Raw genomic sequence first — 140304 nt, forward strand, 5'->3', positions numbered from 1 at the left:
CCATTACTCCCTCCAATTCCTTCCAAAAGCAGCATGTGTTACTTGGTTGTTTTATTTTTCCGGTTAAGAAGCTATTACAGCTTTACAGAAGTCGTGCTTGTGTCATCGTCCTCATCCTGCCTCCCTTGTGTACTGTGTGTTCTCCATTGTGCGTGCATGGCTGCTCCCTTGCTGGGGAGTGATTGACATTGTTTGTCTCTTTGGCGAAGGGCCTGACATTTCTTAAAGTCACAGCTCACGTTGAGGCCGAGCCAAGCCTCCTTGCATATGTGTGCTCGATGTGTGTGTGCATGAATTACTGGCTATAAGCGTGCTGTAAAACTCCTGAGTTAAAAATGTAATCCTGTTGAACACAAACATGCTCAGATATGCACTTTTACTTCCTGCAGTTAAATATATGGTTATTCATACAATATTTTTATTTGCAACATCTGCATTTTCATTTCGATTGTTTTTTCCTGCAACATGATCAAAAATGGTCCATCATTTACTCCAATTTGAGCTTTGTTTTGGTCTCCACCATCTCCTGCCTCTTCAGCTCTAACAGCAAGTTTCTAACTTTGTCTTCCTGCCTCGGATTTATCAACAGCTGCCCAGCTGTGTCCCACGCTGAGTGACGTTGGTGAATGTAAAACCAAAACACTGAGCCGAAAAAAGGTAAAAAGTCCCTGAAGAGCCCGGACATGTTTTGAGACATTTGAAGGCATAGAAGCTGTGATGCACTGTTGATCCTCGTTCTAACAACGAGGAACACGGAGCTGACAGGATGAACAAGGTGGACTTTTGGTAAAGGGAAAAACTATATTTCAGCTAGAAATCTTCTGATGAAAATTGCAGCTGAGGGCAGATTGTCTTTCTAGAGTGCTGCTGATCTCGTCCCAGTGCACAGAGGTAATGGGAGTTTCCAATAGTAAGTATTGATCCAGTCCATTACTGATATTGACGTAGTGTCCTTACAGTTTGTGGTCTTCTGACATTACAAAGATGAAGGGCCATTGTGTCATTCTCTGTTCGAGCCTACAACAACAAATATATATTGTGCCTCTGGTCAACAGGCATTTACAGGATGGTGGTGATGTACAAAGGGACTGTAAGAAACAGACTGTTTAATCATACCCCTTAAATACCAACTTCTATTTATTCTATTTAATTAAAATTAAACAAAGCTTTTTCATGTCTCAGAGAAGATGCTTTAGTCATATTTAACCATATTTAATGTGTCAACACAGTTTGTCTTTAATCCCCTTTGACAGTTATTTTTTGGCTTTCATCTAAAAACAAAAGCTGTGTTAATGGTTAGTTCGGGCCTACCAGTGATGCTCCTGATCCAGTCAGCAGGTTCATTTCACAAGAAGACACATTTACGGGGAAAGTCTTTTTTGTGGGGAAAACAACAGGCAGATCTCACATGTCTGATTCCCTCTGAACACAACAGGAGGAGGATTGGAAGGAGATGCAGATGAAATAAAGAGCTTCGGGGCATTGCTCCATGGATTTCAACCTAAACAAAAAAACCTGTTTTCATGGAGGCTCCATAAAATTAAAGTATTATAAATGTCTTGTGTGTGGTGAGGAACGCTCCTGTAGTGAATGTAAATAATGTATAGTTTTGGTGAATGCAGCCCCACTGACTCCTCACCAGGGACAGATTATATGAGGCACCTTTTAGTCTAAACTCTCCCTTTTTCTCCCGTCACGGCTGGTAGTGTGCGTTGTTACAGGCGTGTCATTAAATCACTTAACATGCCCAAAATGTGCTCTTTTTCTTTAAAGCTCACCTGCTGCTGTTGTTAGTGTTTCGCCTGTATTGTCGAGCCAACTGGTTGTTTTGATTCTTTGTTTCCTTTATTTCAGGGAAGCATTGTCCGACCAACTGGGTTTTTCTTTTATTCTTTTTGTGTTCCTTTTCTTTCAGTGGAGTGAAGTGCCACATTGTTGGCAGACTAAGCACTCGTGGTGAGGCTCCTTCACCCTATGCATGAAAATACAAGTGATGGGACTGACACAATGCAGAGAGCCCCCCTTTTGGCTGTGAGGATTGTCGCGTTGCACCTGATGGAGTCAACGGGAGAACTACTCAGTGTAGTCCATCTCTGCCCCGGTCTATTCTCCAGTTTATGGTGGTTTATAGTTCTGGAAGTTTAAAGGTTGTCCTGCAGTCTACATTTTGTATTAAGTTGGTTTCTAGTAATACTTTTAATAAAGAACCATTTTTATTCTTGTTTTTGGTTTCAGTTATTTTCTTTTGCCTACTAATACTACCTCCTGTCCCACAACTTTCTATTTTATTCGGCCGGATTATCTCAATAAAGCATGTATTCTGTTCAAAAACATCTTTGTCTTGAGTCAGATGGCAATCTAGTGTCAAGTGTGGTTGTAGGTCCCCCGCTTCCCACCCCCTCATCTCCATTATGTCCTTATTGCCCTTGTATGGGACTAGGGTAAACTAGAATTCCATTAGTGTGTGAAATGAATACAAAGTTTGACTGTACTGCATTCATTTATGTTGGTTGACCCAAAGGTAGGTTCAACTGAACTGCTCACATTTCAAAAAGTCTCCAATCAGGAACCATTCGGATTCTAATAGACCTCAGAAGGGCATGAGTGAAAAGAGGAATTATTCTCAACAGTTTGAGTCATTGTGTTTCCCAACTCCGGCCTCCATTACTCGAGGGGAGTGACGTCAGACCGTACACCTGCAGTGGTTTGCGGCTCTACTGCTTTCTTCTTCATTGATGGAAATCGTGGCGGAGCTGAGCCTGCCGCCAGAAGTCCTTGGTTAAAAGCTGCCAGCAACGAGCAAGCTTTTCATTATATTACAGTAATGAGTAATACCGACTTGGGTATTGACCTTGCTGCAATGATGAGATGTTGGCTGTGGTGAGATGTGTCTGAAGGGGCCGTGTTTGTCACATTTCTTTCAGCATTGGTATCTTGATATTGGTTGTATATTTTTCTTATTGAACAAAACAGAATGTTTGAAGTTATCTTACACTTTACACGAAGGTGTGTGTAGAAACGGCTGATGTAGCACCAGGGTATCAGGGGGTTGAGGTCAGACTGTCATTGTTAGCTCATGGGTGAATTTCAATCTATCTCAGACACCGGATCACCCACTGAGGTTTATGTAGGAATCGGATTATGCTCGTAAAGTACACCTCCCCTCCTCTCGCTCTCTTAGACTCCCCCTCCCCCCCCACACCCCACACCCCCTTCCTCTTTGAATGGGGGCGCTGGAGCAGTCCGCCTGTCACTGCTTGCCTCTTTGTTCAAGCTGATCTTGCTTCTCTCCCTCGGCGTTGGTGTTGGTGTTGGCGAGGAGGGGGGTCGGAGGCAGCACCTTGCTGTGTGCGCGTATGTGTGTGGGTGCGCGCGCGTGTGTGCGTGCGTGCGTGTGTTGCGATCTGTATCGAGGCGCGTGGATGAGCGGCGCATAGCAGCTCGGCGAGGAGAGGACACCGCTGGCGAAGGAGTGACAGGTCCAATACGTCTACAGCTTGTTCACTCGCACTCACTCACTCACTCACGCGCCGGGGTTCTTCTGCCGCCGCAAAGTGCTGTTTGCTCGTTCCGTCGATCCGGCCGTCTCTGCACCCCGTGCGGGCTTTCAGGGGGCACCTGCACTGAGGCGCAGAGCTCACATTCCTGAGGATTGCACCACTGAGACGCGTCTCGTTTTGACTGGATAAGGTAGGAGCGAAAGCCTTGAATTCATTTGCTTCGCAAGCACGCCTCATGGAACCGGTCCTTTGGTCGGTGTGTGGCATCTCAAGTCACCGGTGGCAGGAGGCGCCTGAGACCGTTCGGTTGCTACAAGAGGGCTCAAAGTGGGGTGATGTCTTGGTTAAAATACAATAAGGCACTTTCAAAAACTGAGAATGCAATTTATGAAAATTGCATGCATGCATACCCCTGTATGTATGCATACACCATCAACTCACCAAATAATCATGTGTCCTTTCTCTGAGGAGAACTTTGCTTACATACATCTTTTAACTCTATACCTTGTCCAAATCAAAAGGAATCAGAAGGGAGCGTGCTTTCTGATTGCCAGAGACGCAATAGTGCAAGTAGATCTGAACTCCTGAACAGGTGTTTGTGAAACACATCAGAGTGATGTGTGAACATGTCCTGAACAGCTAGTGGGCATGACATCGAAGATCCGGTAATGTTACAGTAACTGTATTTTTGAGTGATCCCACATTGTCTTCTTCTTTACGTTGAAGTATACGTACCTTGGGAAGTCACTCAGAAAATTCAATTCTAGACAAAAAAAGTGACTAAATTACGATAAAATTAGTGATTACCTGGTGCCAAGCAGCTGAATGGATTTGTGAGAGTCTTATGTTGATGCTTTCTCTATAAACAAACACTGGAGCAACAAATCCAAGTGGTAGAGAACGGCTTGGGTCACCTTGACAGATGAGCTGTATTGTCTGAGAATATGAGAGCCCTTGCAGCCCTTGCAGCCCAATAAAGCCCATTCTGTTTCTGTTCACTAAATCCAAGTCTTTTCTCCGCTGGCCTTGTTATTGTGTCCACCACCAGCTATGTGTCAATGCCGCGAAGAAGGACATGGTTAACCAGGCAACACCACGCCATGGACAAGTCAGAGCACATGAAATGTACTCTGTGTGTGTGTGTGTGTGTGTGTGTTTGCGTGAGAGAGAGAGAGAGAGCTGAAGGAGCAGTAGTGCCTGGAATAGTGAGGAATGACGCTAAGCGACCCAGCTGAAAGTTTACAGCATGCATTTTTCATTCTGTCTGGATGTGTGTGAGTGTGTAGCCTATTTGAAAGGGCATCCGTGAGCCCTGGCACAAATACAGCAGAGATGTGTATAACAAGTTGACTGCACCCGTACACCAGCACGGGGATCAGAGAGAGAGAGAGCGGTGTTGTTGGGAAGTTAAAGGTTCGACTAAAATAGATTACTAGCTCAGTTTGGCTGCTTCACTGTCTGTTGCTGCAGACTTTGCACTCAATCAGCCCCTGAGCTGTTTATCATGTCTGAATCCGAGATGACGGCAATTCCAGGAGTCACTTTGAGCCTCTGGAAAATTAAAAACAAATGAATAATTCTAGATTATTCCAGAAAATATGATTGAGTAGATATGCCACATATTCTCTGTTATTCTTTATTAAAAGTTACGATTTGCTGCTTATTTTTGATAATATTTTCTACAATTCTATTCTACTTTATGATCTACGACCTAGGCTCTATTTCTTGCCATTTTACACAAATGAGAATATAATCTGCATATCAATTGTAAATGGAAATAATTACTTTCAGACGTAAAGTACTGTAATTATTCAGAACAAAACGCCATGAAGGAGTTAACCCCAGCTGGTCATAGCTGAGCAGCTATGTCACAGATCTTGCTGATGGTGTATTTTCAGTAGGTAGGAACTAAAGGGTAATTCTTACTCACGGGTTTCATATTCTTCTCAATGGTATGAAAACACCCAAGCCAATATGTCACTCGGGTGATAATGAGGTCCGCCCCCCTCAAAACAGTGCCAATAGCAACATAAAAATGCAAATCAGCGCTCTCTTACAGTGACGATCTAAATGAGCTTCACATCGGATTCAGTCAAAGGCTTGTTTCTCAATAGTTATGTTGCTCTGAAAATGTGTTGACTTTGTTTGGATAAAAATGTAATCTGTTCTAATGTATAATGCAGCCAATGTTCTTTGTTGTGGTCTGCCATCAACCAGAGAATCAAATCTCCCTTAGCTTTACGGTTTATTTACAGTCATAGGGGGACTGGGCTTCAGACTAACAATGTCCTCACAGTGACTGGAGCTAAATCTGTTCACATATCAGCACTGGACAGCTCCCAAATCTCAGAGCACAACGGTCCAACCCCAAACATTTGTCTAAAAGAAAAAGAGCAGTGAATAGTTGTATCTTGAGTTGCTGGACGGAAATTAAATGTCTCCATCTCTCCCTGGAATAGGCCTATTGAAACCAGAATGTTTCCCCGGCTACCGAAACCCAAAAGGGATTGGACAAACCCATCCATCAATCATGCCGTCTTTAGCCTGGGAGGGACTAGAGCGGCCCACCAGGCCAATCGTCACGAGGGTAGCTGAGAACACAGCTGAAGAGCTCACCCACACAAAGAGAGAGGTCCCTCTCTTTGTCTTTGGCCACAGGCTCTCCTCTAAGGCAGCGACTGGTGGTAGACAAATATTTAGCTTTGCAGTTGGCTGAGGAGAAGCTCTTTAAGGCAGGGCCTTAATGTGTATCTGCCTCTGCAATATGAAAAAATAGAATAAGAAGAGGAAGCTAATAGTCATTGCAGTTATTTTTTTCCCCCTGAGTTTGATTGATGGAACACGTACTCAATGCATCATCATCCTTGTGCTGTTGAGGGGATGAGTAGATGGATTGTGCCTCTGTGTGCATTGGTTCTGGCTATAAATACTTGACAAAGCTATGTGTTTTTAGTCTTTTTCTCGGCTAGTTGATATTCCACAGACTCCGCACATCATTAAAGAGTAGGATTTTTTTGGAAGAACCCCCACCACCGCGTGTGTCTGTTCTTCCATGTCATTTCTTTGCTACTCGTTGTTCTGATGACCTTTGCCATAGGATGGACATGTGGTTGTGCCGTTTTGGTGCGTCTCATGCCCCTAATCCTTTATTAATATTTTTACCAAGAGCTGACCCCACAACCTTCACCTTTGACCTTTTGGGGTCTTTATATCAGCTGGTCTAGAGGCTACTTACGACTAGCCAGTTTCTACATGTATTTGTCAGTTGACCCTAAAATCATTTTCCCCTTCAATATGGCTATTTACTTAAACAAATATTTTACCTGCCATGTTCTAATCTTTTTTTCATTGGTGCCAGATTTTAGTTCCAGTTCTATTAAAGTGAAGGGGCGAGGCCTGGCAGGTCCCACTGCAACCCAAAGTATCTGTGGTTTCACCATGGACTCAAAAGTGGTAAAATAAAACCCACATTGCGTGATGGTGACTAAGTGTGCGTGTTTCTTTGCGATTCTCAACAGATCACGGCTCTGTTCAACAAGCTGCATAATGCCAAACTCACAATCGCTGCATCATAAGACACAACAAAACCAGCATTACTGAAAACAAATCAATGTATAATGTTCAATAATACTGCAGGAGCAAATGTGGATTTAGTTAATTGACAACCAGATCCATAGAGGAATATCAGTTACATAGTTGGCATAATATAAATAACAAAGATGCTCTATTAAACTAAATTTGTGCTCAGTGACACAACGCTTCCCTCTTCAAAAGAGTGGCCAGACAAATGACTGCAAATTAATACCGATGTCTGCTTGATTGGAAACTGTTTGCTTACACATGCTCTTTATCAAGATGTGTATTTCAAAAAATGTAGTTTAGAAGAGATTTGTTTGGGTAGTTTTTGCTATTTCTTTGAAAAATATTTTACATAGAATACTCCATGATTAATGACTTTAAAAGCCCTATTTTATTGAGAACTATAGATTTTTAGAAATAGTGTAGGTTGTGTAGCTTCTTAATATGTGTATGTAATACTTTGTAAGTCTTTAAGTGAAATACAATAGTTTTCCGCTCTTGCGGTAACGGTCTGCCCGATGAGTCTGTGATGTGATTTGGCCGAAGTTTCTGTCTAGTGCTCCCTGGTTTCTCCTTCCTCGAAAACAACAAAGCTTTGTAAATGCTTCTCAAATATGCACGTACACTCTATATAGCGAGCTACACTATAAATACTGCAACTCGCTTATACTCAAATTTATCTCAATAGATTTCTCTGTACAAGCTGACTGAACCGAAACAGACATTTGATGGTGCCAAAAAGACCAAAAGCTTTTCTGAGATCATCTGCTGCAGGTCGGTGGAGTGTCGCTCTATGGGCATCTAGGTAACAGATGGATGAAGAGCAGTCAATCTCTGACATAAATGCACCAATTAGTGATACATGCATAAAACATAACATCAGTATATTTCCTCTTGGTATGCTGTTCAACACTGAATAATAAATAAACGTGTTAACTTGTTACGAGTCTCGTTTTTACCCGACTTGTCTCTTGGGGATCCTTCAAAGCTCTCCAAATTGCCTCCTCTCTGCATTTACTGCGTGTGCATATAAAATCCTAAACGGGCTGGTTTAAATAACCTGTGTCTCATTGCCCATTGAGATCAATGGTGTCAGTGTGAGAGGAAGGAGTGTGTAATCGTGAATTGGAGGGACCAGCTTTCCAGAGCCGTGTCTCCAACCGGAGCCGCAGCCAGAGCTGCATGAGTCATTAGTTGCTTTGAATGTGTTTAGTCACCACACAGGCACATCGAACACAGTGTGTTTGAATGTGTGTAATAGTGTGAAATACTGTGTGCACAATGCATTAAGGGTGCAGGAAGTGAATACCTGATTTAGCTCAGTTCACTCTTCTCTTGTGATGTTCATTTTTCCTGTTTTTAAGTTATTTAGCAATTTATGTACAAGTTTTTTTTTGTCTTTACAATTTACTAAAGGAAATTTTAATCTTTAATAATTTCATTTTCCGGCCACATATCTATTCAAAACTCGTTTGCAAACATCAAATCATGAAGAATCATGGGGCTTCCAACCTAGCTTCTATGGAAGTATGTGTCACCGGGTTTTGAAAGAAAAACGTGATTGAATTTCTAGCACTGAATATGTATGCATTGAAATTATGAATCTGAATGTTTTTCAACATTGAAATACTGCAAAAAATTCAACCGCAAAAAATTCAACCGCAAACAATTCAACCGCAAACAATTCAACCGCAAACAATTCAACCACAACATCCGGGACCTCAAGGAAGAGCAATCAATTCTAGATTCAAGATCAGGAGCGTGCGTCAAGCAAAAGGAGCGAGCACCCAATACAACTTGGGCTTGTCGGCAGCATGGTGACTGGATTGTAGCCATGTCCAATAATAACGGGGCTTTAACTCTTCTTCATGCCATCAGTGTGGTTTGTGTCTGTAAGATTCCGTAATAGACAGCTGACATTTGTATATTAACAGACTGTATTGGACATGAACTAAGCGGAAGTTAAACGGGAGCGTAGATCCGGTCAGAATACGCCTCTTCTTCTAGTTTTGAATTAATTTAATGATGCTGAGATCCTTCGACAAGCTGTTAGGAGTGATTGGTGGAGTTTTGAAACCAGGAACGCGCTTGAAGAGGCAGATGAGCCGCTGTAGCGTAGTGGGGGGGGGGGGGGGGGGGGCAGTGTTTGTTTTCCCCCATACATACAATATTGTGCTGAAAATGTTCAAAAATGCATCCCATATCCATTGCAGCGATTACGATTGTATAAGTGAGCACTACGTCACTGCCACGTATGAAGTAATACATAAAAGAATATTTATTAAAAATTCGCCACAACCTGGATTTGAACCCTGTCGAGCCAAATAACATTGCATCACAGGGCAGCTGCACTACACTGTCAGCCAACCAAGCTTGTAGACAATCTGCAGATTTGTATACTTATATTTGTATACACATACTTATATTCTTTTATATATTTCTTCATACGTGGCCACACTGATGGCATGAAGAAGAGTTAAAGCCCCGTTATTATTGGACATGGTTACAATCTGGTCACCATGCTGCCGACAAGCCCAAGTTGTATTGGGCGCTCTGTCACGACCGGACGGTGGACGGGAACCCAAATGCACGACTCACACAACGTGGTGCGAAAAAAGAATCAAAGTTTATTAACAAAAGGGCAGGGCATGGCCGCTGAAATAAAAATCACTCGTGGGCGAGGAAAAACCGATCTAGAGACAAAAACTGAAAGCAGGCTCAATTAAGGTGTCGACAAAAAACGAGGCAAGACTGTGGACATACGTAACGCTGGCACGGTGGCTTGGGACAAGACGAACTGGCACAGGACAGAGGGGGACTCAGACAATATATACACACACATAGGGGAAGTGCACAGGTGGAGACAATCAGGGGAGGGGCGGCAATCACACCGACACAAGAGGAAGGGGAAAGTTGCCTGAAACAAGGGGAAGGTTCATTTTCCAAAATAAAACAGGAACTCACGAGACGGACACGAGACAACCTAACTAACATCTTTTTCTGGACATGACACGCTCGCTCCTTTAGCTTGACGCACGCTCCTGATCTTGAATCTAGAATCGATTGCTCTTCCTTCAGGTCCCAGATTTTGCGGTTGAATTTTTTAACGTTGAATATTTTAACGTCTAATTTTTTGCGGTTGAATTTTTTGCAGTATTTTAACTTTGAAAAACATTCAGATACATCATTTCAATGCATAAATATTCAGTGCTGGAAATTCAATCACGTTTTTCTTTCAAAACCCGATGACACAGATTTACTTCCATACTTCCAACGTAGCTTCTCTTTACTACGGCAGTGTAGTATTCTCACAATGGTGATAAAAATGACCATCCTTTCCTCCTATATCTGCTTCCTCTCCCAGCTCACCACTTTGTCTGTCACTCATCCGGAGCTGTTGTTCTGCCGTACATCCTGCCGCTCTCTGCAGGTACTACTTTTGTGAGACATGATTAAAGAAAAAGAGAAATCACCTGCTCATGTCGGGTCCCAGGGGGGGGGAATATATGACTGACAGTTTGACTCCTTACTGTAAAAGTGTCTCTGTCTCCACCGTCTACAGATTTAGTCCTCAGCTTCTCTTCTTCAGCGAGAAAAAGATATATTTTTAGACACTTATTCTGCTGCTTCCTCTTGTCATTATTGCCGTTGCCCAAGAAAGGTGCTTCTAAAGAAACTGAAGAAACTGTTGGATATTTTCTATGTCAGAAAACATCTATGGCGTCTAAATATTTACTTAACCCTTAAACTAGGTAAATAGGAATAACTACTTCCAAAGGTAACTGCATTCAAAGCATCTAGAATATTTTATGTTAGTTAACAAAAAGCCATTTTTAACATTAACAGTCTGGTGGAAGCCTAAGAGCTTTTCCATCAGAGTTAACGCTAGAACGATGGTGGCTCCGCCCTGCTTCTGCTTCTGGTTCATTTAAACACAACAGTCCTCAGACTTGGTGGCTCGTCCTCATCCTCCAATCCCTTTTGCTCGTAAACAATAACATTTCGCCAGGCGGAGCGTTATACAGTAATCATTGAAGCAGAGCCATTTTATAATTGATCCTGTTTTAATGCTGCAGATGTAGCTTTCTCAGGCTAACTGATTCCATTTAGTAACACAAAGTGTAATTACTGTGGCTTTCAAATTTCAAAGGGACCCTTCTAGTTTGTTCCAACGCTGTCGCGACGTGCTCCACGTGTTATTTCTTGAAGATATTTTCCCACCAACTGCAGAGCTGAGGCAGATTTTGTGGCAAAGGGCCCACCTGGCCTGCGTCACGACGATCACGGGGCCAGTTGGTCTCTGGCTTCAACAGACTGACAGCTCCGCTCTGAGCCGGTGCGAAGCGCTGCCAGCCCCGTCTGTTAGCTCTCCGTCACCCCGATCGCCCGTCTCCCACAACCAGCGGAGAATGCGTCCTATTCAGACAGCATGGGGAAAATGTGTCAGATGGACGTCCACATTGAGGTTCACTCGAGCATTTTAGAGACTTATGACTCTTTTCTCGTCAAGACACAGCTGCGCCTGTGAAAGCGAAGGGTGGCTTTTCAGAGGGAGGTGTTCGCGACATCTGATGTCTCGTCCTTAACAAAAGGTGGTGCTGGTTAGTATGCGGCCGGTGTGATTGAATGGCCGGTGCACTGTATGTTGTAAATCCCTTCTTGTAAAACGTTGAAAGGAGGATGTCTGCGGAGCACTCAGTGTTATATGTTGTTTAGCGCCCATAGAGACGTCCATAGGCTGAACTCTGTATTCTCTTGCTTTGGATAGTGGCTGATGGGCCCCTGCCTCCAATACAGCACTCTCAAACACTCTCTCTTACAAGGCTGGGCAAACTCCTCGGTGTCGTGACCCTCTCCAAGCCTTTAGAAATCTCTTGTCACCCACCCAGCTAGCTCCACCAATGGTTCAGACCTTTAACATGCAGAGAGCCCAACAGCTCAACCCCAATCTGTCACAGCCCATCACAAGGTCCCAACCCACCTTCAGTGATCGGACGCATCAAAGTGCGTGGCAGAGGGGGGTCCCACCCGCACCAGGATCCCCCTTTTTCAAAGAGTCCAGACACCAACTCAATTGCCCACCATTAAAAATCACTCAACAAATTGTTGTTTAATGGCAGTAGAGTTTGGCAGGAGTCCGGATGCTTTACTTATCTGAGAGGAATGTTTTGTTTTGCCTCACACGATCCAGTTTTTTACGGTTGAAGGTTTTTCTGAGCTTTCACATGGTTGGAGAAGAGAGTGACCATTATTCCTGTAATTTATAAGGGGTTGAACTGGTGTTGCATAATCTTCTCTCTGAGCGTCAGAGATGCTGGTGATACGAGTTGCTGTTACCTTGGTGAATGCAAAGAGCTCTTTTGCTTTCCTGGATAAATTATTTCTTAAATCTAGACAGTCTAAACACGTTTTCTGCTCCAATCCTTTAGAATGGTCCATTGTAAGCATCTGTTTCATAATGCGTTTGAACTATGGAAGGTATACAGAACCAATATTTTGTAAACGGATTATCCCATAATCAGCATTATAAAACAAAGCTTCAAACAACAAACAACACAGCTGTCTTCTTCGTTTCGTACCCATCAATGCAGCTCCGTCTGAGGCGTCTCTCTGTTGAGCTGAAGAGCTTTGGGCCTCAAGCCAAATCCTCCAGCAATGTCCACATCTCACATCTGATGTGTGGTAGGATTTCCACTATGCTGTGTAGTAGGAATGCACCAGAATCATCTTTTTTTCCTCTGCAGCGCAAACTTAGTCCAATTTGTGATTCTGCCTTATGGACGCATTGCTCTGTGATCAGGTATGAGACCTGTAGACCTGTTAGAGACATTTTCATGTTAGGCAGACAGCTCCTCGAGATGAGTGACATATGTTGGTGTGTGTTTGAACATCACTGAGGGGTAGTACTTTGGTATTGAGTTAATACAATTAGTTTTGTAAAGGTTTTTGGTAACTAAGCTGGAGAGCTTTTACTGGCAGGCTTCCCTTATTCATGTTGTAACACTGAAATCACTTCACAAATCACAAACTTCTTTTCCCCCCCCCTGACAACTAGAACTTTACAATTGCTTCATCAATTCACACGCACACACTCAGACACATCCACACCCACACACACACACACTTACCGATAGTAGCAAACTCCCATACAAGACTCAGGCCCTACCAACAGGACCACTACTATGGGTGGAAAAAAATGAACGAATATTTGCAGGACGTAACCCTTTGAACCGCTGCCTGTACGTGCAGCTGATCCTGGTTTCTCTCTCCACAGGTCCAGCATGGCGCTCAGTCCGCGTGGTGCTGAACACCAGACTCTCTGCGCCCTGGTTCTGCTGCTCTATTTAGGCATGGGTAAGTTGTCTTTCTCCTCCTTCCTAAATCGCATCGCCAGCTGCTGCAGAAATTAACCAGCAGTTTACGGTCTGTAGGAAAAAATGGGATGAATAATGTTGGCACACAGGTAAAAATAAAGAGGTCAGGAACAGCTGGACAAGAATGTGTAAAAAAAACGTCAGTTCCCACATTCATTTTCCATCGACACAAATTCACAAGAGACGTCTGCACTAATTTGAGTGTTTTAAGAGCTGATGTTTTCAGACATGCTCGGTGGGACTTAGCTGGAACACCTCCAAGCTCATTTGTGCAAGTTTAGTCGACCATCTGTTCCATTACAACTCTGCATAAAATGACCAATTATGGAACAAAAAGACAAAACACCTCAGAGCCGCAGGTTTGAGGCTCCACGTGCTGCCTGCTGACTGCCTCTGGTAAAGATAAGTTCCTTTGCTTAATTACTTTTCCTGCCATTGGCATGCATGGTGGTTGGTCATTCTTGATTTCTAGTGCAGGGAGAAACTTATTTCCGAACCTAGAAAACAATACCTTCTTGGTCGTTGTGCTCTCACTGCAGAAAGCTATTACTCCATTCAATCATGTTTGTTTGCTGCACAATCCGGGAGTGAACAAAATATCAAACTACTACCAAAAAAACCAGAAGAAGTGCAACCCCCCTATTGTTTTCAGATGCAAGTACTAGACAAAATGCTTATGTTGTAGGAGCTGTTCAAACATTTGTGTTATTGTTTCAGAAGCAGTAGCAGTAGTAGTCAATCATCTTCAAGCTCATCACCACAAAGTTCCCCTCGAGCCGTCAACAAAGTCCAACCACGTACTCATAGATATGTGATGATGGACAGTTGTCGAACAATGGTCGAGATTAATGATAAATCCTGCCTATGCATCTGCTCGGAGACGTGTTCAGTCCGTTTAACAACATACTTACCATGATTTCATCAAATTTCCTTTTTCAGCACAATCGATTCCTCCTCACAGTCCCCCCTTCAGGGCAGCACACTGGCCTCTTGGAGAGAGGGCTGACAGAAATAAGCAGAGGCATCTGCTGATGATAGAGAGTGTCCTTTCATGTCACTTCCAGTCTCTCTTGCTCCTTTTAGGCCGAGTTTCTTTTGTCCCATCTGTCACCACCATGTTTCAAGCTATTCTTATCCTCCAACGTCTCTCAATTTGCTCTGTTCCGTTTCTCGGGCTCTTCTTATCCCCAATCTTTATCTTTGATTATTCTTATGATACGTTCTCTCCACATCCCTCTCTCATTCTTGCTATGTCCTTTTTTCAGGCTCTCCTGCTTCTCCTTAGTATTTATGATTCTGTGATTACATCTGATTTGGGGGGAAGGCAGCGGGGGCGTTGTTCAGCACAGAGATGCTCCCGGGGGGCTCAGCTCGTGAAAGCAGTCCAATCTAAATGCAGATGGAAATATCTTTTGGGGGTTTAATTCTACCATGTGCTATATTCCAAATATGGCTTCTTTATATCTTTTACACAGGTTCTCTTGGTATGCTGATATTGGTGCGTTTGACTAATTTGGGGGATTTGAATTAACCAGAAAAGAAAACAATTTCTAAAATCTTGGAGCAAATTTGCCTAAGATGATTAAAGCTTGGATATGATGAATTGTGCCTTATTGTCTTCTTATGTGTTTAAAACTTAACTTACTGTCCTTTGTACATGATGTTTCCACTGCGGCTGCATATCAAAATCTGGATAGAGAAGGATCAGTTGTCATGGCAATAACTTGGTCTTCCTTAAAAGGACATTTTGAGGAAGATACTTAATAGAAAAAGTTGTTAGGAACAAGGCGGTTTTCACCTTTAAATAACTAATGTAACTAACATAACTAATGTAACATAATCCTGCTTGAAAGTTAAAACCTCAAAAAGGCAAGAATTGCTTTGCAACCAGATAATTTTTACACAGGTGACATGATGTTGTCATGGTTACATAGAACTTGTATGGCAACCAGATATTGAGTTTTTGTTATTAATGTGAGTTACCAAGACATTCCCTCACACAGTGGCATTGACCTTACATTAATGCTTCTCTTACATGAAATGAATTTTAATTAATTAATTAGTTTGAGTAACTTGTAAATTGGAGCCTATGAGCCGGAGTCATCACTTCTGTGTGTTGTTATGCTCCGTGTATAGGATTGTGTGTGATGGGTCAGCGTTATGTTCCTGTGCTGGAATGATAAACCAGGGTCTTGTTCTCCAGTGGAAACCTGCATCACTGTGCATTTGTTAATAAACCCCTGAGGTCTTGTAACTGCAGCAGGGCACCTTAGTTAGAAGCTGCAGTATAGCTTGCAACCTTTTATTTTGATAGATACTGGTATACCCTAATTTTGTAAGTCAAAAATGATTTACAATATATTGTTCCTTCTTTTTTGAAACGTCAACATATTTGCCAACATATTTAACTGCTAATCACGTTGTGTGCTTTTGTTCATCCTCTCCAGGTGCAGCCTCCTCCGTAGTGAACATGCGTAGGGTCACACATCCTCCTGTACATCAAACGCTGGCAGGCAAGGCCGTCCTTCCCTGTGTCTACACCCTTCAGACCAGCTCCTCCAGCCAGGCTGCCCACGTCCTATGGACTCACGTGAGGCTACCAGCAGAAGAAGAGGATGCTCCTCTGGAGCAGGTTGTGCTTTCTGCTAAAGGTGAAACAGAGACACAATGATTATTAGCTGGTGGATAACTGTACTTCCTTCGGTCAGATAACAATGCTTAGTATTCTTAGGAAGTACACCTATAGTCACTCTATAGTACAGTGGTGCAATTCTTGTTGTTCTGGGTCTGTACTCTTTTGGTTGAATGCACTTGTTGTAAGTCGCTTTGGATAATGCGTCAGCTAAATGAAAAATGTGTGAATATGATTGAAATGAGTCCCTCTGCTAGAGATTTTCCACTGTACCTGTAAATACTCAAAACCGTGCAGGGGGAAGGGTTTGAGGGTCACTGGTCGGCACAGATTTAAGTCATCTACACTGGGCCCAAGTGTTGGTGTCGTTCAGTTCATTGTTTGGGTTTTATGATCCGCCCCTCAACTGTTGTAGTTCAGTCTCACAGCCAATCAACCTGTTTATGCCATGTTTTCTTCAGTGAAAAAGGCTTTGAGCTACTTTGTTTTCTTGGAGCTTTGGGGCTGTGGTTTGATTTCTGAAACTGAAGCAACAACTCTGTTTAATCCAAGTGTTGAAACCCGACTGGTCCGCACAAGTATGTGACACCACATTGTTCCAAATGAGCCCGACCTCTTCCAACCAGTGGCAAAAGCAAAGTACAAAAGTTGTTTGTGGGTTTGTGTGTTCACATTGGAGTGGATTTGTTCCTCTTTAACTCGAGCTATGTATCAAGTTTACATTTATGCTTTATCGCTCAAATTTGCATTTGGCCACTAGACATTTATAATTAAGAAACCTCTCTTTCTTTGCCAAAGGTGATGCAATCAAGGTGAATAAGGCTTTCAGTGGCCGCGTAGCGATGCCAGGATACACTGCCAATCCTCTGAATGCTACCATGGAGATCTCCAGTCTTCGTACCAACGACTCAGGCACTTACCGCTGTCAGGTTGTCATGGGTAACGAATATGAGCGAGACACTGTGCCCCTGGTGGTCTCCGGTAAGTGCAGCACCCGCTGACGGGAGATATCATTGTGAGAAAGGTTTAGTGCCACAGCGCCCTCATGGACACATTTAGGCTCCAGAAGAAACACTGCTGAGTGATTGTTGTGCCATATTACATTCCATAATTGTTGTGTTAATGTCAGATGGATAACGGCATCTTGAAAACAGGAGCCCTGCCAACCTTTCTCAGCTTTTTTAATTAAGATTGAATAACAATGATTCAACAATTTTCATATAATCTTAAGTATTGTAGCCTACTGCTCTCTGTGTTGTTTTTGATCCAGTTTAATACTTGAGTAATTTTGTGATTCTTTTAATTAAAGAGTTGGAACTGAATACTAATAATCACTTTTCTTATTGAGTTCAGATAAACCTCGCCTAGTTCTAGATGGATTGATCTATTGCCACAACAACTTGTATATTGATTACATCTCACGTGCTTATTGAATTTAAAGTCGGCTGTGTTGGTGCTCTTCTCTTCTCTATGAATTCAAAACAACGTCATCGCATGTCCCTGTGTGTACCCATGTAGGTGTGGTGTTTCACTACCAGGCCGCCGGCACCAGATACGGCCTCTCATTGGCTGATGCCCAGCGGGCCTGTCAGGAAAACTCTGCTGAGATGGCCACACCGGCCCAGCTGTGGGCAGCGCACCACGGCGGCTTTGCCAGCTGTGCAGCCGGCTGGTTGGATGACCAGACTGTCCGGTGAGGAGCCCTTCAATGAGTTCCTTGTGTTTTCCACATCCTCTCTGTCGCTTACTTGTTGTTGAGAGTCCCGCTGTGCTTTAAATTCAGGCCAGAACTCACAGTCCTATTCAGTATTGAATAATCTGCATATTAGTGTGGTTATTTTCTCTATTTATCTATTAAAAAAAACATTTTTTTTGCTGAACCCCCAGTCTAAAAACCAATATGATGATATATACATGAATTAATTCAATTGAAACATTTGATAGAGGGAATATGTGATATGTTTCCTTGAGTTAGATGAGGAGATTGATACAAGCTCTCCCTTCTCTGTGGTTATTATGAATAAACCACCAGCCGCTGGTTAGTGAAGTTTAGCAAGACTTTTTGATCTTTAGAGGGTCCGCAGGCGGATTGTTATCCAGGCCGCCTGCTCCCCCTCTCTCCAGTCTTTATGCAAAGCTAAGCTCTTTGGCTGTCGGTGGTCAAACCCTTCTTACAGCCAACGTGTTGAATAATGCAGCTGGGTCTTTGACACCTTGCCTCATTAAAACGAGTTGGGTGAGTCAAACTAACACCGGGCTTTTGTCTAGAAGGCCGCTGTAGTGTGTCCAGTGCAAAACAGAAAGCAAGCCTTGACATTTTGTCACATGAGTCACCAGTCAGTGAGGCTCTTTTCCTAAACATAACTAAGTGGTTTTGTTGCCTAAATTTGAATTTCTTGGAAGTTAAAAGTTCAATTTAAAACGAAGCTATGTGCGTAAGGAGTGAATGTTGATCCTCCGTCACTAGGAATTACCAAACTGACACAAGAGTGGTACAAAGTCATAGTTTGAAGCTTAGAGCTTGTTGCCAAGCTGCACTTTTTGATGCATTGGTGAGAAATTAGGTTTTGGTAATAGGGTAATTATTAATATTCTCATTTAATTCTCAGCCAAAGTGCAAATAATTTTGCTGAAATGTAAAACTCATACACCAAAAAAATACAAACTTTCTTTGATGATTAATCCATTATCAAAATGTACTTTTGGACTATTTTGAACAGTTCTATATATACATATGTTTTTTATGCCTGTTAATTTTTTATAATGAAGACATTTGCTTTGTTTTGTGTTGAGTTTGTTGCCTCTCTTTTTGGACCATCTACTGACTCATCTAACAATAAGTTATTTTTGTCACTTAAACTTAATCTGCTGATTTCTATTTTTTTCAACAGCTGTTTTTATTTACTGCTAATTGTATTTCAATTTATTTTAATGTGTTGCCCTTTAAAATAGATTCATATTTAGAATTTGACATTTAAATGTTGAAAATGGAAAACAAACACATTGACATGTAAGATGAAATAATGTTCAAGACATTCTCACATATTACCTATGATTAGTCAAATTAGAGGTTCATTCCCATTTATGACACCCACATGGTTTTCCTCACAGCTATTCCATCCAGTTGCCAGGGCTTGGTTGCTATGGACACAAGGAGTACTCATCTGGAGTGAGGAATTATGGGAAGAGGGACCCCAAAGAGCTGTTTGATGTCTACTGTTTCGCAAAAGAACTGGATGGTACACACAAAAACATGCACATATGCACACGAATTAGCACTGCACATAATATGTTGCGGCAATATTAAAGGACAGGTGAGCATTCTCTATGTTTTTAAAATATTACTCAGGACAAAGTAAGTGGCTTTTGCAACCAATGTATATGAATTTACTTTGTAAGTTGTCCTCGATAAATTCACCAAAACACCTGTTTGAGTAACCTTTGCTTAAAAATTAAACCTTTAAAAGAATATAAACATTTGCTCTGTTTTGCATAATGAAGTCTTATACTAGTGAGCAACGAGCCTGGGGCTAAATGCCACATACAAGGAACTACATTACAAAGACATATTACCATACTTTACGTTCATATGCTTATTATTATGTGTGATGTCAAAGTACTCAAGCCGCTGGCTATCCGACAGACGTCATCCAGACAACATCATGTCTCTGTCCTCCAGGGGAAGTCTTTCACTCCGCGGTCCCAGGCAGGCTGTCCCTGTCCTCGGCCTCAGACCGCTGCGTGTCCCTCGGGGGGCAGCTGGCCACAGTGGGACAGCTGTATCTGGCCTGGAAAGACGGCCTGGACAGCTGCGCGCCCGGTTGGTTGTCTGATGGCAGCGTGCGCTACCTGGTGACTCGGCCTCGTGCGGACTGCGTGGGAAGTCATCCGGGAGTCCACACCGTCGCACCCAACAGCACCGAGGACAACAGCACCGCACTATATGATGCGTACTGCTTCAGAGGTACCTTACGTTGTGTGTGTATGTATATACTGTATATGTTGGCAGTAACCCTGTACACCAGTACACCCTTGAATGTAAGGAGGTGGAGAGAAACTCAACACAACTTAGTATTATTTAAGAGTTGCCAAATTCTTTACATTACATTATTATATGCGTATTATTAACATGACATCGATACATTTCATTTTTTAAATATGCTGATTATCATCATCATCATCATCATCAACTTTTGTGTTAAAACCTGATACAACAGCTCATAACAGAGATGATATTTGTTACTGTGGAAGCTTTGAGTGATATTTGTTCCAAAGACAATACATGTCATGGATACTGTTGTAGCTATAGCAACAATAATATCTTAAACACGGTCATGTATATTAGTGCAACTGCAGGATTGAGAGAGAAATAGAGAATAAGATGTGAGAAAGTTGAACTATCGAGAAGTTGTGTTGACTGCTATAAGCAAATTTCTGCAACAAAATAAAACACAACGAAGCTTTGACAGCGTGTGCACAAGATCCTTCGACAATAGCCGCCATGAACAGTAAAAATCCTAAACTTTGTTTCCCAGCTAAAGCCGAGAAGTCAAGCTCCATCTCTCAGATCTACACCTCCCTGTGGAAGCCCTGGAGCTACCTCGCTGGCAGTAGTGATGCCGACACCACAGGGACCAGCAGTCCAGACTTGACTACACCGCACACCAACCCCCCCAGAGGTTTCACATCTGTCTGTGATTAGCAGAGCTGTAGACGCATGAACCAGCTGATCAGTCAGAGGATCAACCGTCCAATCGATAAACCCAAATAAAGATGGACTGTACTTACAATAGCTGTGTTTTTGCAAACATATCCTTGCAGGGACCACGGATGCCGGTGATGTTTCACCGTTAAACTGGACAGGACTGGTTGACCTACAAGAGGAGGCCTCTGTTCACAGCACTGCATGTACGAGGGATTTTGAATGTTGAATCGTTTATATGCATTGATCACAACAGAATGTAGATTTGTGCTTATTACCCCGTGGATTGTGTCCTCAGACTCAGACCCCTGGTCCTCAGAGTCTTCGGGGTCATTTGTGACTCTCCAGCTAATCCCAGGACAGAATCTCTTGGACTGGGGAGAGCCGTTGGAGACTGGACCCGACTCGGAGGAGTTTCTCGGACCACTGGTCGACCCCACTCCCGCTGACAAGAAGGTTGGTTCCACCTTTCATTTGGAGATGTATCAAACAGGAGTACATCACCGGGCCACAAAACTTCTTGTGCGTCTTCTTTTTATTTGTAGGTGATCTCAAAAATCGTCAAGTCCGTTTGGAAGCCTTGGAACTACCTGGCGGGGACTGAAGATGCGGAAGGAACCCAAGCACCAAGTACACAGGCAGGAGGAGAGGAGATGGCCACGAAGGTGACGGATGAAGTGTCTAATTCCTCCAATGCAGCATCACCAAGTGAGTGGATTTATTCAGCTTCCAAAGTGTGATTTTATCCGGCTCATCTAGCCTTACCATCCTGAGAGAGATTACGAGTCAATACATCTCGGAAAGGAGGACAACCGAGAACAATGTGTAAAAAACACTCTGTGCTTTTTTTGTAATGCTTTTTTTCATGTCAATTTTAAGATGTGATGCTTTATATTGGCTTTTTGAAATGTTTTTGGTGTTGTCTCACCTCCATCCACTACTCACACTACCATTCACACTACTGACATCTTTGAGTACACCACATTTTTTACCTTTACAGTATTGAAATAATACAGTACACCTCCTCCTTCCCTATAAGCATGTACAGTATTCTGAGATACATTGCTGTTGAGGCAGTAATTGGTCTGTGATGTTGGGAAAACACAACAGGCACAATATTTAAAGTACAAATAAGCCCCATGAATGAGGCGCATTAGAGAATCCGATAACGAATAAAGCTTAACTGGGAGAACAGATGCGTTGCAGTGAGGACAACAGAAGGACCACTATATCACTAATAGCATCACAAAAGTACTTTACAAGTAACGCAAATATTGTATATACATTATTTAGTGATGTTATACACACAAATATTGCATACACACAACTGCACGCCCTTCAACCTATATAAGGCATATATAGGGCAGCCTCTTTGCTCCACCAGATGCATTTTAGGAATTGAGTTGACTTTCTAGACGGAGCCCTGAGAATTATTTCCAGGTCGCAAGAAAAGCCCCGAGGTGGGACAGCTGACGAGCACCAGCTGTAATTTCCTTAAAATATAAAAAGATGTTTGTGGTCTTGTGTGTACTGTGCAGGCATATTTCTGCTATACAAGCACAAAGGTCAATACCTAAACCTAAACTAATTACACTTTTAATTAGATTAGTTCTAGAATAAAGTCACATACAAATGTTATGGCAAAGGCTTATATTAGGCTTATATTTATCTGTTCAGCTTGATAAGACGGATGATTTGCATGAAGGAGGAATTACCCATACTCAAACAAGCAGGAGATTGATGTATAGGTCCCCTATCCAGGCTTCATTATTTGAATGACATTACCATATTCCATAAAATGTAAAAAATAATGATTGCTTGTTTTTTTTGACCGGCCGTGAGACGTTTCAGCGATGAGTAAAGATTCCTTTCATAAGTCTGAGGTTCTCTTACCTGCAAAATGCTGCAGGCTCTTACGTAGGACAGACAGGTTGTAGATCTCATACCACTCCCAGTGTTGCTGCATTGGCCGCCAGTCATTGTCAGGATTGATTTAAGATCATTTTCACTTATAAGGGGCTCCTTGGCCAAGCCTGTTCTACACCTCTGAGCTACTAAATCCTTATAACAGTCCACTTAGGTCTTCCAACCAAAACTTGTTGGGCGGGGAAGGCGAGGTGGAGCAGCATGTATCATATTCGAAAGAGAAAGCAGCAAGATGATAGCTTAACAATGTCATTGTTTTGTTGTGCTTATTAGATAGAAATTACCAGCTGATCTAACAGCTGATGACCTGATTGACAGCTTCGAACAATGAGGAAACTACTACTGGCTTTCACACCTGTACTTCCTACCTGAACTCACGTTAGAAGTTTGAAAACCAGAGTTGTCCATTTAACGGCCACGTCAAGCTAAGTGACCGCTTTAATGACGTGTCAGTGTAATCGTCATGAACAGTGAGGAACACAAAAAATACAACCTCAAAAATAAAAAATGAATGGAGCCCATCTCTTCACGCCGTAAACGTAAGTTGCAACTTGCATCTAAAATGGAGCAGAATGAATAAAAAATAAAATGAAAAACGTTCTTGTAAAGTGGTTAAAAATCGACCCACCTTCAACTGAAGCTTTTCCTATACGTGTAAACAATGGTTTAAATGAACATATTAGTTATATAGTTAAGCATCAAGTCGAACATCGCTGAGCTTTCAGAATAAAATTGCATTTTAAGTGCTGACAGTGATGTTAACAAACCGTACAGGGAAATGTTAGGACCTTTATTTTATATGTTTTTCTTTGCAGTGTCAACAGCTGCGATCTTATTGAATTGTAGGCAGTGCTGGAGCAGGAAAAACAGCTGACGGACAGCTCAGACGGCTTAGAAGTGTTTGCTTTGTCTCTCCCGGCAAAGCAGTGTGAATCCATGAGTTGATTTTTTTTTCTTTGTCGGTCCCCTATGGCTTTGTCTTTGGCACTACTCTCCCCCTCTGCAATAATTGGACCCCTGACTTCACTCGTTCTTTTCTTTGGATTTGTTTCGTGCCCTCTGCAGCTCTGTTTTCTTCGGGAGGTTCGTGGTCCAGCAGACCCTCAAGGGAAAACTCCACACCTGCCCTTGAAGAATCTCCCGCTCGTCTGGCATCCACTTCGTCCGCCTCCACTACCTCTATGACTGCAGATAGCACCAACACACGGGAGACTTCAGGAACGCACACGTCTGCCGCCTCCGGCTCTGCTGCACCTGGAGTAACCTCCGGCGGGGAAACCTGGGTCCGCGTTGAATCGGCGACCACAACCCAGCCGGGTGACAGGAGGGAGGAGACGGTGACCTCCAGAGGCAGCGGTAGAGGAGGTAGAGGGAGGGGGAAGAAGAACAGAGGCGAGGACAGGAACAGGGGAGAGGAGAAGGGCAGAGGGGAGGATAAAGGGAAGGGAGAAGACGAGGGGAGCGGAGAAATCACCGGCGCGGAGGCAAAGGGCGAGATTCAAGTTTCACGTCGACCAGTTGGAACCAGCAAACCACGAGAAAGATCCAGAGAACGATCCAGGGACAGGGGTCACAGGAAGGGACAGTCCACCACTACCGCTTCCACCACCACCAATGCGAGTCCCCTGGAGCTCGCGGTGGTGACCACGACTGGGTCGGAAAGCGTCGACTTATCCACATCTGCATCCCCGTCCACTTCGGCAGCAAGAGCCTCGTTCCCATCAAGCTCACCAGAGCCACAGCAATCCCTCTCCTCGTCCCCCATTGCTGCGTCTCCATCTCCCTCCTCGTCCCCGCCACCCCCATCTCAATCCCTCTTACTGTCCCAATCTCCATCCCCGTCTCCATCCCAATCTCCATCCCAATCTCCGTCCCAATCTCCGCCCCCATCTACATCCCCATCCACGTTTCATGAATCTTCCACCCCTTCACGCAATTCCCAAACCCCATCGCTCTCCACCTCAGCATCACCCCCCAGTTCCGATTACCCATATCAAGCGGCCGGATCAGGAGACCCGGCTACATCTACTCACGCAGAAAGCCAGGATAGCTCCACCAAGACCTCGACGTCGCCGTACTGGGTTCCAGTGGAGGAAGTAGTGCTGAACAGCACTCTGGATCATACCTCATTGCTGCCGGGAGCCCCAGATGTGGAGGAGCCTGCTTGGTCTCACGCTGTGGGGTCAGGGGCCCCGTTGCCTGGCAACATGGAGGAGGAGAGCAGTAGAGGGGTAGTCAACATCAGTAACATAACTCTCAGCTCAACAGGTTAGCATCGTATGATAGTTAGCAGATGTTTTCTAATGCTTGTATATTATTTATATGCATTGTTATTGATACTCTACTGTACAAAAAACACAATTCTGATTTGATAGGCTTAATAATTCAGATTTGATACAATATGGGTGTTATTGTTTCTAGTTTGACCATCTCTTTTTTTGCCAATAGTAAGCATGTGTTCTGGACTTGAAGTCATTGGTGTTCTGGGGATTTTCAAAATACCTCAGAATCAGAAATTGGCTGCTTGTTGGAGGAAAAGTGTAATATAGCTGGTCAGAAATTTGATGACAGGATGGATTTCACCTTTGACAATGATAGCTCTTGAAATGTCGACCTGTTTACCAGAGAGAACTCTAATTCTCACTGAGGTTATCCAACACCTTACCCCAGACCGACTGCCAGATGCTGCTGTGGGTAGATGAGATCTAGTTGGTCCCCCGCCTTCTCAGATTTAGTTGAACATTATTAAAAAACTGTCTCAAGTTGGCATTGCAAGAGCTTCAATTCGAAAGTCATTCAAAGACAATTTTACATTCTCTAGTTCGTTCGTCATGGCCTCTGTTTGAAGAAGAATTGATTGTGTGGCTGTTTGTGTTTCACACTTGTCAATGTGCCTACATGTCCCAGGAATTACTTTGGTAGGTTCACTGTTATCATAGTGGATAGAAAATGAAGGCAGATAAAAACTAAGACCCCAGTTGCAAAACTGCCTTTTCATTTCCTCCCATGACCTCGCTACAGGCACATTTAAAAAGAACGTAGTGTTTATTCCCTCTGGTCCACACCTTTTACCCTACCAGAGGCAGAGACCACCCCCCCCCCCCACACCAGACAACATGTTGACTGATCCGCAGCCCTGTATTTGCCAGTGACACTCCTGGTTGGCCACCTCGTTCAGTTGTTATTTTTTACTTGGTAATGAGAGCTCATACAGGGAACATCCTATCACCTGGCAGCCATCTTCACATCACAGATTAGACGTTTTTCTATTCTACTCCGTTTGAAAGCTGCTCACATCAGGGGCCTGCTCGGGACCTGAGTAATCTGAGGCCGGAAAACAGCTGTAAACCATATCGACATGAAGCCGGGGGCAAGGGGTCTGGGCTCCTAGTGTACCTTGTGAGGGTTGATTGATCGATGACACACCTTTGCTACATAAACAAGAGAAGTGGATGGACGTGCTTGCTTCCAGAGTAGTAGCTTCCCTCTCTGTCTCTCTCTTTTGTCTCCAGTTCAGTCCCTTGTGGTTCGGTTTCTAGGTGGTGGTCAGTATTTTTCTCTCCTGACTGGATTAGGGGGCACTTCATCAGTCAGTGAAATCGATGAGGATAGAGATAAAAGAAGCCTTGTGTTGGATGCAAACACACAAGGATTTGATATACAATGCAGTCACCTTTCTTTCTATTTTTGGGGTCTTTTTAAACCGTTTTTTATCACACCATCTTTCTGTTACACTTAAATTGCAGATGGTTTCTCGTTTCCGCCTCCCTCTGTGCTTCTCTCCCCTTGTAGCCATCTCTGAGGCTTAACGTCCTTATCCCAAAATCATATTTGTAAAGTAAACCATATTTCCGCCGTGTCTGTAGCTTTTATTACTCCAAGCAAAGGCAATGTGTGATGTGTGGATTAATACTTTGAGGTTTCTCAACGTTGCCTCCGCCTCTTATCATCCCCTTCCTGTGGTATTTCTGTAAACTCATTAGTTGTGGTTGCTGTTTGTGTTTGCTTCCGTGCAAAGGAGGGACAGTCCACTCTGTCAACTCCTTCCACCGACTTCTATTGATTTTTCTGCACCACTCGCTTTAATGAACGGCCAATCGCACAGGGTTTATCTCTCGCACACATGGGTACGCATACAAACTGCAGTTAATCTACTTGTCATAACAGTTGGTGTTTGTCAAGGCGTGCCGTGACCTTGACTGATGTGGAGGTTGCGAGTGCACGCTGGCCTGTGTGCATTAAATGAAATGCGTGGCTGGTTCCAACACCTGACTTCAGCACAATTCAAACCACAACCGCAGGATTGGCTGATAAAAGCCAAACATAAAAAACATAAATCTAGGGAGGCTATTGAGAAATCTCTTTCTTGATTGAAAACCCTCAATCTTTTATCTTTTCATTTATTTTCATCCTTGAACATTTACTTCACCCAACACAGCAACGGCGTCATGGTAATTCAGAGAATGCGAGCTTTAGATGTCTCTGGGTAGTTATTGGACAAGATTTTTCGCTCATCGTTCTGTGTAAACACACAAACATACACACACACACACACACACACACACACACCGTCAACTCACCCCCCCCCCCCCCCCCCCCCCTCCAAGCAGTCCTCAGTGTCAGAGAGAGCTGGCAGAACAAAGACTCCCACAGCCGAGGTTTTCGCGGCCAGGATGAACTAGTGGTGGTTTTCAAAGACCTTAAGTTGCTATAATGAGCGGCTCAGGGGAGAAACACGCGGTAGTGTGTCAATTGATATGGAAATTTGTAATTGTGGAAGGAGACCACACACGTACACATTTAGTGGGTGAATGGCGGGGCCGAGGTGCTCGGCGGGGGGTCTGCTCATTTCTGTTGATGATGGCTAATGTCTGAAGTTCTCACGCTGCCCACTACGCTTGGTGGAGTGAGCCAAGGTCTTGCTTTCCATAAGGTAACCATGACAACTGTGGCTGTGAGGGGACTGTGAGGTTGGGGCTCTGTGGCTTCTGATCCCTTTGAAAAGAAATCCAGTGTGAAATGGATATGCGTGTGCTGTAACTGCTGGTTTTGGCTAAGCCGCAATGTTGGAAAAAATCCTAAAAAAAATCCTAGTTGTCGGGCAAGTTTGAAGATCCCCGTAAAACAGTATCAGTACAGTATCAGTAATCAACTCCGTTAACTCCCCCCCCTTAATCTGCCTTCCCCTTGTAGGCGAAGTGGAGCCCTGCGTGACAAACCCATGTCTGCATGGGGGAAAGTGCCTTCCACAGGGAACGGGCTACAGCTGCTACTGCCCACAAGGATACACTGGGGAGAACTGTGAGATTGGTGAGTGATGCTTACACAAACACGCACACGCACACGTGCCCCACAGGCATGTCCCTGCAAACATTCCATTAAGGACATTTATTAAAACCTAATCAATTGTTCATCACCTAAAGCCCTTAATGGCCAAATTGATCATTATTTTTGACATGTGGCTGACAGTTTGAGCAACTAAGAGTAGGGAAAATAAAATAAATAAGGTGGAGGCGATGACCACAGTTGTTTGTGGTTAGAGATAATAAAGACTACAGGAGGTCAGGGCCAATAGACACAAACCAACCAATGGTGAACAGACAATGAGGCACAGGAATGAATCTAGATTCAAAACCTTCCTGATCCATTCCTCTTTTTCCCCTTCTATCTTAGTGCCGATTCCCCGGTTGTTATTCCAATCTGTTCAGGTCTGAATTAGAGGTGCTCTGTGTGATGTGATTAGATGTGATCCTGTGTCTTCAAGGTGCAAATGAACATCTGCACATAACCAGCTTGCACTGAGGTCATTGGGTGCACCTCAACATTTCACAGGAGATGGTGTTTTTGTTGTTTAACACTCGTTTACAGTAGACCTACTGCAATCAGTTGGAGTGATACCACATGTTGAAAGTCATAGAATACCTTGTTTGTTGTTAATACTGTAGTTTGTGTTAGACCATAATTATAATCTGCTGCGGAGTTTAATGCTACACTTGGCCAAGTGTAATCAAAATCGGGCCAGTATTTCTTTTCATAATCCTAAGAAAACAAAGAAAAACACGACCTTGGTGGTCGCCTTTAGTAATATATTTTTTTCTTTTATTGTGTTATATGTGTTTATAGTGCACACATGAGACATCATAAAATCCATATAAAAACATATTAGACACAAGAGGTAAGAAGCTACAAGCTTACACAACTGACCTTCCCTCTAAAACAAAAAACAAATGCTAACAAATAGTACAAGATAAGTAATACATATGTAGTATATACAGTAGGTATATATTTCCACATAAATATATGAACTTCAAAACCAGGCTGTGAACAAATTTACTAAGTGCCAAGTGTAATCTGCTCAGTGTCACAGAAAGATGGAGGGACAGAGAAACAGTCGATGGAACTGACAGCTGATGTGTGGGTCGGCTGGAGGGCTTTCTCATGGATTTGCAGAATTTGCAGTACAATCTCTCCGAGGAGCAGTTTTCCCTCTGCGTAATGGATGGGGGGGGGGGTCGAGGGGATCAGACTTGGGTACTATAGGGTAATTTGGCTATGAACCAACTCGTTGTGACGTGATTAGCTTTTTACACTCATAGAAACTATTAAAATGATATGCTAGGTTCTTAGCAGTATACAAACAATTTAACATTTGTTTTACATTACATTTTCGAGTGCTTTGCTCTCAGTGAGGGAGGAAGCAGCAGTTTGGCAGATGCAGAGAGGAGTGTGAGGGTTGGGATGTAGGGTTTTAGGTTGAGTTTGAAGCCTGAGGAAGTAAATGCTGTTTGGTATTAAAAAACATCGCTTTGACTGATATCCAAACTGTACATCTAAATCCAAAGCATTAGATATTGGATTAAAGCTCTAATATACAGTTCATTTGTTACCAAATCGTGATGTAACTTTGCCATTGCTCTACACAAAAGCATTTTTTTGTGATTTAAAGCAATGAACCAAGCAGTTAAGGAGCACTACTTCTTCACTGAGAAAAGTGCAAACTGTGCGGCTCTTTACATTCTTATTTTCTCTCATGATTTTGAGCAGAAACAACCTTTGATCAATCCCTCAACTCCAAAACTGTTCACAGAAAAAGCATTTGCACGACTCTCCGGTTGCACCTTCTATATCTGTCCTTAAGAACACTTAAATCAAAGCAAAAGCAAAAACAAATTGGATTTTTAGCAAACGTGAATTAAAACCTGCTTTAATGATGAAGCCTTATCACAACCAACTCTCAGTGTGTCTAGTGGTAACATTCTGAAACATCTCATGAGGCTAAGGGTCACTCTGGCCCTGTTTATTGGACATACTTAGCTGATTATAGACCCTGACTGAATTACTCAAATTCATAAATTCAATCTGTTTGCTCTCTTTGCTGTGGTTTTAATATATTCTGCAGTCCTGGGGCACAGGTATTATTATGGGTCCCAAACCCTGCACAGTGGTGAACGTACCCACTATTTTTAATGATAAAGTGATACTCTATTGATCCATGTGAGGAGATGTTCCTTTTTCTTGCTTTATTTTATCCGCAGAGAGGTTAGACAGCAGCCCTGGAGCGGACATCATTCTCTGCTACTTCTGCATTGGCGATGTCTGCGAAAATGGGAGCTTAAACCTAGATTCTCTGATCAGGTTCCTCGTCTCTGCTTACTAATCCCCCCCCCAATTTATAACTGCTTTAAAGGAAAAGCAATGCAGAGTGCTATTCCTCCCGAGTAAATGGAGACAATGGAGGAGACAAAAGAAGAGATTTAACACACACCCTGTCAGCCTTACGCTCAGTAAAGTAAATGCATGAATAAAAATAACCCTTGAAGTGCTTTTAGAGTGCCTTTCTCGGTGAGAGAATGAGGTAAAATAAGGAATGCAAAAGGGATTAGACCGTTTTTATTCTCCCCACAACCTGTTTGAATTAAAGTATGATACTGTATGGACAATTTCACTGTTCAGAATCAGATCTGAAGACCTGCTCTTTTCCAGTCCGTATTTGAATGGACGCAAACGCCTACAGAGTTTTTCTGTCTCTATGATGAATACATACATACATACTTTACAGATGTTGATGACTGCCTGTCTGAGCCCTGTGAAAATGGAGGCACTTGCGTCGACAAGATTGATTCCTTCCTCTGCCTTTGCCTGCCCAGCTATGCAGGAGACACGTGCGAGAAAGGTGAGAGTGACAATACTGCAGCGTCAGATTGAACTTACTGTATTTTGGTTATTTTAACACGTTGTGTGTGAAGCAGCAGCAAAATGACAGATTCCAGGGTCATCTCGCAGTAGGATGTTTGTTGCATGCTGCGCTGGTGAAAATGACTTTGATCCGTTTTTCAGCGTTTCTGTTACAGCTTGTATGTCGTAACACGATATCACAAAGCTGCAGATCTCAGCGCTGTATGTGAGTCACAGGCCCGCGGCTTGATGAAAACTCTGCAGGCACATTATGTTTTCAAGCAAGTCTGTAGTGTTTGGTGCGATAGTGATCACACCAATTTTATATAACTATGTATATATATAGAGGGGTTTTTGCTTTGCCTCTATAATGTAACGAAGGATAGGCAAGTAAACTTCAGTGACAAACCCTTTCATACCTTTTCAAACTCTTTTATAAAAACTGCTTTGTCAAATTATGGAAAAGGGAAAGAGGGAGATTAAAAAGGAGAGAGAATCTATTAAAATGAGCACAATTTAGTGGGCAACATGCAATTTATTTTAAATTTAGGACACAGCCAAAGAAATCAAATTAGTTTAAAGATTATATTTTGTTTGACCTTTTCAGAACAATGCTTATTCATTGTCTTGATTAGATTTGCCAAGCTATAATGTATTTATAGTCAGCTTTAGAAGTGCTGGACACAGCCAGGCTACCTGTTTCCCCTTCTAAGAGACTTTATGCTCAGCTGACCAAAGTGAAAAGCTAAGGAAATCGAAGTCATAGCTGAGGATGAGGAGGCACAGAAAGAAAACAGGATGGCTTTGTTTCCATAAAGTAATTAAGCAAAGCTAGCAGTGAACCGCCTGTGTGTAAAATAGTTTGAGGCAGGTAATCTGTATCAAATTAGGTAAATTAGGATTGGTAGGAGGAAATCGAATAGCAGCCCTTAATAACATCAAAAAAGATGCCATCTATTTCCATGAGCATGAGGCAAGACTCCCGCATGTGTCTGTGTGGCAGAGTAATCAGAGCCTTTTTGTACTCTGCACTCAAACCAGCATAACACACTCAAGTGCTGATTCATCCCCTCACTGGTTTTAGACTCCTCCACCTTCAGATCTGCTCTCATTGTGCCTGCGTGTACGCCTGGGAGGGTGCAATGCACTAATGAGAGTTCCCTGGCTTTAATGCTATTAATGAATACTAATAGTGCAGTAAAATTGAGGCTGTATAATTAGTTCATGTATTTAGCCTCTGAAGATGCTCATATATTTTTGTTTTCATTTTGCGAAATGGGAACAAAAAAGCTTCCTTTCTCCTCCCATCTTATGCAAAACATTTTATCTTACTGTGTCCTCCTGCTCTTTCACTGGGCTTTTACATGGCAATAACCTTAGTTTCTCTCACCTGCTATTTTCTCTTCATATTTACAGATGTAGAAGGTTGCGAGCACGGTTGGAGAAAGTTCCACGGCCACTGCTACAGGTAGAAATGATGAAAAACTGGTTCTGCTGTTAATAAATATATTTAACTGCAACCACAGGTGCTCCATTTATCCGTATTACTCTTTTATGCCATAAAGGGTATTCGCGATATACTTGCCGCAGCGCTCTCTCCCATTAAACTTTCTGCGTAATGTATAAAATATGTACTTTTATATCCCCTTCCAATGTCCCCCAGGTACTTTACGCACAGACACACCTGGGAGGATGCAGAGAAGGACTGCAGAGAGCACAGTGCTCACCTAAGTAGCGTCGTCTCAGTTACTGAGCAGGAGTTTATCAATGGTATGTGTGTATTTCTCTCATAACTACAGTACATATACGGTATAATAAATAACATTAAATTAACACATAGCATTCATCTCGTATAGCAAAGAAGAGGTGAAATCCATTTGACTAAAACAGACCACTGGAAACATTTAAAGTTTTGTTAATTCTATGTATAACAAAATAGTAATTAAACAAGAGCGAGAAGAAAAACAACTGTTGCCTTTTACAGGTCTGGGCCACGACAACGCCTGGATCGGCCTGAATGACCGCACAGTGGAGGAAGACTTTCAGTGGACCGATAGCAACGAACTGGTCAGTGACCGTTGAATTGTGCAGTTATGAGAGAATCTTCACCTCCAGCTTTTGTTAGTGCAAAGAAAACATCAGTAATTATTGATAAGAAGTACAAAACAATTAATCCAATTGTTAAGAGAATTGTATAGAGAACAGCCTTCCAGCAGCAAACAACCCATCAGATTTATGTTGCTAAATCTTTAGTATTTCAAACCAGTGAGAAGAACAAATTGGACATTAAGTTCCATTGCTCATGGTGAGTTGAGCAATGGTCAGAGGAAATCTGTCCACGTTTCTGTGAGTTTGCAATGTACCAAAAGAAGCCATTCGTTTGAAAGTATTCATCTTTCCTTTTGCTCGGGGAAAGATGGCTGACTCACCGACGGACGATGCTCACACATTGACACCAACTGTTTTACTGTGGTGCAGGTTTATGAGAACTGGAGGGAGAGCCAGCCAGACAACTTCTTTGCTGGTGGGGAAGACTGTGTGGTGACCATTGCCCATGAGGACGGGAAGTGGAACGACGTTCCCTGCAACTACAACCTGCCCTACATCTGCAAGAAAGGCACCGGTACTGGAATCCTGCAGGATCCATATCGAACCAAACCGAACCAGAAATGTCTGAATGAAAGAAAGCTTATTTTGCACATTCAGGACTTTCTCATCAAATCAAAGCTTAATCACTTCCTAAGTAGAGATTTTTGCTGTCTTCACACGTTGTGATCGTGTTTTCTTACTGACCACCTGGTCCCGATAGTCATCACTGGTTCTTGTGCTCTTGATTCAGCGGTTGGTCATTTGCATTGTTTCTCTCTTTAAGGTCACAGCCACAGATGGGTGCGCCCAACATTTTAAACACAAACTTTAGTGAAGATTGTGAGTTAGTGTCAAACCTGTATTGATTTTCAAGACCAACATCAATCTCAGTCTTTTGCTTATTGTCAACTCTCCTTTGGGCTCTCTTACACTCCTCCAGGCAGACAGAAATATTACTTGCAGTTATTGCCAATTACTGCGTTCTCTCTGAAATTGGCCAGTTTGAGAGCCGTCCCACACCTTTCGTCTTTGACTCCTCTCAGCCGAGCCGAATGCAAAGCTAAAGACAGGAACAGGACAGGAGTATGGATGGAGGATGGATAAAGATGGAGGAGGACACAGGGAAAGGATTACGTGTCCGACTGCGACCTCGTGCCTCCGTGAATCTGCTGCAGAGACCCATTAGCTCCTCCTGGCCTCCTTCCTTGAGATCAGAAGATAGAGCAACAAGCCTGCCATCTAGAGGCGTCAATAGACAACGCACTAACATTTGTTGTTAATATCTGCTCTTAAAAGACATAAGGGATGACACTTATACACTGGGTATTTCATCATACAGGGTCAGGCACCCTTTTGGCACCGTATACATTTCTGGATTGATGAGAAATAGATACTGTATATACATCTCATCTATGCAATGTTTTTTATTTTTATTTCATTATATCCTGCAGTGTTGTGCGGGACACCGCCCGCAGTGGAGAACGCCCATTTGATAGGTCGGCGAAGGTCACATTATGACATCCACGCAGTGGTACGCTACCAGTGCTCTGAGGGCTTCTTCCAGCGCCACATCCCCACTGCACGCTGCCGGGCCGACGGGAGCTGGGAGAGACCCAGGATCATCTGCACAAAGTGTGAGTGGTACATTACACCATGTGGTTACCATTTCTGGTCACCTTATACTTCAAGAAATTAAAATACTATTTATTGTTCAGCTTGATAACGGAAATTCAACATAAAAGAAGAGTTTTATTTGAGTAGTTGAACAAAATTTGTTGTTATTATAGTTTTTGTTAAATCCCACAAAGCTATAAGGTGACGGGATGATTTGCGGGTTAGTTAAACTTTTCACTACACTGTCAAAACTGTTTCATTTGCTTTGCCATTCTCTAAAAAAGATGCTCGTGGACACACAAATACATGCAGCTTTGTCTGGTTCTGGTTCTGACTGAGCAGCAATGAAATATTTTAAATATGTTTTTATTTCCGGGTCCACTTCTTTTTTGACTGTTAAATGTGGTTGCCAGTGATAGCAACAAAATGATGAGAATTTGTAACTATTGAGCCCTGACTTTTACTAGCGGGATGGAGGCTAAAGATTGGCACTAACAGTTTGAAACTATTTGTAATCACCCCCTTTATTACCTTGCGCCAGTCATGGGGAATACTCTTGGGGAATCATAATGATTATTTTGTTTGTTTATATATATATATATATTATACTCATATACAGAGTAATTTACACTGCAGCTATCTGCCAATTTCTTGTCATTATTTTTTTATATCTCTGATATTTAATTAGCCTTAAGTCCGGCCGGTATCACTTGTTCTATTCCTTAATTCTATAACCCTTTAACATATTTCCTAAGTTAACAGTGTCATAGCTGTGCATGTAGTACACTATGTGTAAAACATGAAACTTGTTTGTTTCCCTCCTCTTTTAGCCCGGCGGTCCCAACGTTACCGCCGTCACCACCACAACCAGCACAGCGAGCGCCGCGGCCACAGGAGACACGGAGGAGAGGGACACAAGGCCCGAGAGGACGCACACAGCTACTACTGAACCAAATAATTCATAAATAATACAACGCTTTTCAATGGCTGGGTGCTAACCGTGGCCCATAAGAAAGACAGTAGTCCACATCATCGCCATCCCTTTTCCTACTTCTAACCGTGCTCCGCTTTGCATTATTTACCCTGATAAATAAGGTCTTTCTTACGCTAACATAGTCTCTATAAGGTCTATCCCTGGGTTTGAGTGTTTCAAAGCTTCCTTTAACCGAGGTCCACGCGAACACTAACTATAGCACTAACGCTTATCAACGCCTCCATCTCAATACAGTCGATCCTCCTCCTGTCTGAACTAAAACCCTCTCTGTTGGTGGGACTAACAGCTGTTTGTGTGCGTGTGTGAGCGTATGCATGTAAGACAGAAACGTAGAAAAGCGTAGAGTAACTTTTATTTTGTCGCAAAGATTAGCTTGTTCTACATGAAAAATCCTCCTTAGTGTTCTGTTAGCAAAGCACAGATGTAATTGATGCAAGTTAGCATCCAGTCCCTGGTGACCCTTTAGTATGTGTACGGTAGCTGTTTCTTTTCCCATTGAGACCCTGAATAGTTTGTTTTGCTGTACTGACTTGCTTCTTCTAATATTTGCTATATTCGTGTTACGTTGCTATTTATTATGAATTGTTTGATCGTGAGTATGCTTTCTTTTTTAACTTACACTCCAGAGAGCCGATGTAACATCCCTTTTTCTATACCAGTACATGAATCAAACCGTCAACAATAAATTCAATTAATCATTGGATTGCGTCTTATCTCTGTACTGTAAATATTGTGGCGTTTGTATTTTGCCGGGTCCCTGATCAATGGCTTGACCTTGTCACGCCCTCTCGGCTAGTGAACATTTCCAGTAGACATAGCTTGTGAAAATGCGATCTCACAGTACTTTCCTGAGATAACCGCTTGATTGTATCTGAATTGCTAAATACGTTCAGTCTTTGCACGGCTAAATCTACCTGACGGGTAATGCGTCCACTTTGTTTTGTCTTTGGGCCCTTTGATATTTGGTCAGTCATCCACTTTTTGGTGTTCTTATGACTTTTTGTTCTGCTGTTGTATTCCATTCTTAATAAAGTTAGAAAAAGAACAACATTTCTGCGGATTTTTTTTTCCTATTTTAAGCCAACTTAAACTGTTACCGTTTTCAAGCTTCAAACACACACATTTTATTAGCGGTGCAAACGCATTGAAGCAGACTCAAATATCTCTACAGGATGGCTTACCATAACATTTAGTAGATATGTATGGTCCCCAGAGGATGAACCAGGTGCAGAACTTTAATCCCAAAGGTAAAACAAAAATATTCTATACAAAATACAGCAGAAGCAAAAGTCAAATGAGCACTTGTAGTGCCCCGATGTCTGTCCTCAAAGCAATATACTTATGTGTATTGAGTGTATTGTGTAAAAAAAAGATATTTAACATATATAATATTACTTGTATTATTAGTAGGGCCGGGACTCGATTAAAAATATTAATCTAATTAATTCGAGGCTTTGTAATTAATTAATCGAAATTAATCGCATTTTAATTGCATAAATATTTGACCTGAGAACAATGAGAAGACATTTTTTCACATGGATTTTTATTTTTGTTCAATCAATTCCAGCAGACAAGTGTAGCAATAGCATATTTAGAAATATAGTACTTTCAGAAATTCAGGTAGCCTATAGGTAAGTAGACCTTCTGTAAACTAGGTTTTTTTAAGTAGACCAATACTTTGAAGTACATTCAGAACATTGGTTATTTTTTCAGACGTGGACTTAGTTACCCTGGTCCTTAAACCAGTGCAGTGTGGGTTGGGCTCGGAGTCGGGCTAACGTCCACGCTAGCTGCTAATTGTTTTGCGTTGAGGTGATACTTGAGGCTCGATGCGAATTCCTTGTTGCACAGCTTGCACACAACCATGCTCTTATCGACGCTTCCATCCGTGTGTTTATTATAATAAAATGTCCCATTCACGGGGCCAACCGACATGGTCTCGTCAGCGTCTTCGTTCATGTTCACTGTGGTTTGTTGTTGTCTGAAGTCAGGAACGCTAGTTGGTGCTCCAGTATAATCGGTCCTCCGAAACTCATCCAGTGAAAAATGTTTAATGTGTTCTTTTTTGTGTAATTAATTAATCTTAATTCACATTGTAATTAATTAATCGTAATTAACGCGCTAAAGTCCCGGCCCTAATTATTAGCTATTACATTATTTGGAAAACTTAGAGGTGTGAGGAATACATTTGCATTTCTTCATGTTCATTTAACAAAGAACCTCGCAATGGTATACTGCATATCAAAACTTAAGGTGTAATTTAATTGAATCTGTGTAGAGCTCAATATTCCAGAATATATGTTGTCTTAGAATGGGACACAATAACAGATCCATTTACCACTTTTATAGATTTTAAAGTTTTGTTATGACGTTTTCTGACGGTTACACATTGTTTGTGTATTGATTTGATAGATTTAAAACTAGTTTCACTTGATATTACTGTTTTGTTTGTATGTGTTGCGTGTAAATGAATACATTTAGAGAGAGATTAACTTTCAATCCAAACTAAATTTAACAGTGGTTATTCAACTCTGTTTGAACTGGATCTATAGGGACAGGATTTTTCTAGTTATTTAATTTTTTTAAAGGACGGCTTACCAACGTGTCATGTGATCATTGCGCAGTTGTCGCTTACCTAAATCCAGGGTTCACCCCTTATCAGTTTGACTAAAACAGAAGAGCGAAGTCGGCCAGCGGGTCAAACCTCTACGGCACCATCAAACACACACTTCATCTTAGACGCCGACACACATAATCTGTATCCTGTTGCAATAAATACAATTTTTTTTTAAAATCACAGGGCCAATTGAACGCTCCATTTTTATTTATTCTACGAAAGAATGTGGCAGACGGAACATTAAAAAACAACCATACAGACGCAGCACATCTAGAGCTGATCGATGAATCAATTAGTTGATGGACGGAACAAATTCCGATAATTAAATTGGATTGTATATAAAATTGTAAACAGAATATAGTTGGGTTTTTAAACTGCCCATCGGTCAAAACAAACAACGTGAAGATCTCATGTTGGTCTTTGGATCCACAAACATCTTACACAATATAAATGAAGGCACCAGTTGGAGTATTTTCTTCTTCAAATTCTCCTGATTAACTTCTTAACAAAGTTGTAGTTATTCAGCCTTTAACTCAGAAGAGCTTCTTTCAAAAAAGGTACTCAGTAATGGAACAAAGAAAACTGTCCATTTTAGATGAGTAGTTGTGGAGTAAATAGAAAGATTCCTAATGATGACGGTTACTTTCCTGTGGTGTTGCCAAGCGGTATAATCCTGTTTAAGAGTCTGGAAAGATACCAACTGGATATCTGCATGAGTCACCTGAAAGCTGATGTCAGTCCCAAACTCCAATCAGCAGCCCTCTTATCAGAGTCCAATGGTTCATGTAGGGAGTGCTGCTGCTGCTGCTACTTATTGTCCAGTCAAGTCTGAGTAATATTCTGGGATTTCCTTTGGGGGTTTTGTTGGAAAATGGGTATATTTTAGTTTGTGTGCAAAAGAGGGTCCGCAGAAATCATGAGCCTCGTCTCAGGGCGACGTATTCCTCACCCGTCCGGGGCTGGTGTGCGGTCTAGTTCCTCTTCTTGTCTTTGTCGGTCTGTCCCTCGGGAACAGGTTTCATGAAGTAAGTGGGACTGATGCGGCAGCGCAGGGCGAGCAGAACCGGCACAACAGCCAGCAGCACATTCAGGCTGATAACGGGCCACCATTTGTCTGCTGGGACTCGGTATGTGAAGGGAGTGCGGGAGTGCACAGAGGCTCCGATATGGCACCACTGGGTCTGAGAAAACGGCAGCAGGAAGTCCGCTTTAATGCGGCTTGTGGCTTTTTCAAGGAATATAAAACAACAGCAAAGACATAAAACACAAGTTACCTGAGCCATGGCCCCGGCAAAGAAGATGGTCCAATCCAACATCCAGGTGCATCCTGGCGTTTTCAGACCATAGGTGAAGACAGTCAGTAATGGCAGCCCATAGAACAAATACACGAGCATCTGCGGAAGTGATGCACACAAAAAAAGGAAATCAGCATTTTGAACCAGAGTATTGACTGCAACTTGTTTTATGTGGTGTGCTCTTCTCCAGACGAACCATAACCCTTGGAAAGCCAGCTGGGTCTTTGAGGTAGGGCTCATACTGGTAGATGTACGTGAAGCAGGCATCTAGAGGGCAGTCCAGCACCACCTGGGGCAGAGTGGCAGCAGTGCGTTATAGCATCCCTGCCCCCCATGTGACCCTCGGGTTCATTAAGAAGTAGAAATGTTGGACAGATATAAAAGCTTCCATGTGGTTTCACTCACAAAGCCTCTGAAAACGGAGAAGGCCATTGATGCAAGAAGCAGCACAGACAGAAGCAGGTCAACGGGTCGGGACAGCAGACCTTTCTTCTGCTCCACTGCAATCTAGTCGACAGAGGAAAAATCTCAGTAAATATTCCACGTCTCAGCACTTAAATGATGATTCAAGCTTAGGCTGATTGAATGTATGCATCTATGTTTCAGTTCTCCATAATAACATACCATAAACGTCTTTACCTGGTCTGCTGGAATGACTGGGATCTCTCTGTGTCGGCTGAAGAGCTGAGAAGCCGCCCAGAAAGGCACCAGAAAGAAGGGGATGTTCCTCCAAAAGGCAGGTCGAATGTTAGACCCGTATTTACCTGAACAGAAGAAGAACAGTAAAAGGACCAGGCGCAAACAACATGGAGGACGTGATGAATCAAACATAGGCAGGCTCTCACCAATGACCACTCCTGGGATGTGAACTATTTGATGGGCGATTGACGAGCCCGCCCACAGCAGCCCCAGGCTACGGTAGGACATCCTGCAGGGACAGAAAAAAAGACGGTTGTGTTCAGTTCGAGGACTCACTGAACACACAGCGGACGGGTTTCTGATGAGGATGCCACGGTTTACCCTTTAAACATGCGGTGGATGATGGTGAGGAAGAGGACCAAGTGAGCGACGCCTTCCCAGTAAGACATCATCACAGCGTAGGCGGAGCCTAGATGAGGCTCACCCTTAAGAAACGGCATCATATGATGAATTTTAACTTTACACAGAGTTTGAAATGCAACCGATCATTGAGAAGTGGGTTCAGGCAGAGGGGGGGAAGGCGTCGCTCGGCGCCGGTCCGCTTACCATCTTTAAGTAGAACGCCATGAAGCCAGAGATGAAGCCGTCCTGTTCTAAAGCATTGGTCAGGCCCACCACGCAGGTGAAGGAAAACGCTGCAAAGACTGAACACACACAATGAAATAACACCACACTTACTCTACCTGTAGATGCTCAAGTCTGTGTTTGTGTGGTTGTACCATAGAATAAGGGGTCCACTCTCATTTTGTTTGGCACAGAGATGAGAGTGATGATTAGAACAAATCCCAGGACGACCATTCCCATTCCAAGGACAGGAAGAGGTCTGAGGAGCGATGGTGGGAGATCATACACCAATTAGGAAAAATGATCATATCACGTAAATAACTCAGCCAATTGTATTACATAAGACTTTCATCAGAAAAGAGCAGGTGATATATTTGGGATGATGAGTTGACTGCAAAGCAATATCATTAACACATGAAACCTCCTCCATTTCCATTTTAGAAAGTTTCCCCCAGATTCAAAAGAGCTTGAATAGTAAAAAAAACAAAAACCTAAATCATGAATTCTTCTGAAAGTGCAACTACATGGATCAATTTGAATGGCTCCCCGGCCAATGATGAATATTGAGTCAGGATCTTGTTCTCCTGTGTTGGATTTAAGAAACGACAGCTTAAACCGGGGTTACCTCTAGTAACAAAATAAATGAAAAAGAATGTCCCCCAGGCCCCATTAAAAGCCTGTGAAGAAGCTTCTGTCCCTCTGTCTCTGCCCATGAGACACTGGATGGACACTTACTCCTGAAGCGCAGGCACGTTGTTCACGGCGTACAAAACGCCAGGAGCCAACAGAGAGAGGAGCAAAACGCAGACTTCCACCGGCGGCCTCATCGTTGACACGCTGTCGTTTTTTTCACTTGTTACAAACAAATGTGCACGTGGTGCACCGCTAAACACGCGTGTTGGTGGACAGAGACATGCTAGAAGCCGGTGTCCTCTTCGCTGGCCCTGGACGGAAAGGAGGTCGGTGAGAGTAAAGTGTCCTTGACACCGATCCGTGGTGCCTTTTAATCCGTGACGACACGCGCGCCCCCCCCCCTCCCTCCCCAATGCGTTGGCTCTCTCGTGGGTCCCAAAGTTCAACACAGGAGGAGTCACGTCTCACGAGAGCCACTTCAACGGGAGCTTGTGCAAAGGGCACGCGGTGGACTTTGCGCGTGATGTGCAAGCACTTGGGGGTATTTGTGGCTGCGATCGATTATGCTATCTAGAGGACGACTGCACCGGCCACGAGGAGCCCACTCAAAATGGGACGATCTGGTGTCATTCCCCGGGCAGTGAGCGCTTGTTCCCGACTGCCCCCTGGTGGAGGAATCGGGTTTACATGATTTTTATTGTGCCTGTTGGCATTTTTCCTCCACCGCCGTGCCTTTGCTTTCTAATTTGACCCAGTTGATGAACTGTTGGTAGATGGGTCTGTAAAAGTAAAACAAATGAGAGTCACGCTGCGCAATGTGTTGTCTGGACCCGATGGGCTCCACTGAGGAGCCATCTGTTCTGTTTGGGGAAAGATTAAGAACTCCTTCGTCTGATGTCTCCAGTCTTGATTAGTTTCTGGATTATATCTGAGAGAGAAAATAAAGTTCAGAGTAAGGATTATGTTTTTTTTTTTTTTCAGTGTTGTTTTAATACACATTACATTTCCGGCACAGTTTCTTCACAAATACCAGCTCATCCTGTTTTTGTTATTATTTTTTTTACTGCATATTGTAAAGAATGAGACACTTGTGGGTGTTCATTTGTAAAGTGGGCCTGTATCTAATGCAACTTCATCTTGGGTAACGTAGCGGCTGAAGAGGATTACGCTGCTGCTGCCGCCACGGAAACTTAGTGGCCGGTGGAATGAGAGACGAGAGAGGGGTGGGGAGTTGAGAGGAGAAACGGACTGAGAGGCGATTAAATCAGGACACACGGACAATCTTCGCCTACCCTGCAGACACAAGGGACACCAGTTTTTTGAGGTGACACAGATTGTTAAAAAGTCCTCCCAGTCTGCAGCAATGATGCACCCTTTGATCATTGCTATTGTGACTGTGAACACCTCTCTAACCATCGTCTATTGGGCCTTCATGCTGAGTGACGCTTACTTCAGGTGGCTGACAGAACCAGAAGACAAACCCAAGAAGGTGGTCACCCCAGCCTGAAAGAGCCACAGTCACTATGGACTAACTTCATTATTGGGTTACTGTTTTTGCGTAGTGAGCATCAGCCGTCCAGCTTCTAGTGCTTTCTGGGACGTCTGATTTAGCAACTGATCTGCTCTCTTTTTCACTTGGAGGGGACATTGAATCTTACTTCCATTTTTTTGCTGAACTGAATGGATCCTGCAATCAAAAGAGAAAGTCTGTTTTACAGGTAATGTCCAAGATTCATCTCAAACTTTAGTTCAGGAAAATAGAATAAATTGTGTGTTGCCTTGTCTGGTGATGGTGAATGAGCTGGTGAAAATGTAATATCCTTCTGGAGATGCTAAACAGAGGCTCGTGTTCTGCTTTGATATCTGCTGACTCAGATAATAGGTGTTGGCGGTGACAGCGACAGTGTCAAGCAAATCCTTCCATAGATTACTGAAGAGCACCTTGATGCTGTCACAGACAGCCTGGAATCTCCTGACCGTCTCATTCAGAAAGACATATTCAAAGACACCACACTGCTTCTTCGTTACCACCATTCCTCCCATTGCTTTTTTACTTCATCTGCTGATTTGTTTTCGGCAAGACTTGTTTTTCCAATTTATAATCTTTTTTTAAAATCTTTTTTACCCCCCAAAAACCTTTCAACTTTTACACAACATGACACACGTCTTCTATTACGGTCTGCACCCGGTCTCCTGGTTCATCATCTTTGCGAGTGTTGTCATCACCATCATAGAATGGCAGTTTCTTCTTTCTCAGTTTTGCAAAGTTCCCGAGCCACCAAAAGACAATAAATCTAAAGAGTAGAGGAGCAATCTACATCCCGAAGCTTCACCGAGAAGATCTGAGAGGAGGAGAGCTGGGTTTTGGATCACTGTCTACCTGCCTTCATCATTGATGGTGTTTTTTTTTGTTTGCTGTGATAGAGCCGTCACTTTTTTTGCATGACTTTAACTTTCTGGAATGTTTGTGGTTATTTCCAGAGCCGTTTCTGTACAACACGCCACGCCCATTTGGAAGTCCTTTCAATTTCCAGTCAAAGAAAAACATTTATGGAGCAGTTGAAGTCTTGGCTACAAGGTAAGGACTCATACAACCTCACCGTAACATCCTAATACTTCATAATTTCATCTAAATGAGTTCCTTTTAATTTAAATATTCCTCATTCTGTTTTCAAATGAGATCTGTTTGTACTTGATTGAGTTTCCTCCTCATTGGGATAGTTATTGGTTACATTTTTGGAATATAAGCATCTGCGCTGTCTTTAAGCAAGAAAAGAGCTATGAAAATAAAGTGTCAAAGTGAATTATGTGACAGGACATATACAGAATATAAAAGTAGACCTGCTGTGCATACACATTTCAAACCATGAGGTATTCCAAGTGATAAATAAACTAGGTTTACTTTAATTTATACATCTCTAAATAAACGTGTGTATGTATATATATATATATATATATATATGTATGCACGTTGGTCATGGAGGACCATAAGCCTCTTTGCTCGCTCACATCTCTAATCCCTACAGATGGAAAGCTGATATTGCCCTCGGACAGACTCAATCCTATTAACTCTGTCCCATATTCACCTCTCCATCTCACACTCCTCGCTCCCATGCAAGTTTGGCCGAGAGCCCCGATCCCTAAATAGTTGAAGAAGAAAAAATTGGTGCCCAGACAAAAGATTGGGACAGTTTGCACACTTAAGATTTCCCATTTTTCTTCCCTGTTAAGCTAGATTTTCTCAAGCACCATTTTGTGAGCTGTCACTCACAAGAAACCATGATCTCATTTCACAACCATCTGTCATGAATCCATCCTTCCCGCCTTTAGGAAATGTGTTAAAATCTCACTGACCACCCTCATCTCTGATGCCACCTTTCACAGTGCAGTAAAGAAGCTTGAATCTGCACGAAGACAGTAAATCACCCAGAGAAACACCCCCAAAGCTTCACCACGTTCCTCGATCTCACCATCATTTAAGGACAGTATCCACTTGTACAAAACAACTTTACCAAAGCAACACAAACCATGAACCAACAACCAGTTGTGTCCCCGAATGCCTCAGGAGGAGCTGTGCTTTTGAACCTCACGCAGCTGGTGTTGAAGCACAGGCAGCTCCTCCAGCTGTCCAGGACCAAGGAGGAGGTCTATTTTCTGGACTACATCCCGCCGGCGAGAGATGCTGTCACTCTGCCGCGCAATGTTTTATATGTCCTAGTCGGGGTGGTTTTGGTAATAGTGGCCACATACGCCATAGTGGGACATCTGATTAAAGATCTACTACATGACCTAGCAGGTAACCCCTGTCTGATGTGTCCTTCCCGTCACTCTCTCCACTCTGGTGTCTTTGAGTCCTTTTTTCCTCTTTGAGCTCTTGGGCCAAGGCTGCATGAGTGCTTTGCCTTTTTCCATGTTGTTTGATGACTCCCCTTCACATTAGCCCTGAGGTTTGTGTGACAAGATGTCAACCTCCCCAATAGTTTCTGTGGTGTATCATCAAGGTGATTAAAATGTGTGCTGATTAAGTAACACCTTAAAGGGGTACTCTGTGGATTTTTGATGGCACTTCCACAAAGTTGGGAGGCCAAACTATTTATTCCCCAAAACGCTGGATACTCCATTTCACATAATGGACTCGATGACGTTGTTTGCTCCATGAAAAGTTAACTGAAGTTCAAATGTTAAATTGAAGGAGTTCCCCTTAGAGGACATACTAATCTACAGAAAATAATGGACTTTCATTCTAACACATTTTCCTTCCAACAGACTGGATTCTTGGCCCCAAACCAGTCGGGGTTGATTCAGAGGAAGGGAGAGCAGAACTAGAAGAAGAACCCCGACTGAGTATTTGCAGTAAACTGTTGGAGAGAGACGGGCTGCAGATGGAAAAGGAGAATGGCGGCCCGCTGCCCGGGTTCTACCAGGGAGACGCAGGCTGCCATCAACCATCCATCCCTCCTCCACTGAGAAGCTCCATCTCTGCATCCTACCCTGCAGAGAAAAGAATGTCCATTTATAGTGTGACCTTCTCCTGCCCCATGACCCCGTATGCCACCTCCCTTTGAGTTTCCACTGCATGCATCCATACTAACGTATCTTTGTTTCATGTAAAACACAGTTATAGTTTATCCTCATTTTATTTGCTTTAACTTTTTATTTTAAATATATGTACACACGGTCCCATTATGTCATTCCAAATATATTACACTTTATTATTTTGTGCTGCAAACATTTCAAACAACATTTCAAGATGTGCATGTTCAGTAAAAATTAATTTGATTAAAAACGCTGATATTTCAATCTTATGACCTAGTATGCATGTATCTATAAGACTATATATGTATACTACATAAAAATATCAAGACGGCTCAGTAAAAGTGCATATATGTTGTATGTATGTCATTTCGCTGTATTTCCTTTACATACCAGTCAGACTTTCTTAACCTGCATTTTCTGTTTGTCACACGTGTTGCTGTAATGTGTCAGGTACGAACCAACAGGTCAGTTTGATCTGTTCTGGTGTTGGACTAAGCTTATCTCCAGTAAACAACTGAGTAAAACAAGAGTGCTGTTTTGTCTGGTCCTTTAATCCATCTTACCGTCCCCTAATACTTGCATATGAGAGGGGCCGTGACCTTGTTTGTCAATGTCATGGATTACTGTACATTAGTCATATCAAATACTGTTGGGTAAGGATGTAAGCTAAAGGTTTATAGATGGATAAATGGATATATAGATAGGTAGATGGATAGATAGATAGGCATCTAATAACGACACAACTGAAATCAATGTCCTTTACTTTACGTATCTTGTAAATACTCATTAGGAAAACCATGCTTCCTACGTCATTCCTCTGACCTTTTCTACCTCAAGCCTCTGCAGCCTAGTTTTCTTCTACGCTCCACAAGCAAACAGATACAGGTACTTTACTTAAGCTTTACTTGCTTATAATGTTGCAAGGAGTGTGAAGACACCCTGTCAATTGGAGGAGTGCTTCCGGCTACTCCGCAGTAATGTAGAGATTTTCATTCACATTCTGCATGCAAAACTTTAGTTGGAATTATAATGTATGCTGATCGTGTTACATCATGTGTTCTTTTGCTACAGCGATGACTCTGAGATATTAAGGGGATTCTCAGGCTGACAGCGGCTTCGAAGACTCTCAGTCCGCAATGGAGGTGATGGAGGACAACCTGAATGTCCGTTACGTGGAAGACGACGGGACGGTGTTGTTTGAGAGCTACATACCTCCCTCTCGGGATGCCATCCACCTGCCCACCTATGTCTTCTACCTGATCATAGCCGCCCTCGTCGTGATCGGTGTTCTTTATGCCATCATCGGTCACCTCATGAAGGACCTCATGCACGACTTTGCAGGTTTGTCGTAGCCTCCTGTCCCTGTCGTCCCTTTGAATGACTCAGAGTGTTTTTTACTAATGCGTAATTCATGGCTCTGAAGCTCTGAATGTAAACTCTTTTCCCGTCTCTCTGTTTCCCAGACTGGGTGTTTGGGGTGCAGCCCGAGGAAGTAGTGGTGAACTACTGCGAGGCCAAAGATAAGTTCCTGGCAGACTGGTGCCCAGAAACCTCCCCCGAACTAGAAGCGTTGGCCCGGGCCGAGGAGAACAAGATGTTTGACAAGGACACCATGAAAGCCCCCGCCATCTGGATCATCTCTGCAGAACCCAGGGGGAGCAGGTCGGGACCCCACGTGATCTTTGAGAAGAGGCACTGAGGGGAAAAAAGAAGATGCCATTAGATTAGAGACTTGTTGTTGAAGCAGCTGGATCTTCTGCATCTTGGTGTTACTCTACTGAGTTGTGCGGTGACTGAATGGCTGTAAGACGCTTTAAGGCCATTGTGTTGTGATGACACAGGCGTTTGTGTCTGGAGGAGCTGAGCCTCCGTGCACAGTGGTGTGATGAGGACATCTAGTGTGTGTCTGCTGTCATTGCAGCAGATTTGCAGTAATGCGCAATAATTCAAATGAAAGATATGAAGAAAATAGATTGAAGAAGCAAAAAATAAATAAATGTATGACAAAATGTTGTTTTAAAGGTTTAAGTTGGCCTTTTTGTGTGTAAATGACAGAAAACACACATGTCCATTTCTCTTCAGTAGTGCGGCTATGATAAGTGTTAGCAGAAAGTAGAACCCAATTTTAATAAACTCAGGTGGAAATTAATTTATGTGTGTATATATTCATATTAATGCACTCAGTAGTCAGGTGTCAACATAAGTTGTAAAAACACAACAGAAATGGTCGCTAAAATGTTTAATGTTGTTATTTGATCATATCTGAATTTGGTCACTTATTTAAATTAAACAGCAAGAACATTTTAAGGGCTGGGAATGATAATGTATTACTCAAAATACTAGAAATAAGCAAATGGGAAAAAAAGTTCTCATTTGAAACTGTACTTAGTATCTGTAAGAACATAGATTGATAAATAATAAGTTCCTTCATATCATACCACCACACGTGATGCTGTCTTCATGGTTATGTGAATGCAGATGTTTTAGTGTTGACAAAACATCTGCGTTTGTTGACAAAACACAAGGAAGTCAATGTGTAACAGAACTTTTACATATTTTTGCACTTTTATTAGCAAAATAAATGTATTCTCTGTTGCGTTCCCTCAAACAAGACTAACAAAGCTGTAGACTCACTCACGCCCTCCTGCTGTCGAGCAAATAATGACATGATTGTATTACCTTTGTCCCACCCGACCCCCCTCTTTCAGACTCAATGAGAACATCTACATCTAAAAAAGCATCTGAATATTAATGAAAAAAGCAACCCGATACAGATAACTGCTGAGTTTGAATCTGGCACAATCAGAGTGAAATTGGTTATTGGTGAAATCACATCAACAGTTAAGTGTAAAAGCATATTTTCAAGTCCTATGAACAACTCTTCTGTCTCAATGAAATTTGCCTAAAAAACAAGTTTGTTTTGTTTTTGAAAAACAATACTTTAGATTTTTGAAATTCATTTCCAAGCGTGTTGCAATAATTCTGTTAAACTTTTACGGGGTCATATTGCGATGCAACAGTACAAAGGTTCAAATGTTTATTAGGATTCAAAATAGTTGAAGGCTATTTTCATAAAGTTTCAATTTTCTGCTTTTCCCAAAAATGTGAGAAACTTATATGATAGCTTATCTTAGCCCAATAGTGGCAACTGTCCTTAAAACCCGTCTTCATAAACTCAATATATATTAATGATAATAACAAAAGTATGTAAATGAACATTCTGACTTTAAATCTTTGTTTAAGTCAAATAAGTCTATTCCTTCATTATTATTAATGAAACAGACGTAACATACATGACTTGTAATATAGTTGTTATATTGTGTTGTGCTTGATTAAAATAAACTGCAGCCTCTACCTCTTGGACTGGATTATTATTTGCCATTTGATGATGCATTGTGTTGCTGACCATTTGCATCGTGATAACTCCAAAGCGCTGCATCTTAAAGGAAATGCACCTGATTGAAGGATAATCAGACAGAAGGTCGTCATAAAGAAACACCACTACAATTCAGTCCGATCGGGAAACGTTACGTTCATTATTTCAAAGGATATTTCCCCCCTTTTGTCCGCTCGGGGCTCGGGCTGGTCGCACCGCGGGGGGCTCTGATTTGTGGGATGGGAGCTCTGTAACATCATCAGGGCGCGCCCCCCAACCCACAAACACACACACACACACACACACACACACACCCTCCGAACGTGAGCGGTGCAGCGCGCTCATTGACGTGTTCCCGTGTGGCTGTATTTCCCCTAAAACAATTATCCAGAGAAATGGACGCGTGATTGGAGGCACGCTTCCCGGCATGGATGCCCGCTGACTGAAGGAGCTGCCTTTATGGATTGGAGCTCATCGCCGCCGCAGCAAATCTGGGGACAGCCTGAGAGGTGAGGCGGCATTGTTTTTAGTCGATGGTGTTGCGGGGGGGTGACACCGCAGCGGAAGAGACCGTAGCGCTCGATGGGTCTTTGTGACAAAGCACCACCCGGGTCGGTAAACCTCTCAGTGTTGCAATGCGGTTATGTCCCGTCCCTTGTTGTATGCATGCTTCTAGTCGTAAAGCATCTGTACGTCCCTCGATGGCCCTCTGCGTGCTCCGTGGATCGCTGGATGCTGCTATTGAGGCCACCGGCGATATGAATTCAAACTTGGATGCCACATTGGATGTCTGTGTGTTTCGCAATGCATTCATAATAATATAATGAATGCACAAAGGACGTGCTTCTAAAGCTAATTTTGGCACAAATGGACTTGTATTGCACTAAGTACGCAAAGATTTAAAGGGCCTAAATGTGCATTTGGGCAACAGGGCCTGTGGGTCACCTGGGACACGCTTAATGAAGCAGGTCATGGAGTAACAAATAAGATTGAATGAATTTAATGCCCAACACAATGACTAAATGCATGCAAAAAAGCACCAAATACTGTATAAGAGTCAGCCTACTTACTATTGATTCAGACTGTGTTTGCAATCCCCCCCTGTTCAAATTTTCCATGAACTATGTGGTATTGTATGTAGGTTACTGCATCACCAAATCCCTCCCACATTCAGGAAGACCCACTATTATTATAAATGGACCATCCGACGGATGTTTGCACGGCCCGAGCAGCAACTCATACGGCAGTGCTATTGAGAAAGCCCGATGCAGCATGCGGACTATCCACAGGGTGAACTTGTAAACCGTCAGCATGCACCAACTGTCACACTTTGTGACGGTGCAGCTGTTGTAGGAATGTGGGAGCATCGGGCTCTGCGGTCCTGTTTCAGCAGTGGGAATGCTATTGTGACTTTGGTCAGCGCTCCCAGTGCCTTATTGTTGTTTACTTGTCAAGCACGCGGATCAATCCAGATTGAGGCATGAATAATCCCACTGATTGCAACAGTAAAGGTTTTGGTTGGTAGACATCGGGTAGGGCTAAGTGGCTTTGTTGAACTTTAACCCTTGGTGCCGCATCCTGTCCCACCTCTCCCTGCTGGGACTCCCTGGTGACCCCCAATTCCATAAAGAGGTGCAAATGGGATCATGCCGTTTCAGCGAAAAGATTTTGAGTGCCTTCTTTAATTTCCGGATGAGATTATACAAAGGCTCTTGCCTTTGTGTATAATATTCATAAATATTCTATAAATATAATAATAATAAATGTTGTAATCAATATGTTGTTTTTGTATAGTTTCTTACTCTTTATATCTCTCCATCTTTTTCGATCTGTGCACAGTGCTGTGGAAGACCAGACTTCATCCAAGATCCCAGGTCACATGACAGGTACATAGCTCTCATTTTAAAAGGAGGTTTGTTTAACATAATTTCACTAAGTAGTGATTAAAGGAATTTTGTCCCTCTGCTTAGATTTGTGTGGTGATGAAACAGACAACCCACCTCCTCTTCAGCTTCATACACTCAGGGAGTTTGAACAGGTAAGAGTCTTGACGTTGAATTGTTGATGAGCTCAGTATAAGTGAGTGTCCTTCACCATAATGCTCTAGTAGTGTGTAATAATACCGTAAACATGCTCTACCGTGCCCTATTGTGGCTTCTTATATTCCTACAAGATGAAATAAGCAGATTTGGTTTGCTTTGATGGGGTTTCCTCGCTATCAGATATCACTGTTTCAAATGTATGATGTTTTATGAATCATTACATCCAAATTCCCTGGAACATGTGATTAAACTGCTCTACGGGAAAGGAGAACACCAGAAACTGAGGATATGGAAAACCCCCTGAAGTCTCCTGGTGGTGAAAGTCTAAATCTGGGTACAGCGTGACCCACTTAAGGCTCTCAAACATGAAATGTGAATTAGAATAATATCAATCTATATTAAATTCTACTACTGCAGGATCTTTGTGTCTGATGCACCTCTAGGAGGCTTAATAAAGTGAAGAGATACTGCCAAACAATGTTCTCATTAATTGATCATTCTAAAACTGTTAATAATAATATAATGATAATAATGATACGTTGTTGTTCAATTTGCTGATTTTGATGGACTTGTCGGACGACATTTTTTAAAGTATCTCAGGAGCAGCATTACATTTTATGTGGCTATAATGCTTTTAATTACATTCTCAATATTTGCTTCATTTGCAATTGAAGAGGGAAACGTGGGTTTTGTTGCATCCACACACACCAGGGCTTATTGGATTAGTTGGGCTGGGCTTTAGAAATTTGGTTAGTAGCCAAACCCACCTTTCTAAATTCATAATTGAAGCTCAGGCATGATAATGTAATCAATGTCCTTATAATGTTGTTACTCTGTCATCACTTCACCAAATACTTCGAAAAACAGAAACCTCTCAATCAAGACTATCAAGTCTTTTGTACAAGTCTTAATACCAGGTTGTCTTCTAAAACACCCGGGCAGTATTTCATTGCCAACACACTTTCACTTAAATGCACCCCAGACGTAGACCAGATGGGAATAAAATTCAAGCCAACCATATGACTGAAAACCGACCACCAGTGGTAGTCCTTTAATGCCATTTTGGATGTGTGTCGAGCCTCTTTAAAACAGTAGGTGTCACCAACTAGTCACGAAGGCTAAAGATACTTTCTAAAAGTATTCAGAGCTGGAGATGGCTGCTTCAAAACAAACTAAACACATAATGCACACACATATTATCCACATTCACTCCTAGGTGCTTTTATTTGATGGAGAGCTGAAGTGTGAGTGTGTATGAGTTGGGTCACAGTTTACAAACACACACTTTGTGCATGATGTCATCTCTAATGTTGGGTGGAGACTCCGCTTAGCGCCCGTCCGTCTTTGCTCAGAATTGTTTAGCAACAGCGCGTAATGCGACACTTAAATAGGTTCACTCACTCGAAACAAGAACCAGTAATGACGTAATTCCCCTTGTATCATTAATGCAACTTAGACTTTACATTTTAAATGGAGCTTGGTAGATTTTGTCTTATTTTTCTGTTATTTTGCTTCTGTTCACTCGTGTCTCTGTGGGACATTCAGGGCATCAGCGCTCTGTAAGGTGCAGAACTTATTAATAGCACCGTGGCTCACAGCTCACAAATCTCCTATTTCAGCCAACTTCTCCCACCAGGGAACCACCTTTCTGATGCTGGTTAGCCTTTGTCGGAGCCGTTTCTGAACTTCACATAAGTGTTCAACTATTGTAGAGAAATTATGGGATGTTTCGTGATGCACCAAAGGTCAGATGATGTTGACAAATCCCCTTAAATAATGTTCATCCTTTTACTGTTTGTTTTATCAACACCAAAACTTACAGATCTTGAAGTTGCCATTGCTAATACCTCTAGTTTCACATCCAAACGTGAGCATCACTCATGTTTTTTCGTACCAAAATGACTGTGTTTATGAGAAGATTTTCTTCCTGACTAATCTCGACTATCTTCACTAGCTGGCTTAAGCTAGTTGAACATTTTTCGGTCTATTATTTGTAGCTGAACAGTAGTGGGTTTATCAGGTCGTTTTATTTCTCTGGAATGGTTGGCTGCTACTTCTTATTGAGACTCATTATTCTGAACCCAACTTCATTTCATAGCCAACCAAACCTGATGGAAAAAGAGAGAAAGTGATTGGCTGAAAGTGGTGTGTTATTGTATAGTGTCTTTTTAATCAAGGGTTTCCTTGCTCAGATACCTTGAGTGTGTTGAAGTATTACTGGAGCAAAATAGCAAAATAAAACAGATATTCAGATTGTCATATCCCTCGTCAAGGGACTAAATGAAGGTGAGTCACTACATTGATTATTTAATATTCTGGCTAACGTGAGTTAAAACCATTCTCTCCATGAGGATCAACCGCCAACACATATTATAAAAAGTTATCAAAGTGGTAAAACTGGACAAAAAACTGAAAGGAGGCAGAGAAAATGAAAAGGACACGAAGGAAGTCAAACTTGACCTGCTCTTTGTGTCCTTGTTCCTTTGGACGCTCCTGTTTTGCAGAGGGGTGTGATTTCCCTTCATACCACAACTGCTTGTGAGCCCTGGACCTCTTACCTCCCCTCCCTCTTACCTCCCCTCCCTCTTACCTCCCCTCCCTCTTCTCCCCCTTCCACCCGTCTCCCCTGCCAGTGTGGGATTCCTGGGATGTCTCCTCCCGTAAAATAAGCCCCTGTCCCGTCCCGTAGCAGATCACAACCCACCATGGAGCTCACATGGCTGCATCTCCGAACGGCCGGGCTGCAGAATCGCCCTCTGCACTCCAAACACCCCTTTAGACTGTAGTGTGTGTTTGCGTGTGTGTGTGTGTGTGTGTGTGTGTGTGAATGTGTTAGCCCTAGTGTGTTTGTAGACGGTATCCCGATGGCCTGCTAGAGGCTAGGATACCACTTTGTAAATACTTTCTTTACTTTGAGAGGATGCTCTTTGGAGGTAGCATGTCTAACGGACTCTAACACACGGACACGCCGGGACAGTCGCTGTCCTTTAAAATGGACTCCCTATTCGCCCATGACACGGATAGGTCGAAGACGACTGTTCGTTTCTGACCCGTAAAGGACACGCGTCAAGCCGTTGCGGTGCTCTTTGACGGCCATGTCTAACGGTTACCGTACTTTGTCGCAGCACCTGAATGACCTGAAGAAGGAGAACTTCAGCCTCAAGCTCCGCATCTACTTCCTGGAGGAGAGGATACAGCAGAAGTACGAGGAGAGCAGTGAGGATGTCTATCGTACTGTGAGTAGGACACGTGACTAATGATGAGTGCGAATACAGAGGGTGTGAGGAGATGTTCTTAAGGGGCCAAGGATCATTTCACTATGAACAAAATGATTTTAAAAAATCAACATTGATTTTGCTTTGTGGTAGGATTTGACCGTGTTTGATAGTCAAAAGAGTTAATTTGTGCTATATGTCATCGAAGGGGATTGTTATCATGACAGTACAAAGGTTTGATGTTCTGAAGAGTTGTTGCACTGAGGTGGTGGAAGTGATGGGACCATGTCCATGTGTTGGCTTTAAGAGGTGAATGTGCAGGAACTTACATGATGCAGCACGTGTGTCCAGCCGGACCTGTTATATGTTGTGCATTGTTTACATTATGCTGGGATTGTATTTCAACTCTGGATATATAGATTTTTATTGCAACTGTGTGTGAGCCGAGCAGAGGTGGATATTGATTAACAAAGGAAAAGCTGATCAAGTAGTTGAATGCGATGCACAGTAATGATACAAATAAGACATTTACAACCCTAATCATACACAACGCAACATAAAACAACTTGTTGAACCAACAAACTTGTATTGAATTCTTGAGTTGCACGAGCATAAAAAAAGTTGTTTGAGCTAAGTACCTTGTTGAATCAATTTAAACATAAGAGTTCTGCAATCATAATAAAATAATAATTTTTCCAATCTAAATCTATCAAAAACAATAACACATTCAGCCGACATGATATATTACATATCCAATCATTGACAACTGTTACACAAACCTAAAACTTTCACATTTGTTTTTCCAAACTGATCAAAACTTTTGTCCTGGATTCGGCTCCATATTAAACCACCTCCTGTAGTTTAACTTCTCAACCCGATCCAGTGATAGGGCGTAACTCAGGGTGTGTGAGGTTGCTGTGGTATCACTCTGGGGTTTTATTTTAGGTGGAAGCTTCGGACAAACCTTCTATGTGATAGTGAACGGTCTTTACCACGAGGCATCTTTACACATCCACAAAAAACTTCCCATGCGAAGGAGGTGGAGACAATCAACATGTGCACATTTGGACAACGCAATATTTATGCTGTGCACGATACACAAACCATATGTTGAACCTCTAAACATCAGCCACATGTAAATGTGTGCGTTTAAAGAGCTTATAACTCAAATCCAATGGAAATTAAAATGTCTTACCTCGGAGGGTAAGAATTGCACAATTCTTTCCACAGTTCTGTGTATCTGTTCACTTTGCCAATGCTGTGAACAATGACACACACACACACACACACACACACACACATTACCATGCATCAACCTTAGGCTTGATCATTTTGGTACTTTTCAATGTTAGCATTTGAGCCAAAACTTATTTGGAATGACCATTTTATGCACATATACTGCAATATATACAGTATATAAGTCCTTTGCTGCAGTGATAGCGGAAATCTCAGTTGTATCCACTGATACTCACCTATCCAAACACACTTTGGCTACATCATTTTATTTTGTATCCACATACCAAGGACAATAACCAAGGAGTCCGGGTTTATAATTTGGTCTGTTTCCTTACGTGCACTAGGAAAAGAACCATTTAAAAAGGCATATTCTTTATAGTGTTAATAATGTAATTTCAGTATTGAGTTACAGTAAGAAGAAAACCTACAACCAAAAGGTACTTTTTGAATCTTAAAGAAAAGGGTATCTTTATTTCTCATGCATCTTCCTGTGTGTGTGCTATTTATATGCATGTGTCAATACCTGCTGCCTTCTTTACTTGTTTGTCTCTACACGGGCGCCACTGTGCGTCACTCAAACTGTCCAACAAGGTGACCCCGTTCAGCTGTTGTCTGTTTACACGACCCAGTCGGCATTTAAAACCCGCCTCTCTGATCATTCGCACCTCTTTGAGAAAAACCAAATGGCATTTGATCCAGCCAAACGAGACCTGAGCGTCCCGCAACTTATCCTTCACAATTGCTGCATACCAGCAGTGATTGAGTAAACTGATCCATGGTTATAATCCTTGTGCTTCACAGACTCTCACTCGGCTGAAGGATAATCAGTTTTATTGGAGACTAAATTTTTGTTCCATAGCTGTTATGTGACCTGAGCTGCACATTGCTCTGTTGGTTGAGTGTCATGTCAGAGTCAGTGTTCCCATCCTGCAAAGACATTCATACAGTACAGATGAGGTGGGCACATACTGATCTCTCTCAGACTCTATTTATAGACCAGGCTCCAGTGCAATGATTTATTTATCACATGAGTGTCCATATGTGTCCACCATAACGTGTTTTTATGTTTCTTTTTGCTATGCTAAGAGAAATATAATCCTCAGCTATTTTCATAACTAATCATTCTTTTTTTTTTTACCAACAATGACTAAAAAAGTCACGTAAATAATCATATCTTTCATCTTGTACTGAAAATACAATTTTTTTACTGTTTTGGTTCTTTTAAATAGGTAATTCCAGAGCATAAATGTGTTAGTATCAAACATGCAAAATAAGCATCATAATCAACATACGTACTGCAAATAAAGCATAATAACTGTCAGTATGTGATCGTTCACTATGTTGCAGGTGTTTTGTTTATGCGTGACACTCCTGTCGGTGTGTTGAAGTGCAGCCGTCACCCTCCTCTTGCTCAGCTCTGTTATTTGGAGATCTGTTGCTGAGGGCCGGCAGGCCAGGAGGGGCCTTCATAGCAGCTGGTGCACAGTGATGAGTGTCTATATATAGAGCTGTTTTCAAGATGGGAAAATGTCTCTCTTACCGTAAGCCAAGTTGTTGACATACACACAAACTGATATGCAGACCCACACAGGGATAGCTTGTGTTTTACATGCATTTATTATATGAGCGTTTGAGTCATTGACAGTCATTAGCTGTGCAGAGCACCTGGCTGGTCAAATGTTGTAGTTAGTTGCTGCACAGTTGAGTTCGTGAGAGATTAATTAGTACAAATATAAGCTTCGTCTCTTTTCCCAGAGCCTTACATAAACATGAACATTTATACATAAGCTAAACTCTTTGTTTGTAATTTTCTGATGTGATGTGACCAGTTTATGTGTATTGTGTGTTTGTGTTTACTTGTGTAGCATTGTCCGTGTTGATCACTCATGGTGCCTCTGGGGAAAATGTTGAGTTGTAGGTTTCAGACTTCACATGTAGCCCGGCTCTCTGTGAGGGGTTCAGGACAGGAGAAGGAGAAGGTCAACAGACTTGTACCTGCGTTTACATTTACTAAAATATTTCTAAGACTGAAAGAGAGAGAAGAGCAGAGACGAACACGGGCACACAGACCCAGATAAATCAATATCACCGACGTTGAGATGAAAACCAGCAGATACGCACAGAGACACTCTCATCTTGCAAGCCTCTGAGGTCAGAAGGTAAAGAATGAGCGCCACAAATCCTGCCTGTTTAAATCCTCCGTCCCCCAGCGTAAGAGCCCTTAGACCCCCTAAGATCTCCCATGTGGACCCCAGCAGGTAAACAAACGTTGGAGTTCATCAGTTGGCTCTGAAGGTGATTATCTGAGCTGCCCTGAATTCCTCAGTTCTAAATATAAAGCAGCCATTAAAGCTCGGCCACATGTTCAGCACTAAGCCTGGTTCACACAGACAGAGAAGGTAGTTTGATGAAAGGATGTAAACAAGGGGAAAAGGTCATCGTGATGTGTGTGGGAGGACGATGAATACGAAAACGATGAAAGACAAACATATGAAAAGGTTTTTTTAATGTATGATCTTAGGCTCAGATATACAGAAAAGACACAAGCTACACAAATATCATTTTTTATTGATGATAACTCAAATGTATATCTCACAAACTGTTTGTAAATTACACTCAATTACAGAATACATTCATCCGTTTTGCCAATATTGCAAGGTTTCTTGACCACTTGGACACTAATATTATAGTTACTGACCACGGTCCGCTCGCTCCGATGCTACAGTATATTTAGAAATTGTCGTTTATCTATCGTACTATTTACCGCTGATGTGGGACGAGATGTTTGATGATGTGCAATGGCTGACTAACTCATGACCAACGACCTACAACTGTTTTCATCTGTTGCAGAACATCGAGCTGAAGGTGGAAGTAGAGAGCTTGAAGCAGGAGCTCCAGGAGAAACAGCAGCTTTTGGACAAAGCACTGTAAGGCGTCAATTTCTCAATCATTTATTCATGTGCAACCCTAACCTTATAAACTAAGATCACACTCTTTGTAAGTGTGAATGTTAAATACCAAAGAAAACCAGTGAGAAGTCAAAATGACTAACTTTGAAAAATCTAACATGTTACTTTATCAAAATAACCTTCTGCAACAACCCGTGCAACATTATGGGATACAATTTAGTGGAAGTTGGTCACACGTTTTATTCATTTGGTACACGGTGCGTGTTGGTGGGCAGATACACAACTTGCTAGAATGCTTCCAAGCTGGTTTTACTCTTAGGCTTTGATAACAAAGATGAATCCTTTATAATGCTGTGTGTAAGATGTGTTGGAAAGTGTGTGTGTGTGTGTGTGTGTGTGTGTGTGTGTGTGTGTGTGTGTGTGTGTGTGTGTGTGTGTGTGTGTGTGCGCGCCTCCGGCTCCATGGTCCTCTTAATTGTGGCAAATCCTCATATGTCGAATAGCTCAAATGTCTTGCAGCAGCTGATAGACATAACACACACTCTCACGCACACATTAAGGATACACAGAAGCGTTCATGGACATGACAAAAGAGACCCACAACTTAAACCCCTGACATCTTACAAAAGTCTCGTTTAAGATTAATGTCGACAAGCTGGAACAACTGTTGTTGTCCTAAATATGACTTGATGATGAGGAAGAGGCCCTTTTAACCAGGGACTCATCCTTTAAATAGTCTCAGGTGATTTTACTGCATGGATACCATGAGTTAAAGTTTTGTTTCTCCTGCTCCAGGATGGTGCTTGAACCAGCTGCTGGAGTTTGGTTTATTTTATGTGCAATGTGACTAAAGGTCTTTCTAGGTTGTAGGCGCGGCCTCGTTTCAGCCATCATTGCGTATTTCTTATGCTAACAGCCGTTAGCCTGCACCACAAGGGAAGCAGCACGGAGATGCTGCCTAAAGGTGGTCGTTGTTGACCGTTACGAATTGATTTGTACAGTTCATTATTGGCCAGATGTTGGTGCTCTTGGAAAGGATTCATTTATAAGTATCACTAGTCTCTACTCTTTTTACCGTTGTCCCTTTCTCTCTTCATATTCTGTAGTATTGTTACAGTCTGACCAACACGTAATGCCTGAGCATCACATTTTTAAGCACTAGTCACATCTTAACTTGAAGCCTCACAGCATTTCTCGGTAGTTTAAGTTGTGTGTGTTGGTGACGGACCAAGATTACTGACATCTTGCAGATAGACTGGCGCATGAAGGTCTTGTCCACAACATGACATAAAGGACACTAGTACACCAGACAGGTATTTGCATTACTCAGACTGGTTCAGAATATCCCAGTTATTTGAGCTGTTGCATGTGGTGCACAGAGTTAAAAACGTACGTAGAGAGGGTCCAGGGCAAGACTCGTGGCGACATCGTGGCGTGTGCCATTCTGGGAGCAGAAATTCTGGGATGGCGTCGTTGAATGACTAAGTGATATACACCGATGCCCAAACCGGAGTAATGAGGGGGCCGCTTACGTCGTGAATACAAAGAAGCAGGAGGCGTGTGAGGAATTTCACGTTTCAGGAGGTGTGGGATGTTCACATGGATGTATTAGTAGCTTTCACGCAGTGTATCAATTGAGTTTGACGACACAAAGTCCAGGTCATCTACAACAATAAAAATAACTCAAATTGCACCACAACAATAAAAGCATACGCCGTATGGAAACGTTTGTGTGTGGTCCCCCATGAACAGACCGGAAAACGATGACATCTTTAAGTCTCGGCTCTGCATGTTCTAACGCTTACACCAGGGGCTACCTTAGTGTGTCCATTTAAACTCAGCTGAATTGGGAAGTCGTTATTGCCATATCTCAGATCAACTCTCTCTTGCCCTTTTCCGTGTTGAACAGCTCAACGGCAGTCAGCTTGTCCAATCACAATGAAGCAGAGCTGCAGAGACGCTGTCGGGAGAGACAGCAGGAAATCGACCACATGGAGCAAGTGCTTGAGACCAAGATTCAGCTCCTGCAGGAGGTTTGTCTGCTCACTCCCTCTGCTGGTTGAGCTGACAGACAGAGGGGGCGTCGGCTTTACGAATCATAACTGTACGCGCGTGCCTTTCAGGAGGCCCAGCTAGCACGCAGCGAGGCTGAGCGGATAGCCTCACTGGCTGGATCGCACTCCAACGCCTCCCTCCTTTCTCTCGACACACCCATGGAGGACACGCCAGAGGACAATAGGCCTACAAATATCCTGTTCCCATCCAACACCAACACAGACAGGTGCAAAACACAAAGAAATCTCCAGAACCTCAAACCAAATCCACCTCCCCGTCTCACTGGCCTTTTCCTCTGTCTGTGTTCAGGTTAATAGAGGAGCTGACTAAAGATCTGTGCTCCAAGGAGGCGCTGATCACAGAACTGAGCGGAGAGAAGACCACTCTCACACTCAGGGTGGTGGAACTGGAGGGGCAAATGCAGGAGCTGTCTTCATCTCTGCTGCAGAAAGACAAGGATGTGGATGTATGTAGACATTGTATTCCTATTTTAAATGATGCCTAACATCAAAAAACGTGTTTAGAGTTTTAGCAAATGGATATCCAAGCAAGCGCTGTGTTGGAACGCTTCAGTAAATGTGTTTCTATTAACTAGTGACCCCTAGAGGTCATAATTCAAACCCTGTATGGTGAATGCAAGGCTCCTAAAATGATTTATTTTTATTTATTCCCTTCCCTGTTCCTCTAAACTTAAAATGTATTATAACGTTAATTATTTTAATTCTCAGATTAGCCCACAACTAACAGTCTGTCTTCATTCGTACAGTTTTATCAGGAAGAACTTGGTCAGGAGAGGCTGCGCATCGAACAGGAAATGCAGGTATGTGGAGCGCTGTACTCATGTGTATGTTGATTCATTTGTCTTTTGATGTTATAATAGAGGTCTCCACTAAGTGTCAGAACACCATCACAGTTCTTTCTCAATATCAGACAGACTCTGCCTCCTCATGGAGAAGTGAAACATTGCATTTTCAGAGAGGAGCATTTTAGATGGAGGGAGATGGGGTAATTTGTAATATAGTACGTGAGCGAGTGTGATGTCAAACCAGCAAACAGAACCGCAGTTTGAATTGTTTTTTTCTTCTCCTTTTCCCCCTAAAGACAAGGGCAGTAGGACAGAGTGTTTAATACAATCAATACTGCAAACTGCTCTCTTTAATACAGTGACATAGCAAAACACTGAACAGAATTAAGTGAAACACCCTGTGGCGAGCTGAGACTTTGTCCGTCTTTGTGCAATCTTACCCACAACGTTTCATCATCGACAGAGGCTTCATCGGATAGCCATGTCATGGTGAACTTTCCTCCAAAACGAACAAACACTCAAGTTATTCTTAGTCTTGTTATTCTGCAGCGGATGGAGCATCATGTGAGAAAGATCTTACAGAGGCTTTATCTCATCACACAAAGGGCCAGAACCTCATGACATTTAAAGGCTTTAGCCACACGGACATCCACAAGGGATCATTTCTCTCCTGATGGCAAACCAAACTACGAATGGAGGGGGGCAAGTGCCTTTATGTGATTAATATGCATTTATATTAATCAACACTCCTCACCAGAGTTCACTTCATTGTTCACCATCTTGTGCTGTCCAGTGTTGCTTTACTTTATTTGACCCAAATGCTTCACTGTTGCAAATATATTTTGTTGTTGTGTGAGGTGTTTTTACTTGTAAATCAGCTGTGAATGAAGGATTCAAATGTTCTCGCCGGGCAGATTCTCTGCTCAGATTTCAAACCGGATGCCTGTGCGTGCAAAGGTTTGCTGTGTGAGTGTCAGTGTGCAGGAAAGAAGTGGAACAAAATGGCGTAGTATGTTGGAAGACATGCAAAACATTTAGTCACTAAGGGAACAGTGGGGTAGTGTCTTATAGTGTGACTAGTGATGTTTATATGATGTGCAAGATATTGTGTGTTTAAATATCAACACAGCCTTAATATGATCACTGCAAGGGGAGGGTGTTTGTTTTTTGACAATAAAGGAGGTGGCAGTTATGTGTTGGTTGTTACAAAGCAGACAGCATAGAGAATGAAGAAAATATAAAACACAATGACATCATATTATCCAATACATTGTTAAACATCATTTTTTTCATTTGAAAAATTTTAGGGGAACACTGATGCAGGTCGAATATGGCTTAAACCAAAATCATTTGCCGTATGTAGTAGCTTCTTACTGCAAGTAAATCATGTCAAATCATCATCATCTAAATGTGGCCCAGTTATACTTATTAGCAACTTGTTTTTTACAGCAGAAACTGTTCATCCAGCAGAACTCTCATCAAGTACATAGATCAGTTGAGGATCAGTGGCGAGTGTCTGGTGTACGTGTGTGTGTGTGTGTGTGTGTGCATGTGTACACATTCCCATGAGGTGCTTTCCTTCACATGTGCGTGCAAACTGGCACCTCGCTGGTTAGCAGTTCAGCGGCTCTGGTTTCGGCCGTGCCGTCGATGGGTCAGGTTGACCTTTGAGTGCTCTGCGCCCCCAACCCCCGATATCAAGTGGAGTAGTTTCCTACAGGCGCTCGCAATAAGAGCTCCTAATTAGTTCCCCAGACTCCACAGCCATTTAGATGCAATCTATTTCCTGAAGAGAGAGGAAGAGCCAAGACATATCATCTGAAACCTCTAAAGAGAATCATTTCCCAGGTGAAATGTTGTAGTTAATTGAACCCTGTAAACAACTAAATAATTTATACATTTGCTTAGATTACTTAGATCAATGAGAAGAAATATCATAAGCCCAGTGTTTTCAGCTGTATTGTTCTCCCACGTGTTGTGGGCTTTCTGCAGCCTCATTTGGGCAAATTCACCTGATTAAGATCAAATGATTCAGGACCAAAAATGTAATTGCAAACCATCAGACAAATCAACAATCAGAAGTAACAGAACCGCTTTGAGCACATTGGCGGTCGACAGGGGGTTCTTCTTCATTGCAACTACGATGAAGTCACAGCGTGAAAGCGTGACCATCTGCTTGTTATCTCCCGGGAAAAACATAAATTGTGGTCACTGCAGTGATGCACGATCAAAAGCATGAGACTAGACCTTGTTTGGTAATCATAGTCAAATCATTGAAGAGAACTGCTCCATGGCAACAAGAAATAAAAATAACACTAATCTTGAGGAAATATCATGTATTGACATAAATTACGCTGGTTGGATGAGGGCTCCATTGAAAGACTAAAGCCAACAAAGCAGTGAGATTGTACTCTTACTGTAGTATTTAGTGAGTTCAGTAGTATGTTAGTTATAGTTAGCAACTCAACTAAGACAGGTTATTTTAATTCAGCATTCATTCACTGTGATGCCTTTTTATAATATCATGGGTCTGTATGAGTGCAACCCACTCTTGTGTCCTAAAATGCCTAATTCTACTGCTATCAGTGGACAGAAAGGATAGAAAACAGAGAATATAATGTCTCATCTTATTACATAAAACAGTACTATTAATACTGCACACCTATTTATCATAATAATTAATAATATTACACCTTCAACAGAATTATTATTCGGTAATATATAATATCCTATACGAATGATTTTTACTTGAATTGCATTGCAAACATGCTATGGCTTCGCAATAAAGAAACAGAGTAGAATCGAGTGTGACTGCTATTTGATATACTATATATATTTCGCAGGGTATCCGCGCTGAGGAGCATTTCACGTGTTTAGTCGGGCGAACGGAGTAAACCGGGCAGGAGGATGGAACAGACTCCCGGGGGGGAAACCTCGTTCTGTCTCTTTCACAATAAACTCCCAAATGGAGCTAGCATTCGCTGGGTTTATGTGCTTCAAAATAAAATAAAAAAGGGCCACTTAGAATCTAAATTGTGACTGAATGGTTAACACACCGTGGGCTTCTCCGTATGACTTCATCGTGCCCCCCCTCGCGGTCTCTTGATGGTATGCTCCGCCGCTGCAGGTCTTATTCAGGCAGCCACATCGTTAGCAGCCCGGAGGATCTCCGACCGTACGAAGCACCGGGCCAGAAGCACACACCGGAGAAAGACTCGGAGGACCGTCCCGGGACGCTAATTACCGCTCCGTGTCCGTGTCCGGATTCGTACCGATCGCCGGTCGTTAACAACCGGATGTCGCGCGGCCGGTGTGTGCGGGATATGCGCAGCAGCGGTTTGGCGATAGGGCGAGGACGATGTCCACATAAATACTGCATCTGATTGACGAGACATTCACATGGCGTCACTGGGAGTCCCTGCGAGTGAATGTGCGCCATATTCCCGATGCACCTCCACCTGCAGCCAATGAATGGCGATCCTGGGCTGATGGACATTCATGACACGTGCAACCGTTCTCCAAAAAGCATATTGCTTCACCTTGTCTACCTCGTTTCGTTTATTTTAAGGCTTCGAATTCAATGCCACTGCCAGGACTGATGTCAGAAGGAGCTGTGCGCTATTTCCCTGCTTTTATTGTACTCTAAAAGCACAGTTCATTCCATGCAGGTGACACCTTGGTGCTTTTTTTTGCGTGCCCAACGGATACAATTCACCACAATACGGGTTTGGGTGTCCTCATGTTACAGTGAACAAGGATAGATACGAACCTGTGGCATGCTCGATCTCAAGATGAAGGAAGCGTGTCGCATCTGTGGACGGGAGCTCTGTGGTAACCAGCGGCGATGGATCTTCCATCCCACCCACAAGCTCAACCTGCAGGTGCTGCTGTCTCACGCTGTCGGGCGAGAGCTGACCCGGGACGGCAGAGGAGAGTTCGCCTGCTCAAAGTGCACCTTCATGCTGGACCGCATGTACCGCTTCGACACGGTCATAGCCCGCGTGGAGGCCCTGTCCATCGAGAGGTTGCAGCGTCTCCTGCAAGAGAAACACCGGCTGAGGCAGTGCATCAGTGGGCTCTTCCGGAAAACTAACGCCGAAGAGGATGCGGTGACGTTACCTGGAGGGAATGATGGACCGGGAGACGGAATGGTTGACATTTCTGGTCTCACTCATGCCAAGTACTGTGCCCTGCTACAAGACGATCTGGTCTACTCTTTGTACGAGTCCTGGGCCGATGACGGTCTGGACTGTCAACCCCACCACCACCACCACCACCCTCAGGGTTCTGCTGGTCCGGAGTCGGAGGTTACAGTTGCAGGCTCACACCGTTGCGTTCCCAGCACTCCCAGGAAGTGTCGGGGTTGTTCCTACTGGCGGGTGGCGGACTCTGACTATGAAGCTGTTTGTAAGGTGCCCAGGAAACTGGCACGGAGTATTTCCTGCGGGCCGTCATCCAGATATTCGGCCAGTGTTGTTGGAGGGAGTGTGACCGGAGGAGGTGGAGGAGGAGGTGATGGTGATGGAGATGGAGAAAAGAATAATGTGGAGGATTCTGAAGAACCACCTTCCTCTTTAACTCTGGTCCCTGATTCTCAGGAGCCCTCGCGGTCATCAGATAGTGATCGCACACTGGCTGGACGAGCCAGCTCCAGCCCCTCTGTAGCATCCTTGGAGGAGTATATTCAGCCTGCGGCTATAGCAGACGGGCGGCTGAGGTCCCCCAGGGAACTCCTAGATGACCGGATGTCCGACTCCCTCTCCGAGGAGCACATGGGAGCCACGCATGGCCGAGCCTCACCTGGACCCGGCCTCTCCATGGCCCTCTGTTTGCTGCAGAGCTGTGCCGTCTACCGGCCAGTGTTGAGCTGTAAGGGGAGCAGGCTGCCAGTGCTGCTCAGACGGAGCGCTACTAATGGAGGCTCGATCCCTCGATTCCCTGATCCCGTTCTGGGTGTGTCTTATGGAGCTCCAGAGGGAGAAGGAGACAACCACATGCCCACACCGGAGGTGGAGACTCCTCTGATCAGACTGGTTGATCAGGATCCAAACCTTCCTTACATGGAGGATTTGTTGGATGATTTGTATAGAGAGTATCCTCCACCGCGTCCTCACCAGGTATAAAACCGCAACGAGGATGGTGCTGTTCGCAGAGATTTTACTACTGCAGTATGATAACAAATCAAGGGGTACTGTGTTTGCCCGACTACTGCAAATGTGCTGATTCTGCAGCAGATCACAAAGCGAGTACTCGCACCACCGTTTTTTTTTAATACCCAATTAGCATCATAATCCCACTGACAGTCACTAAAACCTCCTTAAAGCTTCTCCAACAAGCTTTTACCCAGGAGGATGCAGTGTGTGTATATTTGTGTGTGTGTGTGCGTGTGCGTGCATTACATGAGCAGTCTAGTTAGAGTAAGCAGTTACATCCGACATGCCCTAATTACCTAATGTGTGCGTGTCTTCACTCAAAAAGGTCATTAGTCATGTCAATAGGGGAAAAAAACGCAAATATTGAATAGTAAAGGCACACAACAACAGCGATGCAGACAAATTACCAATTTTTGAAGTTACAAACTAAGATTTTCTCATCAAATACGTGAAAATTTCTCCAAACAATAGGTTTTAAAGGTTGGTGCCTCTGGGATTATGGAGCCATGGCTGAAGTAGGTTAGATGTGGGGAGACATTAAGACAGAGTGACTACACTACTGGCCTATTTTTACAAAGAGCCCTTGAGGCAAAGTGATGTCAGACCATCGCATCCTCTCGGTTGGTATAATAGCCCTATTGAAATGATAACTTGATGTAATCATTTCTATTAGAAAAAATTTAGTCTCTGGCTACAAACTGCGACTTGATCTTGGTGAAAGTACAAGTCTGTATGTCGAAATAACCTCTTTCCTCAAGTAAGTGAAAGGTGGAAACCGGGTTATGTAAAGATGATCGTCCACAGAAAACACTCGTGATAACTCATGCATGCAAGACACTCCCACAGCTTCAGGGGCGCTCCCCCCCCCCCCCCCCCCCCATCACAGCATTTACAAGATACAATAATAACGTGTTTTTACAGATTCAACACGACAAAAATGAACTTCCAGCTGCTTGTTTTGGTCATAAAATAATGCAAGTGGCTTTTAAAATACTGTCACCTTATTCGCACCCTTGCAGAGCCTCGTCGAGGAGCAGCAGAGTCAACTCAACCAGTACGAGTGTGCAGCCGGTCAATGTGTCAGCGAGCTGCAGAAGGCCCAGCTTCAGGTCCAATCCCTGCAGGCTAAGATCCACGAGAGCGAGGCCAACAATATGGTGGGCCCCTTTTTGAAGTTCACCGTTTCTGATGAATCCATCTCTCATCCCGGATGACCACAGTCTCACCTGCGTCCCCCTTTTTAGAAGCTGCAGGAGAAGCTGAACGAGATGGAGTGTGAGCTGCGTTCAATTCGCCAGGCTGCACAGAGTCAGGAAAGAACCATTCAGGTCCTCACCGAGTCCTTCAGCACCAAAGACAGTGAGGTGCGTGTCAATCTCTGTTGTCGACCTGTGTGAAGTGACGCCTGCGTTCGCGAGAAGCTCATACACACAATCTGTCCTGCATCAAGGCCCAGGAGCTGTACCAGCTGATGGTGGGGCAGAACTCCACGCTGTGTAAGCTGAGGGAAATGGTCCACCGCAACCAGCTGGCTCAATCTAAGGTGAGGCTGAAAACTGACCCTTCTTTATGGATAGCGAGGAACCTCATCTCCAGGCGTGACACGCTGACTTTGATCTGGTCCTTCTTCTAGGCACCAGAAGGGGTCAGCGAGTCTGTGATGCTTGCCAAGCTGCAGGGCGAGCTGGTGGGGGTGCAAAGCGCCTTGTTCTCCCTCGGGCTGGAGCTGGAGGCCAGCCAGAGGAGCCTGAGACAAAGCCAGAGGCAAGGAGACGACCTGTCGAGGTTCAAGGACAGGCTCAACTGTGATCTGCAAGAGGTGCAGCAGCACAGGGAGGTCACTGAGAAGCACAACCAGGTTAGTGCGTTTGTGGATGTCTGTGTGAAACAAGTCCAAAAGACGCGGCGTCTAACCTCCCCCCGTCTCCGTGCCGCAGCACCTGCGTTCTGCCCTTCAGAAAACCCGCTCCGAGCTTCAGGCTAAAGAAGCAGCTCTGAAGGAGGCCGAGGCGGAGAGACACACTGTGGTGCAGGAGAAAGAGATGAGCATCACGCAGCTCAAACACTCTCTGCAGGACAAGGAGCAACAGCTACAGGTAAGCACTGCATGCAGCACGCAGCGGCATAAATGCACACGCGTGCACAGATTTCCGATCCTGGCTTGAAATCTTTGTGTCTGTAGGAGTACTCGGAGATGTTGGATTCAACAGGAAGCTCCAAACCCAGAGACGCCCTGCTGGAGAAACTTAAAGAGCGTATTAAGGACAGAGACAGGGCTCTGGAGGTAAAACTCCCACATAATCATGTACACACCAAGGGCATTAGTTGATGGCAGCTTTGTAGAAATGGCACAAGGAGCCCCAATTGTGTTCCTTGTGAATCATGGTAACGTACACAGTGTGAGTAATGTGAGTCTTGGATTGGAGAGAATGGGAAGAAACAAAGTTTCCCCCAAATTAGTGGGTCAGCAAAAAATGTCACAACTAATGAAAAATATCTGGATGGGAATTATTAAGGAGTAGCAGGAGGGAAAACATCCCTATTATCTTATCGTGTCAATTTCTGTTGCAACACTACAGAATTGGTTAACAATGTTTCTTAACTATCAGATTCTGGTGGTGTTTTATAACAACATTTTTACTTTCATACCCTGACTCATGAAATTCGTGTGTAAGGAACAGGAGCTTTTCTGCTGCAAACATGATGAATATCACAGTTCGGGGTGCCCAGAATAGCAGCAGTGAGATCTTTCTCTCGCTTCCGCCATCTGCAGCGCTCCATCGATGACAAGTTCCGCTGTGTGGAGGAGCGCGAGGGCCAAGTGAGGAGGCTGCAGCTGGCCCTCAGGGAGAAGGAGCGGGACCTGGAGAGACTCCGCAGCATTCTGTCCAACAACGAGGAGACCATCACGGTACAAACCTTGGAAAGAAACCATTCAAAAGCAAAACTGAATTTTTTTTCTTCTTTTTCTGATGTGTATATATATAAGTTCCTGTGGTTGTGTCGGTCAGAGTCTGGACGCCCTGGTCCGCGGCAAAGAGCTGGAGCTGGAACAGGCGGCAGAGGCCTACAGGAACCTCCAGTGGCTGAAGCAGCAGAGCGAGGAGAAGGAGAGAAACACCCTGCGAGAGAAAGACGCCATCATAAGCCAGCTACAGGCAGCTCTACAGTCGCACAGCCTGGAGGCACAGGTAGCTCACCCACCCGCATGCACACGCGTTTCTTTTGCCCTCATAGTTATGGCAAGGCCGTTGTTTGTTATGATGTTTTACAAACCAGTCCACGAAGAGAAACCTGTGCGACTTGTTTACCAGATAAATACGGATACAACAGGTGTGTTGACACAGGCCTTTTTGGGGTGAATTTAGTTTTGTGTGTTTTGGTTTGACAGGATCTGACGGCGACCCTCGTTGCCAGAGTTCAGGCGGGTCCCACTGAGGTCGTGGAGGAGTTGAAGGCTCGGCTTGCGCTGAAAGAGAAACTCTTCCAGGAACTGATATCGGATCGCAGCCGCCAGTCCAGCGAACACCAAGCCCAGGTCCAGGAGATGCTCGACACGCTGGGCTCCAAAGATCAGTATCTGCAGGTAAGTCCTGTTGCTGGCGTGGTGACGAGAAGGCGACTGCGCACGGCAAACGTCTTTCAACCTCTTCGTTCCCCCCCGTGCAGGACTACTCCCACAGGCTCTCCCTTGTGATTAGCGAGCGGACCGGTCAGCTGCAGGAGCTGCGCCGACAGCTGTTCTGCGGAGAGCAAGAGCTGTGCGCTCTGAAGCGGGACAAGGAGCGAGAAGTGGGGGGAGAGGCGGAGCACCTGCGCAGTCTGCTGAAAGAGAAAGACGCCTTCATCAAGGTACGTGTTGACCTGCGACCGCTGTTTTCCCCCGGGCTTCCTCCCGCAGACCTGATCTTCACGGTATACTTGCTTCGCCAGGAGCTGGTGCAGGGCCAGGAGGAGGCCATGCAGCCGTCCTCTAAGGACAGTGAGGCAGAGATGAGGGCTCTCCAGGAAGAGCTGCAGCTGGTGCTGAGGAAAGATCGGGAGGCTCAGGTATGTGTGTGGACACTGATAATAACATAAAGACAAAACCCCCCCCCTCCACTCACACGTCATATGTTTGCGTGCTCTCCCTGCAGAAGGAGCTCTCTGCTCTGCGGTTGTCTTTGGCTCGCCAGCAGGACAATAAGGACAGCACCGATCACCAAGTAGGGGGTTTCTTCATTCTCAACCAATAAGACTGTGTTTGGCTGTTTTTGTGATGCTTAATAACAACGATTTGTTACGTATCCCATCAACCTCGCCCGCCACCGTGATTCAGTGTGTGCTGGAGCAGCTTGTGTCAGAGTACAACAAGCTGAACGATGCCCTGAGGGCGGAGAAGAGATTATACCAAAGTCTCACACACATTCACACCAAGAGTGACAGGTAGGGGAGCTGCACACGGGGGTCTTGCGGTCGGACCAGTTTCCTGTGGATACAGTTTGCTTTCTCTTTTTGTTGTGGCTTTAAACCCCATTTTGCTTTTCCTCAGCGCTGAGCAGATCCAGGCCCTCCACACCGAGCTTGACACGGTTCAGGCGCTGCGCAGACAGCTGGAGGAGGTCCTGGCGAGGACCCGTAACATGGCCCTGATGCTGGATCGGGCAGCTAAAAAGCAGCCTGACTTTGGAGGTGGGGATGGGCTCCGTCACTAACGCTCTGTCTGACCACAGCAATGCTGAGTGACACTCTTTATGTGACATGGAGCTGTTGGTAGCCACTGATGGTCATGTACATAAAAAATGCTTTTAAGCCTGCGCAGATTAACCTCAACGGTGGGACGTGCGACCCAGAGTCTTATTTATTATTATGTGTGTGGTGTAAATATGTTTTTGTATCACGTTTCGCTTTGCAGTGCGATTGTTCTGTGTTGCCAATTCGACAGTCTCTCATCCAGCCTTACTGTCAGTGAAGTTACGTCTTGTGGAAGCTGACGCCTTACAGGGGAACGCCTCACCATCCATCATTTGTTTTTATATGATCTGTTTGTGAACAGGATGTACCCACCTAAACAAGGCCAAAGATACAAATCCCCAAAAATGGCAGCGTAGTTTCCTTTAGTTCAGCTAAACCTTGGATTGCTCTCATAGTTTTTCCTGCTCTGTAATGTTTTAATCTGACAGATAGAAACAAAACGTGAGGTCAACCGTATTGGAGATAAGGTGCTGCGTGCACACTCATATATTTAAAGTAGCGTCTTGGTAGTTTATATGTGTTGTTTTTAGTTAGTCTGGTGGTTGAACTTATAAAGTATAAAAAAATGCAGGAAAATATAATAAAATGCAGGAAAATATCATAAACGAGTAACTGTACTTGCTGATCTGTAAAACAGATGTAATGTGAATAGCGTAAATAATACATTCCCTTTAATATTTATATTAGGTAGAATACATTTCTTTGGGATTTGTGCTGATCTCTCATCTTGCCTCAGAGATGGAATCCTTGTCAACAATTTTTTTTTTGTATTTATACTGCAACAGTAATAAAAATGTGCTGTCTTTTTGTCAAAAGCACTTCTGTTTGGTGTGTTTAATTGGGAATTTGTCTCAATAGAATCCCAAATTTCAAACCTCCCACCTAGTCCTTTATCTACCTTTGTTCTATCCTCAGAGCTCAACCCACTGTTTGTTTTATCTGTCTGAAGCACAATGTCATCCTCAGCCTCTTAATGTGTTTATCACATATAGAATACATGTCTTATCATTGTGTTTTAAAGCTACAAATTTAAATATGGTCAGAAATTTCTGGATTTCTGTAGATAATCCAGTCCTCAAATATAAGAGTAAAACTATAATGTGTGTTACTGACGTTTTGAACTCAAATTAGTTTTTTTTTTCTTTATGCCTCATGCATGCTATTGTGGTTTCCATGTTTGCATGGCTGTTCTGCTGTAATGCCAAGTGAGACATTCACAACACTAAAAAGACTAATTCACAAACTAAGGGAAGCTCATGTGAACCTTTAAGTCAACATCCATGATTTCATTAGCTGACAAATACACCCAACAACATTGACGGTTTCAAGGAGTGCCCCTTTCTATATTTCTATCTTGTAGAGTGGTGACAATATGTGCAGCCAGGGCGTTAAACACCAGCTCAGCTTACAGAGCACATTGTTCAATCTATAATAACCCAGCACCTCGCTCCATGAGCAAGAACTTCCTGCTCTCCTACTCGCACCACAAACATGACATTTTACTTTGAAACTTGATTTAGAGTCATATTCTGTGGCTTTGAACTTTATCTATGAACTAATCCCATAATAAGTTCCAGAAAATGTAATAAGCGACCGTAGATACAGACCTTTACACAAGTTTCACATCTACACACTGTGTGTGAGACGTGTGTGTCTGTTGTGTATCATAAGGCTCTATTATGTAGAACAATTTTCCTTTGAAATACCAGCTGAGCATTTTTTCACTGAGCCTCTGCGCCCTGTGTGTGTGTGTGTGTGTGTGTGTGTGTACAATATTTTAACACAAAACAGCTGCAGGCTTATGTCATTTTGACACAAAAATCACTAAACCCTTCATATAAGGTAATACGAATGAATGAAAATTAATTACATTTCTTTCATTTTCTCATAAACACACACACACACACATGCACTCTGGTCCTGGGTGGCACTGCCTTAAGTGTGTTTTTGGCTGGCAGGCAGAGTATGACACAACATTTCCCTTTAGTCCCATGACAAAGCAGTGATTCAGCTTATAGACAGAAGTTCTGGAACGAATGGGATAGAAAGTGGAAGCTGGAGGGAGAGACGATATACAAATCAAGAGTAAAAAGAATCAACAGAAAAGATAAAAGCAAGTGGATGTTTTAAATGTTTGTTGTTTTTTTTCAGAGCTCAGCACAGACGAAGAAAGGGAGGAGGAAGAGGAGGACGAAGGAGGCGATGAAGACGGCAGCAGTGACGAGTTTACGGACAGCATAGAGGAGGATGATGATAAAGTGACGGCCAGAAGTTTGGCCTCCCTTCAGGTAGAATACCTCTATTTACGTTTAGCTGTTGAATCCCTTTAGAGCCCGGCAGTTTGCAACCATATATTTATGCTTTATTATTGAACCCTTTCCCTTAATGGCTTAAATGATAGCACAATAACAAACGCCATCCCCTGTTAAGGCTCGTGGAGCTGACGCTGATTCAAAGCAACTTGAGGAAGCAAGAAAAACCCTTGAAGGCCAGCTTAAAGAAATAAGGTTACAGCTGGAGAAGGACGGATACACCTCAGTGGCTCACATGAGGTGCGCATTTGTCTCAGAGATCATCTGCAGACATTGTGTTTTGATTCTCTAAGCTGTATAGGGGAGGGGCCTAACTTTATTCGTCCCCCTTCCTTGTTCCTCTAGGAGTGCACTGCAGAGGTTGCAGCAGGAGAACCAGGCTTTGAAAGAAACCAGAGGACAAGCTGGATTTGTGGGATCGAGGACAAACCCGGAGAGGAATCACAGGGGTTTGAATCAGGAAAAGGAGCTAGAAGAGGAAGGAGATATCGAGGAAGAAGATGGAGAGGAGGAAACATCTCTGTTGCTGGTGGGAAAGCGAGGTCATCCGTGTGCTGGTCTGAGTGACCAGCGAGGGAAGAGGCTCTGCAAGAGCCCACCGTCCCTGAGGTCCCATCATCATCACACACACCAGCCTGCGACGGTAACACCTTCTTTGCTTAACAGAAATCAAACTTTCCCAACAACGTCTCATATATGTTTGCATGATGAAATGGACACGATGTCCTCTCTTGTCAGAGTTGCTTAAGCGCGTTGCCTTTGCAGGAGGCGGAGCCTGTCGGGGCCCGCAGCGAGGAGGGGGCGCTCTGGCAGGACACAGAAGAGGGCCTTCAAGAGCAGGCGGCCCGCCTGAGCTCCGATCTGGCTCTGAGCCACCAGGAGAACGGGGAGCTGCGGGAAAGGCTGATGGTGTCGGAAGCCACGGTCCACGCTCAGGCTGAACAACTGAAGGACTACCGGGATCTGCTCAGTGAGTCGCACTCAGGAACATCTACCGAGGAACGCATTAGACACATAAAAGGACGTACTCAATACGCTCAAAGGTACAAGTACACGATTCTAGTCCTTTCTTGCTCATGTCTCTGCAGCCGAGACATCCGTCCAGCAGGCCAGTAAGCAGGTGCAGGTGGATCTCCAGGATCTGGGTTATGAGACTTGTGGTCGCAGTGAGAACGAAGCCGAGAGAGAAGACGCCAGCAGCCCAGGTAACAGGCAGACCCAGTCCAAATGTCCTCCTCTCCTGTAAAATGTCCTCTCACTGATCCGCATTAATCATGAATCAATGTGTCTCCTCGCCTCCCCCTCCTTCAGAGTTTGATGACCTGGAGATGTGCACGTCGCTGTCCCATCAACAGGACTATGAGGGTGCTGGCGGCAGCTGGTACGCCGGCAGCTGTAACGCGGGCGAGATGGAGGACGAGTCCGCCTCTCTGCAGCCACTGGTCCAGGATCTCCGCTCACAGCTAACCCGCTGCCACAAGGTGATCCGTGGGCTGCAGCTACGCGTCCGCTCTCTGTCCACCACCAGCGACTACGCCTCCAGCCTGGAGCGAACGCCACGCAAGGTACTGTAGCATTCACCAGCTGCCCCGAATCTCTGGCTCTGCTTTGGGTTCGGTCAATAATGATGCACCTTCATGAGGTTTTACTTTTCCATTCTATCCTCATATTTTAGGTAAACTGGGCCTTTGAGACATCCCCGGCCCCCAGCGGTGTGGAGGAGGATGAGGGCTGGATGTCGGACACTCAGGGCATTCTGTCGGGGCCCAAACCCAGCAGGGAGCTGAAAGAACTGATGGCTCGGGTTGCGTCACTGGAGGCGCAACTCAAGAGCTCTAGACTGGAAGACAAAATCCAAGCAGAGGAGGGGAAATGTGCCACCTGGCCCGGGTGAGAGGACAGAGACAGATGAGACAGAAAGGCCGTGGTTAAAGAAGGCGGCCGCTGTTCAGATGACCGAAGATAACGCGATGACCCGACTCACGGCCCTCTTATCTGTTCCCGCGGTTCTTCTTCTCACTCCCTCCCACAGGAAATACAACTCCCTGATTCAGGCACAAGCCCGCGAGCTGTCCCACCTGAGGCAGAGGATGAAAGAGGGCCAAGGAGTCTGCCACATCCTCACCCAGCACCTGGGTGATACCACCAAGGTGCCCCAAACCCTTCCGCAATGACTAACTAGTGGCATGATTAAACCACATTGTATTCCTAAATATTTCCAAAAGGTAGAAATAATATGAAGTAGTAGAATTCCCACACATACTTATATTCTGTACTACTCGCAGGCCTTCGAGGAGCTGCTGCGGGCCAACGACATTGATTACTACATGGGTCAGAGCTTCAGAGAGCAGTTGGCACAGAACTCTGCCCTGGCACAAAGAGTGGTCACCAAGATCACTGGACGTAAGAAACATCTTCCCACAGAAAAACATGAAAATATGTTCTTGTGGCTCAAATGTTGTGCTGTTTCTCTCCGGCAGGCGACCGCGCAGAGAGCCATGAGGACAAGACGGGCCATGAGTTGCTTGCCCTGAGGTGAGTCGGATCACTAAAGTGCCTTCAGAGGCTTTTATCTGACCAGCAACAATAAAACACTGATCAATAGAATCCCCTGCAGCCTTGAACAGCGTGGGCCTCCCTTAAAGCGATTCGCAGAGCACTTACTCTCCTGTCCGAGTGATTAGTCTACTTTGTCATGTGACCGGCTGCGGCACACCACGCGGCTCCTTATGGCAGAGGGAGACAGAAGGTTGCTGTTAATCCACACGCAGTCCCCAGCGTGGATCCTTTAACCTTAAGTTGATTTCGCTGAATAGACTTATAGTACAGGTGTCACACCAGCAGGGCTTAAGAGGCTCAGTGGGACTGTCCTTTACTGCTGTTGCCACATACAGTCGAGCCCTGTTCGACTGAACACTGTTGGATCTATGCTCCGTCCCTTATTTATGGAATTCTGCTATTTGGACATGAGCAACAGCATTGACCGCTAATGCAATTTCTTTTTAGATTTTTGTATTATTGAGAAGGTAGACTAAAAAGTGACAGGAGTCAGAAGACAGCAGAGGCTGTAGAGCTTCAAGACTTTCTGGATTGATGTAATGGCTCCCCTGTGGAAATTTATGATTTCCAAGGACAGTCCCATCTACAAGAACTCACTGTGGTCTTTTGCTACGGCTCGAGGACAAGCAAGGGAGACAGCTTTTCTTAGAATGCTGTTGGAGAGAGACAGGGAGACAATGCTTCAGCAGCTGAAACAGTAAGGGGGGTTACTTCATAGAGGGAGATACACACACATTTATCTCTACACTCCTCCTTTACTCAAGAATGATCATGTGCAACTTGTGTAGAGCTACATAATATACAGTATATGTATATATATATTTATTTTTGGACTAATCTAAGCGTGCACAAAAAATAACTGTCAGGTAATGTCGAGTAGCTGTTGTTCTTCACTAGTAGCTATCAATCCAAACGGTAATGGTTGATTGTCTTGTGTGCACGCGTAGGCTGAGCAAAGAGCTTCAGCAGAAAGACAAAATCATCGAGTCCCTGCACACGCAGCTGCAGCAGCGTCCAGAGACCCCGTCCAGCTGCCACGCCCTCTCTGAGACCACCGACCAATCAGACAGAACGTCCTTGGTGTCTGATGAGTACAGAACCAATGAGGACTTGGAGCTGTCTTCCGATTTAGACGCCAGAGAATATCATGAGGAGCACGAGCTGGAGCAGCCAGGACAAGGATCCGAACACGAAGGTAAAGTCTTTTCTCGCATGGTCCAACTCTCCATATCAAGGAAACTCCTCTCACTTTCCCATGCCCCTCATTTAGCCCATCCACCTATCCTTCATCCTCGTGGCTTCCTTAAGTCCTCCAGCAGCTGTCCCAACATGCATTGCACGGCCCCTGTGAGTTTGACCAGTCCGTCCTTTGCAGGTATGAGTGTTACAGGTGTTTTTGATCTGCAAGAGTACCCCGAAACCTTCTTTGTCCTCCTCCTTCATGCTCTGCACGTGTCATTCTCCTCCAGCCCTTTTCAAAGAGCCTGTCCCCTACTCTCTTCCCTCTGGCCCTGACGTCTGGGGTAACAAAGTCATTTCTGACCCTCGGCCCAGGGCCCTGTCTGTGATCGCTGTTCGCCCAGAGCTGGACTCGCTGTACAAACTGATGAATGAGCAGAGCAGGGGTGAGGGCCTTGGTTGGGGAGGGGCGTGTGGGGGAGTGATGTGTGAAAACCGTAAATAAGGACACAACTGCCACTATGTGAAACAATCTCGCTTGCAGATTAATTACATACCTCTGTCGCCTTGTGGGTTGTGTTTTAACACACATGTTGCTCTTGTGTGTGTGTGTGTGTGTGTGTGTGTTGTGTGTGTGTGTTTGGTGGCAGGCTACACAGATCCCCATGGAAAGGCTCTGTTCACTCTCACCCCGGGTGCCCACGTCCAGCAATCCCATCCAGCCTGTCAACAGTACCTGCTGGGTGGCATTCCCGAAGGCCGCTCGATAAAGTCCGACTCGGGCCTCGTGACGGGGCGCACTTTGTGGGACGTTGAAAACACGGCTCGGCGAGGTGGAGGCTACTCTGGATCATCGGCTCCCCAGCAAGGAAGCAGCTACGCAGGTGTGACTCTCGACTGTTAGTAATCAATATGCAAAAAAAAAAACTCCGAAGAGTCAAATGGTTATGAGCGTTTTGTCGTTGTTTTGTCTCTAGGGGTGAATTTGATAGAGGAGCACCTGCGGGAGGTGAGGTGTCTGCGACAGCGTCTGGAGGAGTCCATCGGGACCAATGAGAGGCTCCGGCAGCAGCTGGAAGACAGACTAAACTCAACCGGGCGGGATGGAGGTATTGCAGCCATCGCTGCAACTTTACCACTTGTCTAGGTATATGTAGGGAATTAAATACAACTTTTCTTTTCTCCAGGGGCACCAACAAACATCTACATTCAGGGACTGGACACTGTCACTCAACTGTCCAATGAGATCCGAGTCCTGAAGGAAGAAAACTTGGGTCTAAAGTCCCACCTGCAGGCCAGCACAGGTACTTCATATTCAAGTTTAAATAATTTTCCTCAGGAATATTTATGTTTTCCCATTTTGAACTCTTTCAACACTTTCCTCAGACACTCGTGAGGAGGTGGTGCAGTTGCGGGAGGCGGTGTTTGCGGCACGCGCCCGCCTGAAACAAGCAGAGCTTGAGGCGGAGCAGTGGAAAGAGGAGCTCAGACGACTTCAGGCCCACACCCAGGAGCAAGGACAGCAGATACACATATTAAGGCAAGAGCGGCAGGCCAGTCAGGAGAAAACCAACAGGTGTGTGTGTGTGTGTGAGACTGATTTGTTGTCTGTGTGAGTACACATCTAAGCGCTGACTGAATATACTGTGATGTATCCTCAGGCTCCAGCATGATGTGTCTCTACTGCAACAGCAGCTATGTGAGAGCAGAGAGCTCATACACTCCCTGCAGAGTGAACTACAAGTGTACGATCGAGTGTGTTCCAGCACGAAGGCCAACAAAGGTAAGGCCTGTCCATTGTGCAACAGCATTGCTTGTTCTTTGCTCTTGGGTTCTTGCTTGTCTTTTAATGTCTATTTATGTTTACCGATTTCACCATCCTGTGTGCAGCACACTTGGGAATAAATGGTTCTGATTCTTATTTGACTGAATATACTCCACTGTATGTTGGCGCTATCTGGTGATAGTTTTAGGAACGGCATCGTGGTGGATGTTTATTGGCTAAAAGCACTTTGCTCCTATTTTCTGATTTCTGATTGTTTCAAACAACCGATAAAAAAATGCTGTGCTACAAAATGATTATTCTTTTAAGCTTTAACATCGGCCCAAGTACTAAAAAAAAGGTAATTCAAGTTAAAATAAATACCCTCCAAACCCCAAGGGGCCACTAAAGCAGGACCCAGTCAGACTCTGCGGTGATTGTGCGTGTGATTTTCAGGCTTCCTGTGTGAGCTCCCAGGTCTTCCGGTGGAGCTGGGGGAGCTGCTCGCCGAGGTGAGGAGCCTGCGGGCCCAGCTGCAGAACAGCGTCCAGGAGAACAGTGCCCTCAAACAGCTGGAGCTCCACAAGCAGCTGGAGCAGAAGCTGGGCGTCGGCTCCCCTCGGACGCCCTCCCTCGCCGCCCTCACCGCCAGCCCTCAGAGAGAGAACTTCTACAGGCGACAGCTGCTGCACGGTGAGACGCCCGCTTCCAGGAGCCGCACAGCGTTAGCGCATTAGCAGTTTGTGAGGCCCAGTGTGCTGCGGTGTGGTTTGCTCTGTGTCCAAGTCTGCTTTGTGTGTCTGTGTGCTCCACAGACCCAGCTCCGTCTCCACCGGTCAGGGACATCGGCCTGTTTAACTGTGGATCTCCCGGTCCTCCCTACCCGGACCTGGATGACAGCCACAGCACTGCAAATGGTGTGATTTTATCTGCACTGCATGTTTGCAACTCTGTCTTGAATGTGTGGTGTGATTTCCCTGTAACAACAATAATAATAGTATTTATTCACTATGATGTATACAATTATTGTTAGTTATATAGATATATAACCTCTGAACTTGCAATACAGTGGCAATCCAAAAAAACATGATAATATCATTCAAAGTCCTTATTCCAAATGTTATCCAAATTGTGTTATCCCCAACAGACCCTCTTGACCCTCACTCCGAGCTGGAGGGGGAGGCCCCTGATGGATCATTTGCAAACCGTAATGGCCGCCACGCCATCGGTCATGTGGATGACTTCAGTGCTCTCCAGCAGCAAGTCCTGGAGGGAAAAAGCCTCGTGCAGCGCATGGAGACAACCCTGCAGGCCTGCCTCGGGCCGCAACTGCTGGAGGGCAACCAGAAGCAAAGTAGTGAGCTGGTAAGAGCCAAAAGGTCTAAGACCGATTTTCAATGACAACAAGGCACACCTATAAATATCACACAAGTATCTAACAAGGTCTGCATGCAGGTCCTGGGCTACGGATGTGTGAAGAGTCTGCTGTCCAACACCAAGACTCTGAGACAGATCCTGGAGGAGGCCATGTCCCTGCTGAGAATGTTCTGGAGAGCAGCTCTGCCCAGCACTAATCCCTCAATCCAAAACCTCAAGAAGGTTTGGGACACATTTTCATCTTTACAACCTTCAAAGTATAGGCCTGCAGTGAGCAGCAGGACGTTATATTAGACTCACAATAATGTAGGAACATGACACTGTGTGTGTGTGTGTGTGTGTGTGTGTGTGTGTGTGTGTGTGTGTGTGTGTGTGTGTGTGTGTGTGTGTGTGTGTGTGTGTGTGTGTGTGTAGGAGCAGTGCATGCAAGAGGAGATCTTGTCGCTGAAACTGCGTATGTCGGAGCAGGACGATGTCCTTAAGGGGACGATTCACAGACTGAGGAGCACCAGCCGCACCAAGGAGAACATGGAGCACTTCATTGTCAACCAGTGTAAGTGTCTCTATGCCTTTGTGTGTATTTGTGAAAAAGACGGAGGCAATCTTGCCCAAAGCAGAACTCTCAGTGATTCTCAGGCAAAGACGAGCACGACCGAGTTCTGCTTACGCTGCAATGTGCGCAGCCTGAAAAAGTGAAAGGAAAGAAAAAAAAACTGAAAACTGAATCAATTAATTATAAATCCAAATGTTTAAAAGGCTGATATGTGTTACTGTGGTTTGCCTGTTATTGCATGCAGCATATAATGTGTTGACACAGAGCTATCCTCTGTGGGCTCAAGTGTCGTGTAATACAATACACACACACACACTTTGTCCTTGTGTTGTGCAGTGTCGAGGACTCGTGATGTCCTGAAGAAAGCAAGGACAAATTTAGAGGTAAGCCAACATCCCCATCATATCCAGGATATCATAAATGATATGTGTATATGTGTGCGTACCCCATAGCTCACAGTGTTATGTGTATAAGTGTGGTATTTTGTGATATCCCTGGTGTCTTCATCACCTTTGGCTTTCCTGCCTTTCTTGGTCCTTGTGCCCTGCATTTGTGTCTCCTCTCCTGCTTTAAACTCCCCCAGAAGAATGAGCTGAGACTTTCCTCTCTAAGCTCCTCCTCTTCCTCTCCTTATGATGGTAATTGTTTGACATCTTGTGATCTTGCAAACAGGTACATGTTGTCCCAGATGCCATTTTTTAAAATGACCCCAAAGGTTATCATTTTAGACCAAGTGTATGAAGGACAAAAAATGACTTAAGTATAAATAAATAAATAAATAAATGAATAAATGTATGAATAAATGCATAAATACACGTATTAATTAAATAAATGCTTATATAAAATAATAAATACATGAATGTAATAATATAAGTTTACACCTAAACAGAACATAATTAAATATATATATACATTTCTGTATTTCTACATTTATTTATTTCTGTATTTCTTCATTTACTTAAGTATAAATAAATAAATAAATGAATAAATGTATGAATAAATGCATAAATACACGTATTAATTAAATAAATGCTTATATAAAATAATAAATACATGAATGTAATAATATAAGTTTACACCTAAACAGAACATAATTAAATATATATATATACATTTCTGTATTCTGTATTTCCAGGATATTTACGGATTTATTTATTTATCCCTGTATTTATTCATACATTTATTTATTTATACTTAAGTCATTTTTTGTCCTCCATAGAAGTGGGCAAACTGTAGAAGTAAATACGCGTGACAGTGTGTTCTGGGACAGCTTTTATCTCTGTGTGGATTTGCTTCTTCTAACCATGCCGTCACGTGTGTGTGTGTGTGTGTGTGTGTGTGTGTGTGTGTGTGTGTGTGTGTGTGTGTGTGTGTGTGTGTTTGAGTAACATCATTGCTTATTCTCTGATCAAACATCCTCAGCTTCTCACCAACAACCGATTGTTTTTTTGGGAATGGTATTGAAACTAACACTATGCAAGAGAAATGATGCATGATTGTACCCTAAGTATCTAGTTACTGTCAGGAGACATTTTAGCTCAGTTTAACTAGAGACCACTAGCTCTGTCTGAGGGTAACAACATCTACCAACTGACCACTATAAGGCTCACTAGTTAACACTGGTTTGCAGAGATTTAGAGATGACTGCAGCTGGTGATGAAAAATAATCCAGTTCATAACTGGTGGGGGACTTTTTTTACTCTTAGACTGAGCCAGGTTAGCTGTTCTTTTCATATCAACATTCCCATTAAAAGACGTATTTGCCAAAATGTACAACTATTCTTTCAACGTTTCACCTCACCCAAAGTTTGTCTGTTTGATTTATATGAGGGTCGTTGAATAATGACACACATCTAGTCTCTAATGCCTCCCTTTGTCCCTGAACTCAGTTGAGGACCCAGGAGTTCCTGCCGGAGGGGGGCCTGCTGATCGCAGTTTCGTGAAGAGCAGCGGTGCTTCCGGAGCAGCAGCCAATCAACGTCCAGCTGCGAGGAAGCGCAGCAGCCAATGCCTGCATTAGACTTTTAAAGAACCAGCCTCCACCTCTGACCTCTAACCTCTATGCTGAAACAGCCCCCCGCAACAGCCTTTCACCCCCCCCCCCCCCCCCCCTCCCCCAGTCTCCGTCCAACCATGCATCCATGCGTCCCTCCTCCAGGCAATAGGTGTGCAGCATAATGCGCCTCTTGAGCCTCCCACCACATGGGTGGTTGTCTTTGAGCGATGCCGTCGGCGGCGCGCCTCATCGTGTGCGTGACTGAAGGTGTTTGAATGGTGCCTCTGGTGGTTTTAGTGAAGTGAGTCCTACTGACGGAGCTGGTTGAGGATGCTCCCAGGCGCTGATCTCAGACCAGGTTTGTCTTCTCAAAGTGGTTTCAGAAGACTTTTCGGTTGTATTATAGAAACTTTCAAGTTAATGGTATGGGATTACGAGGTTTTAAAAATAATATATTTACAGAAAAATGAATGAATTTTATTTGCAAGTTCAAATCAAAAGTTTCTATAGTACACCTCCTGATCTGTGTCTAAGAGCATCTTCTTTTTAGAGCCAGACAGCATGCGGACAACAGATGGTCATGCATGTTTAATCGTGGCTTGAGGAAGGACACACCACGTGTGTGTGTGTGTGTGATCAATAACTGCTCACTCAAAGACAAGACATCCAACCATTGACAGAAGTGCAAGGTTACTTGACGTGGCACTTTTAAAAATGAATTCATTGAATATATTATTATTTTTGCGAAGGCAATGCAAGGAACAAAGACATCCACGATGTAACCCTAGAAACAGTGGAGGAATGTACAGGACGTGGGCGCAATGTGGGGGAAGCTCATGGAAGCTTTGTCAGACGAGGGATTGAAAAGGGAAACAGAGTCAGAGAAAGGTTTCATTTTAGTCACAAACCTCTTTTACAATTCTAACAATGCTTGAAATAGAAATACTGAAAAATTAAAAAGCGAAGGAGCCATTTTAAATTTATACTTAAGGCTTCAAAAAAATCAGTCAAATATTTTTTATTCCTGAGAAAGAACTACACAGAAATATGTTAAACAAATTTTAAAAAGAGGTTAAAGTGCTGAAATGGAACCAGGCTGAACACGCGTATTCAAGCTCCTCCGTAGGAGTCCTCATACGAGCATGTGCAATAATGATGTTTCTTGAATGATATTCTGCACCAGGTTTGTTTGTTTTTTGCTTTGCTTTACACCGTATTAGCAGTCACACTCGTGATAAGCCATGACTCGATCATTGTTACGATTGTACTTTTTACTGGATCGGGACAGTGGATTGCCAGTACCTGCCAAACTTTGAACCTGGAACTCTTCACTTGCCATCGACTTGCCTCATCCATGCGAATGACAAACCAAACCCAGGTCGGATCGGAGCGCAGGGATACAAAGTCATCCTTATCTTCTGAGGGCCTCCAGAACCACGGAGACAGCAACCGTTAGACAGCTACTTCAGTTCACTGCGAATTGTGACAAAGAAATTAGCTCCTTTTTTGGACCAAAATTGTGGATTTTGCCACTTGGCCGTGTTTTATTGTCTTTGTGTTTTTTCTCTCGGTTCAGCATTCCCATGGCAATGGCAATTTAGGTCATGAAGATGTTCTAGATGATGCAAACTTTGGCAGGCTACTGGTGGGATCATTGCTCCTTAATTCACTAACTTGTGACAGTTGAGATTTAGTTAGATGAGTTCTTGCTGTACATTAGCCATCTTGTGCTGTAAATAACCTGCTTGTCTGTGTGAACCTGTGAGTGAATTTGTGAGTGCGTGCATGTGTGTGCGAGTTTAAAAAAAACATCCTACATTTGCTTTTTGCAAAGTTGATTTTCGGGGTATCTGTGCAATAGCTTTATGTGTTTTATTTTGATGTTAAACATCATTGTAATACAAGTATGAATGCTGCATTCACTTCCTGCAATGTATGATTTATGCATTAGAGGAACATGTCTCTTTGAATTACTTAGTCACTTAGGCTGGTAAGAAATCCCCAACGATGCCTTCATGATATCTTAGTCAATGATCCCTATATCAATAATAATGTTGCTTCGCTTGCGTTTCAATTTGTTAGCTTGAGAGCTTCTTCGGCTGCAGAGTTGGCCTCGAACTAGCGCTCATCTACCGGAGATCTGCCAAATTAGTTTGCGCACGAGTTCAAATAAAAAGTGGGCATGTATTTCAATGGATATAAAAAAAAGTTTGATACTTCCTTTTGAAATTTAAAAAGCCAAAAGGGAAAGATTTTGAAAAATGGTCTTGTCAAAAGAAAAAGCCAATGATTGGACAGCTTTTGATCCACAAAGCACCTTGTTGCTCTCTGTTAAGAAGGAAATCAAACAGCAGGTCAAAGCAAAGTATTGTTGGTCCTGATTTCCGTATGCATATACTGCTATTTGATTGGTGCAGCTTCTATGTGATAGGAAAGCAGTTTTTTCTGAGTTTGTGCATAATGAACTAGAAGGCCGATGCAGGAGTCGTATGGATCCTGTCTCTGATGACAGTTAACAGTGTGCTGTGTTGGCAAAGTATTACCAGTGAACGATTTAAAAAAGGAATTAATAAAACACGTCAAGATTGTGTGGTTTTCTGTTATAGAATGTTAAATCGAATTTACTTGTTGTATATCTGGATCTCCATTAGCTTCTGTCTGTGCTAAAAGATTAAAGTTTGTGCTTTTGTTCATTTAAAAGTATCTTAACGTCAGATTGTTTCATCAGAAATGATTCTTGTCAGAAAAAACAAACAAAACCAAGGAAAAAACCTACGATGATTATATTGTTTGGATTTGATAGACACATGTAAAAGGAACAAATAAACATTATCAGATGAACAAAGAAAGACCAGGCAGGAATTAGGACCAGCGTATCCGCTCTTTATTTGCAAAACCGTGTACAGAGAACCACCTGCAAAGCATTTTAAAACATTCATGAAACCGTTTCAACATTTTTGGGGTTCTAGCCTTTCAACACCACACCACAATGGGGCTTTCCCCTCAATGTCTTTTCATGAAAAATCCTCTTTGGACAAAACATCCCAACCAGGCTCAACATTCAAAAATACTTTCAGAGCGTCTAGTTGAACATGAAGAGGAGGTATGAGCGCCCCTTTTATGAGTCTGTGTCAACCATTGATACATACGGTATCAAACAGCACAACCTGACAAAAATAACTAAAGTACACACCTTAAAATCCAGTTCATGTCTAATGGCTTTGCAGTAAAAGACACTTGAGCAAACATTGCACAACTCTCCCTCCTCACAGCCCTATAAATTCATCTGAATGTGCACCAAACTCAGTAAAAGTGTCATTGCCTCGCAAGTTGGGAACGTTGGATGCTTGCGAAGCAGTTTAAACTGTTGAGGTGAACAAAAACCTACAGTACATTCCCATTTTGCAGGTGCACACAAAAAGCACTGCAAGGTCCTCTGATCTAAAGAAGGAACAGCAAACATTGGGCCCCATAAGCTTATATCACCGCTCCAGCTCTCAGGATGGCAAATGTCGAGATAAAAAGGCAACATGCCTTTGACCTCCATTCTCTCTGTGGAAAGTGGGCTTCTCTTGATGAAACAGACACGTACTCCTTCTACAGTGAGCAATAATAGCACTTTAGGCAATGTTATAGATTCCTCTGCGTGATAGCTTAACTGTCGAGAATTCAAAGATACATGGAACAGGGACCGTTAAGATAAACTGTTGTTTTGCTGCTGCCCCCCTCACTCGACTCCTGGTTCGGATGTTTGGGAGCCCATGTTGAGTTGGGTTCTCTTTACAGCTTGTTATTGCACTTCATGTTTAAGCTATGCGCAGTCTGCTGCTCCGTTCGACATCCACACCACAAATAAGGTCAGTTCAAAATGTAACACAACAACACTTTAAAATCAAACTGTGGATCTACACCAAGAACATTCTAGACCACTTCACTGTAGGAGAGCTTCCTTAAAATCACCATGGCAGACACTTGCCCAATTCACAGATCAACTCGGCCCTCGTTTTCCACACGGTCATGCATATATTCACAAGGTGCAGTCAAAACAGTGATTTAGGCAGTCTCTCGTCTGTCCTTAGATGTCACAGGTAAAAAGCCACAGTACGGTTTTCCTCTCGCTCCAACGCACTACACACACTCTCTACTTTTATCCAGAGCCCTATGCAGAAAGAACCGCAGCCTTTGGAAAACCAAGCTGAAGTCACAGCCATTTGGCTCGCCTGTAAACTTGTTGCAATGCAACACTTAGCTAAATGTGATGATACGAAACCTCGCAGACAAATAGAAACATGCTGCTCTCTAAAAGCGCCGTGGAGCTCCCGAGTTGTGCTTTAGATAGGCTTATAAAGCAGAGACGTGACGTATTTCTTCTTGTATCTGTGAGTAGCACTCAGCACCATTACTCCATCCTGCACAACACAACACACAGGAAAACTCCTGTTAGAAATACCAGACGTTGAGCAATTAAAATGTGTAAATGTGTATTACTGCAATCCTAGCATTTCTAGTAAAACCATTGAGTGTCACTTTAAAACCTCTAAGGGTATTGGATAATAAGAGTAATAGGGTTTGCAGCAAACCATTCTTTGCTATGTAAAGTGAGTGAGGTCATTTCTACTTTTACAGAGCCACCCTCTCCCTCTGTGTCTTTGTAACTTGACTATGTGTGCTTTTTAGTGTACATTAGTGGACGAAGCGTAGCACCTACGCTCTAGTTGGCCCTCGTATTAACACTACGAGCCGTTAGCTCAGCCGTAGCCCTGTTGAGAGCCATGTGGGGGTAATAAATATGCTCGGAATTTGGTAGCGAGTCCTTTCAATAACATAAGAAGGTACGCAGGGCTATGTCCTTTTATGTGTGTGTAATGTAACAGACCATGATATTTAAACAATTGTTAGGGATTTCTAGCCGCTCCATAGAATTGAGTTGCTTAGGGATATACAATTAAAAGAGCTTGAGGGGGGGGGGGGGGGGGCTGCTATAAACGTCTGGAAACGTGTGAAGCATTTCAGCGGTTTCCAGTGGAACCTACCTTGATTGAGAGGGCATAGAGGTGGTTTAGCATGACATGGTTGGGTTCAGGCAGCAGGGCAGGGTCACACTGCAAAGAAAATAGAAAGCGGAAAACCGGTTTACGGCTTATTAAATCAAGCTTGGGGGAAAATGACAGTTTTAAATCGGAATCGCAGAAAGATTAAGACCCTGACAGATATATTGGTGTCCTTGTTGAGAATGACTTGAAGGAGGTGAGGAGGGAGTATGGGCGGGGCTTTGAAATGCTCCTCCGGCCTGAAGACGTACTGCTCCTGCCCATATGGGCCTGGGGGCGAGCTGGACAGATCTGCAACCATTAAAAAAAGGCACAATAACACATCTGAAAGAGTTTAAAGGATTAATTGAACTTTTCATTATAAATACGATACAGTGTTCACAGTAGCTAACCCGATGTGTCCGAGCACTCCAGAGAGTCAACGTGAAGGGCGTCAAACACCTCAAAGTCAGACTTCTTCACATGGATTAGGTTGTTAATGGTGCCGAGTTGACTGGTTACAACTGCCTGCATATGAGAAATAATACAAGAACAACTTGTTTTATAATTGTTTTTAACACTGTCCACATTTCACAGGAATTTTATAAGGATTTGATACAAAAAAAACAGTCTGGAAAAACACCACAATATGAAACTGACATACCTCTGAGGAATCATGCACCCACTGTCCATCTACAAAAAACTTGTACTGGTGCTCTCCTTCTGGCAAGTCTAGGATTGCTACAAAGTCGTTATGGCTTTAGGGCAAAAGAGAAAAAAAAGTATTATTGCAATACTGATCATTACTCTAGAAATACAATATGTGGTTGGAGCTTCCAGTACTATTATGTACAGCATGTGAAAAAGCAAATATGTTTACCTCTTATTTAGTGGTATCTTTGTGCTCCAGTTATTAAATGAACCGGCGATAAAGACCTCCTTCCCCCCTCCTGCCCAGCGGATGACTGTGGGTCGGGCCTGAGGACCAGTTTTCAGCTGGTCAGCCACATCCGATTCTTTGTCTCCCAACACCTAAAAGCATGAGTAGATATCACTAAACTCAACATACACATTCTTTAAATAAGCCTATCCAACAAATGGCACAGAAATGAAAGGTATTTATGTGGAACAAACAGCACAATAATCTGTATGTCTGCTTCTGTATTTTCCAGCAGTACCTTTGACTCTGCCCCATGGGTGTTGAAGATGTTGGGGTCGTCTGTGCTGTCCACCATCTTGCTGCTGCTGATTTCGTGGTCTTTGTGACTGCCGCCGCTGTCTGAGCGGTGGGCCTTGGCTCCATGCCGATCTCCAGACACTCTGTCACTTGTGTTACCCATAATGGCGGCCTGTTTATGGGGCGACTATTTTTGGGAACAGACCATAGACTAAATTATTATTTAGCTATTTCCATAGATAAACTAAAGGAGTCAGTACTGAACCACACGATAGTTGGTGTTGAGTTCATATCCCTTCATAAGGTTGGTAATGTCAAAAAAAACAACAAGCTGAACGAACGGGTTACAGAATCTCAATAATACAATTATCGGATCAACCCAAAGATCTTTTGTATGGTCTTACTTTCATGCAAAACCATTTCCATAAATGCAAAACATTAACATGCCATTGACAGCAGGTTGCAAAGTGTTGTGAATGCTAGCAATGGACCAGCCCCAGTTTGTGACTCCTCTGCTACTAATGTCAGGTTTGTCCCAGGCTGAAAAGCTCTCACTAACTATTGTGTCCTCTATCCCAGATTTTAGTGGCCTTTGTTAACCTCGCACAGATTTCTCCAGCCGGGAACCACTTGGAGACAAATTTACAGCTAGACACGCTGATCCCAAGGGGCTAAATCACTTGGAATTTGTAAATGCTTCTTAATCTAGATCAGTTGCCCTCTGACGGTCTCCGTGGCATTTGGTTCTGCCACTAACAAGTTCATTTAATATCTTGTAACCGCTTGGTTGAAACACTGTTTTCTGGGCCACGGATTATTTAAAAGCCAGGTTCCCCAAAGCGATTAATAGAAAGGCTTATCGGTTTGCCAGACAGCTTCAGATCAGTGTCAGGACAGTGTGAACCTGCACCTGGGTTAGCTACCTAACGTAAGTTAGCTAGTTAGCTAGTCGTTACTTCCCCAACGTTTCCACACAGCTGCGTCCCGTTAACGCCCACTAGCTGTCCCTTAACTTAACGAGCAACAGGTTCCTTCCCAAATTGAGCCCCAGAGACAACGTTGCCATTAATTGACAGCCGTTAATAATCGTGAATTGCTAACACGAGTCGCAACCTCCTAACGCGTCCCCTCCGTTGAGCGGGGTCGACCTCAAAACACTTCGAGGGGAGAATATGTTTAGCTTGCAGTCGGCTAGCTGCCTAGCTGTCAACTAAATTGTTGCGCTGTTTTCATTTACGACGTCAGTGTGGATTATTACACCGCGACACACACTTCACCATATAACATCAGTCACGATAAAACTCACCGTAACCAGCTGACGTTACCGTTAGTTAAGATAATGTAACATTAATGACTACGTTGTATTGTCGGCGGGTGGTCACGCTTATTCAGCCAATCAGAGCGAGTGGTGGTGCCTCAACTACGGTGCGCGCCAAGGACAAACTTAGTAGGACCGTTCGCCTTTTTCATCACAGGGCCAGAAATAGGTTTCCACAAACCCAGGTGGCTTGAGAGGTAAAGAGGAAATTGTTTACAGACGCAAGACAATTGCATTCAAGCAGCAGAACATTATGTGTTTTAGACTTCGAAGGCCTCATGCGGCGTTCGTCTGACATTTATTCATGAATAATCATTAATAGCAAAAGTAATAGACTGCACACACTTTCAAAGTTATCTTACTTGGATAATGTATCTTCATTTGCTACCACGGGATTTTTGGTATAAAACTTAAAAATTATTATTACGATCTCATTTACTTCTATTTTACATTTTCAGTTTTCAGTAGGGCATGGAAATCAGAATCAGAATCAGAGTGCAAGTGTCTGGTCTTTATTAGCCACCAGGTAGAGCTGTTAACTCAGCACAGTGATCCCCACCCAGAAGAGGGGAACTTTACACCACTGAGCCATTTGCTCACAAGTAAGCCTTCCAAGAAAGACCATGTTAAGATTCCAAGTCAAGTTTCAACATGTTCAGGCTTGAAACTTTTGAATCATGACCAGTTTTTGTAAAAAAAAAAAAAAAAAAAAAAGAATCCAGATAAAAGTATCATAATAAAGACAGTAGGCTGTGTCGAAAAAACACAACGTTAGAGGGAACAGTATCCGCTTGTGGGAGTCCAAGGGGGTTTTAGGTTGTTACAATCATGCTGTAATAAAATTAGAAGAAAAGACCGACAAAAACACCCTTGCAAGTCAAATGACCAGCCATTGTTTACCATGAATAACAGTAGCCATCACCAAAACCAGAAAATGATCATGAATAAAAACATATTTATATACACATAAATGCGTGCAAGAGTAGTTATGTAGTAAAAAACACATCTGTGGTGTTAGACAATTCCCATTAAGTGGCTGTAAGGCACATTTAAATTATTATCAAACAACACAAGATTTTTAATTTTGAAATTGCACAAGACACATTTGTCTTCACAGTACTCCAGTGATAACAACTTAATGATTTTCAGAGCATTTAGTTAACAGCTGCTGACTGGAGCCCTCTTGGTGTTAACAACTTAGAAAAGTGTTAAATGAACTCTAAATGGTGTTGACTTCCCCAACCGCTGTAGTCGGGTTTTACCTTAAAATAAGAATATTTCCAATGAGAAATAAATCAAAATTTTACCAGACAAAATATTTCTTTTGTAAATAAAAAACCCCAGTGTGATCCATTTAGCTACACCTTTGGTTATTTTAACAGAATAACAGTAGGAGAAATTTCACCACCCATCATGCATTATGTATCTATTTAAAACATCTTTATGTCTAGTCTTGTTTGGGATAGTGTACATATTTTGGGGAAGGGGGTATGTGAAACAATAGAATAGAAATGAAAGCATGCTCAGTAGGAACGACAGATTCTTTAGGTGCTGACAGACGACCCTTACAGCAAAATCATACAGCTTTCCGTCCCCTGAACTCCTTCTGCCAGGAGGTGGAAGTCATGCTCTGTATGATTGATTGTCTGTCGGGTTTTCTCGGGAGTTATTTCAAGCATTTTCAAGTCTGACAAATTAATTGTTGCGTTCCATTTAGTTGCAGCATCACTTGGAAATTCCTAAGCCAGTCTTCATGTATTCGTAAACCACATAGCTAATGCTGACAGCCGGAATGACTTTCATGAAGTTTGGCAGGATGCCCCGGTAGAGTCCGAAAAAGCCATCTTTGGCTACAATGTTCTTCATCAGACTGCTCATGGAGGGCTGGTCCGATGCATCCAGAGAGGCTGGGGAGAAAGAGGAAGTTAGCTTGTTACTCTTGTGCTGCATGTTGAAAAAGCACCCTCCTCACCCTCTTCATCACAGCCCACTGATGATATCATGTACAGAAAATATTGAGTGCTGTTACAGCTCTGTCACCACTATTAGTATTTTGTGCGCTATGCAAAATGCGTGTCAAGACCGGTTTGTTATCGAATGTCAAACTGCGCTTACCTCGTGCCTGCATCCGTGTGCGCACGAGTGCGAGTGGATAGCTGGCTAGCTGGCCACAGGTACTAGAGATGGTCCCGCAGCCCACCAACACTAGAACTCCAGGGTTTGCCGAGTCTTTGGCGTAGCGTGACAGCCACGTGTTCTTCAGAGTCTGACAGACAGGAGCAAGAGAGACAGAAAGAAGCATTTTTCTCATTTTACGTAGTCCTTAGGGGAACTGATTTACTGTGCATGTTATTTAATTAGGTGCACTCTGTTGTGATAACTGAGGAAAGGAGCAGAGTACATACCTCATAAACAGCGAGGTCTATCCCGGCGTAGGGAATGATGCCCACTAAGTTTGGAATGTAGCCCTTGTAGAAAGCCTTCAGACCCTCCTTTCTCAGGATTGTCTTGGCACAATCGAACATTCCCGAATACTGGCCAGTTTTCCTCAGGGTCAGTCTAGTTTTTAATACCTAATCGACAAGGAACAGATTCATTTCGTTTGTGTGGTATGTCCTTGTTTTGAGGAACACATCCAACCATCCATCTTCAACCGCTTATCCGGGGGCGGGTTGAGGAACACAAGTAAATACAATACCGATATTACCATACCAACTGTGCCAGAAAAAGACTCAAGGTCAAATTTAGCCGTAATCTTTTCTGGTCACAGACAGATGACGACTCAAGTGGCCGAAGCCACGGTAACAGGTCACTGCACATTCCAGAGGGGTAAAAAGCTCAAGGCGCAGCGGTATGACAAAGGGCAGCTGCGGTACGTTTGAAAAGACGCAATCCGTTAACGTACCTCCATCGGGTAGATGGCCGTCTGCGCTGTGGCCCCGGCCATAGAGCCGGCCATGAACCTCTTGTGCGTCTCGATCTTCTTGCCCTCGGAGGACAACAACTTCTTGAACTACATAAAACACACACACGAACGGAGAGAAAATGCATTATGAACATATTCCAAATGTTTGGAATTTTAGAATACCACTAAAGATATAACATGTGCATTATAGAGCTTACTTGTTCATATGCCATGAATTTGATTGCGGTCTCAGGTGCAATCTTTAAAACGTTGATCCCATTTCCCCTCCACAGTGAAGAGAGACCTCCTTCTTTGATCATCCGCCTGAAGCCCCCGACCAGGCTTATCGGGTTGGTCTTAGATGAGTGAACCTGGAGCACAAATGCATTAGTTTTAGCAGGTCAGTTTCACTCATCGCACACGTACACGTTGTTGCTTGTCAAAAGCATTTGTCCGTTTGTTATTTCCCGCAGTGCACCTGCATGAAGACTTTCATTCGGTCCAGAGGGGCGGTACCGGTGCGAGAGACGGCCCCCGCCGCTGCACCCGCGGCAAGCTGCTTCCACCAGACACCGGAGCTCTTCTCCTCCTCTGTGAATTCATCTGGGATGGCAAGACTGTCGCCTATGTCCAGCACCTGGTGATCAAATACATACATACATATATATATATGAGCGAATGAATAGTCAGATAGGAGACATGTCTTTCAGTATTATTGCTCCTTAAAGCCTTAAAAACACAGACGTCAGCAGTATGTCAGTTTATGACAATTGACATATGCAATATATTTAAAAACACTATGAGATGTCTTAGAGCAGAATTATCTTTGTGTGTGAGATTGCATCTCGCTCAGGAAGTCACATGTGACGAAAGACAGCAGACAGGAACTTCTCTTTTCGAAGTCTGTTTTCACAGTGTTCAATCTCCCCAAATGACCAGTTGTGCACTGGAGGGAGACGGCAGCCTTTACACAACCTTCAACATAAGGTCGCGGCCAGGAAGTAAAAACATTGAAACCATTTGCTTCTTTTCTTGTATTTTTCATACAACTTGTTCGCAGAAAAGGTCCCACTGCACACTTATCCTTTAGCTGGAACTACTTTCCAAACAGAACGTTTTTCAGAAAGCATAAATGTGTCAGTGACAAACCCGGTCCGGTGGGAGCTTAATGCATTGCAGCACGGACACGCAGGGGCTCATGCAGCCAGTAGCGTGTCCTGCGGTCACTCCCTTCTATGGTATGAGAATGCAGTTTTGACGGGTTTTGTTTCTTCGGACACAATAAGTGTGCTGTGGACTGAGAAGACACACACACAACAGGAACGGTCACAAGAGCAGCACTTTTGCACTAAGAGGCCGAACGGTTCCAAAATGTGCTGCTGTGACCCAATTATGTTGGACTGTTTTATCTTTCAAAGCTCCTGGCAAAATGTAGACTGCAGGGAAAAATCCATAACAGCTCACACTAGAGGACTAGACGTCATGTGATTAATTCCACTGTATTCTGTACTCTGCAGAATGTGTGTGTGTGTGTGTGTCCCCATACCGAGGAGTGTTTCCAGTAGCGTATGATCTCTTCCAGGTTGTGAGCAGGGCAAAACAGGAAGTGTTCTCTCCACTCATTCCAGTCCACCATCATGGTCCCATCAATGTCCATACTAAGGAGACACACAATCACCTGTTAAACCATGATCTACGCTCACAACAAGCACAACACTGCCCACACCGCACCTTCAGGTGGCCTAACTGAGGTTCTGAGTAGAAACATGTAGATACAAGTGGAGGTCAAACCTCTGTAATATTTTCAGGGCATTCTCTGTGCTGATGTCCATGCCCAGTTCTGCAAGGGACTGCTGGATCTCCGAGGCATCAATGCGCCCTGACACAACATAAAAACTCTCCTCAAAAAGGCTGCAGTACAAACAGAGGATATACATCCGGGTAAATAGCACTACTACTTGTGCCGGGCGTTTGGATAGGTGACACCTCCTCACTCATCTCCTACCATCGTTGTTTCTGTCCAGGCTCTTGAACGTCAGCCGCAGCTTCTTCTCGTGCTCCTTCAGATATTTGCTGAACTCGGTGAAGTCGAGACTCCCATCTTTGTTCTGGTCACCGGAGGACACGATTTCCTGCACAGGGGGTTGACAAGTTGCATTCGCAGTGAAATGGCAATACGGGAGAGGGACAGAACACGGACAGCCAGTCGTGTCTTCACACACCACGAGGAATTCTCCGCAAATCCTGCAGGCCAGAGCGCAGAAATTCCCGTGGATCCCTTCTTTTTGGTATTTACCTGTGCGGCACCGTGGCGCAAAATGCCCATCGCTTTGAGGCCCGCTCGTAACTCCGCGACGTCCACCTTCCCATCCTTATTGGTGTCCAGCCTCTCAAACAAGTCCTGGTACGGTCTCTCACTCCCGGCGTCCCAGCACCGGGCATTGGATAGTAAAAAGGTCCGTAGCGCCTGGTTCATTTTAGGGCTGAGAGGTAAGCAGCAGTCGCCCCGCAGTCAGGATCGGGTTGTTATTTCATATTAATATATAAAATATCGTGGGAAACCTTGCAAAAATCCAGGAACGAGCTCGGCGTTCGCGATGGGAAAAAAGAGGTTTCTTTAATAGTGTGCAGAGGTGTCCTCCGTGACGTTTCAGGCAAACTGCAGCTATAGGGGGCGGAGCAACAAAGGCTACGTATCTCTCTACGGAAGAGCAGAAAAGATGGTCTAATAGAAAAGTGGTGGAATAAATATCCCCTGGATTAACCGTATGCATAATCCGGTTTACGCTTCAGCTGTTTTTCCCCCATCTGTCTGTGTTGCCCTTGCTTCATGTGATACGTCCTGATGTATTAGGTAGGACATGTAATCTTCTCATTTGGCACAACGTGTCAGGGAAGGGAATAAAACAGCTTTTCGCTGCAGCGCGGTGTCGTTGCGTGGCCACTAGAGGGCGGAGTTCCATCTAAAGGGTGGCGCACTGATGGAGAGGAGAGGAGGGTCAGGGGTGTGGCGTGTGTGACGTCTCGGTGACCCTCAACACATTTAAGCCTAGGACGTAAGAATTCATCACTCTATTCTTTTTTAGTTTTAAGACACTTCTAGTCAGTGTTATCAGTTCCATTCCGTTTCTTATCCTATTTTGCATTTAACATCACTGGTAACTGCTCTAATGAGATTGGACATATGTGAACAGTTTTTGACAGTAAAAAGTGTCCGTTACAAGTTACATCTTGCATTAAAAAGGATAATTCAGTAAAAGTATCTAAATCTAACGAGGGTCATTTAAATACTATTAAAAACATGGGACTATAAAGCAGGAAGGAAATGTTGTTTGTGCACCGTCATACTAAGTATCATACTAGGACATTATTATTACTCAAGCATTTTATTTCTGTGGTATTTTGTAACTATTTATAATGGATTGTAGTTAATTATAATTTATTTTTTAATCAATATTTTTATTTCTTGCTTTCATTCGTCGAGGTTGGTAAAAAATGACAAGAGCGGAACCCAATTAGCATCCTTTCAATGCCTATTATTATAAGTCTAAGCCTCAAAATGATTACAAACCTATTTAAATAATTAAAACATTTAAAATGAAAAGAAGCAAATGTAAATTTAGGAGTCTTAACTTTTTATCCCTGTCCATCAACTCATTGATTAATTTCCTAATGTATTCAGTTATATTTACATGTAGTACATTTCATTTCAAACAAAACATCATTTTTAACTAATAACATATTGTCTGATAACATATTTAATATCTATCAAATCATTGTAGACAAGTACAAATATATATATAAATATTTTCCCCTAACATATAATGCTGTAGCAGTATACAGTTACCCAAAAGATGCATATTGCACCACATTAATTGAGTATCAGCAACCCAATAGGCTTTTTATATGACATAGACTATTTTTGTATTTTGGGCACATTACGCTGATGATACTAAGTAAACAATGAACACATTGTGTGGTTTGGCTACTTTCACTTATGAGTTAGTGATTTGCATACTTCTTCAACCACCGTTTAGAAATAGATTCAACATGAAATATACTAAGCTGTATACACACCATTAGTATGTTCTTGCTGAATACCTTTACACTATTTGGTCTATTCATATTGGCTGTGTAAATCTCTACCACCTGTTACACGTTCAAGTTAACTGGGATTTGAAGCATTCTATGGATAGAGTCGTCATATATTTTGTTTACACAGAGCCTTTATCTTCTGTAACGTGCCTGAACGATTGGGTCTTCCTCTCTCCCCACTCCCCACTCCCCTCGCACGCGGTGGCGGTCACGCCGGCGAGTGACTCCACTTCGGGGGGTGTTCGCTCCGAGTGGGTTTTCCGACGTGAAGTGCGCGACCGTTTCGCCGATCGGTATTTTCCCAGTGTCCAATCAAACGCTGGAATCCCCGTGACGTCACGGCTAATATTCTCGGAGGGTGGTGAAGGAGGAGATTTGAACCTTGAATCGACTCTCCGAGGACTGAGCGGGCAGCAGTGAGCGCAGCTTCACCACCTCTGTCCCCCCACCCCCGGCCTTTGGGGAGATCATGTCGTTTATTCTAATGAAGAAGAAGAAGTTCAAATTCAAAGTGGACTTCGATTTGGAGGAACTGTCGTCGGTTCCTTTCGTCAACGGGGTTTTATTCTGTAAAGTTCGACTCCGAGATGGAGGCTTTGCAGACGAGTCGTCTAGGTAAGATTTGTCCTGCTCCTATTAATAGTATCAGTTCCCTGGTTGTTTGTAGCGAGCTCAAATCGAATGTAAAGTTGAACCCTTTTTTTCTGGTGAGTTGAAGTTCCTGCTCGACACCTGTTAATCATTTGCAGTGTCGGTTTTGCAACGACATTCCATGGACGCTTTTAATGCGTATAGTCCACGTTTGCCACGAGCAACATTCACTTGTTTACCGTTTAGCTACACGTTAGCTAGCTGTCGGGCAACTAAAGTTCTACGCAAACAAGTTAGTTCGCGTAACTTGCTAAAAGCAAGCAGGAGACAGTTTATTAACTCACCGTAACTAGGAAGTAGTCGAGTTCTCGATATGTCCTGTGTGTAGGAGACCAGGAGGCTGAACGGGTTAAACGACACTTTAAAAGAGCTATTAGCTGTAATTATTAGTCCAATAATGACACTGGTTTGACATATTCTTTTAACAGAAGGGAAAACTGTTTATTTCATTAAACTATGAAACATAACACGGTTGATTAAATCAGTTGCTAAGCAACGACTCGGAGTTCACTCAACGGTAGTTAGCGTCTTCTTCTTATAACTATTATTATTTTAAGAGGGTTCAATGGAACCGATTGCCATGATGCTAATATTTGATTTTTGCGACATTGAAGACCGAAACACACGTTACTTGTTTGTCCACTGCAGAGACGCCTGGCAGCTTGAGGAGCGTGTGATTATATGTTCTTGTGTCGTCAGTGAGTCATTGTGGGAAAAAGCAGGCGTAGCACATGTCAATCGTTGGCTAACCTCTCATTGCATTGCCATGGCAACTGTGTGTGTACCAACACTGTGTTCCTTGTTTGATCCTGCTCCAACCACAACTTTACTCTTTTATTGAAATACAAAAATCCTATTGACTCATGTATGATTTATGGAGTCTATGAAATTCTTATATTCTTTCTATTTCTTACACTATTGTCTCTTCAAAAGCTACACATCTTTCTAACAGTGTGAGCCATGTAGTCTAATTTATTAACATAGGCCCAAATCGGCCTCAAAGGGCTTTCTTGCTTCTCAAGAGTCTCACATTAAATGCAGCTCGTGTTGAATTGAATTGTTGCACAGATTTTGGTTCCAACCGGGGTGTGTCTGTCTGAAAGCAGGCTTAAATCTGGACAATTATCATCTGCTCTGACAGTATCCACTGTACCTGTATGAGTATGTGTTACTAAGTGTGCTTCCCTCACAGGAAAGCAGTGCAAGCCAACTGCGTACACTGGAGTAAGAGGTTCTCTTTTGTGATTAAGATGAATGCCAATGCCGGGACAGGAGTACTGGAACCTTGTTTTTGCCGGGTGTCTGTGCGCAAGGTACAGGCCGTTTTTTCTCTGCCATCAAGCTTGATTTAGAATACATTTCTAAGAATACATTTTTCAAAGCAGAGTGCCGATAGTTAACTTATACTTATAACACTTATAATACTTATATTAAAAATGTCTGCATTTAGGGTCAGAGCAATGTTCATTTTTAATCATATCACAGACGATTTGTGCAGACCCGAGTCAGTTTTTAATTAAGATGTGAGATTGTGATTAAACAGGTCACTTTAACCTTACTGATTACTGATGTGTCTTTGTCCTTTAAGGAATTGAAAGGTGGAAAGACTTTTGCAAAGGTAATACTTCTGTTTTTAAGTAGGAGTCTGGAATTTGTTGGAAACGATTAGCAATCGCAGTGCTAGACATCCATTAAACAGTCTTATCAAAAATGATATGCGATAACAGTCCTCCCCTTCCATTGTCCTTAGATAACTTTTCAGTAAGTTGAGCCTGATTGCCAAGAATGTTTATTATTTATAATATCCGGCTTTGGCTACTGATTAAAAATTCTGTAAATCACAACCCAAGTTATGTTGACTATGAACTTTATCAATGAGTTAAAGTATTAGGTTATCGGATTAGGGTTGACTATCAGACACCTGTGGAGTGTTTCCTAAAACCTTAGCTGGATTTACTCAAATGTACATAGTTTTATCACAGCACAACATCCCAAGATGATTGTTACAAGTCAACCTCTATCTTCCCTCTGCAGCTGGGCTTTGCTGACTTGAACTTGTCGGAGTTTGCCGGGTCTGGCAGGACCACACGACGCTGTCTTTTAGAAGGATACGACACCAAAAACACCAGGCAGGACAACTCCATTCTGAAGGTGTGGTAATGTTTGAATGCCAGGCTCCACAACCCTTTAAGTCGGAAATCCAATTCGGAGTCTGTATCACACTACATTTTTTCCAACACACGTTTTTTTAGAAATGTACAGATAGGTTTACAACCTGTTGTCGCAGCGCTGTGCCGCTCTAAAGCATGTAACCAGGTCTTGAGTTCTCCAGGAGGAAGAGACACTCCGGAAATTGTTGTATTTATGTCACGGATGGAAAAGTTGAAAACCCCGACAAAAGCTACCAGATATGTCTGAGCCGGTCGTGTTTAAACAGGGTCATGGGAATGGATTTGAAAATATGCTGATTCTTCTTGGGGCTCAGATCTAACAAGGCCTAAGATGGCATGTAATGTTATTTTAAACCTTCATTGATATTAACCACCCCACACAGGAACATTGCAGCTCTTTATACATCACGTGTACTGTTGCTTGTCACTCTTAAGCCTTCATTACTTTACCCCTTTTTTCTGTTGCAGGTTGTCATCACCACACAACTTATGTCTGGAGACCCCTGTTTTAAAACGTAAGAGCTCATTATTACCATATTCATCTGTTCAGTTCTATAACTCATTCTCTGCCATTCTAAATATCAATTCAATTTTAAACTTGTTGCTACAGAAATATTTTCTTTTTTTAAGTTTAGGGAACAAAAAATGCTGTGGTTGAAAAGGAACAATTTTACCAAGAAATCTGCACCTAACCACGCCAATAATATTACAAAGTAATCATAGAGTTTGAAGTTATTATGCATTGTATTCTAGCTCAAATTGTATCAGTCTTATCTGAAAACTAATAACACCTCACCCTGACATTAATCCACTCAACCTCAGTAGTCAGCAAAAACTAAAGTGTGATGAGATTAGCCCAGACGTTTTTTTTCCCCTTTTGAGAATGTGATGAAACAACACACTCCTGCCAAAGGTTGAACCATTTGCAAACAGGTAACTCTTTTGAACAGCCTCAAGTATTTCTCAGTACACTGTGGTGTGCCAACTCCCTTTTCTGCTTAAAAATACAGGCACTGCTGCCTAGGAGATGTTTAAACTGTAAACTCAATGATAGCTTAGTCATTCATTCCACAGACTCATTACTCATTGTGTGTGTGTGTGTGAGTGTGTAAAGAAACAAGCAAGAGGTCAGTTGTTCTTTTTTTGTAACTTTTTCACTATTTGTCTGCCTCTCCACCCTCATTCCTTTGTTTACCATAGCATCACAAATGAAGAGGAGTGATGTTTCATCTGTTAACATCCCGCAGTTGATAAAGGGATTGCTGTTCTGTATTAATACACTTTCTACTTATTCATTCATAACAACTGTATAACCTGATCAAGGAGGCCGCTGGCTTTGACTCTCTGATTAGCTATTTCACACTGCAAAAAAACTGCAGTTTAAAGCTCCTCCTTTTTTTGACTGTGGACCCGAGATGTTAGATCCTAGATGTTTCCAGAGTAAATCCCAGGATAGCAGCATATGTTGCTGTGTCCAGCCATGTCTTCTCTGTGTCCTCCCACTAGAATTGTGGTGCATACCACAAAGTCTAATGGGGTTACAGTCCAATGTTTTGCGTCTGTGATAGGAGCAGGGCAGCAGAAGGATCTCTCTCGTTTCCATCAACACTCTGACACTAAAGAAACCAGCCTGCTCCTAAGTAACAACACTCTTTCCTATGTTCCCTTTAGTCCCCCATCTACCTCCATGACTCTAGGAGTCGCACAGGCCGAAGCAGAGTGTCTCCTTGAGGACAGAAAGGGAGGGGACATGCACATATCCCATTCACTCTGCGGTACGTACATAGGCTTTGTGGCTTTGCTCACTTACAAGACTTGACTTGTAGTGTCTCAATTATTGCCACCAATACAGCGCTTGTTGTTCCCACTAGTTTTGACACGGTTCTGTGTTTACATATTTAAATAATGTTCCTGACAAAAGTTGTGATTATCAAAATGTTTTTTTTTTCTTTTCTTTTTTTCATGTAGAGACTCCAGTAAAGTCAGTGTCAGTCCCAGATGAGCTGTTGGCGTATGGTCACTCTAGAACACCAAGCCATGCCAGCGAACAGTCCAAAATCTCAGGTACCAAACACAGAGACGCTCCTTTTGTTCCCTTTAAACAAGCAGCATTACCACCACACCAGAAACAGAAATCTGAAGCGTAAGCGTCATGGTCCCCCCCCCCCCTCCCTCTCTGCGGTTCTGTAGGATACAGCTCGAATCACTCCAGTTTAACAGATCTATGCCATCGGAGGAGCGCGTCGGCTGGTTCTACCTCCACGGGCATCGGCAGCATCATGGAAACCAGCGATCAGCACGGGGAGAGCAGGAGCGCTCTGTCAACCTCTGCAGCCTGTCACGCTGCACCTGACCACCACCCTACTCCAGCTAAAGTGCCACGGTATGGTTTTACTTTATTTTACTCTGAACATATTTCCTCTGCTGGCTCGGACCTTTTTCTGTAATGAATTGGCTATATAAAAAAAAAAACCTCGGGATGAGACCTTTTTTGAAATGTTCCACTAAATATGTGGTCTACACTCTCAGAAAAAAAAGTACAAATCAGTACCTTTAAGGTACAAAAGCTTGTCACTGGGGTGGTACCCTCAAAGGTACATTATTGTACCTTGAAGAAAAGGAGCAAATTTGTACCTTACCTGTGTGTACCTTCTAAGGGACAATACTGTACCTTAGAGGATCAATAATGTACCTTAAACAAAGGTACAATAAAGTACCTCTACAAAAAGGTACAATTTTGTCCCATTGAGGTACCGCCCCAGTGACAAAGCCATTTTGTACCTTTAGGTGGCAAAAAAGTTCCTTTTTATTCCTTAAGAAGTGAAATAAATAAAAGGCAAAACAACTGCATTTTAGACATTTATTTTAGTCCTTAAAATGGAAAATGGTTTAAATCACAGATTCAATAATAATTCATCTCACAACCAGACAATGTAACATCACAAAACAAAATGCCACAATGTTTTAGGATGTCATGTCCAATTTAAAAAAATGTAATACATTTTCTTAAGAACCAACTGAAAACCAAGCTTAGCATAAATGCCGCATACAAACAAACAGTTTATCATCGACACAATACGTATCCAAAGCATGCAAATCCATCACCTCAAAAGGGGAAAGTACAGTCCAGTCCAGTTCATATTTCACCAAGTAGGCGTAATAGTGATGACAGAAAGAAAGAGGAATTAATAGTTTTCCACATAACACCCAATCTGTGTGTATGTTTAGAATATATTTGACCTGAAAAAACAAAGGTATTTTTTCACAGTGCAAATGACCCACAACAAAGACATCTCCCACACAGTATTTAACACTGTTTATCACAACCTCTGTTACTCGGTTGAGTGTAATGTCCTGAAAATTCACATGTTTGTACCTCTCACTAACAGTTATGGAATCCCTAAGAGCTGAAGGAAGAGACTGTAACAGTGTGTTAACACTGCGTCCCATAACCCTCTCATACTCCCCAAACATATTAGTTGAGGAAAATTCCCAACACTGTCTAAACTGATGGCGGCTGCTTAAAGTCGATGTAACATTGACAAAGTTCCTTGAGGAACTAGATACCTGTTTGAAATACTGATGTTTCCCTTCAAATCTCATGCACCACAAAGACCGTAAAGGACCGTAGGACAACATTAGACGAGAATAATGGATTAAGTAATGACATTTCGGAGTTATTACATTTCCAAACTCTTTTTCCATACCACACAAAAACTCAGAAATTAATTGATCAAGAAGAGGAAGAGACTCTTTTTTAACAACCGGTGCCATTACAATGTCGGCAATTTCACGACACAATAAATAGATTCGCCAGTAACTGCAGCCTTCAGGTGTGCCATCAAGAAGGGAAGTAGGCGGAATAAACACCACTTCTGTGAAGCAGATCCAACAACACTGGATCCATGTAAAATATTTTCTGAGAAAGGTACCGGCTTATTTGTCCTATCATTTTGTCCAATAGACATCTTTCTTAGTTCCTCATTTAGTTCTTGTATGGTTATATGTTTTTCTTGATGAGCTTTACATACAACAAGCCTCAATACCAACGGTGCTACACCCTCCAAGAAATCATGCATGACATCTGGAGGAAGAGATGTTGTGACGTCAAAGTAATCTAACTGGTCAAATACACATCCACCACGAACTCCATACATTCCTTTGTTTTCTGGATTTTGTCTTACACATTCTAAATGGTACCTGTGTACATCAACATTTCTTAGAACAAAATCTGATTCACTGAAGTTCATTCTCATCTCAGAGTGAGTAGCCATGCAGTATCTACATATTCGACCAGCACCAAAAGACATGGTAAATCCACCTATCATGTGAGATGACAGATTGTCTCCCAATATTGCAGCTACAGCTCCAAAAACATGCTTCTCCATGCCATTAACAATGATAGTTAGTCCCTCTGATGACAGTTTCTTAAGGTCATCCAGTAATGGTTTCAAAATTACATCTAGACCAAACTTTTTGACATGAATGTAACGAACAAGCAAAGCTAGATGGATATGTTTTAGCTGTGAGCAGTACTTTGAACCTACGTTTCCAACAGTGTAGTAAAATGCACAAAGTTTGTGCTTGTTACGTTTAGAACCCAGTGGATTACACACCTCAAATTCATCCTCATACAGGTGTAACCTTAGAGCATCTGGATTATCTGCAAATACCTTGTGGTCCCTGAAATATAATCCATCTCTATAATCAGTTAAAACATGTACATCTCTTTCACAGTTTCGCTCTCTCTGCATAGAATCCCAAACATCTTCACGGGAGCAGTATTTCTGAAGTACATCACAAATGGGTACATAAGAGTAGCTTCCAACTTTACGACCACTTGGGTCTCTCAGTGCGTAGTCTACAGGTTCAGTCATTGCAATGTTGGATTTGCAGTAGTTTTTCAACATATGCGGAGACCTAACAAGTTTTGATGCCTCTGAAAAAAAGTCAGAGCACTGCAGAACTTCATAAAGTTCAGGACAAGATTCCACATTGAAGCCATTTTTTTCAAGATGATATTTTAGAAATTCATCATAGTTTGCTTTAAAGAAGTCAAACAAAAAATTTACGTCATCCAGTATTTCTTGTTGAACAGTCTGAGGAAGGTGGTTTTTTTCCCTCGTTTTCAGAATAAAGCCAAAAAGATTCTCTCTAAACTGCACTAACAGTTTATTCATCTCCGGAGGTTCAGGAGGATTGACAGCATCACTGGGCCCCTGCTCCTCCTCGCCCACTACTGTTTCCTGTATGTCATGAGCAGTGGCTCGTCTGGCTATAATGTCTTTATGCTTCCTGTAAATATGTCGTCTGAAGGACTCATATTTAGAAAATGTTGATTGACAATTGTTAAGGCCACATTTTATGGTAAAATGTGGCTCATGAGCATGAACAAGTCCGATGTGCTGGATTAACTTCACCAATGTGAAGGCTCTTCGAGAGCATTTAGGACAGCTGAATGGTGTACGCATTGCTGTTGTTGATCAAGCTAAAATGTTGATGACCCTGGTCACACTAACAGGTAGAGGCTTGTCACCAACCTCAGACATTTTTAGAACATATCGTTGAATGAATATCAGGGTGTTCTTCAGGCGAGATGCATATGCCACGTTGTAGATGAAGTAAGCACAAAAAGCAGCAATAACACCTTCCTCCAAACCAAGCGCCATGCAGACTGACTGTCCATCCAGTTTGACCACTGCAGGGACCCTTCGAGTGAGCACAGTCCTCCAGTCAGCGACAGCGTCAAGTTGTACAGTAGGATATGGCAATGGTGGCTGATCCTGCAAGAGATCATAAAGTAGTTAAATTAAAAAAATCTACCACAAAACATTTATTAAAAAAAAATACTGTTCATATATACACACCTTCCCAAGTATGACGAGAATGTCATTTTTCTCCCTGAACAGGATCGGCAACAGCAGGATTGCAGCTCTGAAATCAATCCCTGAAAATTAAAAATTAAGTAAAAAAAGAAAAAAGGAACTGTATTACGTGAATGTACAGTGTATTTTTTCTTAGTTAGACCTTATCTTGTCTAAAGAAAAATAGAAAAGATATTAAGCTTAAATGGCTCCACAACACTAAGGGTGACCATGGTTAATCAGCGAGTTACTTACCAGGGACATCTTCGGTGAGGGCAGCCTCTCTTTCCTCCAAAACCAGATCTGCAAGGGGAGATTTGCTTTGAGTCAATCTAAGCACTGTGGGTACTAGGACCCTAAAGCCATCTTCGAATCTTCGGCAGATATTCATTTCATCATGAAGCCGGCCCATTTCCTGAAATAGCTGCAACACAGTACAAACAAAAACCATGTCACAACATTATTATAGGATTTTAAAATTAAATTTCAAAGAGAGCCTTTAGTAATTTAATATGAACTCCCAACAAATGTAAGGAAATAAAAAATGTAGACAAACCCCACATGGACTCTTAAGGAATGGATATTTGTTAATGGCTTCTTCGACAGTCATCCCATTGGCGATCTCTCGCCTTCTCCAAGCGAATGTCCTCATCATCCGTTCCTCCACCATTCGGGCATCTGGCTGTGTCTTCCGGTACTGGTCCTGCAGGACTTTCACATGGCTCGCTACTGAGGTATCATCCTCCCCAATAATATCCACCTCCTATGACACAAAAGGATGACAAACCTTTGCTCATTTGACAGTTGCTTTTCCCCTTTTTAATGTTTATGAAAAATGAGCCCTTGATAATAATTTATTACATTTTATAAAGTGCTTTATCATAGCTACTTAAAGGCACTTTACAGGGGGAACTATTCTATACCATGCTGGGTTAAGGGGCTAACCATTGGGCCACACTGTGTGTAAAACATGCACACATAGATATACAACGAACCAATGAAGATGCTCTGACCTTTGATGTCTTGGCTCGTTTGCTTGTGTTTTCTTCGTGTTGCAAAGGCTTTTTGTGATGACCAAATTTCAGTTTCATTCTTCTCACCTCCTCATCATCTATCAGTGGCACTCGCTCATATTTGAACTTACGTTTGAGAGACATGTGCCAGGTATGCTATTTAAAAGAATATAAAATTGAACAATTAAATAGGCATACAAACCACTTGCAGAAAACTGAAAGCACAAGCATGAAAATACATGCAGGAAAACAATGTGTGCATAAAAAAGCAGAAAACATAGTTAATATCTGGACTGCATTAGTACTCTAGGTATAATAAAGGTTGGCAATAAATAATCTGTCAGCTCACATAACCATTGCCTTCTTTGTCCTTTAAGAAAGGGTACTTCAAAATCAGGGCCTTGCACACTTTCACATAGTCATCATTGGTCGGGAACCTGTAACCGATGCAAAAGAAGGTGAGGAATGTAACATCAGACATAGTATTAATAACTCGATTGCCGTAATAAATTTGGGTTTCAAAACTTACATTTTGATCAGGGCCATGGTTTCATACAATGTTCTCACGATTTTGTTCCGATCGGATCTCTCAATATTGCATGGCGGTTTTTGGTCCAATTTTGTCTGGACATCTCTGGGAAATTTAGGAATGATGAAAACTGCTGGGAAGGCTGATGATGGGATGGCATGACTATGGTGAAATAAAAGAATAGTCTTAAAATGTATGGAAAATTAACCACACTGTAACAATACAAGTTTAATTCCTGCAGTGTAAAGTATCATCAGGAAAATGTAGATAAAGTATTAAACCAGTGTAGTGTGAGTAAAGGACCCAACCAGGCATGTTTAATGGTCTCATCATCTCAGCTGGACCGTTATATTGTTGGCTAGTTTACTTTAGAATCAAACATCAGATTTTATAAACTACATGTGTTATGTGTGCAGTAATCTTAATGTGTAAAGTAACTAAAGTAACTAGTAACTAAAGCTGTAACAGATGAATGTAGTGGAGTAAAAAGTCCAATATTTCTTTCTGAAATGTAGCTGAGTAGAAAGTGGCATGAAAAGAAAAGACTCATGTACCTCAACATTTGGTCTGAAGTACAGTCCTGGAGTAAATGTACTTAGTTACATTCTACAAGAGTGTGTACACACTAATGCATAATGTTATACTACATAAATTACCAGAGCCAGGTGAATTCAGATCCAGATAAAAACATTCAGTAGTAACCGTAAAGATAGATTATATGGCTATGAGATTATAGTTATTTTCCATGGTTTTTAGGCCTGACGTTATGACAATCACATAACATAACAGTTACAGGTACCTTGATTCCGCTGTAGCCTTCTCTGAATGTACCGGGGCAGGCTCAAGGGTTAGTGTCACGGTTTCTTTCCACTGCTGAACAAATCGGTTGAATTTGGCTTGCTTCTTAAATGATCCTTCAAAGAGGTATGAAACCATCCTCTCAGTCAATCCATAGTCCACTGCTTCTCCGTCAACTTCATTGTCTAACATACAATATAGAAGAAAAGAAAAAACAGCAATGTTAACCACAACTGTGGTAACAGCATTCAACAATTTAAAAAGGTACATTATGTCAGACTGTAAAGTTAATGTAAGTCAATGGAATAGTTTTGATCCAGTTTGGTTCATTGGGTATTTTTCTCATATTCAGAGGCTTGCCGTTTGGTCCGGACTTTGAGAAGCCCTAATATCCATATAAAAAACACACTGAAAGTATTTAGGCGTAGCTACGCTGGAAATGTGTGTCTGTGTGACACACACACACAGACACACATATATTAATATCACGTAACGTTAGGCCCATCTTGCTTTTTTTCCAGGACAGCGGGTAAAGTATTGAAAAAAGTTAAACCCAATAATGATAGTAATCGGTTTATTTTTTATAACGACAGCTAGCTAACTAGTTAAAATTACTCGAAAGGGAGGTTAACCGTTGGTCTGTTCAGTCAGTTAACCTGACTGGTGTTGTAATTTAAGGTCGGTCTTAACGACATGGTTTTACGAAAATGCTCTAAGACAGTTTGACAACAAAATGAAGACTAAATCATAATTTCAAACCCTCACTGGCAACCGATAGTGCCATTCAGCCCAAATGGCTTTGCTTTAGCACTAAAATATTTCGGAACAAAAGACTGTTCGGCGGCAAAAAGTTTTTTTTTTCCATCGTTCTCTTCTGATCATAGCCTCCATCAGCTAGCTGACGTAAGTCAGAATAAAAGACTTTGGGGCGCCAAAAACGTCTCTCATCCTCTGACGCAGTAGCTTTATAGCTAACGTTAACGTTGTGGAATGGCAATAGGGGAGATAATACTGCTAATGCTTTAACTAACTAGTTAGTTAACGTTAATAATGGCAATCATCAATGTTGAGTCTAGCTAGCTAGCTTGCTAGCTAATGTTGTGTATGAACTTGGCTAGCACTAACAGTAGCTAACGGAAAAAGTTAACTTCCAACTTTGAATATCAACACCACAGACACTGATTAAAAAATCAAATAATTTACCTTTGAATTTACTCCTCTCCTCTTCAGTGACCTCTACTCCAAAACGAAGTAACTCCGTGATTAAATCCTCCGTTGATAAATGGCCAAGCGCCATCCTCCCGACTTTGATCGACGCTGACAGAGACTGATAGTTGGATCACTGTGTATTCACTCATGTATCCTTCCGCGCTGCAATTTTTATGTCTCCGCCGAGTCGAGCTCTGGTTAGCCTGTAGCTAGATCCTTTCAATAGAACACAACTTAAAGCATAAACAATTATCTGTCAGTTTTATTCTAATATAACTAGGGTAACGGGTTTGAAAATCAAATTCTTCAATACTGTTTGTGAATATAAATAATTACACACTCCACCTTAACATGATTAAAAATGATTCAATGGCACACTCCACCAAAAAAACTTTTGCCCATATCTAAAAACTTTAGGCTACAGTAAATAAGTTTGAAAGTATAGGTTAACTTGTGTTTCTATATTGAGAGATTACATTTTCTGCTGAGATGAGCATCCACTAATTCCTGCAGTTTTACATTTAAACATTAAGGTACGAATATGTAAGGAACAAAAATGTACCTTAGACCTTGAAAAGTCCACAATGTACAATGGAAGGTGTGTAATTGTACCTTAAAAGGTGCGTAATTGTACCTTAAAGATACATTTTTGTACTTTTAAGGGTACATTTGCAAAGTTTGTACCTTAAGGAACAAAAATAGACCTGTATTGTACCTCTTTTTCTGACAGTGTAATGTCCTTGTTCTTTCACACATAAAGCCCACTTGTATAATATTTTGCTCTGCATCTGTTTCTACCTTTAGACATCCAGTAAAGCAGAACTCAGTGGAGAATCAGCTCAAACGAGTTGATGCCACAAGGGTGGACGCTGACGACGTGATAGAAAAAATCCTGCAGAGCCAGGACTTCAGCCATGGCGTCTTTGACTCCAGTGCAGAGGGTGTGTTCACCTAATCCGTGACTTAGTAGACTTAAGGCGTACTCGGAACGTTGTGTACAATCCTTCTGATTGGATCAAATTACAATCATCAAATATCTATGATGGCAAATTTCTGGACCCCAGGAAGAATAGTCTCCACTACGGTGTAGACTAATGGGGATCCTTAATAAACATAAACATACATAATGAATTAGAATTAAATTTCAACCATACACGCATATTTACCATTATGAACATTTAAATGTATTTGATTAATGATTACAGAAGTGAGATTGCATCACATGACTCCCTCAAGGGCAGTTTGACCTCATTGGGCACTGAGCACACATAGTTGCTGCCATATTACCAAGCCCTGTTCTTTAGGCACTTAATAAGGATAATAAGGATTTATTGTATTGAAAACATGGTGACTCTCTACTTACAGAGTGATGTTAAACACATTCAGCACCTTCTGTTGAAATCTTTGATGGTGTTCCTCAAAAATGTATCTTTGTGTTCTTTATAATATTTCATCAGCTTTGCAACATCGTTGCCATCTCTATTCGTTTATTGTCATTTACTGTTATAACTTCTAGAAACTTAAGCGTGAGACCTTTTCAAAACAACATTGTGCACTGATTGGCAGTATAGTTATTTCTAGTGTGTGTGTGTGTGTGTGTGTGTGTGTGTGTGTGTGTGTTTCTGCAGAGGAGGGGCTTAGCTTGTTTGTTGGTCCTGGTGGGAGTACCGCTTTAGGAAGCCAGCATATGAGGTGGGTGTGATTATGTAACTGGATTGTGGTTGCCACACAGCAGGCATTTATTACAAATCAAAATTCAAATATGCTAAATGGCTAAGTGAAAAGATCTCTTTTAAAGTATCCATTACATGTATTACATGTCCTGTCATGTAACACATTGTGGTATTCTCTTTCAGGGTCGCAGCTGGAGCCTTTGAGCAGGTGGTGATCAAGCCTTAGGCTTCAGGAAGCATCCGCCTGTCATAAGGGTGCAATATTACACTAATTTCCCAAAACGAAGTTGGGAAAGTGTCATCAGAAGTTATTCCTGCCTCAATCCAGGGGATTTCATCTATTTTGTTCAATTCCTCTGCATCTGACCTACGGTGTCTGTTGACCTGGAGAGCCCCCTAGTGTCAAAGCAGTGGAGGTGAAGGCCACATTTGGAACACATTGGTGACTGAGGGTATCATTGTTCTGTAGAACTGGGGATTAGCAGTAAAATTCTTCATATGTTGTTGACCCTTCTCCGTTATTTAGAAACTATGCATAAGTTACCAACATGTTTTTATTTTGCTACATCATTTTACTGGTTCTTAAGTAGCTGAAGGGGGCGGCATCTGTTCCTTGAAATTCCATCAATTTAAGTAACAGAAAACATGACATTGCAATATTGACAATGGTTAGTGCACAATTGTGTTTTCCCTGGTTTCCTCTTTTGAGGGAGGATGTTTGCATGAAGTTCTCATGTTTTGTATCTTTGGTATGGTGTCTGTTTTATTTCTACATGTATGTATGTCTTTTGTCTGTCAGGTCATAATTAATAGATGGAATATATTTTTACCACATAATTGTGTATATGTGCCAAATTATATCTAAAGTATGACATCTATATATGTATATAGGTTCAATAAAAAAAGACCATTTAAAATGTGCATTCTGGATAATGCAGTGTATGGTATTTTTGCAGAATGAGTGTGGAGGTAAATATGATGCAGTATAATTAATTAAATTAAAATTGGATGAAAGAAAAATGTTTGGATGTATTTTATTTAACTACTCCGATCAAATTGAATGTTATAAAGACAACATAAGTTGAAAGAGGAAACGACTTGTTTCGATTTGTCAAGCAACAAATCGCAGTAAAATTCCACATTTCCTGTTGAGGCAAAACTAATTTCAAAGTAAATCACTGAGTACATTAATAATAAAAGCAAAATCTTTTTAAATGAACCCTGAAACACTAATTAAAACACTCCATTCCTAATCAAGCCCTGGCTATGTATCTTTGCAAAATAGTTGAATAATATGTCAAACAATTTCGTGTAGAAAGAAATGCTTTTATTTTGCAAATTATCCCGCTTGTTGACGTCCCGGCGGTTAGCTATCAGTTCCTTTCACACTGCACCACCAACGCTCCTGCTCCACCTCGAATAGCATCTAGCTACAACGACGGCGGGAAGTGGTATCATCTACTTAACCCCAAATCAGCGACCATCAAACGGATAAAATTGTTAAGGATCAACATTTCAGGATATTATATTGATGGGTCTATAATTGGAAATACGCTAACTGTACAGTAAGCTTAGCGGCGTGGGATTCAGCTAACATGGCTAACGCCGGGAACCAGCTACCAACACAGGCCGTTAGCAAGCCTGCACCAAAACATGGAAATGTATTGCCCCTATGGGGCAACGAAAAGACCATGAACCTCAATCCAATGATTCTAACAAATGTACTATCTTCACCTTATTTCAAAGTTCAGCTTTATGAACTTAAGACCTACCATGAAGTTGTGGACGAAATCTACTTCAAGGTAACGTTAGCAATTGCTAAACCGCATGCTAGCTTAGATAACGACTGCCTAGTCCGCTTTAAACCACAGTCGTCAAATAACAGTGGTAATTGGTATCAGATGGCATTCATTTGACCTAAAGTTAACTTAACTTTGGATTCGTAAGGATGTCCACTTACTTGCCAGAATAAATACATATAACGTTAGTGATCTTATTGGTAAACTTTAGCGACCAAGCTAACGTTGAATCAAATCAACGCGAGGTGCTTTTAATTGGCTGTCGCTATAAACCCAAAATGGTCTAATTGACTTCTGGTCTTCTCAAAATGAGTTAAATAAATTATTGGGCTTAACGTTACAGTTGTTTTCGTAGTTTAACTTGACCCGAAGAGCGGAATTGTAATTTGGAAGGGGACAGCCACAAAAGTCTCAATGTCTTATGGGACCTTTGCCGGTCCTCAGGGAGACAGACATCATCCATCAGATGTAATCGTTCAGGTATCAGATCAAATACGACCTGTCAGGCGCGTGCGTAACATCGTCCCGTGTTTCTACAGGTGACCCACGCTGAGCCTTGGGAAAAAGGCAGCAGAAAGACGGCGGGCCAGACTGGAATGTGCGGAGGGGTAAGTGAGAAGTACGTGCCTTTTATATTCCCCGTGTCCCCCCCCCCCCTGCCTTTAACCAGTCTGGAGGATGATGGGTTGATGCATCTGAGACATTTACTCGATTTATCAAGTACTTTAGATCACTCAAGTAATAACATGCAATGATCAGTCCTAAGCTCAGTTGTTACGAACCGGTCTGCTGTGAATAATGTACACTGATTCGCTTGTGTGTTGGTCTTTAGGTGCGTGGAGTCGGGACCGGTGGTATTGTGTCCACTGCTTTCTGTCTTCTATACAAACTGTTTACTCTCAAGTTGACCCGCAAACAGCTGATGGGTCTGATCACTCATACAGACTCTCCATACATCAGAGCACTTGGATTCATGTACATAAGGTATGGATGCCACATTTCTGCCATCATTTTTGTCGTGTAGTTTTATTTGCAGTGGTTCTGTGTATAGGTATTTTGCACTTTTTGGTATAGAGAGCTCTACTACCACACAAGACATGTCTGAAAACCAGTGTGTGAGGCATATTTGGGGGCAGGTCCATAATAATATTTAAATGAAACTTTGCAACATGGTTATCCGATGCATTGCTCACCTTGTGCTCTATCTGTTTTGTTCTGCCTCAGATACACTCAGCCCCCAGCAGATTTAATAGATTGGTACGACGGTTTCCTGGATGATGAGGAGGTATGTCCCCTCGGGTAATAATTCGATGTTTCTTTCTCTGCATTAATACACAGTTACACAACACAAGTTAAACTGTCCCTTTCCCTCCCTTGTGATGCTCATGGCTGATTTTTCACCTTTGCCTCATTTGGCTTAATTATCCCCCACTTGTGTCCTTTTAAACCTAAGTAGCTGGGTTACTTGTTCACTTCTCTGCTGCTGATTTTTATCAGGGTAAGTACCGTATATAACCATGAGTAAATCTATTTGTCCGTGATAATAATATTAAGGCATGCCCTTTGCTTTTATCAGGACTTGTTGCACAAAACTAAATTTAGGATTAATTACAATTGGAGCATTTTAAAGGATACAGACAGAAACAAAACAAACAAGATAACACTAATCCATTGTTTTCACCATATTTAATAATATGCAATTTGATACCAGGCTGTGCAGCCAGGCCTCCTCTGATGTTCTGTTACATTATATTTGAATTGATCATATGAAATCCTACCCAACTGGTTAATTCCCCTGTTTTTTTCTTTAGATGCCCATTGTGCAGCAGGTGAATTGGATATTGTATCTCAGCACTGTTGGGTTGCGTGTGTGAGTGCAAAGCGGTTGTTCTCTACCATATAAAGTCGATAACTCTTCAACTGGTGTGCCTTTTGCCTACCTGCTCCACCCTGTGCTTATACTGTGGCTCTTTTAGCGATCCAACGGCCCCTTAAGAGTTCATTGTGCCTCTAGGAGACTGAAGGAAGCCATTGCTTCCTTCACCTTTGTCCTTCCCGCTCAGTGAGGATGCTTTCATATACTGCTCTGTTTCCTTCATCCCTGGTCTGTAAGCAGTAGATACAAGCCCCTTTTTAAACACATTTTAAACGGATGATGTGAAAGAAAGGAGGGTGGAGCTTAAAAAAAATGTAACCCTTGCTTGATTACCAAAGCTCCCATTATAAATACACACTCAAAAAAATTTCCAGACAGATCAGATGAGGCAAGCTTTTTCATATTTTAATTGTTAAAGTAAAGGCAGGCAAATTTGATTTAAAATGAGATTAAGCTAGATGAACAGAGGTGAAGTTTCAGTACTTGGTCATCACAAATTGCTTTTTGATTTGATGCAAGATTGAGAAATCTTCTTCCTAATGGATTTTTCTTCTCTCTGGCTTTTTCCCTCCGTTTGATTTCAGGAGCTTGATGTCAAGGCAGGAGGTGGCTGTGTCATGACCGTTGGGGAGATGTTGCGTTCCTTCTTGACCAAACTGGAATGGTTCTCCACTCTGTTCCCCCGCATCCCAGTGCCTGTGCAGAAGCTTATTGACCAACAGATGAAGGCCAGGCCTCGGAAGGTTGTTCAGAAGGAGACGCCGGAGGAGGAAGTCACGGAGACTGAAGTAGAGGCGGGGAGGCCCGGGGAGCGGCGGCGCTCCAGGTAACCGAGTAAATCCTACCTGCAAACTTAAAATAGGTCATCCACGAGAATCGTGTGGATCCAAAGAGTTTTCATTTGGTGCAAAGCCGCCACGGGTCCCACCCACAATTCTGCCCCCTTTTTTACCCCTTTATGAGTTTGATTTTTCAGTTTTAGCATTAGGCAACTTTACCTGGAGCCATCATTTAGCTGCTAAATAGGATGAAATGTTTGATTGCAAAGTCTTGCCACGACTCGCTGCACTCCAGAATTCTGTAACAGGGAGCTGAATCGCTTGGATCTAATGGTACCTTTTTCTCCAGGACACCCAGGCGGACACCGAGCCCCCGAAGGTCCCCCAAGCGGTCAAGGAGCCGGAGCCACCAGCGGGAGAAAGAACGCCACGGACCCAGCTTTGACCGAGAGCTGGACAGGGAGCGCGACCGCCAGAAAAAGGAGAGGGGGGACAGGGACCGGGATAGGGGGGACAGAGGGGAGAGGGCGGAGAGGGGCGACAGGGAGAGGCGACGGTCGCGCAGTGCAGACAAGAACCAGGAGCGCAGGGAACGGCGAAGAAGTCTCAGTGGCAGCCGGGACCGAAGAAATGAACGCAGAGACAAGGACAGAGACGCAGGAGAGGACAAGAGCAGCAGCCGGAGGAAGGACAGGGAACACCACAAAGATAGAGGTGCAGAGAGGGAGAGGTCCAAGGACAAAAAGAGCAGGGGAGAGAGCGATGACAAGAGGCACAAAGAGGACAGGGAGAGGCACAGAGAGGAGAGGAAGGCCAAAAAGTCGAGTCGGAGTCGAAGCAAGGAGAGGAAGCACAAAAGTGGGGGAGAAGAGAAGAGCAGGAAAAAAGAGCTCAGCCACAGCAAAGACAAGGACAAGGAGAGGGACGGAGAGCAGCAGCGTTCTCACAAACGTAGTCGTAGCAAAGAGCGGAGCCATCACCAGCGAGAGTCCAGCAATGATCACGGTAAACATAGGAGTCAGAGCACTGAGTGAATGTCGGCCCCCCAGCAGCAATATTACTTCTCCTACTCGTGTTTTTGTTTCTTCCTTCTTCTTTTTTTACCCAGTTGTCTGTCACTTGTGCTTAAGAAGGAATGTCAGAACCTTGGACTTCTGCAGTTGTCGTCTTTGGCCGATGTGACGTTGCTTTACCTTTTTTATGTTTTTTTTTGGCCATTTTCAATCCCATTCAGAGCAGTTGTTCTTTGCAGGTTGAAAAGTGGCAAATACTGTATTTTAATTTTCTATGAAGTGCCCGTTGGCCCCGTGAAGAAGTGGGTTTGTACATAGTGTTTTGGAGGCTGTCTACACACGCTCAAAGGCCCGAGTTTCCTTTCTTGCTGGGCCGCTGCTGGAGGCTCAGTCATATCATTTAGAGAATGTTTAAGAAGTATTTTCCACAGATACAAAAGCCAGAACATATTTTTAAATTTGACTAATAATACAGTGCATATATTTGGAATTCCTTTCTATTTAAACATCTTGTTGAGTTGTATTCTGATTGAATGTGCTTTGGGTAAATTGGAGCGTAGCAGCAGTGTGGAACAACACTGGCTCAGCAAGGAGCAATTCTGTCCACGGTGGTGTGTAGACAGCACGAGAATGTTTTAATCCTCGAAAGAGCAGTCTGCAAAGGGTAAATTTTTACAACACACACTGAACCCCGCCTGTTCTGTGTTTGGGTTATTGCTCTGTTGCATTTTGTTTTCTAATAAAAAACTTTTACAAGCAACACATGTTCTTGTATTTGAAAGAAGAAGAAAAAGGTGTAAATGTCATACAAGGACATATTACTGAAGAAAGTTACAAAAATAATCTTTAAATTGAGACACAAAAGCTGAATGAATATTGTTTATAGTTTTATTAGAATGCAGTCTGAAAATATTCACCCAGGACATGTTAAACAATGTATTATATATAAACGATAAAATGACCAAGTCATTAAACAAATGATTGCAATTTCAAAAAAGGTCCCAAGATTTATAACCTCAACCAATAGAGGATCAAATTGTATTTCACTTTTATACAAATCGTTTTAGACATTGGTTCTGATTTAGAGTACCTATTTCCATGAGTAACACCTCCAAACCAGTTGTGCAGCTCACGTTCCAGAAATGTTAGATCATACTAAAAACGGACCTAAAGTCCTTGTATGCTTTATGAACTGGCAAAATAACTCTTAATGCGCTGTCACATTTGAATGGGGATACGAGTGGCTCACTCTAGCCTCGTCATCCCAGTCATGTCTGCACACACAGCGGCTCTGACTCCGGCCCGCTAGTGGTCGGGTCTCGGGCCGACACGGAGAAACAGTAAGCCGAGTGCGGGCCCAGATCGGTGAGAATAATGCTCTCTCCCAGCACGGTTATCTCCCGAGGCTCACTGGGGCTGCTCTGCTCCCTGATCACCAGTCTGTAGTTGGAAGCGCCATCTATCGGGGACCACTCAATAAAGATGACCGTGGGCGTTGCTTGTGTGACACGCAGCACGGGAGCCCAGAGGCCTCCTGTCGGGATTGGGTGGGGGGAAAAAAACATGTCAGCGTTTTCAGACTTGTTTTGTCTAATACATGTTTAGGTTTAGGTTTAATGTTACCATAAACCATCTTACTACATCTCCCCTCACAAACACAAACCCACCGTGCTCCGGCTTTTGTCCGCTCAGATCTCTCCTTTTGCGTCCTTGGGTTGACACTACGGAGAAAGGACTTGGATTGATTTTGAAGTTTGTCTTAAAAATACAGTGAAATGCATCATTGCATCACTCGTACAGCATCCTCTCTACGGTTACATTCATAAACACACACACACACGGAAGTTCCTACCATTTGTCCTTATAGTCGTCGCCTCACTTTCTCCCGCTGTGTTTGAGGCTGTGATCACCAGGTTCTCGGAGGCGATGTTGGACAGAGAGCAGGAGAGCCCCTCGGTGCTGCACAGCTGGGCCTTCGGCGTCACGCTGTCGTCGTACACTGTGTATGTGGTGGCGAGCACAGAGGCGTCCCACACAACCCTGGCAAAGGAGCTGTTCCCACTGTACACCACCCCTGATGGTGGGCACGGAGCTGGGGGAGGAGACATTGGAGTTCAAACATCTGGAAACTTGGTTTCGAATCTGGCGCTTTTCCATAAAACCATACACATTCATAGTTAAGTGAGAACTGGCCTTTCTCACAGCAGACATTTTCCTTTAGAGTATAAATAGGAGGAAACATCACATTACCTTTGGACAGATACAATAAAATATGGGAATGTGGTTGCAAGTGCAGATGCGGGCCATAAGAAAGTCTTCTGCGTATTACTAAAATAAAGTAAATGCTACAATAAAGACTCCACCGTTCACCTGTTGTGTCATTGAGCGTCCCGGATGGGACGCTGGTACCGGCAGCGTTCCTGCTCTCCACTGTAGCAGAGAAGGATGAACCACAGGGGAGAGGGATCTCAAAGTACGTCACGCTCGTCCAATAGGAAGAGAGCTCCAGCTGGGCCTCGCCGTCCCCCGGCAGACTTCCCGTTAACCTCAGATTGTACTCGGTGTCTCTGCAGGTGATCTGTGTCCAGCTGAAGTGCATCACTTGGATCTCCATCTCCATCGGAAGTGGCTGCACGTCAACAATGCCCGGCGGACAGGGAGCTAGAGAGAGAGAGAGAGAGAGGGAGAGAGAGAGGGAGTAGGTCTACTAGTCCACTGAAATGCATGTAAGTCACACAGTAGTCTTTGGCGCAGCCCTCACACCTGCTCCACTCTGCACCGGCTCACTGAAGGAGCTGCTGCAGGTCCCATCCGAGGCCTGGACAGAGAAATTGTAAACTGTTCCACACTCAAGAGCCTGGATGGTGCAGTTGGGGCCCGTGCTGTAACAGCACAACGGGTCCCCATTTCCAGCCTGGGCACAGCCCTTGTAGTGCACGGCGTTCTCTCCGGGAGCCCACCACAGCGCCGCTGACTGATTGTCACACTGGAAAGTGACCGAGAGGCCGTCGGGCTGGCAGGGACCTGGGCCGAAAATAGAAAGATCAAACTGCTGAAACTAATACTATTGTAGTATTGTGTGTATTTTTATTTGTATGCCCACCCACTGGTGTCTTTAGTACCTGTGTTGAGTGTGGCGTTTTGAGCGGCCTCGCTGGAGCAGTTCTGGTGGCTGGCCGTCACAGATATTGTGTACTGCTGGTCGCAGTGGAGCTCTGATATGGTGCAGTTGGCGGCGGTGGTGTTGTAGGTATGAACGTGTCCGTCTCCACCCACGGCGACGACGTGATAGGTCTCGGCCACGGGGGAGGCGCTCCAAGACACCTGTGCACTGTTGTCCTCACAGGTGCCGTTAACCACCAAGTTCCTGGGCGGACATGGCTCTGAAAAGGTTGCAAACAGGTGATGTCAGGTACCAAGATTGTCAAGATTTAGCAGTATTTCAATCAGAATTTGACAGAAAACTATGGGTTCTTTGGTCACTGTGAATTCAATTGGGACAATTCTCTCCAGCAGAGTTCTGAATTCAACCTAAAGATGCCTTCGTCACTGTGAGTTTGCTTACTTAGCCATGAAAAGTTCAAATTGTGGATGAATTGTTAATATTTTAAGGCAAAGAAGTCACACACACAATGTTGTAAAATCACACAGTGTTGACACATCAATGTGTTAATGAGTAAGCTTAAGAGGCGCTGAGAGGCGTGAATTGTCCCATCTTTTGCCAGAGTCAAGGTAACTGCTTCCATCTGTCCACTGTCCAGTACTTGCCAGGAAACCAAAAAACATCTCCATACCCATGCTGATCCTGTACGGCGGGCTTCTGAGACTGCTGCACTGGTCTGATGACGCAGCAACGATGACGGTGTAACGGAGGTCGCAGCGGGCCCCCTCCAGGTAGCAGCTAGTGCCAGTGTTGCTGCAGGACAGGTGGGTGTGATCGCTGGCTTCAGCTGTCACCGTGTACACCGTCGTTTCCCCGCCGCCGTCCATCGGATCCCACGAGACCAGGATGGAAGAGTTGTGGCACAGAGGAACCGCCGTGATACCGGAGAGGGAGCAGAGGGCTGGAAGGGAGGAGGAGACACGTTTCATTAACGGACACGGAAGCTGCCATTACTCAGGGTTGGGCATTATTTTTAAATGTCTGTCTATTTGGTTCACGGAGTCATAAATCTGTTACCTGTCTGCAGGTTGATGGTGGCACTTGGCAAACTCTCACATTTGCTGTTTTTTGCGGTAACGCTGAAGCTATAGAGCTTGCCACACGCCAGGTCTTTCACCTCACACGTGGTGTTGGAGGAAGTGGTGCAGTTGGCCTGATGGTCCCAACCACCCGCAGCCATCACTGTGTAACCGTCCGCCCCCGGAGCCGCATCCCATGATATCCACGCAGAATTGGTCACACAGTTCAGGTGGCCTGTGACTCCCTGAGGCTGGCAGGGAGCTAGGAAGTGCACATGACAGTTTGAATTGGTAACCTCGATGGCTTTATACAAGGACGGATGCGTTGCTAAAGCGCTGTTTGTTGGTACCTGTCAGGATACTGTGGCCCTGACCATGTTGGCTGCGGCAGGCGCCTCTGACCGAGGTCACTTCCACCGTGTACGTGTTTCCGCAGGTCACGTTGCTGATGGAACATACGGTGTTGGTGGTGTTACAGGACCCGCTGGTTCCTCCATTGTCTGCAATCGCTGACACCATAACGTTGTCTCCTTCTTTGGTGGCATCCCAAGAAATCGTCATGTCGTTTGACAAACAGCTGACCTCTGCACTCACGTTCTGAGGCGGGCACGGAGCTGGTAGTAGGAAGACATTCAAAGTCGGAAACGTCGGCATACACAGCACAACATTATGAAACTACGGTGGTGTACAGGAGTGCATGTGTTACCTGAGCTGAGTGACAAAGGCTGGCTGGGGATACTTGAGCAGGTGTCGTCCATTGCCACGACCTGAACAGTGTAGCGGTGGCCACACGGGATGTTCTCAAGGCTACAGCGGCGGTCAGAGGTCCGGCAGCTGACATTGCTCTGACTACTGCGGGCCATCACGGAGTACTGTGCGGCACCACGACTGGCCGACCAGGACACGAGAGCGGTGCCGTTGGCACAGTCCATCGCCGCAGAGACATTGGTGGCAGCACACGGCACTGCGACAAAGGGGGCAGACAAGAGCTCCATCGTGTTGGATTCAAGGTTCAACGAGAGTGATAGAAACTAGATCATCAGCAAGAGTGGAAAAGGAATGGTTCGCCAAACAAAATGAATTATACAGGATTGAATAACATGAGACCTTTTGAAAGGCTCACCTGACTGCAGACTGGTGCTTTGTGTGGAGGTGACGTTGCACTGCTTGTTGGAGGCCATGACCGACACAGAGAAGTTGTACCCACAGGTCAGGCTAGGGACGCTGCATTCATTAGACTCAGACATGCACATTTCTGAGATGCCAGTTTCAGTCTGCATGGTGGCTGTGTAGTAGTCTGACCCCATACTGGTCTGCCAGGTTACCATGACGATGCCAGAGAGACAGTCCTGCATGGTCGAGATTCCCTCAAGTGGACAAGGCCCTGGGAAAAAAAGCACAAAAGGTCATTCTCGACCTGTTTAAGCACATTATTTTTTATCTGTTTGCCCTTAAAAGTGAGCTTAACTGAATCATGATCGGTACGTACACGTCTCTATGGAAGCGGGTGCACTGGAGTTTCCAGAACAGAACGGGTTGCGAGGTGTTACTGTGAAACTGTAGTTTTGTCCGCAGTTGAAGTCAGAAAAGTGAGCTGTGGTGACATTAGTGGTGAGCTCAACTGTTTTGTTTCCCGCCTCTCCTGATACCACATACACATTGCTCCCATTATCGGCGTGCCAGCTCAGGGAAACAACGTTCATACCACAACTCACAGTGGCAGCCAAGTTCTGAGGCACACAGGGCTCTGAAAAGGAAAAGGACGGGCGATGTTGTATCAGAGCTGGGTTTTATCTCATCATGCAACCTAGTTTGTGTTATTTCATAATAATTTCCCAGAATGTCTCTTTAATAGAGATATTTAACATGTTACGAATTAAGGGGACAACACTTCAGAAAGGCTTGATTTAAATTCAAGCAAATAATGATGTGTTTGATTATATCCCATCCCTAAATTACACTCGCAATCAATCGGAATGAATGAAGTGGAAGTGATCTAACTGGCCACTATACGTCCACAACGTACCCATGTGGATGACAGAGCTGTTGCTAGGCAGGCTGGTGCAGTTGCCTTCCTCTGCTCTCACCACAACAGTGTATACTTCTCCACAGTGAAAGTCGTGCCAGGTGCACGAGGGGACGTTGGTGTGACACTGGTGGGTGTGGCCATCAAGCCCAGTTGCTATGGCCACATATGTTTCAGCACCATCAGTGGGTGCCCAGCTGACAGAGCCAGCATCAAATTCACACTGTTCATCGGTTGTCACATGGCGAGGGATACATGGAGCTGAAGAGAAAGGGAGGTGGTGAATTAAAATATGCGTATAGGTTTGTGACAGGAGCCGGGCATCTTGTGTCCAACGGTGTAAGACAGAAGATCATACTAGTTTTGAAGAAGGCGGGGCCGCTGGGGACGCTGCCGCACTCGCTGCCTTGTCCTTGTACCGTGACGTTGTAGTCCTGTCCACATGGCAAAACAGCAGTCACAAGGGTCCGGGATGTATTGTAGACCTCCACGTGGCCGAGGCTCCCGCTGGCCGTTACAACGTAATTCACAACACCACTTGTTTGGTGCCAGGAGATCTGGACCAGCTCACTCTGACAGGGCGCCTCAGCAGATACAATGACCGGCTGGCAAGGCTCTGAGTGGAAAGACAAGCAATTCAGATGATTATCAGCCTACCAGGAATAAAACACGACACTCAGAGCTTTAGAATAAGTTGAAACACTGCTAAAGCTTAACTGAACTTCAGCTGCATCTAGTCCAATAAGTGCGATATCCAAATCAAAGCACCTGTTGGGATGAAGACGGCGCTGCTGGCCAGGCTGCAGCAGCCCGCACTGTGTGCTCTCACAGTGAAGCTGTACATCTCTCCACATTCCAGACTCGCGAACCGACAGGCGGCGCCCGTAGAGTTGCACGTCCACGCCTCCCCTCCTCCTGATGTCTTGACGGCCCTCGCTTCATACAGTTCAACATCGGACCTCACCTGCCAGGACAGGACCGCGGTGCGGGAGCCACACTGCAGGTTAACAGCTACGAGCTGAGGAGGACAAGGACCTAGGAAAGAGGACGCTTTTTTTTAAAGGGATGATTGTTACATCTTGAACAAATCCAATGCAGACTTCCAGAGGTGCTCGTGAGGATTCGCTTTCATCACTCACGCGTGGTGAGGTTAGCGCGCGTCGGCGCCGTGAGGTTGCACTCTTTGTTCGTGGCGCTGAAGCTGAGGCTGTAGGTTTCCCCGCAAGTCAAACTGGTCACACGACAGCCGTTCTGCTGAGTCGCACACAGAGTCCGAAGGCCTCCGCCGACTACGGCGCTCAGGGAAAAGTTGGCCGCGCCACGGGTGGCGTTCCAGGACACGGCGGCGCCGTCCGAGTTACAGTCGGCCTCCACCGCCACCTCGCTGGGCAGACACGGAGCTGAGGAAAGCAACGGGGGGGGGGGGTCGGATTAGGAATGGACACAGAGATCAAACAACACGGACAGAAACGGATTCTGAAACTGCTCATCTTCACCTGATGTAAGAGAGATCCCCGTGGAGTCAGAACTGTTGTACTGCCGACCCAGCGCCTTGACCCGGACACTGTACACTGTGCCACACATCAGCCCGGACACGACGCAGTAGGCGTCAGCGCCGGACCCAACACAGGAAGCAAAGTGGCCATTTTGCTCCTCCAAGTAGGCGACATAACCCAAAGCCAGATCGCTGTGCTGCCAGGAAACAGTCACGGAAAGTTGTTCGCAAGCCATGCTGGCTTCCACGGCGGTGGGCGCGCAGGGTTCTGAATGGAGAGTAAACACATACACACACACAAGGGTTATGAAGAGACAAGAAAAAACTATACCCGCCTAGAGTGCTATATTGTACGCATACCTCCCAGGGGCATTACGAACCTGTCGTGAGAGGAGAGGGTTCAGAGGTCACAGTGCTGTTGCAGCCCAGGTTTCGAGCCATCACCGTGACGTTGTAGGTCCGACCACACTGCAGGCCACGCAGGGAGCAGCTGGCGCTGGTGGTATTACAGGTGACCGTGGAGCCCTGGTCTGTCACAGCCTGGACCCAGTAGGAGCTGGCTCCTCTCGCTGCCCCCCACGTCACCTGAGCCGTGCTCGCGTTGTAGTGGACGGAGAGATTCATGGGGACACATGGCTCTGGAGGGAGGAAAAAGTTTAACTTGATGGCAGCCACATTCAATAAGATAGAAATATAATGTGAACAAGGCCATGCTGTTTGGGCCCCCCCCCCCCCCCACAGGTGAGCAAACGGTACCTGTGGTGAGGTGTCCTGCCATCTGAGCAGTGCTGTTGCAGGAATCTCCCAGAGCCTTCACGGTGACGTTGTATTCCTCCCCGCACTGCAGCGAGCTCACGTCACATCTGGTCTGGTTCGTGGCACAGCTGGTGGTGCGGCCTGATAACGCCCAAAGCTCCGACACGTAGGACGCGGCTCCAGAGCTTGGCTGCCAGGTTACGGTGGCAGACTGGGCCTCGCAGTCCATAACAGCTTTGATGGAGCTCGTCGGGCAAGGCACTGCGGGAATTTCACAAGAATATGAGTTTATATTTTCTGTATTGGAGCAGCAGATCCCTACAGCTACACATTTCTTCTTAGCCACACAAATGGCTCCATGAAAGACAACGTCAGCCGACCCAACCCTTTAACCCAGCAACTAATGGAGTGAACACATTGTTCTATAATATTCTGTACAGATGCTGGGCAGAGGATGAACGATGATGACTTTGCCAATCAAAATCTTCCCTAGAAAATGATAATAAGATTGACAATCTGGGTTTTGAAACTTGATATCTAACAATAACGTGTAATCGATTGTACAGAGCTCCTCTTCACCTGATGTAAGCGTGGTAACTGTGCTATCAGAGTTGGTGTTCTGCCAGCCTAAGACCTTGACCCAGACGTTGTACACGGTGCCACACGTCAGTCCAGAGACAACACATTGGGTGTCTCCGTCTGAGCCAACACAAGAAGCGCTGTGGTCATCCTGGTTGTCAAAGTAGGCGACGTAACCCACGGCGAGGTCGCTCGGCTGCCAGGAAACAGTGGCACTCAGTAGCTCACACGACATGTTGGCTTGGACGTCGGTGGACGGGCAGGGTTCTGAGCGAAGAGCAAACAAACACACACACACATTCAAGGATTAGGGAAAGACACACAGTGTACCACATCTTGTCCCGATGAGAAGACGCACCAGTCATGAGGCGACGGGTCTCGGTGATCGTACTGTCACAGTCCAGGTTCCGTGCCATCACCGTGACGTTGTATATCTGACCACACTGCAGGCCATTCAGGGAGCAGCTGGTGTTGGTGGAACCACAGGTGACCGTGGAGCCCTGGTCAGTCACAGCCTGGACCCAGTACGAGCTGGCACCCCGTGCTGCCTCCCACGTCACCTGAGCAGTGCTCATGTTATAGAGGATAGAGAGATTTGCGGGGGCACACGGCTCTGGAGGGAGACAGAAATGGATCAGGCATTGTCTTTCCTTTTCTTTGTTGTGTGTTTTTTTATTTACTACATAATTAGTCTGAAGTGTACGCACCTGTAGCAAGCCTGGCAGGGACACTGGACGGGCCAGGACAGCCATTGTGCATTGCCTCCACAACAACAGAGTAGTCCTGTCCACAGACCAGCTTACTGAGGAAACAGGATGGGCCCATCGCACTGCAGGAGGAGTTGTGTCCATCCGTGGAGGTCGCCTCCGCGGTGTAGCCTGTGGCAGCAGCTGAGCTGCTCCAGCTGACCAGAGCGTTAAGTGTAGTACAGTTCAGTACAGCTGATACGTTGGTGGGAGGACAAGGGGCTAGAAAGGGAGAGAAATATGAGGGCCACAATTAGCATGCAGGTTTAGAATGTCTCCGGCACTATCAAGTCTATTTCAACACATCTGGGATTTAGAGTTGTGTTGCACAGCAGAAATATATGATTTTAAAATGATTAGCTTTAACCTTCTCATATTTTGGAATTTTTTTGGTCTAAAACCTTTGACATTTCCTATTGAAAACCTTGTAGTAATGGGAAAAAAAGCTGCAGAGGTTTGAGTAAAGTACTTTGAGGCAGATTCTTCACATTGGCTGTTTTAGTGCATTTCGGTAGCATCTGTGTCGTTTGAAATTTGTAATGATCATATTTGGCTTCGTTCTCTAAATCCATCAACAATTTTTCCTTTATATGTTCACATTTACAGAAAACATTACAGGGAGCTGGAGATGGAGAGATACATGAATGTGGCAAGTCTGTTGGATGCTGGAGGAAGGCTGGAATCAACAAAACAAATCTACATCCAGAAACATTTTAGTAGCCACTTGCAGCGCCAAAGGTAAGCCATCATTTAAAGCTTTGCCTGTATAAAGCACATTTTATTCTTTTATATTCAGCGCAGATGCATCACAGTATACGTTCAGCAAACTAAAGAGAGAAGAACGAAAACAGACAAATCGCTGTCAAGTTCCACTAAATGAGCTTACAGGTAAGCTTCTCCGTGGGAGAGCTCATCTCGCTTCTGCACACATTAGTGCGTCCCATCACAGTGAAGGTGTAGAGCTGACCACAGCTCAGGTCCAGGAAGGAGCAGCTGCTCTCACTGGATTCACAGGTGGAGTTAACGCCTGAAGCACAGGTGGCTTTCACAGTGTTGTTCTGTGTGGTGCTGCTCGGGTTCCACTCTACTGTCACAACGTCGCTGCTGCAGTTCTGCTCAACCTTGATGTTCTCGGGTTGACAAGGAGCTACAGGCGGTCGGGAGAAGAGGATCATTGGTAAACATTTAGAGGATTTCATATCCGTGATGTGGACATTAAAGCACCGCACTGACCAGAGTGAACCATGTAGTCCGAACCAGCCATGATTTTGCAGTCAATGGAGGACGAGGTGACCACCACCCCGTAGGCCTGTCCACACTGCAGATCATGAATGGAGCAGGAGTTGGACGATGAGTTGCAGGATGCTCGGTGTCCCTCGGGGCTGATGGCCCAGGCGGTGTACTCGTCGTGGCCCGAGGCCTGTGCCCAACTCACATTCATCACATTGCTGTCACACTGTACCTCAGCTAAGACGTCGCCGGGCAGACACGGAGCTACGGCACAGAGTTTCAGTACAGGTATGAGCGCCATTTACACTAGATATGTACATGGAAAGGTCATGTGGATATGGTCAGATTTGATGCACTAAACTATTGATAAGCAATTGAAGACGGAGACATGTTACACCTTGATCTATGAGGGAATATTATGAATAGATAATTAGTCACTATTTTTTGCCACGACGCTGGTAGAGCAGGGCCATCCTTCCATCAGGATTAACAGACATTTAATCCCAAATTGCACCCTTAGCTGTCCCTACAGTGTGTCAATGTCCTGATGAGCAGGTGACATTCATGCACTGCAATCAGTGGATGAATGCGTGTGAATGGCTGAATGATGACATGTGGTGTAAAAGCGTTTTTTAAGTTGTCTAGAAAAGCCTAGAAAAGCACCATACAAGTACAATCCATTTATTTTGAAACGTCTCTTCATGTCAAACGTCTTGGTAAAAGTCCTGTCCGCATATCTTACCAGAGTCAAAGTTGATGTCAGCCCGTTTGCTGCTGTTGCAGCTTCCTGTGGAAGCCACCAGCGTAGCCGAGTATGCCCGGCCGCAGTCCAGTTTAAGAGTGCAGGAGGTGTCAGAGGAGGAACAGGATGCTAAGTGGCCGTGCTCCCCCGTCACCTCGACAGTGTAGAGACCTGCTGCACTGCTCTCAGACCAGTAGAAGCTCCCTTTGTTTGTACCACAGTCCACATGACCGGTGAAGTTAGTTGGCTCACAAGGGACTGAAGGAAAAAGATTTTCCATTATGGTCATTTCCTTTACTGCGGCGGGTAAAAACGCTTGCAAACGTTGCCGTAGAAACACATCCTACCTGTGCTTATTTCTATGGGCGGGCTGTAGCTGCTGTGGCACTTCCCGTCCTGTGCTGCGATGCGGAAAGCGTAGATCTGTCCGCACAGCAGGTCGGTCAGTGCGTGTGAGGTATTAGAGGTAACGTGCATCGAAGGAGGAAGAGCGCCGCTTGTCCTCTCAGTTTGTAAAGTGTATGTGGCCCCGGACACCGGACTCTTGTCCCATGTGAGGGTTAGTGCGTTGGTATCGCAACTGACCTGGCCTGTCAAGTTAGTAGGCGGACACAGGCCTAGGATTGAACAGAGGGAAATTATTAAGAAATCTGTCACCGTGCAACTGCTTCATCTTTGTTTCTTCATTGTGGACATTAGAGTTTGCCCCCCACCTGTTCTCAGCTCCACGGCGGAGCTCGGCTCGCTCCAGCAGCCCTGGTCCACAGTTACAACGCGGACAGCGTAGGTTTGCCCACAGTGTAGGTCAGTGAAATTGCATGAGCAGGAATAGTTGGTGATGCATGTGTGATTGTGTCCATCATCTGCAGTTGCTATTGCTATGTACATCCCGGCCCCTGTTACTTGAGACCAAGACACAGTGCTGTTCTCACACGCTGCAGACACAGAGACGTTACTTGGAGCACAGAGACCTGGAGATGAGGGAAGAAAAGATAAAGATATTGTCTCTCTGACCTGAAATGTGATGATATATTTGTTGTGTAACATGGATATCTATCTTTAGGTCTTTCTGCACCTGCGTCGAAGCTGTAAAGTGCACTTGGGTGTCCTGTGCATGTCTTGGAGTGCGGCGTAACGACGACACCGTAGGTTTCACCGCAGTGGATGTCATGTAGCTGGGTGCTGGTAGTGTTGGTCTGGCCATGGTGTGTGTGTCCATCTTGGCCCGTCAAAGTAACATTGTACCATACAGCACTGAGGTTTCCCGCCCATGAGACCAGGGCTGACTGGTTAGAACAGACCAGTGTGGCGCTCACATTCAGCGGGGCACAAGGGACTGCGGAGGGAATAGCAAGAAAGACAAAGTAGTTATCAAAATACTTTGCATCAACAGACACTTTGTCCAAACTCTCTGACGTTAATAGAAATACACTTCTTTGCTGTTATGCCAAGAGTTAAAAGTCAATTTTCAAGATTGTGTCTTGGATCAACCTCATGGCGATCTTTTTTTTTTTCTAAGCACTACATTGCTGCAGTTTTACCTGTTTCAATGGATTCACTGACACTTGGGATGCTGTTGCAATGTGCCCCCTGAGCTTGGACTGTCAATTGGAAATCAAAGCCACAAGGCAGATTTCGGAACTCGCAAGTGGTATTTGTTGTCTGGCAGGTATCCAGATATCCTCCTCCTGCTACCTGAGCCAGAAAGCCGAGGCGTCCCACGGGGTCAGTCCACCTGACCACTGCCGCGCTGGCACCACACGCGTATTCCTTAGACAGGATAGCTGGAGAACAGGGGGCTGAAAAGGAAGCACATTAAACAGTACATAGACGGGAGTGTACCAGACAGCGAGAACTACTTCACTCATGCACTTAGTCTCTCTCCCACTCACCCGTGGTAATGTTGGTGCTAGAGCCAGGAACACCGTCACACCGGCTTCCTCGGGCGATGACTGTGGTCGTGTAGGTCTCACTGCACAGGAGGTCTGTCAGGGTGCATGTAGCACCGGTAGAGCTGCACCAAACCGCGTGCCCGTTGGTAGCTGTCGCATTAACCACGTAACCTGTGGCATCGGCCGTTGGCGTCCACGACAGAGCGGAAGAATGGGTGCCACAGATCAGGCTGCTGTTCTGGATAGATGGAGAGCAAGGAGCTGGCAAAGAGATGGGAGAGGAAGAATTAAGACTTAGAAGACTTAAAAGACATGAATAGAATGAACATTTTTCTCCTTGCGGTCTCTTTCCTACCTGTCATCAGGATTGCACCGATGCTTCCAGTGCTGTTACAAGTGGCGTCCTCAGCCATCACAGTCAAGTTGTAGACTGTTCCGCACTGCAGCAGGTTCAGCTGACAGGACGTAGTGCTGCTCCGACAGGAAGTATGATGCTGAGAGGTGGCCTCTCTGGCGCGCACAGTGTAGCGCACGGCCCCGGCGGCGGCTTCCCAGGAGACCGCGGCCGTGTCTGAACCACACTGGAGGACACTGGTCACATTGACAGGGTCACATGGTCCTGGTGGAAGAGGTAAAGAGAGGACATGTCTCTCATCGTGTGATTCCAGTCCGGAAAAAGCGCTTTACGTTAAAAATGTAAACAAATATGTCGACGAAAACCTGTCGTCAGGGCAGTCTGAATCGGCCCGCTGGCGCAGTCGGACTGGGATGTCACCGTGACGTTGTACCGACTGGCGCACTGCAGGCCGGAGACGGTGCACGTGAGGTTCGCCGTGGAGCAGGTTTTAGAAAAGCCGTCTGGGCCCGTCACTGTCGTTGTGTAGGAGGTGGCGCCAAGAGAAGCATCCCAGGAGGCCCGAAGAGAGTCGGCGCCGCAGTCCATCACTGCCGTTAGCCTCTCAGGGGGGCAGGGTGCTGGAGGAAGATACATTTAGTGAAACAAACTAACAAAATGAAGTTCATAGAAATGATCGTCCTGGCATCAGCTTTATTACCAGTCTGAAGAGTCTGTGGGAGACTATATGGTCCTCTGCAGCTGCCAGAGAAAGCTTTGACAGAGACGTTATACGTCCGTCCACACTGAAGACCACTCAGCCTACAGCTGGCACTGCCAGAGTGGCACATGACTGAACCGATGCCTCCGGCCAGCGGCACGGCGACGACACTGTAGTTCAAGAGCACAGCAGAAGTGTTCCAGCTGGCAGTCGCGTCATTGGTGCCACATATCAGCTCCGTCCTGAAGTCCTGCGGAGGGCACGGTACTGATGGAGACACAAGAGAGAGTTGGGACATGTGCTTGTCCAATGTCTCGCTGGTGGTTAGATGGAAAGATTTATAGAACTTGCTAAATATGAGACTGCCACCAGCTCCCTGTTATCTAAGCGAGGCATGAACACAACAAACAGGGGAAAGCTGGCCTAGCTCGACCCAAAATTCCTCCCTGCACCTCTAAATATGTTAACCCAATGCTTTTCAATTAAAAAAAACAACAACCCAACTGTGCAAATGACAAATTGTGGTTTACTTGTGGCAACTTGGCAAGTTGCATCAAGTGAGTCAAGTGAGATAAAGTTAAAATAAAAGTTTTCTATTTCCTCCTTTTATTGCAAGAACATGAAAGGCAATAGAAATATTCCCCAAAATATCTCAACATGCCTCACCTCACATCATGTGGTGTGTTTTTTCGCATGCATGTTGAGTCAGAAACAAGCAAAAGTGAAAAGTGACAACCCCCCCTGCAAGAAGTGTCACTTGATGTTACAATGTGACTTAATGACAGCCCTCCTCTCTCCCTCTCTCTCTCAGTACCTGGGTCCTGCCTGAAGGGGGCGCTGAAGTTACTGACGCAACTGCCGTCAGTGGCGGTCACGCGGATGTCGTACGCTTGGCCGCAGACCAGGTTGCTCAGCGAGCAGTTGGGGCTGAGGCTGCTGCAGGTGAGGCTCTGTCCGTTGCTGGTGGCTTCCACTGCGTAGCTGGCTGCGTTTGCACTGGGGGGCCAGTGGACCTGCGCGGTAGCAGCGCTGCACATCAGCTGGCTGGATACGTTAGTGGGAGGACAAGGCTCTGGGGGAGGAAAACCAGTCAAACGTCAAAGTCTTGACGCGTGACACTTTGATTTAAGTCTTGCTGGAGGTCAGCGCCGTGTTACCTGTGTTCAAAGAGAAGGCGTCACTCAGTTGACTTGTACATTTGTCGTCAGCTGCTGATGCGGCGATGATGTAACCCTCCCCACACCGGAGTCCAGGGAGGCTGCAGGACGTGTTGTTGGTGGTGCACTCTGACCTGTGACCTCGGTCGCTCACAGCGGTAGCCGTGTAGTACTTGGCACCATCGCTGGGGACCCACGACACAGGCACAGAATCCGGAGCGCACGTATGCACGGCCGTGACGTTGGTGGGAGGACACGGTACTGAGGGGGAGGGGGAGATTAAGGAGAAATTTGAGACTGCCAGTCTCAGACCTCTTCAAGAAGATAAGTCAGCCCCTTCTCACGTGTTTGCACTTTGACATCTGTGCTGGGCCGCCCGAAGCACGTCCCGGTGAACGATGAGACGGTCACCGTGTAGGAGCTTCCGCACAACAGTCCCCCCACGGTGCACTGGGTCTCCGTGGAGTTACAGTACATCGACTGACCCGTTCCTCTCGATACGGACGTCTGGTAGTTCTCTGCAGTGACTGAGATGTTCCAGGTGACCGTCAGCTCGCCGGTGATGCAGGCCACGCTGGCCCTCACATCCTCAGGACTACACGGCACTAAAAGGACAGACGTTGTTAGAGTTATTCAGACTCATTAGTCTCCCAAACAGAATCAGTTTATCCATCCCACTACCTGAGTTCATGTTGATAGGGGTGGAGGCGGAGGGACACCTTCCGTCGTTGTAGTGCACGGTGACGTTGTAGCTCTTCCCGCAGGGCAGAGAGGTGATTTTGCAGTTGTTGAGCGTGTTGCTGGTGCAGTTGAGCTGAGCTCCGCTCTCATCCTCCATGGTTGCGGTGTAGAGGCCGGCGCGTTGATTGTTCTGCCAGACTATTAGGGCATGGTTGGCGTCACAGTCTCTGAAGGCCTCAATTTCAGTTGGAGGACAAGGAGCTGATGGAGAGGCAGAGGATTTGGTCAATTAGATGCACAGTGGATCAGAATTTGAAGTATTTTTCAATATTTCTGAACCACAGAAATCCAAACCTCTGACCTACCTGTCATGAAGTTGACCTCCTCGCTGGCGCTGCTATTGCACTCCAGGTTGGTGGCGATAACGCTGGCGGTGTAGTTCTGTCCGCATCTCAGGCCTTCGATCAAGCAGTTTGAGCCCAGCGAGTTGCAACTGTGCAAATTCCCGCTTTGGTCCTTAGCGACGGCGATGTAGAACACAGTGCCAATGCTCACCGTCCAGTTGGCTTTAACAGAGTCTTGGCTGCAGTCCACTGACGCGGAGAAGTTCACAGGAGCACAGGGAACTGGAGAGAGGGGATAAAAGCTTGTGCTTCAGGAAAATATCTCGAATAACAGAACCTCAATGAGATCATTTAGTGTCTGACAGAGTTTCCAATACCCACCAGTCTGAGCAACATCTCCCAAAACCCTGCCGGTGGAGCAGTTGTCGTTGGAGGCGGTGATCCACACACTGAGGTGCTCCCCACACGGCACCCCGGTCACCGCACAGCTGTTGGAGGAGGAAGTGCAGTTGTAGATTTGTCCAGTGTTGCCCTGGGCCTCCACCGTGTAGGAGAGAGCTCCAGCGGCCGAATCCCAGGTTGTGAGCAATGTGTCAGAGAGACAACCGGCTCCTGTCTTCACGGTTGCTGGCTCACATGGAGCTGGAGGAAAAGAGGGAGATTGATAAAGACTTATTTACTCTCTCTGTTTGTTTGCCTTCCTGCTGGATGCAACGTTGATTTCATGCAAGTATTAAAAGCTGAAGCACTTCAGCAGTCCTAGCCACATAATAAAGTTATATTTTACAACTATGTCTGTTTTATTGCTAAATAAATTCCCAAAACAGATGTAGTAGTTTTTGCCATACGTGCATCATAATAAACATAATAAAGGAAAATGTCGCTGCAACCATGTGGCTCATTATTTAACTTTCAAGAGTTTAAAGGCTCTTTTAACGGGATTTGTCGACAATATCAACAATACTGAATACCAGCGAATGTATTACGAATTCAGAAAATAACAAATACTTCATCTGAGCCCTCTAATGTGAACAAATCGAGGCATACTCACAGGTGCGGACAAACTCAGGTTTGCTGACCTCGGTGTTGCAACCATCGCTGACGGCGTACACCGTGTACTTGTAGTGCCGACCACAGCGCGCATTAGTGAAGTAACACATGTGGTCTGGCGTCATGCACTCGGTCTCCTCGCCGGTGTCGTCCACAGCCGTTGCCACGTAGAAGAAGGTGTTGTTGGTGGGCTGCCAGCTGTAGACGATCACATTGCTGGAGCAGTCGTGACTGGTGCGAGTGTTAGCCGGAGCACAGGGGACTGGGAGAATGGACGTTGAAGGGCAATTAGTGTGGAATACGTCTCAAATCTGGCTGAATTAGGGGGAAATAAGTGTAATTACACACAGCAGAAAGCTTCTATTGACCGGTGTGGGGATTCACCGCAGATTCACATGCTCCAATTCACCTTCTATTGATGGAAGATTCAACTCCAGTCTTTTATAATTAACCCCTTAGTAGCTTTCACCACTTTATTGGGGGCTACTGGTGTGAGTGCTGAGTGAGACGTTTACTTTGAGATAAGTCGCTGACTTCGATGGACTGTTTAGAGCTTTAGACTGACTGGTATTGGATGTCGTGTCTTGGTGGCTACAGAGAGGGTGAGCATGAGAAAAGACCTGAGGACACACAAACAGCTTCCCACAGGACGGAATTCATGGAGCGAGTGTGTGTGTGTGTGACGGTGAGAGGTAAAACGAGAGGGTGTGCGCACACAGACAGGTGATGAGGTATAGGTAGAAGGGGGGGGGGGGGGGGGGCAATGATCATTGTTTCCCTCGCGAGGAGGGGCTCCGCTCACCTGTCTCGAACAAGGAGGTGGTGTTGGAGGTGCTCTCACAGTCGTCCGATATGGCGACCACGCGGACCGAGTACATCTCCCCACATGTGGGCGCGGGGATCTGGCAGCTGGCGGAGGCCGATGTACAGTTGATGGACGCGCCGGTGCTATCCACGGCCATGGCTCTGTACAAGTTGGCCCCAAATACCAAATCCCATGTTACTGTCGCCATGCCGCTGGAGCAGCTGTAGCCCACAGAGACCGTCGTCACCGGGTCGATTGCTGAAGAAAGATGTGTGAACAGAAGAGACAGATGTTCCGAATGATTTAACCCTCATAATCTGTCCTAATTTAAAATTTGTGTTTTTCAACTAACTAACTGTACCCTTCTGGCATCATTATTGACATGAGTAACATTCCCTTTGTGATTTACCTTTAGGCAGACAATGATCATTTGTTCACGCATAGCCCATAGAACACATGATAAGCGTGTATTAGTGTATATACAACTCAACGCAAGCAGTACGAGGAAACTTACTTGAGGTGGTATATGTAACATCGGCGGTTTCTCCCGGAACAAAGAAGAAATTGACGGATGCCACTCCCACTGTGTAGGTGGAGCAGGGCTCCAGGTTACTGATGTCCAGCCATGTGTTTGAAGTGTTTCTGGTGACCGGGGTCCTGCTGGGGTCGTCGTTGTCGAGCACAACCACCTGATAAACCAGCACTTTGCTCACAGAGTCCCACGTCACTCGGGCCGTGCTCTTCCCCGTCGACACAACCCTCACGCCGGTCGGCGGCTGGACCACTTGGCAAAAGAAATACAGGTGTCAATCTGCTGTGTCTGCAAACCCCCGTGAATTCACTACTCTCACAATCGCTGAATGTCAAGTCGTTTTCTGAGTGTCAAACTTTGAATTGTGCGTTGCATAAATCAGCAGAACGAGCCTCTCGTGTGCACTTACACGTTGTGATTGTTCTCGTGGTGCTTCTGGCGCCTCGTCCGGCTCTGTTTGAGGAGAAGACGTAGCAGTTGTACGTTGTGGAAGGAGTAAGGCCGTCCACTGGTGCCCCCAGAGATGCGAAGGTCCAGTTGAACGTTTTTGCGGGAGAAATAAACAACTCCTCCACAAACAAAATGTAGCCGTCCGCTCCTGACACGTCGGACCACTCGAACCGTATGGATGTACTGGAAAGAGCTCTGGAAAAGGTTATCTGAGATGTGGCGGGAACTGTGGGAGTGGGAGACAACGGATTCAATCCTTCTGTTGTGTATCATTGAACGGGTGACGTTTCTTTTTCGTTTTAGGCATTACCTGTAGTGGTTATTTCAAAGTCAATGCACACAACAGTAAAAAACTGAAAGACGTTTAGTGTGACATTATATACACTTCCGGGTCTTAACCCCTGAATCAGCCTCTGTGTGCTGGGCACAGTCTGCATGAGCATCAGGGGGGCCACGCTGCTGGAGTTCACCACTCTCAAATCCAGTGAGTAGGCCGAGGCGCCCGCGTAGCTGCTCCACATCACGTTCAGCGTTGAGGCAGAAGGAGAAGTCACTGACACAAAATGACATCCTGAAAGAAGACCAAGGAAGAATTTATCCCATTGGGAATATCATTTTTCTACTTTTTGAGATGAAAGGTTTCGATACTGAGGATTTAGTCCGATTTTTGGTTTAAGTTTTTAGGGGGGTTATAATAAAAGAACCAGACTAATATTGATTATGCAATTCTGAGCACACACTGCAGCATTTTGAAATACATTGTCGTGATGTTGTAAAATTAGGGTGTCATTCAAAATATAATGTATGTGTTCAATTGTCTGATTTTGCGCTCACTATTGAGGCACAAATATAATTTGATCTACTAACTTATGTACAATCAATAATCCTGGTTGCACCAACTAGTAAACAACTAGCTGTGGCCCTCTGTTGTTTGGCAGCAGCTTCTATCATTTTCAAATATAAAGTCCATCTAATCCACCTCAAGCCTTTGGTGTGATTTTGTGTTGTGAAGGTGAATCACCAGAAGGGCTTCATAGCCAGAACAATCTGTCTTTGCTATCTGGTTTTCATTAATTTTTTGATTTGTCAATTTTGTAATCTTTCACTTTAAGAGTCCGTATCCTTCTTATATAACAGTGTATTTTTATTTGTGATTAAATTCTAAGACGTTTTTTATCAAAAGGTAATTTCTTGGTGCATATACTGTATATATATATATATATATATATAATGTTTATCCATCTTGTCATATCAGTGATGAAAGACAAATGAAAAAACACTCACCTGTTGCCAAAACATGCTCTGTCTAAAAAAAAAAAAATGAAAATTATGACAAAATATGACATTAAAAAGTGAATAATAAGAACAAATGAAGAAACTTAATTTGCAAAATGTATTATTACCTGCATGAGGGACAGAAGGACGACTGATGGAAAGAGCACCCACATCTTATCCTTTGTCATTGTCAGGGTTCCACGTGTAGGTGCAGCAACCTGCAGCTCAACTGAAATCTTTACAGGCTGAGTGCTGTAGATCAACTCAACGGGAACCAATCAGGACGTCCTGAATAAGTTGCCTCTCGGGCATCATGAGAAGGAATTGAAGTTTGACTCCTGACAGGCGGAGGAGGGGCGCTTCCAATCCCCCACCCCTTGGACATAAAACTGCCCTTCATCCTTGTTCCCGGAATATTTCATTGTTGTCACTAGACCAACCAGTGACTGTTTTTATTTACAGTATATATATATATATCTAAAAAGATCAGTAATAAAACAAATCACAGACTTAGTAAATCCCTCGTAAAATCACAGGCAAAGAATCATATGAAAAAACACTCATCAAACAAAACTTCAGAGCAGTTAAAGTCATTAAACATTGAATCACTGTGAAGAAAGAGAGCAAAACACATTCTGAAGTGTTTTTTGAAATGTATCTTCCTGTTTGTCGAGTAGCTAATGTCTGACATATAAATGAACCGGGCGTTCTTCAACACAACGCTTTGTTTTGTTGTAACTGCTTTTTAAAACAATAAATATCTAATTGTATAAGTATTTAGAATATACTACACGGTTATTTGCATGCATTCACTGCTTTGTCAATACTGTATCTGGAGTTTTGCATACTAATAAAGCCATTTGAATACTGTTTGTTTTACTTCATATGTGTTTACTTAAATTCAGTTTCCCAATATTTTGTATTTTTTCCTTTTCCTTTTAGTTGGCGTGTGACGTGTTTAATTCCCATGTGCTGATTTCTATTCAGTTCCGTTTGTTCTTTTGGTGGAGGGGCACGCAGAATAGGTCTACCAAACCAGTAGATGCCGTTAAATAGCTTTGTAGCTTAGTTAATCTATGTTTGAAACATCTGTGTGCAACCGAACTCTGTGAATAAGACTATGAATGTGATTTAAAAAATCACATCACTCATTTATATGTTATAGAATTGGACCTTAAAGCTTCCCCTTAAACATATAGTTTAACATTTCATTAAATTTCTCTGATGGTTTGTTTTCTGGATTATTTTTTGCGGTCTGAAAGTATCTCTTGTATCCAACCACCTGGACCTCGACTCATTAAAGAACAACCCACACAAGATGACTGACAGCACACGTTGTTGGAATGCAAAGAGCGATGTGCTTTATTGTTGTTCTCCACAGCGAGAAAAGAAAACCCAACGGCGAATCTATCTGCAGCGATCCGATCAAACGTGCACAGGAGTGACGTACTGATACCTGCAGCCCCACTTCAGCTGACCCTCTGTGTTCGATGTCAGGCCACTGACTGCCGGGTGGGGGTCCTCTACTTGATGAGTCCTAAGATCCTATTTAGAATAGATTTGGTCTTTCAATGACTTTACCTGCGACTTCACAGTAAACTTGATATTTCGGCTTCTTCTTTATATTTACTTGGTGTCATTACATGTTGAGGTTACATCATTATGAGAGAGCAACTGCATTGATTAAACATGCAACAAAAAACATGCAGCCTGTTATAAAAAGTAGCAATTTGTAAGTATATTCAAAACATTGTATACATGCCAAGAGTTATTCATTGAAAGACCTCCTCTATGAATTGAAATGCTGTAGTGCAGTGTTTTTTTTTTTTTGGTCTCAGATTTATTCAGCGGGAACAGTCAGACTCTCTACTGCAGTAACACCAAAAACAAGAATTCCTAAACAATCCTTTTGGTACATTGGGTCTTTACAGTTGTTGTTGGTGTAAGCACAGTCTTCTGTTCTTGTGGGCGCTGTAGGGCAAGAAAGATGAGAGAGAGAAAAAGTTGTCAACCCTTGATTCGGTGGAAAAATACATACTGTATGTATAACAATAGCTTCATAACTTTGTGTAACTTTATCAAAATACTGCCTTGTCACACTGACTCAGGAGCTATTGAATATCCATGGTCGTATCTGTCACCGCACACACAATGAGATGCTCGCCATCTTCATTTACCTGAGTACCGTTCATCTCATTCATCTTCCCATGCTCTAC

General features: G+C 44.0%; 10 protein-coding genes across 18 annotated transcripts in view; 5 read left to right on the forward strand and 5 right to left on the reverse strand.

Annotated features, from left to right (window-relative positions):
- The first annotated feature begins 3236 nt into the window (after positions 1-3236).
- Positions 3237-36285, forward strand: LOC119208895 (neurocan core protein-like). Its single transcript, XM_037457824.2, has 20 exons — positions 3237-3690; positions 13354-13433; positions 15901-16104; positions 16884-17066; positions 17604-17778; positions 19197-19324; positions 19765-20049; positions 20621-20764; positions 20907-20993; positions 21086-21243; positions 21333-21495; positions 23779-24981; positions 27907-28023; positions 30773-30886; positions 32305-32356; positions 32552-32658; positions 32873-32955; positions 33367-33511; positions 34428-34610; positions 35421-36285. The coding sequence occupies exons 2-20, from the start codon at positions 13361-13363 to the stop codon at positions 35537-35539; spliced, it is 3723 nt and encodes a 1240-aa protein (XP_037313721.2). The 5' UTR covers positions 3237-3690; positions 13354-13360; the 3' UTR covers positions 35540-36285.
- Positions 36286-38384: 2099 nt separating this feature from the next.
- tm6sf2a (transmembrane 6 superfamily member 2a) lies at positions 38385-41730 on the reverse strand. Of its 3 annotated transcripts, XM_037459115.2 has the most exons (11): positions 41495-41730; positions 40915-41018; positions 40742-40839; positions 40517-40620; positions 40342-40424; positions 40121-40260; positions 39902-40003; positions 39693-39785; positions 39476-39595; positions 39151-39382; positions 38385-39051 (listed from the first exon to the last, which is right to left on the reverse strand). In XM_037459115.2, exons 1-10 carry the CDS (start codon positions 41584-41586, stop codon positions 39173-39175), a joined length of 1146 nt encoding a protein of 381 aa, XP_037315012.1. In that variant the 5' UTR covers positions 41587-41730; the 3' UTR covers positions 38385-39051; positions 39151-39172. The 3 variants fall into 3 exon arrangements, with proteins under 3 accessions (XP_037315012.1, XP_037315013.1, XP_037315009.1); XM_037459116.2 differs by having other exon boundaries at positions 38385-39382; positions 40136-40260; XM_037459112.2 differs by having other exon boundaries at positions 38385-39382.
- Positions 41731-41862: 132 nt separating this feature from the next.
- LOC119209660 (uncharacterized) lies at positions 41863-48095 on the forward strand. Of its 3 annotated transcripts, none has more exons than XM_037459117.2 (5): positions 41863-43110; positions 43650-43790; positions 43874-43970; positions 45659-47269; positions 47392-48095. In XM_037459117.2, the coding sequence occupies exons 4-5, from the start codon at positions 47065-47067 to the stop codon at positions 47625-47627; spliced, it is 441 nt and encodes a 146-aa protein (XP_037315014.2). In that variant the 5' UTR covers positions 41863-43110; positions 43650-43790; positions 43874-43970; positions 45659-47064; the 3' UTR covers positions 47628-48095. The 3 variants fall into 3 exon arrangements, with proteins under 3 accessions (XP_037315014.2, XP_037315016.2, XP_062413599.1); XM_062557615.1 differs by lacking the exon at positions 41863-43110 and having other exon boundaries at positions 43244-43790; positions 45659-46813; positions 47000-47269; XM_037459119.2 differs by lacking the exon at positions 43650-43790.
- Positions 48096-49382: 1287 nt separating this feature from the next.
- LOC119209825 (myomegalin-like) lies at positions 49383-85779 on the forward strand. 4 transcript variants are annotated; one of them, XM_037459420.2, is made up of 49 exons: positions 49383-49813; positions 51144-51190; positions 51275-51342; positions 54472-54582; positions 58648-58724; positions 60616-60739; positions 60830-60987; positions 61071-61227; positions 61528-61581; positions 67739-67876; positions 67964-68083; positions 68170-68262; positions 68353-68577; positions 68657-68815; positions 68902-69003; positions 69493-69630; positions 69731-69910; positions 70111-70305; positions 70389-70571; positions 70653-70769; positions 70856-70924; positions 71038-71144; positions 71251-71390; positions 73605-73741; positions 73884-74005; positions 74111-74408; positions 74531-74735; positions 74854-74970; positions 75077-75330; positions 75441-75655; positions 75798-75915; positions 76051-76168; positions 76246-76300; positions 77272-77519; positions 77595-77699; positions 77794-77949; positions 78154-78387; positions 78481-78612; positions 78691-78807; positions 78890-79079; positions 79165-79286; positions 79722-79958; positions 80081-80182; positions 80413-80630; positions 80721-80864; positions 81057-81195; positions 81532-81578; positions 81779-81833; positions 83085-85779. In XM_037459420.2, the coding sequence occupies exons 1-49, from the start codon at positions 49764-49766 to the stop codon at positions 83213-83215; spliced, it is 6828 nt and encodes a 2275-aa protein (XP_037315317.2). In that variant the 5' UTR covers positions 49383-49763; the 3' UTR covers positions 83216-85779. The 4 variants fall into 4 exon arrangements, with proteins under 4 accessions (XP_037315317.2, XP_037315313.2, XP_037315315.2 ...); XM_037459416.2 differs by lacking the exons at positions 49383-49813; positions 51144-51190; positions 51275-51342; ... (4 more) ...; positions 61071-61227; positions 61528-61581 and adding an exon at positions 64710-66683; XM_037459418.2 differs by lacking the exons at positions 49383-49813; positions 51144-51190; positions 51275-51342; ... (5 more) ...; positions 61528-61581; positions 81779-81833 and adding an exon at positions 64710-66683.
- Positions 85780-86053: 274 nt separating this feature from the next.
- prkab2 (protein kinase, AMP-activated, beta 2 non-catalytic subunit) lies at positions 86054-90835 on the reverse strand. The gene is made up of 8 exons (XM_037459421.2): positions 90705-90835; positions 89400-89585; positions 89102-89253; positions 88886-88979; positions 88635-88749; positions 88400-88533; positions 88225-88293; positions 86054-87600 (listed from the first exon to the last, which is right to left on the reverse strand). Exons 2-8 carry the CDS (start codon positions 89559-89561, stop codon positions 87523-87525), a joined length of 804 nt encoding a protein of 267 aa, XP_037315318.1. The 5' UTR covers positions 89562-89585; positions 90705-90835; the 3' UTR covers positions 86054-87522.
- Positions 90836-91212: 377 nt separating this feature from the next.
- LOC119209067 (mitochondrial adenyl nucleotide antiporter SLC25A24-like) lies at positions 91213-97859 on the reverse strand. Its single transcript, XM_037458006.2, has 10 exons — positions 95918-97859; positions 95627-95753; positions 95413-95500; positions 95168-95279; positions 94100-94258; positions 93840-93992; positions 93622-93729; positions 93122-93289; positions 92832-92982; positions 91213-92623 (listed from the first exon to the last, which is right to left on the reverse strand). Exons 1-10 carry the CDS (start codon positions 96095-96097, stop codon positions 92442-92444), a joined length of 1428 nt encoding a protein of 475 aa, XP_037313903.2. The 5' UTR covers positions 96098-97859; the 3' UTR covers positions 91213-92441.
- Positions 97860-98074: 215 nt separating this feature from the next.
- LOC119209069 (EEIG family member 2-like) lies at positions 98075-112644 on the forward strand. Of its 2 annotated transcripts, none has more exons than XM_037458008.2 (11): positions 98075-98331; positions 99560-99680; positions 99956-99985; positions 100402-100518; positions 101007-101053; positions 102210-102313; positions 102507-102602; positions 102729-102921; positions 110756-110892; positions 111580-111643; positions 111808-112644. In XM_037458008.2, exons 1-11 carry the CDS (start codon positions 98186-98188, stop codon positions 111848-111850), a joined length of 1098 nt encoding a protein of 365 aa, XP_037313905.2. In that variant the 5' UTR covers positions 98075-98185; the 3' UTR covers positions 111851-112644. The 2 variants fall into 2 exon arrangements, with proteins under 2 accessions (XP_037313905.2, XP_037313906.2); XM_037458009.2 differs by having other exon boundaries at positions 98191-98331; positions 99618-99680.
- LOC119211647 (sterile alpha motif domain-containing protein 3-like) lies at positions 105747-108017 on the reverse strand. Its single transcript, XM_037462707.2, has 7 exons — positions 107945-108017; positions 107765-107852; positions 107416-107571; positions 106959-107165; positions 106658-106826; positions 106406-106485; positions 105747-106321 (listed from the first exon to the last, which is right to left on the reverse strand). The coding sequence occupies exons 1-7, from the start codon at positions 107959-107961 to the stop codon at positions 106022-106024; spliced, it is 1017 nt and encodes a 338-aa protein (XP_037318604.2). The 5' UTR covers positions 107962-108017; the 3' UTR covers positions 105747-106021.
- Positions 112645-112979: 335 nt separating the features above from the next.
- On the forward strand, positions 112980-117851 carry prpf38b (pre-mRNA processing factor 38B). Its single transcript, XM_037458007.2, has 6 exons — positions 112980-113426; positions 113963-114031; positions 114256-114407; positions 114648-114708; positions 115884-116125; positions 116428-117851. The coding sequence occupies exons 1-6, from the start codon at positions 113220-113222 to the stop codon at positions 117110-117112; spliced, it is 1416 nt and encodes a 471-aa protein (XP_037313904.1). The 5' UTR covers positions 112980-113219; the 3' UTR covers positions 117113-117851.
- Positions 117852-139450: 21599 nt separating this feature from the next.
- The window catches only part of fndc7a (fibronectin type III domain containing 7a), a 6942-nt gene continuing 6088 nt past the window's right edge, over positions 139451-140304 (reverse strand). Inside the window, exon 14 of the mRNA XM_037457114.2 lies at positions 139451-140059. The gene's annotated coding sequence lies outside the window, so the exon portion shown is untranslated. The remainder of the gene's footprint in view (positions 140060-140304) is intronic.

This window comes from Pungitius pungitius, chromosome 15 (assembly GCF_949316345.1).
Source record: "Pungitius pungitius chromosome 15, fPunPun2.1, whole genome shotgun sequence".
Classification (NCBI taxonomy): domain Eukaryota; kingdom Metazoa; phylum Chordata; class Actinopteri; order Perciformes; family Gasterosteidae; genus Pungitius; species Pungitius pungitius.

Bases quoted from the DNA above. Each gene is read 5' to 3' on its own strand.
- LOC119208895 (XM_037457824.2), top strand. From the start codon at position 13,361: ATGGCGCTCAGTCCGCGTGGTGCTGAACACCAGACTCTCTGCGCCCTG. The intron at 20,050-20,620 runs GTACCTTACGTT...TTTGTTTCCCAG, and splicing joins TGATGCGTACTGCTTCAGAG to CTAAAGCCGAGAAGTCAAGC. The intron at 21,496-23,778 runs GTGAGTGGATTT...TGCCCTCTGCAG, and splicing joins CTCCAATGCAGCATCACCAA to CTCTGTTTTCTTCGGGAGGT.
- tm6sf2a (XM_037459115.2), bottom strand. From the start codon at position 41,586: ATGAGGCCGCCGGTGGAAGTCTGCGTTTTGCTCCTCTCTCTGTTGGCT. The intron at 40,621-40,741 runs GTAAGCGGACCG...CCGTTTCTTAAG, and splicing joins TGGCGTTCTACTTAAAGATG to GGTGAGCCTCATCTAGGCTC. The intron at 39,383-39,475 runs GTAACTTGTGTT...CCGTTTTCTCAG, and splicing joins TTGCCGGGGCCATGGCTCAG to ACCCAGTGGTGCCATATCGG.
- LOC119209660 (XM_037459117.2), top strand. From the start codon at position 47,065: ATGGAGGTGATGGAGGACAACCTGAATGTCCGTTACGTGGAAGACGAC. The intron at 47,270-47,391 runs GTTTGTCGTAGC...TCTGTTTCCCAG, and splicing joins CCTCATGCACGACTTTGCAG to ACTGGGTGTTTGGGGTGCAG.
- LOC119209825 (XM_037459416.2), top strand. From the start codon at position 65,343: ATGCTCGATCTCAAGATGAAGGAAGCGTGTCGCATCTGTGGACGGGAG. The intron at 75,916-76,050 runs GTGCCCCAAACC...TACTACTCGCAG, and splicing joins ACCTGGGTGATACCACCAAG to GCCTTCGAGGAGCTGCTGCG. The intron at 78,388-78,480 runs GTGTGACTCTCG...TTTTGTCTCTAG, and splicing joins GCAAGGAAGCAGCTACGCAG to GGGTGAATTTGATAGAGGAG.
- prkab2 (XM_037459421.2), bottom strand. From the start codon at position 89,561: ATGGGTAACACAAGTGACAGAGTGTCTGGAGATCGGCATGGAGCCAAG. The intron at 88,750-88,885 runs GTATGTCAGTTT...TCTCATATGCAG, and splicing joins GGGTGCATGATTCCTCAGAG to GCAGTTGTAACCAGTCAACT. The intron at 88,294-88,399 runs GTCAGGGTCTTA...TTTTCTTTGCAG, and splicing joins ACAAGGACACCAATATATCT to TGTGACCCTGCCCTGCTGCC.
- LOC119209067 (XM_037458006.2), bottom strand. From the start codon at position 96,097: ATGAACCAGGCGCTACGGACCTTTTTACTATCCAATGCCCGGTGCTGG. The intron at 95,501-95,626 runs GTAGGAGATGAG...ATGTTGTGTCAG, and splicing joins CCTGGACAGAAACAACGATG to GGCGCATTGATGCCTCGGAG. The intron at 93,730-93,839 runs GTAAGCTCTATA...TGTTTTATGTAG, and splicing joins AATTCATGGCATATGAACAA to TTCAAGAAGTTGTTGTCCTC.
- LOC119209069 (XM_037458008.2), top strand. From the start codon at position 98,186: ATGTCGTTTATTCTAATGAAGAAGAAGAAGTTCAAATTCAAAGTGGAC. The intron at 102,314-102,506 runs GTACGTACATAG...TTTTTCATGTAG, and splicing joins CATATCCCATTCACTCTGCG to AGACTCCAGTAAAGTCAGTG. The intron at 110,893-111,579 runs GTGTGTTCACCT...GTGTTTCTGCAG, and splicing joins CTTTGACTCCAGTGCAGAGG to AGGAGGGGCTTAGCTTGTTT.
- LOC119211647 (XM_037462707.2), bottom strand. The intron at 107,572-107,764 runs GTGAGCTGACAG...TCTTTTAAATAG, and splicing joins ACAAAGAAGGCAATGGTTAT to CATACCTGGCACATGTCTCT. The intron at 106,322-106,405 runs GTGTGTATATAT...GATCTCTTGCAG, and splicing joins TTCTCGTCATACTTGGGAAG to GATCAGCCACCATTGCCATA.
- prpf38b (XM_037458007.2), top strand. From the start codon at position 113,220: ATGGCTAACGCCGGGAACCAGCTACCAACACAGGCCGTTAGCAAGCCT. The intron at 114,032-114,255 runs GTAAGTGAGAAG...GTTGGTCTTTAG, and splicing joins AGACTGGAATGTGCGGAGGG to GTGCGTGGAGTCGGGACCGG. The intron at 114,408-114,647 runs GTATGGATGCCA...GTTCTGCCTCAG, and splicing joins CTTGGATTCATGTACATAAG to ATACACTCAGCCCCCAGCAG.